At 54.2% G+C, this 141,278-nt stretch overlaps 4 protein-coding genes and 1 non-coding gene across 11 annotated transcripts in view; 3 read left to right on the forward strand and 2 right to left on the reverse strand.

Annotated features, from left to right (window-relative positions):
* The first annotated feature begins 10,659 nt into the window (after nucleotides 1-10,659).
* LOC143766748 (uncharacterized) lies at nucleotides 10,660-15,011 on the forward strand. Of its 2 annotated transcripts, XM_077254663.1 has the most exons (5): nucleotides 10,662-10,828; nucleotides 10,998-11,154; nucleotides 13,015-13,318; nucleotides 13,603-13,677; nucleotides 13,992-15,011. In XM_077254663.1, exons 3-5 carry the CDS (start codon nucleotides 13,096-13,098, stop codon nucleotides 14,348-14,350), a joined length of 657 nt encoding a protein of 218 aa, XP_077110778.1. In that variant the 5' UTR covers nucleotides 10,662-10,828; nucleotides 10,998-11,154; nucleotides 13,015-13,095; the 3' UTR covers nucleotides 14,351-15,011. The 2 variants fall into 2 exon arrangements, with proteins under 2 accessions (XP_077110779.1, XP_077110778.1); XM_077254664.1 differs by lacking the exon at nucleotides 10,998-11,154 and having other exon boundaries at nucleotides 10,660-10,828.
* Nucleotides 15,012-27,684: 12,673 nt separating this feature from the next.
* On the forward strand, nucleotides 27,685-56,539 carry LOC143766749 (uncharacterized). Of its 4 annotated transcripts, XR_013213633.1 has the most exons (16): nucleotides 27,685-27,796; nucleotides 33,472-33,545; nucleotides 43,086-43,175; nucleotides 43,259-43,375; nucleotides 44,642-44,731; nucleotides 44,815-44,931; nucleotides 47,795-47,884; nucleotides 47,968-48,084; nucleotides 48,946-49,035; nucleotides 49,119-49,235; nucleotides 51,227-51,331; nucleotides 51,403-51,501; nucleotides 51,782-51,814; nucleotides 51,978-52,043; nucleotides 52,516-56,089; nucleotides 56,268-56,539. XR_013213633.1 is itself a non-coding variant. In XM_077254665.1 (15 exons), exons 1-15 carry the CDS (start codon nucleotides 27,717-27,719, stop codon nucleotides 53,298-53,300), a joined length of 2,070 nt encoding a protein of 689 aa, XP_077110780.1. In that variant the 5' UTR covers nucleotides 27,685-27,716; the 3' UTR covers nucleotides 53,301-56,539. The 4 variants fall into 4 exon arrangements, 3 of the variants coding, with proteins under 3 accessions (XP_077110780.1, XP_077110782.1, XP_077110781.1); XM_077254665.1 differs by having other exon boundaries at nucleotides 52,516-56,539; XM_077254667.1 differs by lacking the exons at nucleotides 48,946-49,035; nucleotides 49,119-49,235 and having other exon boundaries at nucleotides 52,516-56,539.
* Nucleotides 56,540-56,566: 27 nt separating this feature from the next.
* On the forward strand, nucleotides 56,567-56,698 carry LOC143770879 (small nucleolar RNA SNORA76). Its single transcript, XR_013214786.1, has one exon. It is a non-coding gene; the product is annotated as a small nucleolar RNA SNORA76 (small nucleolar RNA).
* An 8,949-nt stretch (nucleotides 56,699-65,647) lies between these two features.
* Nucleotides 65,648-108,671, reverse strand: TEX2 (testis expressed 2). 3 transcript variants are annotated; one of them, XM_077254671.1, is made up of 12 exons: nucleotides 108,485-108,671; nucleotides 98,091-99,573; nucleotides 97,818-98,018; nucleotides 97,417-97,741; nucleotides 94,596-94,843; nucleotides 94,320-94,493; nucleotides 78,936-79,035; nucleotides 76,951-77,083; nucleotides 75,081-75,197; nucleotides 74,136-74,345; nucleotides 68,272-68,392; nucleotides 65,648-68,162 (listed from the first exon to the last, which is right to left on the reverse strand). In XM_077254671.1, exons 2-12 carry the CDS (start codon nucleotides 99,546-99,548, stop codon nucleotides 68,043-68,045), a joined length of 3,207 nt encoding a protein of 1,068 aa, XP_077110786.1. In that variant the 5' UTR covers nucleotides 99,549-99,573; nucleotides 108,485-108,671; the 3' UTR covers nucleotides 65,648-68,042. The 3 variants fall into 3 exon arrangements, with proteins under 3 accessions (XP_077110786.1, XP_077110784.1, XP_077110783.1); XM_077254669.1 differs by having other exon boundaries at nucleotides 75,081-75,203; nucleotides 108,386-108,670; XM_077254668.1 differs by having other exon boundaries at nucleotides 75,081-75,203; nucleotides 108,485-108,669.
* A 23,715-nt stretch (nucleotides 108,672-132,386) lies between these two features.
* GNA13 (G protein subunit alpha 13) overlaps nucleotides 132,387-141,278 on the reverse strand; it is an 18,702-nt gene continuing 9,810 nt past the window's right edge. Inside the window, exons 2-4 of the mRNA XM_077254672.1 lie at nucleotides 139,767-139,993; nucleotides 138,152-138,202; nucleotides 132,387-136,084 (exon numbers count right to left, since the gene is read on the reverse strand). Coding sequence (XP_077110787.1) covers nucleotides 135,512-136,084; nucleotides 138,152-138,202; nucleotides 139,767-139,993 — 851 coding nt within the window. The 3' untranslated portion in view covers nucleotides 132,387-135,511. The remainder of the gene's footprint in view (nucleotides 136,085-138,151; nucleotides 138,203-139,766; nucleotides 139,994-141,278) is intronic.

The following is a 141,278-nucleotide window of genomic DNA, read 5'->3' on the forward strand; positions in this document are numbered from 1 at the left end:
TTTATTCTATCTGTAACTTTGATTTGCTCACTGTCATCGTATCCTGTCATGGCGTTTGTAGACTCAGGTGCTGCCCTGAGTCTTATGGATCTCTCATTTGCCAAGCGCTGCGGGTTTGTTCTGGAGCCATTGGAAAATCCTATCCCTCTTAGGGGTATTGATTCTACGCCATTGGCAAAAAATAAACCGCAGTTTTGGACACAGGTTACCATGTGCATGACTCCCGAACATCGGGAGGTAATACGTTTTCTTGTTCTGCATAAAATGCATGATTTGGTTGTTTTGGGTTTGCCATGGTTACAGACCCATAATCCAGTCTTGGACTGGAAGGCTATGTCAGTGTCAAGTTGGGGCTGCCATGGAATTCATGGAGATTCCCTGCCCTTGTCTATTGCTTCTTCTACGCCTTCGGAAGTTCCGGCGTATTTGTCTGATTATCAGGATGTCTTCAGTGAGTCTAAGTCCAGTGCACTGCCTCCTCATAGGGAATGTGACTGTGCAATAGATTTGATTCCTGGCAGTAAGTTTCCTAAGGGAAGACTGTTTAATCTGTCGGTACCTGAACATACCGCGATGCGTTCATATATCAAGGAGTCTCTTGAGAAGGGGCATATCCGTCCTTCTTCTTCCCCTCTTGGTGCGGGATTCTTTTTTGTGGCCAAAAAGGACGGATCTTTGAGACCTTGTATTGACTATCGGCTTTTAAATAAGATCACTGTCAAATTTCAGTATCCTTTGCCGTTGTTGTCAGACTTGTTTGCCCGGATTAAGGGTGCCAAGTGGTTCACCAAGATAGATCTTCGTGGTGCGTACAACCTTGTGCGCATTAAGCAAGGAGATGAATGGAAAACCGCATTCAATACGCCCGAAGGTCATTTTGAGTACTTGGTGATGCCATTTGGGCTCTCTAATGCACCTTCAGTTTTTCAGTCCTTTATGCATGACATCTTCCGGAACTATCTGGATAAATTTTTGATCGTTTATCTGGATGATATTCTGTTTTTTTCTGATGATTGGGACTCGCATGTGGAGCAGGTCAGGATGGTTTTCAAGATTTTGCGTGAAAATTCTTTGTTTGTTAAGGGCTCAAAGTGTCTCTTTGGTGTACAGAAGGTTCCCTTTTTAGGGTTCATTTTTTCCCCTTCTGCTGTGGAGATGGACCCAGTCAAGGTCCGAGCTATTCATGATTGGACTCAGCCCTCGTCAGTTAAGAGTCTTCAGAAGTTCTTGGGTTTTGCTAACTTCTACCGTCGTTTTATCGCTAATTTTTCTAGCGTTGTTAAACCGTTGACGGATATGACCAAGAAAGGCTCTGATGTGGCTAACTGGGCTCCTGCTGCCGTGGAAGCTTTCCAGGAGTTGAAACGCCGGTTTACTTCGGCGCCTGTTTTGTGCCAGCCTGACATCTCACTTCCCTTTCAGGTGGAGGTGGATGCTTCGGAGATTGGGGCAGGGGCCGTTTTGTCGCAGAGAGGCCCTGGTTGCTCTACTATGAGACCTTGTGCCTTTTTCTCTAGGAAGTTTTCGCCGGCAGAGCGAAATTATGATGTGGGCAATCGGGAGTTGTTGGCCATGAAGTGGGCATTTGAGGAGTGGCGTCATTGGCTCGAGGGTGCTAAGCATCGTGTGGTGGTCTTGACTGATCACAAAAATCTGATGTATCTCGAGTCTGCTAAACGCCTGAATCCTAGACAGGCCCGCTGGTCATTGTTTTTCTCCCGTTTTGACTTTGTGGTCTCGTATTTACCAGGTTCTAAGAATGTGAAGGCCGATGCTCTGTCTAGGAGCTTTGTGCCTGATGCTCCTGGAGTCGCTGAACCTGTGGGTATTCTTAAGGAAGGAGTTATCTTGTCAGCTATTTCTCCAGATCTGCGACGTGTGTTGCAGAGATTTCAGGCTGGTAGGCCTGACTCTTGTCCACCTGACAGATTGTTTGTGCCTGCTAAATGGACCAACAGAGTCATTTCCGAGGTTCATTCCTCAGTGTTGGCAGGGCACCCGGGAATTTTTGGCACCAGAGATCTGGTGGCCAGGTCCTTTTGGTGGCCTTCCTTGTCAAGGGATGTGCGGTCATTTGTGCAGTCCTGTGGTACTTGTGCTCGAGCTAAGCCTTGCTGTTCACGTGCCAGCGGGTTGCTCTTGCCCTTGCCTGTCCCAAAGAGACCTTGGACACACATCTCTATGGATTTCATTTCGGATCTTCCGGTGTCTCAGGGCATGTCTGTCATCTGGGTGATATGTGATCGTTTCTCCAAGATGGTCCATCTGGTTCCTTTGCCTAAGCTGCCTTCCTCTTCTGATCTGGTTCCTGTGTTCTTCCAGAACGTGGTTCGTTTGCACGGCATCCCTGAGAATATTGTGTCGGACAGAGGATCCCAGTTTGTTTCCAGGTTCTGGCGATCCTTTTGTGGTAGGATGGGCATTGAATTGTCGTTTTCGTCCGCTTTTCATCCACAGACTAACGGACAAACGGAACGAACTAATCAGACTCTGGAGGCGTATTTGAGGTGTTTTCTCTCTTCTGATCAGGATGATTGGGTGACCTTCTTGCCGTTGGCTGAATTTGCCCTTAATAATCGGGCTAGTTCTGCCACCTTGGTTTCGCCATTTTTCTGCAACTCCGGTTTCCATCCTCGTTTTTCCTCGGGACATGTGGAGCCTTCTGACTGTCCTGGAGTGGATTCTGTGGTGGATAGGTTGCAGCGGATCTGGAATCATGTGGTGGACAACTTGAAGTTGTCACAGGAGAAGGCTCAGCGTTTTGCCAACCGCCGCCGCGGTGTGGGTCCCCGACTTCGTGTTGGGGATTTGGTGTGGCTGTCTTCTCGATTTGTTCCTATGAAGGTCTCCTCTCCCAAATTTAAGCCTCGATTCATTGGTCCTTACAAGATATTGGAGATCCTTAATCCTGTATCCTTTCGCCTGGATCTTCCGGTGTCGTTTGCCATTCACAACGTATTTCATAGGTCCTTGTTGCGGCGGTACGTTGTGCCTGTGGTTCCTTCTGCTGAGCCTCCTGCTCCGGTGTTGGTTGAGGGCGAGTTGGAGTACGTGGTGGAGAAGATCTTAGATTCTCGTCTCTCCAGGCGGAGGCTTCAGTACCTGGTCAAGTGGAAGGGCTATGGTCAGGAGGATAATTCCTGGGTGGTCGCCTCTGATGTGCATGCGGCCGATTTAGTTCGGGCCTTTCACACCGCTCATCCTGATCGCCCTGGTGGTCTTGGTGAGGGTTCGGTGACCCCTCACTAAGGGGGGGGTACTGTTGTGAATTTACCTTTTGGCTCCCTCTAGTGGCTACTAGTGATTTTACTCTGGGTATGTCATTCATCCCTTGTATGCTCACCTGGGTCGTTAGGTCAGGGGTGTTGCTATATAAGCTCCCTGGACCTTCAGTTCAATGCCTGGCAACGTTGATATCAGAGCTAATCTGTAGTGCTCTTGTCCACTGATCCTGGTTCCTGCTTGTTTAAGCTAAGTCTGTTTTCTTGCTTTTTGCTATTTGTTTTTGTTTGCATTTTTGTCCAGCTTGTATATAATCTGTATCCTGACCTTGCTGGAAGCTCTAGGGTGGCTGGTGTTCTCCCCCTGGGCCGTTAGACGGTTCGGGGGTTCTTGAATCTCCAGTGTGGATTTTTGATAGGGTTTTTGTTGACCATATAAGTTATCTTACTACATTCTGCTATTAGTAAGTGGGCCTCTCTTTGCTAAACCTAGTTCATCTCTGTGTTTGTCATTTTCCTCTTACCTCACCGTTATTATTTGTGGGGGGCTTGTATCCTACTTTTGGGGTCCTTTCTCTGGAGGCAAGAGAGGTCTTTGTTTTCCTCTTCTAGGGGTAGTTAGTCCTCCGGCTGGCGCGAGACATCTAGCGACCAACGTAGGCATGTTCCCCGGCTACTTCTAGTGTTGGCGTTAGGAGTAGATATATGGTCAACCCAGTTACCACTGCCCTATGAGCTGGATTTTTGTACTTCGCAGACTGGCTGATATCTCTGAGACCCTCGCCATTGGGGTCATAACATATGAGGTGCCCGTTGTTCCTTCGGTTGAGCCTCCTGCTCCGGTGCTGGTGGAGGGAGAATTGGAGTATGTTGTTGAGAAGATCTTGGATTCTCATGTTTCCAGACGCAAACTCCAGTATTTGGTTAAGTGGAAGGGTTATGGTCAGGAGGATAATTCCTGGGTGGTCGCCTCCGATGTTCATGCGACTGATTTGGTCCGCGCCTTCCATAGAGCTCACCCTGATCGCCCTGGGGGTTCTCGTGAGGGTTTGGTGACCCCTCCTCAAGGGGGGGGTACTGTTGTGGATTCTGTTTGTGGGCTCCCTCTGGTGGTTACTGCTGGTACTGGGTGACTTTGGTGGGTTGCGGCCTTTGGTTTCCACCTGTCCATCAGAGGCTGGGTGTTTCCTATTTTACCTGGCCTTTCTGTCATTCCCTTGCCGGCTATCAATGTATTCAGATGTGCTCTGTTTGGTTCCTACCTACCTGCTCCCAGATCTTTCAGGATAAGCTAAGTGCTGATTTTCAGTTGTTTGGTTTTTTTTTGTCCAGCTTGCTTATTATGTCTCTATGCTAGCTGGTAGCTCTAGTGGACTGAGGTTCTCCCCATGTGCCATGAGTTGGCACATGGGTTCTTGTAATCTCAGGATGGTTTTTTGATTAGGGTTTTTTGCTGACCGCTCAGTCCCCTTTTGTATCGTTCTGCTTTCTAGTTTACAGCGGGCCTCAATTTGCTGAACCTATATATATCATCTCTATGTGTGTGCCTTCCTCTCATTTCACCGTCAATACATGTGGGGGGCAACTATATCTTTTGGGGTTCATTCCTCTGGAGGCAAGTGAGGTCTTTATTTTCTCTGCAGTGCTAGTTAGCTCTTAGGCTGGTGCGTGGCGTCTAGAACCAACGTAGGCACGCTCCCTGGCTATCTCTAGTTGCGTTTGTCAGGCGTAGGGCAGTGGTCAGCCCAGGTTCCATCACCCTAGAGCTCGTCCGATATTTGTACTACTTTGCTTGTCCCTTGCTATCCCTAGCCATTGGGATTCATGACACCGCCCCCGCTCTGGTGTAAGTACACAGCCCCGCCCCCCGCTCTGGTGTAAGTACACAGCCCCGCCCCCCGCTCTGGTGTAAGTACACAGCCCCGCCCCCCGCTCTGGTGTAAGTACACAGCCCCGCCCCCGCTCTGGTGTAAGCACACAGCCCCGCCCCCCGCTCTGGTGTAAGTACACAGCCCCGCCCCCCGCTCTGGTGTAAGTACACAGCCCCGCCCCCGCTCTGGTGTAAATGCACAGCCCCGCCCCCCGCTCTGGTGTAAGTACACAGCCCCGCTCTGGTGTAAGTACACAGCCCCCCGCTCTGGTGTAAGTGCACAGCCCTGCCCCCCGCTCTGGTGAAAGTACACAGCCCCGCTCTGGTGTAAGTACACAGCCCCGCCCCCCGCTCTAGTGTAAGTACACAGCCCCGCCCCCCGCTCTGGTGTAAGTGCACAGCCCCGCCCCCAGCTCTGGTGTAAGTACACAGCCCCGCCCCCCGCTCTGGTGTAAGTACACAGCCCCGCTCTGGTGTAAGTACACAGCCCCGCCCCCCGCTCTGGTGTAAGTACACAGCCCCGCCCCCCGCTCTGGTGTAAGTACACAGCCCCGCTCTGGTGTAAGTACACAGCCCCGCCCCCCGCTCTGGTGTAAGTACACAGCCCCGCCCCCCGCTCTGGTTTAAGTACACAGCCCCGCTCTGGTGTAAGTACACAGCCCTGCCCCCCGCTCTGGTGTAAGTACTCAGCCCCGCCCCCCGCTCTGGTGTAAGTACACAGCCCCGCTCTGGTGTAAGTACACAGCCCTGCCCCCCGCTCTGGTGTAAGTACACAGCCCCGCTCTGGTGTAAGTACACAGCCCCGCCCCCGCTCTGGTGTAAGTACACAGCCCCGCCCCCAGCTCTGGTGTAAGTACACAGCCCCGCCCCCGCTCTGGTGTAAGTACACAGCCCCGCCCCCAGCTCTGGTGTAAGTACACAGCCCCGCCCCCAGCTCTGGTGTAAGTACACAGCCCCGCCCCCAGCTCTGGTGTAAGTACACAGCCCCGCCCCCGCTCTGGTGTAAGTACACAGCCCCGCCCCCCGCTCTGGTGTAAGTACACAGCCCCGCCCCCGTTCCGGTGTAAGCACACAGCCCCGCCCCCCGCTCTGGTGTAAGTACACAGCCCCGCCCCCCGCTCTGGTGTAAGTACACAGCCCCGCCCCCCGCTCTGGTGTAAGTACACAGCCCCGCCCCCCGCTCTGGTGTAAGTACACAGCCCTGCCCCCCGCTCTGGTGTAAGTGCACAGCCCCGCCCCCAGCTCTGGTGTAAGTGCACAACCCCGCCCCCCGCTCTGGTGTAAGTGCACAGCCCCGCCCCCCGCTCTGGTGTAAGTACACAGCCCCGCTCTGGTGTAAGTACACAGCCCCCCGCTCTGGTGTAAGTGCACAGCCCTGCCCCCCCGCTCTGGTGTAAGTACACAGCCCCGCTCTGGTGTAAGTACACAGCCCCGCCCCCCGCTCTGGTGTAAGTACACAGCCCCGCCCCCCGCTCTGGTGTAAGTGCACAGCCCCGCCCCCAGCTCTGGTGTAAGTACACAGCCCCGCCCGCCGCTCTGGTGTAAGTACACAGCCCCGCTCTGGTGTAAGTACACAGCCCCGCCCCCCGCTCTGGTGTAAGTACACAGCCCCGCCCCCCGCTCTGGTGTAAGTACACAGCCCCGCCCCCGCTCTGGTGTAAGTACACAGCCCCGCCCCCCGCTCTGGTGTAAGTACACAGCCCCGCCCCCGCTCTGGTGTAAGTGCACAGCCCCGCCCCCAGCTCTGGTGTAAGTACACAGCCCCGCCCCCCCGCTCTGGTGTAAGTACACAGCCCCGCTCGGGTGTAAGTACACAGCCCCCCGCTCTGGTGTAAGTGCACAGCCCTGCCCCCCGCTCTGGTGTAAGTACACAGCCCCGCTCTGGTGTAAGTACACAGCCCCGCCCCCCGCTCTGGTGTAAGTACACAGCCCCGCCCCCCGCTCTGGTGTAAGTGCACAGCCCCGCCCCCAGCTCTGGTGTAAGTACACAACCCCGCCCCCCGCTCTGGTGTAAGTGCACAGCCCCGCCCCCCCGCTCTGGTGTAAGTACACAGCCCCGCTCGGGTGTAAGTACACAGCCCCCCGCTCTGGTGTAAGTGCACAGCCCTGCCCCCCGCTCTGGTGTAAGTACACAGCCCCGCTCTGGTGTAAGTACACAGCCCCGCCCCCCGCTCTGGTGTAAGTACACAGCCCCGCCCCCCGCTCTGGTGTAAGTGCACAGCCCCGCCCCCAGCTCTGGTGTAAGTACACAGCCCCGCCCCCCGCTCTGGTGTAAGTACACAGCCCCGCCCCCGCTCTGGTGTAAGTACACAGCCCTGCCCCCCGCTCTGGTGTAAGTACACAGCCCCGCTCTGGTGTAAGTGCACAGCCCCGCCCCCCGCTCTGGTGTAAGTACACAGCCCCGCCCCCAGCTCTGGTGTAAGTACACAGCCCCGCTCTGGTGTAAGTGCACAGCCCCGCCCCCCGCTCTGGTGTAAGTACACAGCCCCGCCCCCCGCTCTGGTGTAAGTACACAGCCCCGCCCCCGCTCTGGTGTAAGCACACAGCCCCGCCCCCCGCTCTGGTGTAAGTACACAGCCCCGCCCCCCGCTCTGGTGTAAGTACACAGCCCCGCCCCCCGCTCTGGTGTAAGTACACAGCCCCGCCCCCCGCTCTGGTGTAAGTACACAGCCCCGCCCCCCGCTCTGGTGTAAGTACACAGCCCCGCCCCCCGCTCTGGTGTAAGTACACAGCCCCGCCCCCCGCTCTGGTGTAAGTACACAGCCCCGCCCCCCGCTCTGGTGTAAGTGCACAGCCCCGCCCCCAGCTCTGGTGTAAGTACACAGCCCCGCCCCCCGCTCTGGTGTAAGTACACAGCCCCGCCCCCCGCTCTGGTGTAAGTACACAGCCCCGCCCCCCGCTCTGGTGTAAGTACACAGCCCCGCCCCCCGCTCTGGTGTAAGTGCACAGCCCCGCCCCCAGCTCTGGTGTAAGCGCACAACCCCGCCCCCGCTCTGGTGTAAGCACACAGCCCCGCCCCCCGCTCTGGTGTAAGTACACAGCCCCGCCCCTGCTCTGGTGTAAGTACACAGCCCCGCCCCCGCTCTGGTGTAAGTACACAGCCCCGCCCCCGCTCTGGTGTAAGCACACAGCCCCGCCCCCCGCTCTGGTGTAAGTACACAGCCCCGCCCCCCGCTCTGGTGTAAGTACACAGCCCCGCCCCCCGCTCTGGTGTAAGTACACAGCCCCGCCCCCCGCTCTGGTGTAAGTACACAGCCCCGCCCCCCGCTCTGGTGTAAGTACACAGCCCCGCCCCCCGCTCTGGTGTAAGTACACAGCCCCGCCCCCCGCTCTGGTGTAAGTACACAGCCCCGCCCCCCGCTCTGGTGTAAGTGCACAGCCCCGCCTCCAGCTCTGGTGTAAGTACACAGCCCCGCCCCCGCTCTGGTGTAAGCACACAGCCCCGCCCCCGCTCTGGTGTAAGTACACAGCCCCGCCCCCGCTCTGGTGTAAGTACACAGCCCCGCCCCCAGCTCTGGTGTAAGTACACAGCCCCGCCCCCAGCTCTGGTGTAAGTACACAGCCCCGCCCCCAGCTCTGGTGTAAGTACACAGCCCCGCCCCCAGCTCTGGTGTAAGTACACAGCCCCGCCCCCCGCTCTGGTGTAAGTACACAGCCCCGCCCCCAGCTCTGGTGTAAGTACACAGCCCCGCCCCCCGCTCTGGTGTAAGTACACAGCCCCGCCCCCGTTCCGGTGTAAGTACACAGCCCCGCCCCCCGCTCTGGTGTAAGTACACAGCCCCGCCCCCGCTCTGGTGTAAGTACACAGCCCCGCCCCCCGCTCTGGTGTAAGTACACAGCCCCGCCCCCCGCTCTGGTGTAAGTACACAGCCCCGCCCCCGTTCCGGTGTAAGTACACAGCCCCGCCCCCCGCTCTGGTGTAAGTACACAGCCCCGCTCTGGTGTAAGTACACAGCCCCGCCCCCGCTCTGGTGTAAGTACACAGCCCCGCCCCCAGCTCTGGTGTAAGTACACAGCCCCGCCCCCCTGCTCTGGTGTAAGTACACAGCCCCGCCCCCCGCTCTGGTGTAAGTGCACAGCCCCGCCCCCAGCTCTGGTGTAAGCGCACAACCCCGCCCCCGCTCTGGTGTAAGCACACAGCCCCGCCCCCCGCTCTGGTGTAAGTACACAGCCCCGCCCCTGCTCTGGTGTAAGTACACAGCCCCGCCCCCGCTCTGGTGTAAGTACACAGCCCCGCCCCCGCTCTGGTGTAAGCACACAGCCCCGCCCCCCGCTCTGGTGTAAGTACACAGCCCCGCCCCCCGCTCTGGTGTAAGTACACAGCCCCGCCCCCCGCTCTGGTGTAAGTACACAGCCCCGCCCCCCGCTCTGGTGTAAGTACACAGCCCCGCCCCCCGCTCTGGTGTAAGTACACAGCCCCGCCCCCCGCTCTGGTGTAAGTACACAGCCCCGCCCCCCGCTCTGGTGTAAGTACACAGCCCCGCCCCCCGCTCTGGTGTAAGTGCACAGCCCCGCCTCCAGCTCTGGTGTAAGTACACAGCCCCGCCCCCCGCTCTGGTGTAAGTACACAGCCCCGCCCCCCGCTCTGGTGTAAGTACACAGCCCCGCCCCCGCTCTGGTGTAAGTACACAGCCCCGCCCCCAGCTCTGGTGTAAGTACACAGCCCCGCCCCCGCTCTGGTGTAAGCACACAGCCCCGCCCCCGCTCTGGTGTAAGTACACAGCCCCGCCCCCGCTCTGGTGTAAGTACACAGCCCCGCCTCCAGCTCTGGTGTAAGTACACAGCCCCGCCCCCAGCTCTGGTGTAAGTACACAGCCCCGCCCCCAGCTCTGGTGTAAGTACACAGCCCCGCCCCCAGCTCTGGTGTAAGTACACAGCCCCGCCCCCCGCTCTGGTGTAAGTACACAGCCCCGCCCCCAGCTCTGGTGTAAGTACACAGCCCCGCCCCCCGCTCTGGTGTAAGTACACAGCCCCGCCCCCCGCTCTGGTGTAAGTACACAGCCCCGCCCCCGTTCCGGTGTAAGTACACAGCCCCGCCCCCGTTCCGGTGTAAGTACACAGCCCCGCCCCCCGCTCTGGTGTAAGTACACAGCCCCGCCCCCGCTCTGGTGTAAGTACACAGCCCCGCCCCCCGCTCTGGTGTAAGTACACAGCCCCGCCCCCCGCTCTGGTGTAAGTACACAGCCCCGCCCCCGTTCCGGTGTAAGTACACAGCCCCGCCCCCCGCTCTGGTGTAAGTACACAGCCCCGCTCTGGTGTAAGTACACAGCCCCGCCCCCGCTCTGGTGTAAGTACACAGCCCCGCCCCCAGCTCTGGTGTAAGTACACAGCCCCGCCCCCCTGCTCTGGTGTAAGTACACAGCCCCGCCCCCCCGCTCTGGTGTAAGTACACAGCCCCGCCCCCCGCTCTGGTGTAAGTACACAGCCCCGCCCCCCGCTCTGGTGTAAGTACACAGCCCCGCCCCCTGTGCACAGCCCCGCCCCCTGTACACAGATGCTTCTCAGCAGCCTCACGTTGGGCAGCGTTCGCTCCATTCAGTAGTAACAGCCCCGCCCACACAAGGGGCACGTGACCGTGACGTCACCGCAGGTCCTTTCTTCCATTAGCAGTGAGCGGCGGCTGCTGTGGGCTCGCGGAGAGCACTACATGTCCCAGCAGCCTCCTGCGGAACGGATTGAGCCCCGGACTCGTCTCCACACATGCAGCTGCCGCCTCCGGAGCGGCTCCGCTCTACAGGTCTGTGAGGAGGTTATTGTGTGTGGTAGAGACAGCTGCGTGTGTCATTCTCTGTAATGTGATCATATATATACATATATATATATATATATATATCTATACACACAGGTCATGTGATCATACACATATATATCTATACTTTTGGTCTGTACTGTATATATACACACAGGTCATGTGACACTGAGCATTGTACAGTTACGAGAAGAAGTGAGTACACCCTCTGAGGTATCGGGATGGAATAAACCTCTGGTCATTGTAGTTATCTCCAGATGAAGAGCAGGACGGGTCACTCCGGGGGATTATGTGCAGAGGCTGCGGAGTGAGAAGTGAGTACACCCCTGACCTGGAGCTGTGCAGCCTCCTGTGACAGTGATATCTGTCCACCCCTCACTCTCGGGAGCTGCTCTTGGTTATGTTATTTTTCCGTACGCTTACTACGCCGCTCTCTGCTGGCCCTGTGTGCACCTTCCTGCTCCGCTCTCTTGTGGCCCCGCACACCTTCCTGCTCCACTCTCTTGTGGTCCCGCGCACCTTCCTGCGCCGCTCTCTTGTGGTCCCGCGCACCTTCCTGCGCCGCTCTCTTGTGGTCCCGCGCACCTTCCTGCGCCACTCTCTTGTGGTCCCTGCACACCTTCTTACTCCGTTCTTGTGTCCCCGCATGCACCTTCCTGCGGCGCTCTTTTGTGGCCCCGCGTGCACCTTCTTGTCCGCTCTCTTGTGGGTCCGCGTGCACCTACCTGCTCCGCTCTCTTGTGGCCCCGCGTGCACCTTCCTGCTCCGCTCTCTTGTGGCCCCACGTGCACCTACCTGCTCCACTCTCTTGTGGCCCCGCGTGCACCTTCCTGCTCCGCTCTCTTGTGGCCCCGCGTGCACCTACCTGCTCCGCTCTCTTGTGGCCCCGCGTGCACCTTCCTGCTCCGCTCTCTTGTGGTCCCGCGCACCTTCCTGCTCCGCTCTCTTTTGGGTCCGCGTGCACCTTCCTGCTCCGCTCTCTTGTGGCCCCGCACACCTTCCTGCTCCGCTCTCTTATGTCCCCGCGTGCACCTTCCTGCTCCTCTCTCTTGTGGCCCCGCGTGCACCTTCCTGCTCCGCTCTCTTGTGTCCCCGCATGCACCTTCCTGCTCCGCTCTCTTGTGTCCCCGCGTGCACCTTCCTGCTCCTCTCTCTTGTGGCCCCGCGTGCACCTTCCTGCTCCTCTCTCTTGTGGCCCCGCACACCTTCCAGCTCCGCTCTCTTGTGTCCCCGCGTGCACCTTCCTGCTCCTCTCTTGTGGCCCCGCACACCTTCCTGCTCCGCTCTCTTGTGTCCCCGCGTGCACCTTCCTGCTCCTCTTTTTTGTGGCCCTGCGTGCACCTTCCTGCTCCGGTCTCTTGTGTCCCCGCGTGCACCTTCCTGCTCCGCTCTCTTGTGGCCCCGCGTGCACCTTCCTGCTCCGCTCTCTTGTGTCCCCGTGTGCACCTTCCTGCTCCGCTCTCTTGTGTCCCCGTGTGCACCTTCCTGCTCCGCTCTCTTGTGTCCCCGCGGGCACCTTCCTGCTCCGCTCTCTTGTGGCCCCGCGTGCACCTTCCTGCTCCTCTCTCTTGTGGCCCCGCGGGCACCTTCCTGCTCCGCTCTCTTGTGGCCCCGCGTGCACCTTCCTGCTCCGCTCTCTTGTGTCCCCGCGGGCACCTTCCTGCTCCTCTCTTTTGTGGCCCCGCGGGCACCTTCCTGCTCCGCTCTCTTGTGGCCCCGCGTGCACCTTCCTGCTCCGCTCTCTTGTGTCCCCGCGTGCACCTTCCTGCTCCGCTCTCTTGTGTCCCCGCGTGCACCTTCCTGCTCCGCTCTCTTGTGTCCCCGTGTGCACCTTCCTGCTCCGCTCTCTTGTGTCCCCGCGGGCACCTTCCTGCTCCGCTCTCTTGTGGCCCCGCGTGCACCTTCCTGCTCCGCTCTCTTGTGGCCCCGCGCACCTTCCTGCTCCACGCTCTTGTGGCCCTGCACACCAGCCGTATTGAATGTTTCTCACTGCGGACTGATGGACTCCAGATTGTCTATAGATGGCTTCTCTGAGGTCAGTGCTGATGTCGCCTGAATGCTCCAGGCCAGCAATCTGCCAGAACTTCTGCTTTTATAGCAGTGCTCACACTGACTCTTCATTCCTATGGAAGCAGTGAGGGTGTACTTAGTTTTTCGTACCGTTGTCTCCTCAGGCCATGGAATTGTTGTGAGGACAGTTGCTCTGATTTCCTGGGTGCAGCTGTTTCCCCATCCGGCGCACCCCTCCAGGAACCATGCCCCGATCCAAGGAGATCTCTGACGAGGTGCGGAGGAAGGTGGTGGCGGCCCACGAGGCTGGGAAGGGTTACAAGACCATCAGCAAAGTGTGCGAGCTGCACCGCTCCACCGTCCGGCAGATCATCTACAAGTGGAAGACCTTCAACACTGTCTCCTCCCGTCCCCGCAGCGGGCGGCCCACCAAGATCGCCAGTATCCTCTGCTCACTCCGGAGAAGAGGTAATGAGGACTGGATGATGGCCGCTGCCCCGCCACACACATCACTGACTAGCCCTACAGTGGATAGGAAAAGTCCACACACCGTCGATCACATACAGAGCTGCGCTCACACTTCTGCCGTCGGTCACATACACAGCTGCGCTCACACTTCTGCCGTCGGTCACATACACAGCTGCGCTCACACTTCTGCCGTCGGTCACATACACAGCTGCGCTCACACTTCTGCTGTCGGTCACATACACAGCTGTATTGCTGCTTCATCCCACATTTATCTTTATATCTAGATGAGAATGAAGTACCTGAATCTGGCGAAGGGGTCAGCGGGGGCTCCGAGGGGGAAGAGACCGCTCCCATCACAGGTACGAGTCATCATTTACCTGTATAAGGTCTATTGTATCGTCTTCCACTCTAGACACATCCAGAGCTGCACTCACACGGCTGAGATCCCAAAATGCACTGTGTGCTCCGCAGACACCGAACCAAGAGCTGCAGGTACCGCCTATGCTCCAGTCACATGGAGAGCTGCGAGTACCTCCTATGCTCCAGTCACATCGAAAGCTGCGAATACATATCGTATACTCTGGTCACATATAGAGCTGCGGCTGAACGTTGTATCCTCTGGTCGCCCCTCGAGCTGCAGGATACTGATGATCTCGCTGTCCTTGTTTGTCAGGTACGGACCGTGGTGCAAACTGCGGCGGCCTCGCTGCGGCGGGGGAGGACAAAGCCTCCATGACTCTTGTGCTCCCTGATGTTTCCGCGCTCACAAGGAAGACGACAAAAAGAATAAGGCGGAAAGAAAAGCTGAACTGTAACCGCGAGCTGGGATCAGCCCCGCCGTCTGCAGAGCGTCACATGGAGGTAATGCTCTGCTGCAAGATCTGCGGCACCTGCTGCACCACAGAAACCGATCTGGAAAGTCACCAGGCGCAGCACCTGGACAAGACGCTGCACCAGTGCGAGGAGTGCGGGAGAGCCTTCCAGACCGCCACCGGCCTGAGAGCACACCGGAAAAGAAAACATGGCTGCTGAGCGCCACCTGCCCCATGGCATGCTGGGAGGAACTGATCACGTCCGGGCAGCCTGCTAAACGCTGTGACTGGTGAACCCGCGTGGATGGAGGGGTCTCAGTACATCTGGAGATGACTCCTACACTCGGAGTTTCCTAGTTCTCTCCCGGCCGCAACCCTCAGCTCCTCTCTACCCTCCTGGGCCGCCGCCCTCGTATCCCCTCTACCCCGGCCGTCGACCTCCGCTCCCCTCCCTCCCGGGCTGCCACCCTCTTTTCCGTTCAGGACCCTCTTATCTAGTTATTCATTTTCTTAGTTTGCAGGAAGTGACTTGTGGGGATGAGACCCGAGGGCGGACGCTCCAGGGGGGGGGATGAGACCCGAGGGCGGACGCACCGGGGGGGGATGAGACCCGAGGGCGGACGCTCCAGGGGGGGATGAGACCCGAGGGCGGACGCTCCAGGGGGGGATGAGACCCGAGGGCGGACGCTCCAGGGGGGGATGAGACCCGAGGGCGGACGCTCCAGGGGGGGATGAGACCCGAGGGCGGACGCTCCAGTGGGGGGATGAGACCCGAGGGCGGACGCTCCAGGGGAGGATTCTTTTTTTTTTTAATGGAAACGTCACCTTGGTTTTGTTATTGTAAATCTTGTAACGTAATGTCATAAAGTGCGAGATTTGTGGTTTTCTGTTAGGAGTAAATCTTTGTCCTGTAGTTGGCGCCATCTGTAATGTAGTCTGGGCGGCCGAGTGGATCCTGAGGGAGTGGACAAGTGCGAAGAAGATCGTGATCCCATCAACACGACAGATCCATCCCTGAGGCCGGTACCGGGGTCGTCACCATGTCCTTCTCCGGGCCGGTACCGGGGTCGTCACTACATCCTTCTCCGGGGCCGGGACAGGGGTCGTCACCACATCCTTCTCCGGGGCCGGGACAGGGGTCGTCACCACATCCTTCTCCGGGGCCGGGACGGGGGTCGTCACTGTCATGAATCCACACCGCTGCCACCAATATGTCACGATTGACACCGTGACCGTCACCCCTACATCACGGATTGGGGTGACTTTAGGCCAACAGACGGCTATCACATGTGCAGGGGGGCTTATCTTAGTTATCCCTCCACTGCTACAATGTGATGAAAAAACATACACAAGGCTATTGACCTCTTAGTTTACAGCAGGGGCTTATTTTAGGTATCCCACTGCTCTTCAATATACCATGAACTGCAGGGATTTATGAATATCCTGCTTACAGTTCCACTTGAAACTTGCAGCTCTCTAGCGCCCCACTTACTCTCAGGTCAAATTAGGTACTGCACCTAGGGTAATTAGTCGCCAGAAAGGCTGCCTGCTGTGTACTGGCTATTGGGCACGCTGCAGCGAGGCGATATAAATACTCCCACTCAGGCAGGAACAATAATTATCAACGCCGCAGTCGCTACAATGACACCCAAAGGCCCTGCACACAGTGTGCTGCCACCAGCTTCAATCAAACTGGTCCGAAGCTAACCCAAAACAGTAGCGTAATTCCCTTCAGAAGGCTTAAGGTACGTTTTGGAACAGGAGAACGGAAACTAGTAATTTATATATTTTACTCCGAAAGAAGGCAGTGTTTATAAAAAGGCATATAAGATGTTACAATATGAGACAATTGAAAATGTACAAGGTAATTATAAAATAAAGGGATTAAATGAGAAAGGTAAAACTCACATGTTCTCAGGACATTTCAGGCAAGACCATGCTGGTGGGCGGGACCCCAAATGTCCCAGTGCATCAGGAGGTCTGGATAGGAACAGCTCCTCCAGTAAGACTCTCTAAGACTCAAGGCTGGGTTAAGAGTAAAGACTTTTAACCTCCAGCATCGTGACATCACTAAAGGGGTTGAGTTAGGATCGCCCTCCTCCTTCCTCAGCTGTACAGTTTTCTCCAACCATTCTTATGACTGTCATATCTTCGCTGGAGAATCTGGCAGAGTCATAACACCCCTCATTCATCTTCTATTAAGATTTGCTCTCTATAGATACTAAATTCGGGCTAGTAGAGACACTCAGTTCCAGAGAAATCCATATTTTGTCCCTGTTTGAACTAGAAGCCCGCGTTTATCGTGGCCGATAGATCTGCCGATGGAGATTCACAAACTGGATGTATTATTTTCCTAGACAAAACCGTTGGCCCAGTATCTTATTATAACAGAACAAAGGGCCGCATGTCTTGAGAAGACTATCAGACCAGTTTTCAGCTGGAGGGAGATTTGTGCCTCTACAAGCGCAATAAACCTTCCTGGGATTGGGGGCAGGGCAGAGCATTGAGAAGAATAGCTTCACACACTTAGAAGCAAAGCTACGAAATCATATTACATTTCATAAAATATCGTGACAGTCACCACATCCTTCTCCGGGGCCGGGACGGGGGTCGTCACCACATCCTTCTCCGGGACGGGGGTCGTCACCACATCCTTCTCCGGGACGGGGGTCGTCACCACATCCTTCTCCGGGGCCGGGGGTCGTCACCACATCCTTCTCCGGGGCCGGGGGTCGTCACCACATCCTTCTCCGGGGACGGGGGTTGTCACCACATCCTTCTCTGGGGCCGGTACAGGGGTCATCACTACATACTTCTGAGCCAGTATGGGGGAGTCGTCCCTACATCCTCCGGGGACGGTACATCCTTCTCCGGGGCTGGTACAGGGGTCGTCACCACATCCTTCCCAGGGGCCGGTACAGGGGTCGTCACCACATCCTTCTCCGGGGCCGGTACGGGGGTCGTCACCACATCCTTCTCCGGGGCCTGTATAGGGGTCGTCACCACATCCTTCTCCGGGGCCTGTACAGGGGTCGTCACCACATCCTTCTCCGGGGCCTGTACAGGGGTCGTCACCACATCCTTCTCCGGGGCCTGTACAGGGGTCGTCACCACATCCTTCTCCGGGGCCTGTACAGGGGGTCGTCACCACATCCTTCTCCGAGGCCGGGATGGGGTCGTCACTACTTTTAAATACTTTTGCATGGCCCGTCGCTCATTGATGAAGTTGAAATAAGAAACCTGCTTTCCAAACCGGCTGCTCGCCTCCTGGGTTCCTCTTATTAATGTCACCGCTGCAGACAATCAGTGTTTTCCCAGCTCAACTGAACATTAAGGCTGAGCATGTTGGGTCTTTTTTCCCCGCTTGTGCCCCCTCCTGGGCACATTAATAAAATGTATAGAGGTCATAGATCGCCCCTTCCTCTGCCGCAGTTATGATATGCCTGTGTACTTTCTTTCCTGCAGATTTCCCATCAGCATCAATAATTTATGTCACTTATTAAAGCAAATGTCACTGTGGGATCTCACTGTAAATCTCCACAGAACGCTTCTTTTATTTAAATTGCCAAAAGGGCGGGGTTTTTTTGCTCTTCCCCGGCTGCATCATCACTTCAACATCCAGGAAAAAGGTCTTCTGTCCATCCTTCTTCCATCCGTCCATCATTCCCTCCCTCCTTCCGTCTGCCCTTCCCTCCCTATATCTGCCCTTTTGCCCTCCCTCCTTCTGTCACCCTTCTTCCCTCCCTCCTGTCCGTCGTTCCCTCCTAACATCCGTCTGTCCTTCCCTCCCTTCTTCCGTCTGTCCTTCTCTCCATCCTTCCGTCTGTCCTTCCCTCCCTCCATCCTTCCGTTCATCGACCTTCCCTCCATCCTTGTCTGTCCTTCCCTCCATCCTTCCGTCTGTCTTTCCCTCCTTCTGTCTGTCCTTCCCTCCCTCCTTCTGTCTGTCCTCTCCATCCTTCCGTCTGTCCTTCCCTCCCTCCTTCCATCCGTCCGACCTTCCCTCCTTCCGTCTGTCCTTCCCTCCCTCCTTCCGTCTGTCCTTCCCTCCCTCCTTCCGTCTGTCCTTCCCTCCCTCCTTCCGTCTGTCCTTCCCTCCCTCCTTCCGTCTGTCCTTCCCTCCCTCCTTCCGTCTGTCCGTCCCTCCCTCCTTCCGTCTGTCCTTCCATCTGTCCCCTCCTTCCATCTGTCCCCTCCTTCCATCTGTCCCCTCCTTCCATCTGTCCCCTCCCTCCGTCTGTCCTTCCCTCCGTCTGTCCTTCCCTCCCTCCTCCTAACCTCCCTCCTTCCCTCCATCCTTCCGTCTGTCCTTCCCTCCCGCCTTCCATCCTTCCGTCTGTCCTTCTCTCCCTCCTTCCGTCTGTCCTCTCCCTCCTTCCGTCTGTCCTCTCCATCCTTCCGTCTGTCCCTCCCTCCTTCCGTCTGTCCTTCCCTCCCTCCTTCCGTCTGTCCTTCCCTCTCCTTCCCTCCCTCCTTCCGTCTGTCCTTCCTTCCCTCCTTCCATCTGTCCTTCCCTCCCTCCGTCTGTCCCTCCCTCTGTCCCTCCCTCCTTCCGTCTGTCCTTCCTTCCCTCCTTCCGTCTGTCCTTCCCTCCCTCCTTCCGTCTGTCCTTCCCTCCCTCCTTCCGTCTGTCCTTCCCTCCCTCCTTCCCTCCATCCTTCCGTCTGTCCTTCCCTCCCGCCTTCCATCCTTCCGTCTGTCCTTCTCTCCCTCCTTCCGTCTGTCCTCTCCCTCCTTCCGTCTGTCCTCTCCATCCTTCCGTCTGTCCCTCCCTCCTTCCGTCTGTCCTTCCCTCCCTCCTTCCGTCTGCCCTTCCCTCCCTATATCTGCCCTTTTGCCCTCCCTCCTTCTGTCACCCTTCTTCCCTCCCTCCTGTCCGTCGTTCCCTCCTAACATCCGTCTGTCCTTCCCTCCCTTCTTCCGTCTGTCCTTCTCTCCATCCTTCCGTCTGTCCTTCCCTCCCTCCATCCTTCCGTTCATCGACCTTCCCTCCATCCTTGTCTGTCCTTCCCTCCATCCTTCCGTCTGTCTTTCCCTCCTTCTGTCTGTCCTTCCCTCCCTCCTTCTGTCTGTCCTCTCCATCCTTCCGTCTGTCCTTCCCTCCCTCCTTCCATCCGTCCGACCTTCCCTCCTTCCGTCTGTCCTTCCCTCCCTCCTTCCGTCTGTCCTTCCCTCCCTCCTTCCGTCTGTCCTTCCCTCCCTCCTTCCGTCTGTCCTTCCCTCCCTCCTTCCGTCTGTCCTTCCCTCCCTCCTTCCGTCTGTCCGTCCCTCCCTCCTTCCGTCTGTCCTTCCATCTGTCCCCTCCTTCCATCTGTCCCCTCCTTCCATCTGTCCCCTCCTTCCATCTGTCCCCTCCCTCCGTCTGTCCTTCCCTCCGTCTGTCCTTCCCTCCCTCCTCCTAACCTCCCTCCTTCCCTCCATCCTTCCGTCTGTCCTTCCCTCCCGCCTTCCATCCTTCCGTCTGTCCTTCTCTCCCTCCTTCCGTCTGTCCTCTCCCTCCTTCCGTCTGTCCTCTCCATCCTTCCGTCTGTCCTCTCCATCCTTCCGTCTGTCCCTCCCTCCTTCCGTCTGTCCTTCCCTCCCTCCTTCCGTCTGTCCTTCCCTCTCCTTCCCTCCCTCCTTCCGTCTGTCCTTCCTTCCCTCCTTCCATCTGTCCTTCCCTCCCTCCGTCTGTCCCTCCCTCTGTCCCTCCCTCCTTCCGTCTGTCCTTCCTTCCCTCCTTCCGTCTGTCCTTCCCTCCCTCCTTCCGTCTGTCCTTCCCTCCCTCCTTCCGTCTGTCCTTCCCTCCCTCCTTCCGTCTGTCCTTCCCTCCCTCCTTCCGTCTGTCCTTCCCTCCCTCCTTGCGTCTGTCCTTCCCTCCCTCCTTGCGTCTGTCCTTCCCTCCCTCCTTGCGTCTGTCCTTCCCTCCCTCCTTGCGTCTGTCCTTCCCTCCCTCCTTGCGTCTGTCCTTCCCTCCCTCCTTGCGTCTGTCCTTCCGTCCTTCCCTCCCTCCTTCCGTCTGTCCTTCCCTCCCTCCTTCCGTCTGTCCTTCCCTCCCTCCTTCCGTCTGTCCTTCCCTCCCTCCTTCCGTCTGTCCTTCCCTCCCTCCTTCCGTCTGTCCTTCCCTCCCTCCTTCCGTCTGTCCTTCCCTCCCTCCTTCCGTCTGTCCTTCCCTCCCTCCTTCCGTCTGTCCTTCCCTCCCTCCTTCCGTCTGTCCTTCCCTCCGTCCGTCTGTCCTTCCCTCTTTCTGTCCTTCCCTCCCTCCTTGCGTCTGTCCTTCCCTCCCTCCTTGCGTCTGTCCTTCCCTCCCTCCTTGCGTCTGTCCGTCCCTCCCTCCTTGCGTCTGTCCTTCCCTCCCTCCTTGCGTCTGTCCTTCCCTCCCTCCTTGCGTCTGTCCGTCCCTCCCTCCTTCCGTCTGTCCTTCCCTCCCTCCTTCCGTCTGACCCTCCCTCCTTCCGTCCTTCCCTCCCTCCTTCTGTCCTTCCCTCCCTCCTTCCGTCTGTCCTTCCCTCCCTCTTTCCGTCTGTCCTTCCCTCCCTATATCTGCCCTCCCTCCTTCTGTCACCCTTCTTCCCTCCCTCCTGTCCGTCGTTCCCTCCTAACATCCGTCTGTCCTTCCCTCCCTTCTTCCGTCTGTCCTTCTCTCCATCCTTCCGTCTGTCCTTCCCTCCCTCCATCCTTCCGTTCATCGACCTTCCCTCCATCTTTGTCTGTCCTTCCCTCCATCCTTCTGTCTGTCTTTCCCTCCTTCCGTCTGTCCTTCCCTCCCTCCTTCCGTCTGTCCTCTCCATCCTTCCGTCTGTCCTTCCCTCCCTCCGTCCGACCTTCCGTCTGTCCTTCCCTCCCTCCTTCCGTCTGTCCTTCCCTCCCTCCTTCCGTCTGTCCTTCCCTCCCTCCTTCCGTCTGTCCTTCCCTCCCTCCTTCCGTCTGTCCTTCCCTCCCTCCTTCCGTCTGTCCTTCCCTCCCTCCTTCCGTCTGTCCTTCCCTCCCTCCTTCCGTCTGTCCTTCCCTCCCTCCTTCCGTCTGTCCTTCCCTCCCTCCTTCCGTCTGTCCTTCCCTCCCTCCTTCCGTCTGTCCTTCCCTCCCTCCTTCCGTCTGTCCTTCCCTCCCTCCTTCCGTCTGTCCTTCCCTCCCTCCTTCCGTCTGTCCTTCCCTCCCTCCTTCCGTCTGTCCTTCCCTCCCTCCTTCCGTCTGTCCTTCCCTCCCTCCTTCCGTCTGTCCTTCCCTCCCTCCTTCCGTCTGTCCTTCCCTCCCTCCTTCCGTCTGTCCTTCCCTCCCTCCTTCCGTCTGTCCTTCCCTCCCTCCTTCCGTCTGTCCTTCCCTCCCTCCGTCTGTCCTTCCCTCCCTCCTTCCGTCTGTCCTTCCCTCCCTCCTTCCGTCTGTCCTTCCCTCCCTCCTTCCCTCCCTCCTTCCGTCTGTCCTTCCCTCCCTCCTTCCGTCTGTCCTTCCCTCCCTCCTTCCGTCTGTCCTTCCCTCCCTCCTTCCGTCTGTCCTTCCCTCCCTCCTTCCGTCTGTCCTTCCCTCCCTCCTTCCGTCTGTCCTTCCCTCCCTCCTTCCGTCTGTCCTTCCCTCCCTCCTTCCGTCTGTCCTTCCCTCCCTCCTTCCGTCTGTCCTTCCCTCCCTCCTTCCGTCTGTCCTTCCCTCCCTCCTTCCGTCTGTCCTTCCCTCCCTCCTTCCGTCTGTCCTTCCCTCCCTCCTTCCGTCTGTCCTTCCCTCCCTCCTTCCGTCTGTCCTTCCCTCCCTCCTTCCGTCTGTCCTTCCCTCCCTCCTTCCGTCTGTCCTTCCCTCCCTCCTTCCGTCTGTCCTTCCCTCCCTCCTTCCGTCTGTCCCTTCCCTCCGTCCGTCCTTCCCTCCGTCTGTCCTTCCCTCCGTCTGTCCTTCCCTCCGTCTGTCCTTCCCTCCGTCTGTCCTTCCCTCCGTCTGTCCTTCTGTCCTTCCCTCCCGCCTTGCGTCTGTCCTTCCCTCCCTCCTTCCGTCTGTCCCTTCCCTCCGTCTGTCCCTTCCCTCCGTCTGTCCTTCCCTCCCTCCTCCTAACCTCCCTCCTTCCGTCTGTCCTTCCCTCCATCCTTCCGTCTGTCCTTCCCTCCCGCCTTCCATCCTTCCGTCTGTCCTTCTCTCCCTCCTTCCGTCTGTCCTCTCCATCCTTCCGTCTGTCCTTCCTTCCCTCCTTCCATCCGTCCGACCTTCCCTCCTTCCGTCTGTCCTTCCCTCTTTCCGTCTGTCCTTCCCTCCTTCCGTCTGTCCTTCCCTCCTTCCGTCTGTCCTTCCCTCCCTCCTTCCGTCTGTCCTTCCCTCCCTCCTTGCGTCTTTCCCTCCTTGCGTCTGTCCTTCCCTCCCTCCTTGCGTCTGTCCTTCCCTCCCTCCTTGCGTCTGTCCTTCCCTCCCTCCTTGCGTCTGTCCTTCCCTCCCTCCTTGCGTCTGTCCTTCCCTCCCTCCTTGCGTCTGTCCTTCCCTCCCTCCTTGCGTCTGTCCTTCCCTCCCTCCTTGCGTCTGTCCTTCCCTCCCTCCTTGCGTCTGTCCTTCCCTCCCTCCTTGCGTCTGTCCTTCCCTCCCTCCTTGCGTCTGTCCTTCCCTCCCTCCTTGCGTCTGTCCTTCCGTCCTTCCCTCCCTCCTTCCGTCTGTCCTTCCCTCCCTCCTTCCGTCTGTCCTTCCCTCCCTCCTTCCGTCTGTCCTTCCCTCCCTCCTTCCGTCTGTCCTTCCCTCCCTCCTTCCGTCTGTCCTTCCCTCCCTCCTTCCGTCTGTCCTTCCCTCCCTCCTTCCGTCTGTCCTTCCCTCCCTCCTTCCGTCTGTCCCTTCCCTCCGTCCGTCCTTCCCTCCGTCTGTCCTTCCCTCCGTCTGTCCTTCCCTCCGTCTGTCCTTCCCTCCGTCTGTCCTTCCCTCCGTCTGTCCTTCCCTCCGTCTGTCCTTCCCTCCGTCTGTCCTTCCCTCCGTCTGTCCTTCCCTCCGTCTGTCCTTCCCTCCGTTTGTCCTTCCCTCCGTCTGTCCTTCCCTCCGTCTGTCCTTCCCTCCGTCTGTCCTTCCCTCCGTCTGTCCTTCCCTCCGTCTGTCCTTCCCTCCGTCTGTCCTTCCCTCCGTCTGTCCTTCCCTCCGTCTGTCCTTCCCTCCGTCTGTCCTTCCCTCCGTCTGTCCTTCCCTCCGTCTGTCCTTCCCTCCGTCTGTCCTTCCCTCCGTCTGTCCTTCCCTCCGTCTGTCCTTCCCTCCGTCTGTCCTTCTGTCCTTCCCTCCCGCCTTGCGTCTGTCCTTCCCTCCCTCCTTCCGTCTGTCCCTTCCCTCCGTCTGTCCCTTCCCTCCGTCTGTCCCTTCCCTCCGTCTGTCCTTCCCTCCGTCTGTCCTTCCCTCCCTCCTCCTAACCTCCCTCCTTCCGTCTGTCCTTCCCTCCATCCTTCCGTCTGTCCTTCCCTCCCGCCTTCCATCCTTCCGTCTGTCCTTCTCTCCCTCCTTCCGTCTGTCCTCTCCATCCTTCCGTCTGTCCTTCCCTCCCTCCTTCCGTCTGTCCTTCCCTCCCTCCTTCCGTCTGTCCTTCCCTCCCTCCTTGCGTCTTTCCCTCCTTGCGTCTGTCCTTCCCTCCCTCCTTGCGTCTGTCCTTCCCTCCCTCCTTGCGTCTGTCCTTCCCTCCCTCCTTGCGTCTGTCCTTCCCTCCCTCCTTGCGTCTGTCCTTCCCTCCCTCCTTGCGTCTGTCCTTCCCTCCCTCCTTGCGTCTGTCCTTCCCTCCCTCCTTGCGTCTGTCCTTCCCTCCCTCCTTGCGTCTGTCCTTCCCTCCCTCCTTGCGTCTGTCCTTCCCTCCCTCCTTGCGTCTGTCCTCTCGCACATTTTCTACCTTTTACAGGTATCTGTACATCTGTGCAAAACGTTATTGTAGACGGTAAAGAGGTTAAGACTAAGAAAATATAGACCCCACAACGATTCCTGTAGTGTGAGACCACCCCTTACATCCACAGCTCATGGTAAGCTGAACTGATGTAGATGGCACAAGTCTCCGAGCGCAGTGATTGGCTACAGTAGTAATGCGAGCCATCAATGTAATGTTAATGCTGGAGGCAAAGCACAGCAGCAAGGGGAGGTTGTTTTATATTATAGGGACTGCCTAGGGTCCACTTCAATTCTTCATAAAAGTGGAAACTTTCAGGATATAGTAGGGGGGCAGAGTCTAGTTTGGGATAATTCTTGTGCCATGGAGGGGAGGGGAGGGGGGATGACCTTTTGTTTCTTGTTTTACTACTTTTAATTCTCTTTATGTCCAATGTCTGGAGAAGGCAGAGAAAGCACGTAATGTGCATCATACAGAGGCAAAGGGCCCCAATGCTGCTGCTGGCCCCTGCGCTCCCTCCTTGTTGCTGCTGCCCCCTTTGCTCCCTCGTTGTTGCTGCTGCCCCCTGTGCACCCTCCTTGTTGCTGCTGCCCCCTGCCCTCCTTGTTGCTGCTGCCCCCTCGTTGCTGCTGCCCCCTGCCCTCCTTGTTGTTGCTGCTGCCCCCTGCCCTCCCTCCTTGTTGCTGCTGCCCCCTCCGCACCCTCGTTGCTCCTGCTGCCCCCTGCTCTCCCTCCTTGTTGCTGCCCCCTGCTCTCCCTCCTTGTTGCTGCCCCCTGCTCTCCCTCCTTGTTGTTGCTGCCCCCTGCTCTCCCTCCTTGTTGCTGCCCCCTGCTCTCCCTCCTTGTTGTTGCTGCTGCTCCCTGGGCTCCCTCCTTGTTGTTGCTGCTGCCCCCTGCGCTCCCTCCTTGTTGTTGCTGCCCCCTGCTCTCCCTCCTTGTTGTTGCTGCTGCCCCCTGTGCTCCCTCCTTGTTGTTGCTGCTGCCCCCTGCGCTCCCTCCTTGTTGTTGCTGCTGCCCCCTGCGCTCCCTCCTTGTTGTTGCTGCCCCCTGCTCTCCCTCCTTGTTGCTGCCCCCTGCTCTCCCTCCTTGTTGTTGCTGCTGCCCCCTGCTCTCCCTCCTTGTTGTTGCTGCTGCCCCCTGCTCTCCCTCCTTGTTGCTGCTGCCCCCTGCTCTCCCTCCTTGTTGTTGCTGCTGCCCCCTGCTCTCCCTCCTTGTTGTTGCTGCTGCCCCCTGCTCTCCCTCCTTGTTGTTGCTGCTGCCCCTGCTCACCCTCCTTGTTGCTGCTGCCCCTGCTCTCCCTCCTTGTTGCTGCTGCTGCCCCCTGCGCTCCCTCCTTGTTGCTGCTGCCCCCTGCTCTCCCTCTTTGTTGCTGCTGCCCCCTGCTCTCCCTCCTTGTTGTTGCTGCTGCCCCCTGCTCTCCCTTGTTGTTGCTGCTGCCCCCTGCTCTCCCTCGTTGTTGCTGCTGCCCCCTGCTCTCCCTCCTTGTTGCTGCTGCCCCCTGCGCTCCCTCCTTGTTGTTGCTGCTGCCCCCTGCTCTCCCTCCTTGTTGCTGCTGCCCCCTGCGCTCCCTCCTTGTTGTTGTTGCTGCCCCCTGCTCTCCCTCCTTGTTGCTGCTGCCCCCTGCTCTCCCTCCTTGTTGTTGCTGCTGCCCCTGCTCTCCCTCCTTGTTGTTGCTGCTGCCCCTGCTCTCCCTCCTTGTTGTTGTTGCTGCCCCCTGCTCTCCCTCCTTGTTGTTGCTGCCCCCTGCTCTCCCTCCTTGTTGTTGCTGCCCCCTGCTCTCCCTCCTTGTTGTTGCTGCCCCCTGCTCTCCCTCCTTGTTGTTGCTGCCCCCTGCGCTCCCTCCTTGTTGTTGCTGCCCCCTGCGCTCCCTCCTTGTTGTTGCTGCCCCCTGCTCTCCCTCCTTGTTGTTGTTGTTGCTGCCCCCAGCTCTCCCTCCTTGTTGTTGTTGCTGCCCCCTGCTCTCCCTCCTTGTTGTTGCTGCTGCCCCCTACTCTCCCTCCTTGTTGTTGCTGCACCCTACTCTCCCTCCTTGTTGTTGCTGCCCCCTGCTCTCCCTCCTTGTTGCTGCTGCCCCCTGCGCTCCCTCCTTGTTGTTGTTGCTGCCCCCTGCTCTCCCTCCTTGTTGCTGCTGCCCCCTGCTCTCCCTCCTTGTTGTTGCTGCCCCCTGCTCTCCCTCCTTGTTGCTGCTGCCCCCTGCGCTCCCTCCTTGTTGCTGCTGCCCCCTGCGCTCCCTCCTTGTTGTTGCTGCCCCCTGCTCTCCCTCGTTGTTGCTGCCCCCTGCTCTCCCTCATTGTTGTTGCTGCCCCCTGCTCTCCCTCCTTGTTGTTGCTGCTGCCCCCTGCTCTCCCTCCTTGTTGTTGTTGCTGCCCCCTGCTCTCCCTCCTTGTTGTTGCTGCCCCCTGCTCTCCCTCCTTGTTGTTGTTGCTGCCCCCTGCTCTCCCTCCTCGTTGTTGCTGCTGCCCCCTGCTCTCCCTCCTCGTTGTTGCTGCTGCCCCCTGCTCTCCCTCCTCGTTGTTGTTGCTGCCCCCTGCTCTCCCTCCTCGTTGTTGTTGCTGCCCCCTGCGCTCCCTCCTTGTTGTTGCTGCCCCTGCTCTCCCTCCTTGTTGCTGCTGCCCCCTGCTCTCCCTCGTTGTTGTTGCTGCCCCCTGCTCTCCCTCCTTGTTGTTGCTGCCCCCTGCTCTCCCTCCTTGTTGTTGCTGCCCCCTGCTCTCCCTCCTTGTTGTTGCTGCCCCCTGCTCTCCCTCCTTGTTGCTGCTGCCCCCTGCTCTCCCTCCTTGTTGCTGCTGCCCCCTGCTCTCCCTCCTTGTTGTTGCTGCTGCCCCCTGCTCTCCCTCCTTGTTGTTGTTGCTGCCCCCTGCTCTCCCTCCTTGTTGTTGCTGCCCCCTGCGCTCCCTCCTTGTTGTTGTTGCTGCCCCCTGCTCTCCCTCGTTGTTGCTGCCCCCTGCTCTCCCTCGTTGTTGCTGCCCCCTGCTCTTCCTCGTTGTTGTTGCTGCCCCCTGCTCTCCCTCCTTGTTGTTGTTGCTGCCCCTGCTCTCCCTCCTTGTTGTTGCTGCCCCCTGCGCTCCCTCCTTGTTGCTGTTGCTGCCCCCTGCTCTCCCTCGTTGTTGCTGCCCCCTGCTCTCCCTCCTTGTTGTTGCTGCCCCCTGCTCTCCCTCCTTGTTGTTGTTGCTGCCCCTGCGCTCCCTCGTTGTTGTTGCTGCCCCCTGCTCTCCCTCCTTGTTGTTGTTGCTCCCCCTGCTCTCCCTCCTTGTTGTTGCTGCTGCCCCCTGCTCTCCCTCCTTGTTGTTGCTGCTGCCCCCTGCTCTCCCTCCTTGTTGTTGCTGCTGCCCCCTGCTCTCCCTCGTTGTTGTTGCTGCCCCCTGCTCTCCCTCCTTGTTGCTGCTGCCCCCTGCTCTCCCTCCTTGTTGTTGCTGCCCCCTGCTCTCCCTCCTTGTTGCTGCTGCTCCCTGCTCTCCCTCCTTGTTGTTGCTGCCCCCTGCTCTCCCTCCTTGTTGTTGTTGCTGCCCCCTGCTCTCCCTCGTTGTTGCTGCTGCCCCCTGCGCTCCCTCGTTGTTGCTGCCCCCTGCTCTCCCTCCTTGTTGTTGCTGCTGCCCCCTGCTCTCCCTCCTTGTTGTTGCTGCCCCCTGCTCTCCCTCCTTGTTGTTGTTGCTGCCCCCTGCGCTCCCACCTCCTGGAACTTGCGGTAGACAAACCGAGACTAAACATCACCTCCTGTCATTTCTATCTCAGCTCCTCCCACTCAATAGGTCACATGGCCAGTACGTCACAGCAGGTCCTTTCTTGAGTCCCAAAGCTTTTGATGGTTTCTAGCTGCTGTGGCCAATCACCGTGCGGCTTATTAGCTGTGGCGTCACTTCCGGTGCTGTGTCCTGCCGCCAGGTGTGTGCTTCTATGTATGTTCTTATCACCTGGACTCGTCCACATGTCGCAGCTCTGGGGGTGGCACCGGGCGGGATGTACCACTGATTATGTACAGGGGTGTGGTGGATTTCCGGCGTGGGGAGCGCGAGCAGCTGTAGAGTCTCCACATCACTGCGGAGAACAACAAGTGGAGACACTGAGCTCCCCCATTATCATTACACAACTCATTTTTTCTATAGTTTTTATATTTTAGCAGAGCTGCACTCACTATTCTGCTGGTGCAGTCACTGTGTACATACATTACATTACTGATCCTGAGTTACATCCTGTATTATACCCCAGAGCTGCACTCACTATTCTGCTGGTGCAGTCACTGTGTACATACATTACATTACTGATCCTGAGTTACATCCTGTATTATACCCCAGAGCTGCACTCACTATTCTGCTGGTGCAGTCACTGTGTACATACATTACATTAGTGATCCTGAGTTACATCCTGTATTATACCCCAGAGCTGCACTCACTATTCTGCTGGTGCAGTCACTGTGTACATACATTACATTAGTGATCCTGAGTTACATCCTGTATTATACCCCAGAGCTGCGCTCACTATTCTGCTGGTGCAGTCACTGTGTACATACATTACATTACTGATCCTGAGTTACATCCTGTATTATACCCCAGAGCTGCACTCACTATTCTGCTGGTGCAGTCACTGTGTACATACATTATATTACTGATCCTGAGTTACATCCTGTATTATACCCCAGAGCTGCACTCACTATTCTGCTGGTGCAGTCACTGTGTACATACATTACATTACTGATCCTGAGTTACATCCTGTATTATACTCCAGAGCTGCACTAACTATTCTGCTGGTGCAGTCACTGTGTACATACATTACATTACTGATGAGTTACCTCCTGTATTATACCCCAGAGCTGCACTCACTATTCTGCTGGTGCAGTCACTGTGTACATACATTACATTACTGATCCTGAGTTACATCCTGTATTATACTCCAGAGCTGCACTCACTATTCTGCTGGTGCAGTCACTGTGTACATACATTACATTACTGATCCTGAGTTACATCCTGTATTATACCCCAGAGCTGCACTCACTATTCTGCTGGTGCAGTCACTGTGTACATACATTACATTACTGATCCTGAGTTACATCCTGTATTATACCCCAGAGCTGCACTCACTATTCTGCTGGTGCAGTCACTGTGTACATACATTACATTAGTGATCCTGAGTTACATCCTGTATTATACCCCAGAGCTGCACTCACTATTCTGCTGGTGCAGTCACTGTGTACATACATTACATTAGTGATCCTGAGTTACATCCTGTATTATACCCCAGAGCTACGCTCACTATTCTGCTGGTGCAGTCACTGTGTACATACATTACATTACTGATCCTGAGTTACATCCTGTATTATACCCCAGAGCTGCGCTCACTATTCTGCTGGTGCAGTCACTGTGTACATACATTACATTACTGATCCTGAGTTACATCCTGTATTATACCCCAGAGCTGCACTCACTATTCTGCTGGTGCAGTCACTGTGTACATACATTATATTACTGATCCTGAGTTACATCCTGTATTATACCCCAGAGCTGCACTCACTATTCTGCTGGTGCAGTCACTGTGTACATACATTACATTACTGATCCTGAGTTACATCCTGTATTATACTCCAGAGCTGCACTAACTATTCTGCTGGTGCAGTCACTGTGTACATACATTACATTACTGATGAGTTACCTCCTGTATTATACCCCAGAGCTGCACTCACTATTCTGCTGGTGCAGTCACTGTGTACATACATTACATTACTGATCCTGAGTTACATCCTGTATTATACTCCAGAGCTGCACTCACTATTCTGCTGGTGCAGTCACTGTGTACATACATTACATTACTGATCCTGAGTTATATCCTGTATTATACCCCAGAGCTGCACTCACTATTCTGCTGGTGCAGTCATTGTGTACATACATTACATTACTGATCCTGAGTTACATCCTGTATTATACTCCAGAGCTGCACTCACTATTCTGCTGGTGCAGTCACTGTACATACATTACATTACTGATCCTGAGTTACATCCTGTATTATACTCCAGAGCTGCACTCACTATTCTGCTGGTGCAGTCACTGTGTACATACATTACATTAGTGATCCTGACTTACCTCCTGTATTATACCCCAGAGCTGCACTCACTATTCTGCTGGTGCAGTCACTGTGTACATACATTACATTACTGATCCTGAGTTACATCCTGTATTATACCCCAGAGCTGCACTCACTATTCTGCTGGTGCAGTCACTGTGTACATACATTACATTACTGATCCTGAGTTACATCCTGTATTATACCCCAGAGCTGCACTCACTATTCTGCTGGTGCAGTCACTGTGTACATACATTACATTAGTGATCCTGAGTTACATCCTGTATTATACCCCAGAGCTGCACTCACTATTCTGCTGGTGCAGTCACTGTGTACATACATTATATTACTGATCCTGAGTTACATCCTGTATTATACCCCAGAGCTGCACTCACTATTCTGCTGGTGCAGTCACTGTGTACATACATTACATTACTGATCCTGAGTTACATCCTGTATTATACTCCAGAGCTGCACTAACTATTCTGCTGGTGCAGTCACTGTGTACATACATTACATTACTGATGAGTTACCTCCTGTATTATACCCCAGAGCTGCACTCACTATTCTGCTGGTGCAGTCACTGTGTACATACATTACATTACTGATCCTGAGTTACATCCTGTATTATACTCCAGAGCTGCACTCACTATTCTGCTGGTGCAGTCACTGTGTACATACATTACATTACTGATCCTGAGTTATATCCTGTATTATACCCCAGAGCTGCACTCACTATTCTGCTGGTGCAGTCATTGTGTACATACATTACATTACTGATCCTGAGTTACATCCTGTATTATACTCCAGAGCTGCACTCACTATTCTGCTGGTGCAGTCACTGTACATACATTACATTACTGATCCTGAGTTACATCCTGTATTATACTCCAGAGCTGCACTCACTATTCTGCTGGTGCAGTCACTGTGTACATACATTACATTAGTGATCCTGACTTACCTCCTGTATTATACCCCAGAGCTGCACTCACTATTCTGCTGGTGCAGTCACTGTGTACATACATTACATTACTGATCCTGAGTTACATCCTGTATTATACCCCAGAGCTGCACTCACTATTCTGCTGGTGCAGTCACTGTGTACATACATTACATTACTGATCCTGAGTTACATCCTGTATTATACCCCAGAGCTGCACTCACTATTCTGCTGGTGCAGTCACTGTGTACATACATTACATTAGTGATCCTGAGTTACATCCTGTATTATACCCCAGAGCTGCACTCACTATTCTGCTGGTGCAGTCACTGTGTACATACATTATATTACTGATCCTGAGTTACATCCTGTATTATACCCCAGAGCTGCACTCACTATTCTGCTGGTGCAGTCACTGTGTACATACATTACATTACTGATCCTGAGTTACATCCTGTATTATACTCCAGAGCTGCACTAACTATTCTGCTGGTGCAGTCACTGTGTACATACATTACATTACTGATGAGTTACCTCCTGTATTATACCCCAGAGCTGCACTCACTATTCTGCTGGTGCAGTCACTGTGTACATACATTACATTACTGATCCTGAGTTACATCCTGTATTATACTCCAGAGCTGCACTCACTATTCTGCTGGTGCAGTCACTGTGTACATACATTACATTACTGATCCTGAGTTATATCCTGTATTATACCCCAGAGCTGCACTCACTATTCTGCTGGTGCAGTCATTGTGTACATACATTACATTACTGATCCTGAGTTACATCCTGTATTATACTCCAGAGCTGCACTCACTATTCTGCTGGTGCAGTCACTGTACATACATTACATTACTGATCCTGAGTTACATCCTGTATTATACTCCAGAGCTGCACTCACTATTCTGCTGGTGCAGTCACTGTGTACATACATTACATTAGTGATCCTGACTTACCTCCTGTATTATACCCCAGAGCTGCACTCACTATTCTGCTGGTGCAGTCACTGTGTACATACATTACATTACTGATCCTGAGTTACATCCTGTATTATACCCCAGAGCTGCACTCACTATTCTGCTGGTGCAGTCACTGTGTACATACATTACATTACTGACCCTGACTTACCTCCTGTATTATACCCCAGAGCTGCACTCACTATTCTGCTGGTGCAGTCACTGTGTACATACATTACATTACTGATCCTGAGTTACATCCTGTATTATACCCCAGAGCTGCACTCACTATTCTGCTGGTGCAGTCACTGTGTACATACATTACATTAGTGATCCTGAGTTACATCCTGTATTATACCCCAGAGCTGCACTCACTATTCTGCTGGTGCAGTCACTGTGTACATACATTACATTACTGATCCTGACTTACCTCCTGTATTATACCCCAGAGCTGCACTCACTATTCTGCTGGTGCAGTCACTGTGTACATACATTACATTACTGATCCTGACTTACCTCCTGTATTATACCCCAGAGCTGCACTCACTATTCTGCTGGTGCAGTCACTGTGTACATACATTACATTACTGATCCTGAGTTACATCCTGTATTATACCCCAGAGCTGCACTCACTATTCTGCTGGTGCAGTCACTGTGTACATACATTACATTACTGATCCTGAGTTACATCCTGTATTATACCCCAGAGCTGCACTCACTATTCTGCTGGTGCAGTCACTGTGTACATACATTACATTACTGATCCTGAGTTACATCCTGTATTATACTCCAGAGCTGCACTCACTATTCTGCTGGTGCAGTCACTGTGTACATACATTACATTACTGATCCTGAGTTACATCCTGTATTATACTCCAGAGCTGCACTCACTATTCTGCTGGTGCAGTCACTGTGTACATACATTACATTACTGATCCTGAGTTACATCCTGTATTATACTCCAGAGCTGCACTCACTATTCTGCTGGTGCAGTCACTGTGTACATACATTACATTACTGATCCCTAGTTACATCCTGTATTATACCCCAGAGCTGCACTCACTATTCTGCTGGTGCAGTCACTGTGTACATACATTACATTACTGATCCTGAGTTACAGCCTGTATTATACCCCAGAGCTGCACTCACTATTCTGCTGGTGCAGTCACTGTGTACATACATTACATTACTGATCCTGAGTTACATCCTGTATTATACTCCAGAGCTGCACTCACTATTCTGCTGGTGCAGTCACTGTGTACATACATTACATTACTGATCCTGAGTTACATCCTGTATTATACCCCAGAGCTGCACTCACTATTCTGCTGGTGCAGTCACTGTGTACATACATTACTGATCCTGAGTTACCTCCTGTATTATACCCCAGAGCTGCACTCACTATTCTGCTGGTGCAGTCACTGTGTACATACATTACATTACTGATCCTGAGTTACATCCTGTATTATACCCCAGAGCTGCACTCACTATTCTTTTCAGATTTATTGTATTACAGCCCCTCATGACTGGTGGTGATACGTGGGAACAACAAGTCTCAGCAGTGTCCTGTAATCCAGCTGAGTTGCCCCTCTGTTCTTTTGCAGTATGGCGTCTGTGCATCAGGAGACCTCACGGCCGACGATATGTGAAAAAGCAGAGTCCCCCGATCAGAAGTCAGGTGAGGCGACTCCTAGTATATCTGTGTAAGAACTTCCAAGTTAATGTCCCTAAATGCCGAGTTATACTGCAACCAGCAGGGGGAGCTCACTACATACAGGTTTATACAGCCACCACTAGAGGGAGCTCACTACATACAGATTTATACAGTCACCACTAGAGGGAGCTCACTATATACAGAGATATACAGGTCCTTCTCAAAAAATTAGCATATAGTGTTAAATTTCATTATTTACCATAATGTAATGATTACAATTAAACTTTCATATACTATAGATTCATTATCCACCAACTGAAATTTGTCAGGTCTTTTATTGTTTTAATACTGATGATTTTGGCATACAACTCCTGAAAACCCAAAAAACCTGTCTCAATAAATTAGCATATTTCACCCGTCCAATCAAATAAAAGTGTTTTTTAATACCAAACAAAAAAACCATCAAATAATAATGTTCAGTTATGCACTCAATACTTGGTCGGGAATCCTTTGGCAGAAATGACTGCTTCAATGCGGCGTGGCATGGAGGCAATCAGCCTGTGACACTGCTGAGATGTTATGGAGGCCCAGGATGCTTCAATAGCGGCCTTAAGCTCATCCAGAGTGTTGGGTCTTGCGTCTCTCAACTTTCTCTTCACAATATCCCACAGATTCTCTATGGGGTTCAGGTCAGGAGAGTTGGCAGGCCAATTGAGCACAGTAATACCATGGTCAGTAAACCATTTACCAGTGGTTTTGGCACTGTGAGCAGGTGCCAGGAAGCATGAAGTGCTCCAAAATCTCCTGATAGCTAGCTGCATTGACCCTGCCCTTGATGAAACACAGTGGACCAACACCAGCAGCTGACATGGCACCCCACACCATCACTGACTGGGTACTTGACACTGGACTTCAGGCATTTTGGCATTTCCTTCTCCCCAGTCTTCCTCCAGACTCTGGCACCTTGATTTCCGAATGACATGCAAAATTTGCTTTCATCAGAAAAAAGTACTTGGGACCACTTAGCAACAGTCCAGTGCTGCTTCTCTGTAGCCCAGGTCAGGCGCTTCTGCCGCTGTTTACCTGGGGAATGCGGCACCTGTAGCCCATTTCCTGCACACGCCTGTGCACGGTGGCTCTGGATGTTTCCACACCAGACTCAGTCCACTGCTTCCTCAGGTTCCCCAAGGTCTGGAATCGGTCCTTCTCCACAATCTTCCTCAGGGTCCGGTCACCTCTTCTCGTTGTACAGCGTTTTCTGCCACATTGTTTCCTTCCAACAGACTTACCATTGAGGTGCCTTGATACAGCACTCTGGGAACAGCCTATTTGTTGAGAAATTTCTTTCTGGGTCTTACCCTCTTGCTTGAGGGTGTCAATGATGGCCTTCTTGACATCTGTCAGGTCGCTAGTCTTACCCATGATGGGGGTTTTGAGTAATGAACCAGGCAGGGAGTTTTTAAAAGCCTCAGGTATCTTTTGCATGTGTTTAGAGTTAATTAGTTGATTCAGAAGATTAGGGTAATAGGTCGTTTAGAGAACCTTTTCTTGATATGCTAATTTATTGAGACAGGTTTTTTGGGTTATCAGGAGTTGTATGCCAAAATCATCAGTATTAAAACAATAAAAGACCTGACAAATTTCAGTTGGTGGATAATGAATCTATAATATATGAAAGTTTAATTGTAATCATTACATTATGGTAAATAATGAAATTTAACACTATATGCTAATTTTTTGAGAAGGACCTGTATATAGCCACCACCAGAGGGAGCTCACTACATACAGGTTTATACAGCCACCACTAGGGGGATGTCATGCTCGCGCCCAGACTGGTTGGCGCGGGCGTGCGGGGGAGTGGCCCCACTGGACCACAGACCAAACCTCCCTGGAAGAGGCGTAACTAAGTAGCTTCCTAGGTGTTCGCTGGAGCCTCTGATGGTGAGGTCAGACTTGTGCAATAGGAAGCTACCAGGTACCACTCCAGGGTGGAGTCTGGTTGTGGCTGCTGATCCCACCGGGGAACGGAACATAGACAAGCAAGCGGGCACGTCTGGCACATAGGCAGGCAGACGGGTACAACAGGAACACTGTCAGGCAGGCGGGCACGGCTGGCTCTCTGGCAGGACTGGTGGACAAGACTGGTACACTGGAAGAACCGGTAGGGACCGGTCTGCAGGCAGGTATGTAGAACGGGTAAGAACCTGTTCAGACACGAGGACCTAGGAATAAGTAGATAAAGACCGCAAGAGCGGATGCAGAGCGAAAGCACAGGAGCTAGAGCCAAGAACAGAAATGCAGGAGGCGGAGCCAAGAGCAGGAGGCGGAGCCAAGTGCAAAACCGCAGGAGGCGGAGCCAAGTGCAAAACCGCAGGAGGCAGAGCCAAGAGCTGGAGGCGGAGCCAAGTGCAAAACTGCAGGAGGCGGAGCCAAGAGCTGGAGGCGGAGCCAAGTGCAGACAGGCAGGAGGCGGAGCCAAGGGCTGGCGGCGGAGCCAAGTGCAGGAGAAGTAGAACCGCAAGGAGCGGAGCCAGGTAGAACCGCAAGGAGCGGAGCCAGGTAGAACCGCAAGGAGCGGAGAGGAGCTGCGGGAGGGGTCTCTGCAGCAAAGCTGAGCAGAGCCACAAGGAATGTGGAGAGAAGCTGCAGCAAGGGATAACTGCAACAGCAGAAGATAAGCTGAGTAGAAAGGAGCAGAAACGCAGAAGTGAGGAGCAGAGGTAAAGTCACAAAGGTTCAGAGCAGGCAGAGCTGCAAGAGTGCGGAGTGAAAGCAGACTGAGAATACAAGGAAAGACAACAGGGAAGGAAGCCAAAGACTAGGAGACCGAGGTAAGACCAAGTACAGACAAGGCAATGGAACAAGACACAAGGACAAAGACACTGGGACCAGGATATTCTGCCTCCTGGTGGGCGGACAACAAGACCAAGGAAATAACACAGAGAATCCTCCAGAGAGGGAGTAACTCAGAGCAAGGCCAGGCAAACTCAGAAGCAAGACACTAACTGAGCTAACACATTGCACAGGCCCAGACCACTGGGTGGAGCTGCACTATATACTGGAGGTCTCCTGGCAATTGGTCAGGAACAGATTGGACAGATGCACCTGATTGCTATAAGAACCAGAGAGTTCAGGCGCCGCCCCTCTATACACAGAACCATGAAGCATGCAGAGAGCAGAGACACAGAACATGGAGCTGGCAAGAAACAGAAACCACATCATGGCCTGGAGCAGTGGGTAAGATAGTGTGAGAAATGCAAGGCCATGCCGTGATACCAGCAGAGTTGTTACAGGGGAGCTCACTACATACAGATCTATACAGTCACCACTAGAGGGAGCTCAATACATACAGATTTATACAGCGACCACTAGGGGGAGCTCACTACATACAGATCTATACAGTCACCACTAGGGGGAGCTCACTGCATACAGATTTATACAGTCACCACAAGGGGGAGCTCACTACATACAGTTTTATACAGTCACCACTAGGGGGAGCTCACTACATACAGATTTATACAGCCATCACTAGGGGGGAGCTCACTACATACAGATTTATACAGTCACCACAAGGGGGAGCTCACTACATACAGATTTATACAGTCACCACTAGAGGGAGTTCACTACATACAGATTTATACAGTCACCACAAGGGGGAGCTCACTGCATACAGATTTATACAGTCACCACTAGGGGGAGCTCACTACATACAGATTTATACAGTCACCACTAGGGGGAGCTCACTACATACAGATTTATACAGTCACCACAAGGGGGAGCTCACTGCATACAGATTAATACAGTCATCACTAGAGAGAGCTCACTACATACAGATTTATACAGTCACCACTAGAGGGAGCTCACTACATACAGATTTATACAGCCACCACCAGAGGGAGCTCACTACATACAGGTTTATACAGTCACCACTAGGGGGAGCTCACTACATACAGATTTATACAGTCACCACTAGAGAGAGCTCACTACATACAGATTTATACAGTCACCACTAGAGGGAGCTCACTGCATACAGATTTATAGAGCCATGGTTTACGGGAAGGATACCTTTCTCGTCCTCACCACTCGCACCAATTTGTCATGAGCCGGGGTTTTTTGGTTGCCCCTGGTTCTTTCTGAAGGGGATTTACCTATATCCCACTTCCCAGTTCCGGTTTGGAACTTGCAGTTCTCTGGCACCCTCTTTACCCTCAGGTCAGACAGGGTACTGCACCTAGGACAATTAGTCGCCAGAAAAGCTGCCTTTGTACTGGCTAATGGACACACTGCAGCGAGGGAGATTTAACTACTCCCACTGAGGCGGGATCAATAATTATCAACGCCGCCAGTCGCTACAAAGCCTCCCAAAAGCGCAGAACAAATCCGCTGCCACCAGCTCCGATTTCTTGATTATTGTTGGTGTCACGGATCCCAACAATATGTCAGGGATCCCGGGGAGGATAGCTTTATCGTCCCCACTACTCACTAATTTGTCACGAACTGGGGTGGTTTGGTTGCTGCTGGTTCTTTCTGAAGGGGATTTATCTCTATCCCACTTCCCAGTTCTGGTTTGGAACTTGCAGCTCTCTGGCGCCCCCTTTACCCTCAGGTCAGATTAGGTACTGCACCTAGGGTAATTATTCGCCAGAAAGGCTGCCTGCTATGTACTGGCTGTTGGGCACTCTGCAGCGAGGGCAATATAACTACTCCCACACAGGCGGGAACAATAATTATCAACGCCGCCGTCGCTACAAAGATTCTCAATCGCACAGAAAAAAGTATCCTGCCTCCAGCTTCGATTCCACAAGGGTTAACGGGTCCGGAGCCAACCCAAATCAGTAGCGTAATTCACTTCAGAGTGTTGAGGGAGGATTTAAATTAATCCTTCACGGTTAACTCAGTGATTTCCAAATCAATCTACAGGGCGTTGCCGGCAACTGAAAATGACCAGACGGAGACGTGTGTCTCTGTATGGGGGATCGAGCTGATCTCTAGCCCCCGTTTATTCTGCATGACTTTATTATAGTCATAGAAATTACACTTCAACCAATCAGCATAAGAACACGCTCACGGTTCTTAGCCTATAAGAATACAGAACTTCAACCAATCAGCATAAGAACACGCTCACGGTTCTTAGCCTATAAGAATACAGAACTTCAACCAATCAGCATAAGAACATGCTCACAGTTCTTAGCCTATAAGAATGCAGGAACAATCTGTGCGTCAAAGTTTTGTAGAACAATACACCCTCAGTCTCATGTTCTACCGAGGTTGCAACAATCAAGGTCTCATCAAAATCTCATAACAGCTGTAACCTTCAGCCTACTAACAAAATTTATATCAAAACAACAAAATGGAGTCGAAAAGCACAAAATGGAGATTCTTTCTTAATTTCTTCCTTCACAAGAGGAAGCGACAGTTCGTTTATAGAGCAGAGAGACAAGCTAGCAAATTATATATTTTACTCCATAAAAAGGTAGGCAGTGTTTACAAAGTATAAAAGATATTATAAAGAAGACAAAATCATGTGTACATTAGGCTACGTTCACATTTGCGTTGTGCGCCGCAGCGTAGTCGCCGCAATGCACAACGCAAACAAAAACGCAGCAAAACGCATGCACAACACTGCGTTTTGCGCCGCATATGTCCTTTTTTTCATTGATTTTGGACGCAGCAAAAATGCAACTTGCTGCGTCCTCTGCGCCCGGACGCGGGCGCCGCAGTGTTGTGAACTATACTTCTTGGCTCCCTCTTGTGGTCACTAGTGATTTGGCACTTGGATTGTCTTTTACCAGGTTGGTACTCACCTGCTTCGTTAGGCCTGGGGTGTTGCTATTTAAACTTCCTGGATTCTCAGTCCAGTGCCTGGCATCGTTGTAATCAGTTCATTTCTGTTTGCTCCTGTCTTCAGGTCCTGGTTCTTTGCAAGATAAGCTAAGTCCTGCTTTCTTATTTTTGATCATTTGCATTGTTTATATTTTTGTCCAGCTTGTACAAAATGTGATTCCTGATATCGCTGGAAGCTCTAGGGGGCTGATATTCTCCCCCCACACCGTTAGTCGGTTTGGGGGTTCTTGGATATTCAGCGTGGATATTTTGCAGGGTTTTTGCTGACCATATAAGTCATCTTACTATATTCTGCTATTGGTCAGTGGGCCTCTCTTTGCTAAAGTCTAGTTCATTCTTACGTTTGTCTTTTCTTCTTACCTCACCGTTATTATTTGTTGGGGGCTTGTATTACTTTGGGGTCTTTTCTCTGGAGGCAAGAGAGGTCTTATTTTCCCTTATAGGGTTAGTTAGTTCTCCGGCTGGTGCGAGACGTCTAGGATCAACGTAGGCACGTTCCCCGGCTGCTGTTAGTGTTTGTGCTAGGATCAGGTATATGGTCAGCCTAGTTGCCACGTCCCTATGAGCTGGTATTTATGTTTGCAGACTTTGCTGTAATCTCTGAGATCCTTTGCCATTGGGATCATAACACCGCAGGGACGCATGCGGCGCAAAACGCAAGTGCGACGCATGTCCATGCGCCCCCATGTTAAATATAGGGGCGCATGACGCATGTGGCGACGCTGCGGCGCCCGACGCTGCGGCGCAGACCGCAAATGTGAACGTAGCCTTGCAGATTACTAATAAAAAAAGGATTAACATTGATAAGAGAACTTACAGGTCGTTATGTCATGGCATCATCATGGCAGCTGTGTGCTGGAGGGAAGGGTGAGCATATATCCAGATGTTTAACACCCCTCTCTATAGCAGGTAGACCCCCCGGATAAAAGACACTGCAAACTGCTGTCCCACTAAGTTATCTCACAGCCCAAAACCCAGGCACTCCCCCTGTGGTGACATCACTTAGGGGCTGATGCCTCCCCCTTTACTTAGAATATGAAAACTATTTTTATGCATATCTCACTGTATGAACCTCGTATAATAAATACCCCAGGATCACGAGGTCCACCACGTTGGGGCGATTCTTTTAAGTGTAAATACGGATTCATTACATGACCTGCTTACGAAGAAATCCACTCTTTGCACTCGTTGTGCTTAGCTTGTAACAGTTTCAGTGAGCGATAGATCTATCGAGTGACATCCGGAATATGTAATTTGGATATTTCTAGCCTGGGTCTGTGCCCATATATATCATGTTAATAGAAAAAAGGAACTCAGGGCTTCTACAACCAGTTTTGGCTGGTATTCGATGGGAGGGGGAATGAGTTTTAGGAAGATGTCTGCTATTTGCAGCTAAAAGCAATAGAAATTCTTTTGGGAGGGAGAAATGAGGGGTTTTGGATTCACACATACACAAGCAGGCAGAGTGAGAAGAGGGGGGTCAGAATGGCCCGCAGTGTGTGTCGGCTCAGCTTTAAGGGACTTAGCAGAGCTCAGTGTGCGTGATAATACACAATCAAATACCTCATGTTCCTGACAATTGGGTCCGGAGCCAACCCAGATTAGTAGCGTAATTTACTTCAGAGGACGTGACCGTACGTTATAGAGCAAGGAGAGACAAGCTAGTAATTTTATATCTTACTCCAAAAAAGGTAGGCAGTGTTTACAGAAGTATAAAAAGATATTATAAAGAAGACAAGTATCGTATGAACAGTATTTATATTACAAATAAAATGGGTTTAAAGTTGAAAAAACACGTACATTTTGATCAGATCATTTCATCTCCTGGCTGACCATGTGCTCAGGGAACACATCAAAATGCATATCACACATCTGTATAGCAGCTAGACCCCGGACAAAAAACACTGGAAGACGGATGTCCCATTCAGTTATGACAAATCATTTTTATACCTAACTCACTGTATGAATCTTGCACACGAACGACACCATGATCAGGATGTTCACCACGTCAGCGGGGTTCTTTTAAGTGTAAAGACTTCGTAGATACATGACCCGATAACGAAGAAACCCGCTCCTTGCACTCGTTGAATTTAGGCTACGTTCACATCTGCGTTGTTGGGCGTTGCGTCGGCGACGCATCGGCGACGCAACGCACAACGCATGCAAAACGCACTGTTTTGTGACGCATGCGTCCATTTTTGGCATAGTTTTTGACGCACAAAAAATGCAACTTGCTGCGTCTTCTGCGCCCTGACGCGTGCGCCAAAAAAGACGTATGCGTCACAAAACGCAAGACAACGCATGTCCATGCGCCCCCATGTTAAATATAGGGGCGCATGACGCATACGTCGCTATGCGTCGCCGAACCTGCGCCCGACGCAACGCAAGTGTGAACGTAGCCTTAGCTCCTAGCGATTTCAGTGAGTTATAGATCTCTCGATGGACATCCGGAATATATAATCCTTATATCTCTAGCCCTGATCGGTGCCAGTATACATAATCTTAAAAGAACAATAGAGTCCCATGCAGTTTCTGTACCAGTTTTGGCTGGTATTAGCGGGAGTTAGGAATGAGAAGTTTAAGGAGTCTGGCTTTTCCAGCACCAAGCCATAAAAATTCTTCAGGCTGACACACTGGTCTCCTATTACAACTATATAGCAGGGGGAGGGAGGGAGAGTGGCTTAGAATTCCAGCGTTCTGCTGGCAGGCACAGGAAACTGCAGCTGAGAGCCCTGTATGTGTAATTGAAGTAATCAGAACTTCTTCCTATTTCCTGACAACTACATACAGATTTATACAGCCATCACTAGGGGGAGCTCACTACATACAGGTTTATACAGTCACCACTAGGAGGAGCTCACTACATACAGATTTATACAGCCACCACTAGGGGGAGCTCACTACATACAGATTTATACAGTCACTTTTGGGAGCTCACTACATACAGATTTATACAGTCACCACTAGAGGGAGCTCACTACATACAGATTTATACAGCCACCACTAGAGGGAGCTCACTGCATACAGATTTATACAGTCACTTTTGGGAGCTCACTACATACAGATTTATACTGTCACCACTAGGGTGAGCTCACTACATACAGATTTATACTGTCACCACTAGGGGGAGCTCACTACATATAGAGTTATACAGTCATCACTAGGGGGAGCTCACTGTATACAGATTTATACAGTCGCCACTAGAGGGAGCTCACTACATACAGATTTATACAGTCACCACTAGAGGGAGCTCACTACATACAGATTTATACAGTCACCACTAGGGGGAGCTCACTGTATACAGATTTATACAGCCACCACTAGGGTGAGCTCACTACATACAGATTTATACTGTCACCACTAGGGGGAGCTCACTACATATAGAGTTATACAGTCATCACTAGGGGGAGCTCACTGTATACAGATTTATACTGTCACCACTAGGGGGAGCACACTGTATACAGATTTATACAGCCACCACTAGGGGGAGCTCACTACATACAGATTTATACAGTCACCACTAGGGGGAGCTCACTGTATACAGATTTATACAGCCACCACTAGGGGGAGCTCACTGCATACAGATTTATATAAATGTATTAACTCCATTTTCCGTCCTCGGTAATCGCCCCCTAGGGGATATGTCACAGAGTTGCAGCTCTGTGGTGGATGTGGCTGCTCTTAGTTTTGTCCTATGTAGTTTCCATTTCTGTCTTTTAGTCCTGACGATGGACCCTTGTGCTGCCAGTGAGCAGCCGGCTGCTGATGACCCTGCGGACAGGACAGAGGATTGTGGATCTCCTCGGTCAGGTCAGTGATTGACAGGTAGATAAGGAGCATTGGTCGCTGCGCTCAGTACTGACCCCTGTGTATTCTCTGTGGTTACTGATCAGCTGTGACCAGTGAAGTGATACAGGCGGCTCCATCCTCTCAGGCATCGCCGCCACCGACATCATCCCCACCGCCCAGAAGTGTGACGCCAGACCCTGACTCTTCCTCACAGGGGCCAGGTAGGAGACATCCCCCCCGGAGGTTCTCTGCTATTACACAGTGACACTAGGGGCCAGACGTGGATCAGGAAAAGCTCACTAAATACAAATACACACTGCCACCAGTAGAGGGAGCTCACTACATACAGATATATACAGTCACCACTAGGGGGAGCTCACTGCATACAGATTTATACAGTCACCACTAGGGGGAGCTCACTGCATACAGATTTATACAGTCACCACTAGGGGGAGCTCACTACATACAGATTTATACAGTCACCACTAGGGGGAGCTCACTACATACAGATTTATACAGTCACCACTAGGGGGAGCTCACTACATACAGATTTATACAGCCACCACTAGGGGGAGCTCACTGCATACAGATATATACAGCCACCACTAGAGGGAGCTCACTACATACAGATTTATACAGTCACCACTAGGGGGAGCTCACTACATACAGATTTATACAGTCACCACTAGAGGGAGCTCACTACATACAGATATATATAGTCACCACTAGGGGGAGCTCACTGTATACAGATTTATACAGTCACCACTAGGGGGAGCTCACTACATACAGATTTATACAGTCACCACTAGGGGGAGCTCACTACATACAGATTTATACAGTCACCACTAGGGGGAGCTCACTACATACAGATTTATACAGTCACCACTAGGGGGAGCTCACTACATACAGATTTATACAGTCACCACTAGAGGGAGCTCACTACATACAGATATATATAGTCACCACTAGGGGGAGCTCACTACATACAGATTTATACAGCCATCACTAGGGGGGAGCTCACTACATACAGATTTATACAGTCACCACTAGAGGGAGCTCTCTATATACAGATTTATACAGCCATCACTAGGGGGGAGCTCACTACATACAGATTTATACTGCCATCACTAGGGGGAGCTCACTACATACAGATTTATACAGTCACCACTAGGGGGAGCTCACTACATACAGATTTATACAGTCACCACTAGGGGGAGCTCACTACATATAGATTTATACAGCCACCACTAGGGGAATCTAGCTACATACAGATTTATACAGTCACCACTAGGGGGAGCTCACTGTATACAGATTTATACAGCCACCACTAGGGGGAGCTCACTGCATACAGATTTATATAAATGTATTAACTCCATTTTCCGTCCTTGGTAATCGCTCCCTAGGGGATATGTCACAGAGTTGCAGCTCTGTGGTGGATGTGGCTGCTCTTAGTTTTGTCCTATGTAGTTTCCATTTCTGTCTTTTAGTCCTGACGATGGACCCTTGTGCTGCCAGTGAGCAGTCGGCTGCTGATGACCCTGCGGACAGGACAGAGGATTGTGGATCTCCTCGGTCAGGTCAGTGATTGACAGGTAGATATGGAGCATTGGTCGCTGCGCTCAATACTGACCCCTGTGTATTCTCTGTGGTTACTGATCAGCTGTGACCAGTGAAGTGATACAGGCGGCTCCATCCTCTCAGGCATCGCCGCCACCGACATCATCCCCACCGCCCAGAAGTGTGACGCCAGACCCTGACTCTTCCTCACAGGGGCCAGGTAGGAGACATCCCCCCCGGAGGTTCTCTGCTATTACACAGTGACACCAGGGGCCAGACGTGGATCAGGAAAAGCTCACTAAATACAAATACACACTGCCACCAGTAGAGGGAGCTCACTACATACAGATATATACAGTCACCACTAGGGGGAGCTCACTGCATACAGATTTATACAGTCACCACTAGGGGGAGCTCACTACATACAGATTTATACAGTCACCACTAGGAGGAGCTCACTGCATACAGATTTATACAGTCAGCACTAGGGGGAGCTCACTGCATACAGATTTATACAGCCACCACTAGGGGGAGCTCACTGCATACAGATTTATACAGTCACCACTAGGGGAGCTCACTACATACAGATTTATACAGCCACCACTAGGGGGACCTCACTACATACAGATTTATACAGTCACCACTAGGGGGCGCTCAGTACATGCAGGTTTATACAGTCACCACTAGAGGGAGCTTACTACATACAGATTTATACAGTCACCACTAGAGGGAGCTCACTACATACAGATTTATACAGTCACCACTAGAGGGAGCTCACTACATACACATTTATACTGCCACCACTAGGGGGAGCTCACTACATACAGATTTATACAGTCACCACTAGGGGAGCTCACTACATACAGATTTATACAGTCACCACTAGGGGGAGCTCACTGTATACAGATTTATACAGTCACCACTAGGGGGAGCTCACTGTATACAGATTTATACAGTCACCACTAGGGGGAGCTCACTGTATACAGATTTATACAGTCACCACTAAAGGGAGCTCACTACATACAGATTTATACAGCCATCACTAGGGGGGAGCTCACTACATACAGATTTATACAGTCACCACTAGGGGGAGCTCACTACATACAGATTTATACAGTCACCACTAAAGGGAGCTCACTACATACATATTTATACAGTCACCACTAGAGGGAGCTCACTGCATACAGATTTATACAGTCACCACTAGGGGGAGCTCACTGTATACAGATTTATACAGTCACCACTAAAGGGAGCTCACTACATACAGATTTATACAGCCATCACTAGGAGGGAGCTCACTACATACAGATTTATACAGTCACCACTAGAGGGAGCTCACTACATACACATTTATACTGCCACCACTAGGGGGAGCTCACTACATACAGATTTATACAGTCATCACTAGGGGAGCTCACTACATACAGATTTATACAGTCACCACTAGGGGGAGCTCACTGTATACAGATTTATACAGTCACCACTAGGGGGAGCTCACTGTATACAGATTTATACAGTCACCACTAGGGGGAGCTCACTGTATACAGATTTATACAGTCACCACTAAAGGGAGCTCACTACATACAGATTTATACAGCCATCACTAGGGGGGAGCTCACTACATACAGATTTATACAGTCACCACTAGGGGGAGCTCACTACATACAGATTTATACAGTCACCACTAAAGGGAGCTCACTACATACATATTTATACAGTCACCACTAGAGGGAGCTCACTGCATACAGATTTATACAGTCACCACTAGGGGGAGCTCACTGTATACAGATTTATACAGTCACCACTAGAGGGAGCTCACTACATACAGATTTATACAGCCATCACTAGGGGGGAGCTCACTACATACAGATTTATACAGTCACCACTAGGGGGAGCTCACTACATACAGATTTATACAGTCACCACTAAAGGGAGCTCACTACATACATATTTATACAGTCACCACTAGAGGGAGCTCACTGCATACAGATTTATACAGTCACCACTAGGGGGAGCTCACTACATGCAGATTTATACAGTCACCACTAGGGGGAGCTCACTACATACAGATTTATACAGTCACCACTAGGGGGAGCTCTCTATATACAGATTTATACAGCCATCACTAGGGGGGAGCTCACTACGTACAGATTTATACTGCCATCACTAGGGGGAGCTCACTACATACAGATTTATACAGTCACCACTAGAGGGAGCTCACTACATACAGATTTATACAGTCACCACTAGGGGGAGCTCACTACATGCAGATTTATACAGTCACCACTAGGGGGAGCTCACTACATACAGATTTATACAGTCACCACTAGAGGGAGCTCTCTATATACAGATTTATATAGTCACCACTAGAGAGCTCACTACATACAGATTTATACAGTCACCACTAGGGGGAGCTCACTACATGCAGATTTATACAGTCACCACTAGGGAGAGCTCACTACATACAGATTTATACAGTCACCACTAGAGGGAGCTCTCTATATACAGATTTATACAGTCACCACTAGAGAGCTCACTACATACAGATTTATACAGTCACCACTAGAGGGAGCTCTCTATATACAGATTTATACAGTCACCACTAGGGGGAGCTCACTACATACAGATTTATACAGTCACCACTAGAGGGAGCTCACTACATACAGATTTATACAGTCACCACTAGGGGGAGCTCACTACATACAGATTTATACTGTCACCATTAGGGGGCAGCTCACTACATACAGATTTGTACAGCCACCACTAGGGGAATCTCGCTACATATAGATTTATACAGTCACCACTAGGGGGAGCTCACTACATATAGATTTATACAGTCACCACTAGGAGAAGCTCACTACGTATAGATTCATACAGCCACCACTAGGGGGAGCTCACTGTATACAGATTTATACAGCCACCACTAGGGGGAGCTCACTGCATACAGATTTATATAAATGTATTAACTCCATTTTCCGTCCTTGGTAATCGCCCCCTAGGGGATATGTCACAGAGTTGCAGCTCTGTGGTGGATGTGGCTGCTCTTAGTTTTGTCCTATGTAGTTTCCATTTCTGTCTTTTAGTCCTGACGATGGACCCTTGTGCTGCCAGTGAGCAGCCGGCTGCTGATGACCCTGCGGACAGGACAGAGGATTGTGGATCTCCTCGGTCAGGTCAGTGAATGACGGGTAGATATGGAGCATTGGTCGCTGCGCTCAATACTGACCCCTGTGTATTCTCTGTGGTTACCGATCAGCTGTGACCAGTGAAGTGATACAGGCGGCTCCATCCTCTCAGGCATCGCCGCCACCGACATCATCCCCACCGCCCAGAAGTGTGACGCCAGACCCTGACTCTTCCTCACAGGGGCCAGGTAGGAGGCATTTTTTCCCAGAGGTTCTCTGCTATTACACAGTGACACCAGGGGCCAGACGTGGATCAGGAAAAGCTCACTAAATACAAATACATACTGCCACCAGTAGAGGGAGCTCACTACATACAGGTTTATACAGTCACCACTAGGGGGAGCTCACTGCATACAGATTTATACAGTCACCACTAGGGGGAGCTCACTACATACAGATTTATACAGCCACCAGTAGAGGGAGCTCACTACATACAGATTTATACAGTCACCACTAGGGGGAGCTCACTACATGCAGATTTATACAGTCACCACTAGGGGGAGCTCACTACATACAGATTTATACAGTCATCACTAGAGGGAGCTCAGTACATACAGATTTATACAGTCACCACTAGGGGGAGCTCACTACATACAGATATATACAGTCACCACTAGGGGGAGCTCACTGCATACAGATTTATACAGTCACCACTAGAGGGCTCACTACATACAGATTTATACAGTCACCACTAGGGGGAGCTCACTACATACAGATTTATACAGCCACCACTAGAGGGAGCTCACTACATACAGATTTATACAGTCACCACTAGAGGGCTCACTACATACAGATTTATACAGTCACCACTAGGGGGAGCTCACTACATACAGATTTATACAGTCACCACTAGGGGGAGCTCACTGCATACAGATTCATACAGTCACCTCTAGGGGGAGCTCACTGCATACAGATTTATATAAATGTATTAACTCCATTTTCCGTCCTTGGTAATCGCCCCCTAGGGGATATGTCACAGAGTTGCAGCTCTGTGGTGGATGTGGCTGCTCTTAGTTTTGTCCTATGTAGATTTCATTTCTGTCTTTTAGTCCTGACGATGGACCCTTGTGCTGCCAGTGAGCAGTTGGCTGCTGATGACCCTGCGGACAGGACAGAGGATTGTGGATCTCCTCGGTCAGGTCAGTGATTGACAGGTAGATATGGAGCATTGGTCGCTGCGCCCAGTACTGACCCCTGTGTATTCTCTGTGGTTACCGATCAGCTGTGACCAGTGAAGTGATACAGGCGGCTCCATCCTCTCAGGCATCGCCGCCACCGACATCATCCCCACCGTCCAGAAGTGTGACGCCAGACCCTGACTCTTCCTCACAGGGGCCAGGTAGGAGACATCCCCCCCGGAGGTTCTCTGCTATTACACAGTGAGACCAGGGGCCAGACGTGGATCAGATTAGGGTCAAGTTTAGGTTGAGGCGCAGTATTAAGGTCGGGGCGCAGGATTAGCCTCACGATTAGGCTGACGCGCAGTATTCGGGTCCGACACTCGATTAGTATCAGGATTAGGGTCAGGTTTAGCTTGAGGCACAGTAATAGGGTCAGAACAGGGTTAAACTCAGGATTAAACTGAGCACAGTATTAGGGTTTGGTATAGGGTCAAGGACTGGATTAAGATCAGGAATAGGGTCAAGATTAGGCTGAGACTCAGTATTAAGGTCTGGCACTGGATTAAGATTAGGCTGAGACACATTAGAGTCGGGATTAGAGTCAGACACTGGATCAGGTTTGTGATTAGGCTCAGGCACAGTATTAGGGTCGAGCACAAGGTTAGGCTCAGGATTAGGCTGAGGCACTGTACTAGGGTCAGCATTAGGGTCAGGCATTGGATTAGGATCAGACGTAGTGTCAGGATTGGACTGAGGCACTGGATTAGGGTTAGGCTCTGGATTAGGATCAGGATTAGTCTGTGGCACAGGATTAGGCTGAAGCACTGGAATAGGATCAAGCATGGTGTGATGATTAGGCGGAGGCACTGTATTTGGGTCGGTTTAGGGGCAGGCACTAGATTAGGCTAAGGCACTGGATTAGCATCAGGATTAGGCTGTGGCACAGGATTCGGCTGAGGCACTGGATTAGGATCAGGCGTAGTGTTAGTATTCGGCTGAAGGACTGGATTAGGATCAGGCATGGTGTCAGGATTAGGCTGAGGCACTGGATTAGGATTAGGCGTAGTGTCAGGATTCGGCTGAGGCACTGGATTAAGATCAGGTATAGTGTTAGGATTCGGTTGAAGCACTGGATTAAGATCAGGATCAGGTGTAGTGTTAGGATTCGGCTGAGGCACTGGTTTAGGATCAGGCGTAGTGTCAGGATTCAGCTGAGGCACTAGATTAGGATCAGGTGTAGTGTTAGGATTCGGCTGAGGCACTGGATTAGGATCAGGCATAGTGTCTGGATTCGGCTGAGGCACTGGATCAGGATCAAGTGTAGTGTCCGGATTCGGCTGAGGAACTGGATTAGGATCAGGTGTAGTGTTAGGATTCGGCTGAGGCACTGGATTAGGATCTGGCTTAGTGTCCGGATTCGGCTGAGGCACTGGATTAGGATCAGGGGTAGTGTCCGGATTGGGCTGAGGTACTGGATTAGGATTAGGCGTTGTGTCCGGATTCGGCTGAGGCACTGGATTAGGATCAGGCGTAGTGTCCGGATTCGGCTGAGGCACTGGATTAGGATCAGGCGTAGTGTCCGGATTCGGCTGAGGCACTGGATTAGGATCAGGCTTAGTGTCCGGATTCGGCTGAGGCACTGGATTAGGATCAGGGGTAGTGTCCGGATTGGGCTGAGGTACTGGATTAGGATTAGGCGTTGTGTCCGGATTCGGCTGAGGCACTGGATTAGGATCAGGCGTAGTGTCCGGATTCGGCTGAGGCACTGGATTAGGATCAGGCGTAGTGTCCGGATTCGGCTGAGGCACTGGATTAGGATCAGGTGTAGTGTCAGGATTCGGCTGAGGCACTGGATTAGGATCAGGCTTAGTGTCCGGATTCGGCTGAGGCACTGGATTAGGATCAGGTGTAGTGTCCGGATTCGGCTGAGGCACTGGATTAGGATCGGGCGTAGTGTCAGGATTCGGCTGAGGCACTGGATTAGGATCAGGCGTAGTGTCCGGATTTGGCTGAGGCACTGGATTAGGATCAGGTGTAGTGTCCGGATTTGGCTGAGGCACTGGATTAGGATCAGGTGTAGTGTAAGGATTCGGCTGAGGCACTGTCCTATGAAGTTAGTAGATTTGTCTGCTGCCGCCTGACGGTCCAGTTCTGCCGCTGCCGGATTATCGGACTCTTGTGTATATAAGATTTTGTCTATTTTCCATAGATGTGATCGTAGTGTCCCCGACATCAGACATGGAGGTAGCGCCCCCTGCAGGGATGGAGGACAGTGGTGACAGCACACCGGCTGCTTCTCCCACAGAGGTCACAGGTGAGGGGGTCGCTGTCCGCTCCTCACCCCGTGCTGCACATTTGCTTCTTCACCCTCCTTTTATCCTTTAGGTGCCCCGGGATCCATCCACACATCAGATTCAGGCTCTACAGAGCCCCCGGTGACGTCAGGCCGGATCCGCTGCAGGAAGAGTCGTCCCAAGAAGAGAGGTAGGTGGTCCTGTATTATCAGGGAGCGTGCACGGAGCGCCCCCTGTCTGTCACAGCCGAGATGGCAGGGACGCCTGAAGACCCCAGTGAAGACCGTGATTCTCCGTTGTCATCTGTGGACCCCAGAGCTGGTAATCCATGATGGCAGCTGCCAGATTATCAGACTCCAGGTGCCGGACTATTGAGTCTCATCATGAAGGCCATTAGTCGGCGTCTTGGGGGTACGGGGGGGGGATGCGGCTGCAGTGATGATGGGGAATCTGTTCTGCTTTCCTTCCAGAAGTGCCCGACGACATGGACTTCCCCCTGGACAGTGAGTAGTCTTCCATATTAGGGGTAGTAGTAGTGTGGGTGGTCGTCCGTCCCCTTTACCGCTGACAATGTTGTCGGACCCCCTGACACCTCCCTCCTGTCTTGCCATGATGTCATGGTGGCGGCTTCTCAGTGACAGCGCCACCTCTGTTGATTTCTTGCAGTTATCGTGAAGGAAGAGAGCAACGACGAGGAGTACACTGCAGCCGACAGCGCGGAGCCGGGCTCAGGTACCAGGAAATCCGGGGGCCATCTCCCGCCATGCAGTGACCATATAGTACTGCCATGCTGGGAAGTGATGGGGGTCTGACCTCTAGGACCCCACCCAATCCTGAGGGTAAAGGGGGCCGCACTAGATAGTGTTTGTGCCCTGCAGGGCAGCAAGGTAATTCACAGCCCTACCACTACATGGCGTAGGAGGACTCCGGTAAGGGTAATAGTGAGGGAAACTGTCAGCTGCCAGGGGGGGAAGGAGATTGATCCTGTCCAGCACCAGCAGAGACATATGGTCCTGAACCCTGAGCTTTGTGTGGGCAGCAAGGTAATTTGCAGCCCTAGCACTACATGGCGGTACACATAGGAAGACTTCGGTGAGGGTAATATAGGAGGAAACTGTCAGCTGCCAGTGGGGGAAGGAGACTGATCCTGTCCAGCACCACCAGGGACACATGGTCCTGAGCTTTGTTCTCTTTTCTCTTGCAGGCGCTGACAATCCTCGGAGCTCCAGTGTTTGGATCTCACAGAACGGTTCCAGTAATCCCCGGAGGTCCGCAAAAAAATCCAACAAAGGTAGGAAAAAAAGTCGCAGCCCGGCCTTCCAGAAGCCCCTGCTGGTACGGAGCACGGTGGACGCGGCCAGCCTCATGTTCGTCATCCCCAGCGAAGGAATGGAGTCCGTGACAGAGCCGAAGAAGAAAAGGAAACGCAAAGAGGAGGAGTACGAGGAGCTGCACTGGTGCGACGTCTGCGACGACTGCTTCCCCGAGGAGGCGGCTCTGGAGGAGCACGTGAAGACGCACCTGGAGCAGCCGCAGGAGGACTTCGACTGCGAAGATTGTGGTCGCGTCTTTGACTCGGCCTCTGAGCTGGACGAGCACCGATCCAAGAAACACCGCAAGCTGCGCTACTGCTGCGAGATCTGCGGCATCCAGTACAACTACAAGTCCCAGTTCGTCATCCACCTGAGGGCACACTCCGGGGAGAGACCCTTCTCCTGCGACGTCTGCGGCCAGGCGTTCGGCCACAAGTGCAGCCTGGTCATCCACCAGCGGAAGCACACGGGCGTCACCCCGCACCAGTGCGGCCGGTGCCGGAAGATGCTGGACACCCGCAAGGACCTGCTGAAGCACCAGAAGATGCGCTACTGCCCCGACTGCAAGAAGTGCTACACGGGCCGCAGCTTCGCCAAGCACCGGGCCAAGAACTGCAGCAAGGCAGCGGGAGGCCGAGACCCCCAGGGGAGACCGACGGCTGGCCAAGGAGACTAACCCGCAGCGGCAGGCCTCTGTAATCTCGGGGCCCCGCGGACCTCCACCCCTGTAGCTCCAGGATCCATCTCTGTAGGAACAGTTTATACTTCATTCTGTAGCAGATGATGACTACTACCTCCTGCCCGACTACCACCCCCTGCCCGACTACCACCCCCTGTGACTACCACCTCCTGTGACTATCACCCCCTGCGACTACCACCCTGTCAGGAATCCCACCTCGCTGCCATTTATCTATATCCCACTTCCCAGCTCCGGTTTGGAATTTGCAGCTCTCTGGCACCCCCCCTTACCCTCAGGTCAGACTAGGTATTGCACCTAGGGTAATTAGTAGCCAAAAGGGTTGCCTGCTATGTACTGGTTAATGGGCACGCTGCAGCGAGGGCGATATAACTACTCCTACTCAGGCGGGAACAATAATTATCAATGCCATCGGTTGCTGCAAAGACGCCCAATCGCACAGGACAAAGTCGCTGCCACCAGTTCCGATTTTCAGAGGATTAACGGGTCCGGAGCCAACCCAAATCAGTAGCATAATTCACCTCAGAGGACGCGACAGTTCGTTATAGAGCACGGAGCAACACGCTAGTAAATTACATATTTTACTCCAAAAAAAAAGGTAGGCAGTGTTTACAAAGTATAAACAGATATTATAAAGAAGACAAAATCATATGTACGATACAATTACAAATAAAATGGGATTAACATTGAAAAGAACACGTACATTTCGTTATCTTATCTCATGGCTGACCATGTGCTGGGGGAAAGAAGGACTTCCATATATCCAGATGCATCATACATCTGACCAGCAGCTGGACCCCGGACAAAAGACACTGCAAGAATGTTGTCTCACTAAGTTATTTCTAGCCCAAAACCCAAGCACTCCCCTGCGTTGACATCACTTAGAGGCTGACACCTCCTTTTCGCTTAGTATATGAAAACTATTTTATGCATATATCGCTGTATGAAGTGCGTAAGAAAGACACGATGAGCAGAACGTGCCCCACATCATGGAAATTCTTTTAAGTGTAAACCCGGAGTAATTACCTGAACCACTTACTGAAAAATCCACGCTTTGCACTCGTTGCGTTTAGCTTCTAGCGCTTTCAGTGAGTGATAGATCTATCGATGGACATCCGGAATATACAATTCTTATAACCCTAGCCCGGATCCGTGCCCATATATATCACATTAATAGAACTAAGAAATGCCTGCAGTTTGGAAGTGGCTATACCAGTTTGGGCTGGTATTGGTTGGGAGGAGGGAAAGAGTAGTTTTAGGGAGATGTCTGCTGCAGCTAAAAGCCATAAAAATTCTTCTGGGAGGGGGAAATGAGGTCTTTAGGGTTCACACACACACAGGCAGCAGTCAGAGTGGGAAGAGGGGGGGTCGGAATGACCCACAGCGTGTCTGCCATGGAACCTTCTGGACTAAACTCACAATATGACATTTTTACATTATCGTGACACCTCCCTGCGACTGCTACCCAATGCGACTACTGCCCCCTGTGACTACCGCCCCCTGTGACTACCGCCCCCTGTGACTACCGCCCCCTGTGACTACCACCCCCTGTGACTACCGACCCCTGTGACTACCGACCCCTGTGACTACCGACCCCTGTGACTACTACCCCGTGTGACTACCGCCCCGTGACTACCGCCCCCTGTGACTACCGCCCCCTGTGACTACCGACCCCTGTGACTACCGACCCCTGTGACTACCGACCCCTGTGACTACTACCCCGTGTGACTACCGCCCCGTGACTACCGCCCCCTGTGACTACCGCCCCCTGTGACTACCGCCCCCTGCGACTACCGCCCCCTGCGACTACCGCCCCCTGTGACTACCGCCCCCTGCGACTACTACCCCCTGCCTGAAGTGCTGTAGTTTCTATCAGGAATTTCTTCATTTTCTTAAATAAAAGCAAAACAGTTTTTTCTACAAAAAATCATCTTGTGTCTGAGTGTCGGCACTACTACCACCATCCTCCCCACTGATAACACTGCGCAACAAATTTCAGGGAAGTTCTTGTCCCCTGAGAAAATTGTATCTTATAGATTTTGACCTGCTGAACACGAATGTCTGCTCCAAAAGTCTGTATCACGTAAGGTTTTTAACCCCTTCATGACCCCAGCTTTTTTTTGTTTTTCGCTCCCCTTTTACTTTAACTTTTTTTTAAAATTTTTTCTGTCAATATGGCCGTCTGAGGGCTTATTTTTTGCGCGCCGAGCTGACGGTTATAATGATACCATTTTGGTGCAGATACGATCTTTTGATCTCCCGTTATTGCATTTTAATGCAATGTCGCGGCGACTGAGAAAAAGGCGTTTTGATTTTTTTTTCCGCTACACTGTTTAGCGATCAGGTTAATCCTTTTTTTTTATTAATAGATCGGGTGATTCTGAACACGGCGATACCAAATATGTGTAGGTTTGTTTTTTTTTGTTTTTTTTTTATTTTGAATGGGACGAAAAGGGGGGGTGAATTAATCTTTTAGATTTTTTTTATTTTTTTCATATTTTTTAAACATTTTTTTCTACTTTTGCCATGCCTCAATGGGAAGCTAGAAGCTGGCACAACTGGATCGGCTCTGCTACATAGACACTGTTCCATGCTCCGGCCGCACTGCTGCCTCCTCACCACCAGGGGGCGCAGGGAGATCCTGCTATAGGCTGTTCGGTAGCCTCAGTGTCTTTCTGCTCCGTCTCCTCCTAGCGGAAGTACGTCACAGCTCCTCTCCTATATAAGGGCGCGCCGGATGCTGCCCTGCCTCTCGGGTCTCGGCAGCGGTAAGTGCGGGGTGTTGTGTGCGGCAGCTCCGCGGTTCCGGGCAGCGCTGATGATTATTGTCGCGTTAGACTTCTGATACTAATGATGTCACCATGTGATCTGATGCTGCGCGGTGATTGGCTGCGGGGCCGCCGTGTGGGAGTGTCCAAGCTCACCTTCCTCGTGTCTCTGTTGCAGGTTTCGGCGGCGGCTCCGGTGCTCCCGGTTCTGATGGTCCAGCGTCCTATATTGGCGGCTCCGGTGCTCCCGGTTCTGATGGTGCAGTTTCCTGTAACGGCGGCTCCGGTGCTCCCGGTTCTGATGGTCCAGCGTCCTATATTGGCGGCTCCGGTGCTCCCGGTTCTGATGGTGCAGTTTCCTGTAGCGGCGGCTCCGGTGCTCCCGGTTCTGATGGTGGATAATGTGTGACTTGTTTGTGTCTTTATTAATAAAGTTGTTGTTGTTTCCGGCCTGCGCCTCCGTGTCCTTCCTTTCCCGCACTGGCTTTGAACCGGTGACGTCCTGTGTGTGGAGTCAGCGGCCAAGCTCCGGTGCCACAGAGACGGCTCGTGATAACTGGCGCCGCCCGAGTTCCCCCCGCGCTGCGCCTTTAACACGAAGCTACACGTGCTGCTGGGAGTTGTAGTCCTCCGGGGTGTTAGTGGTGTATGTGCGGATCCTGGTGCTGCTGAGAGCCGGACGCGGCTGTATGAGGTGAGGTGTGACCGGGGCCCTCTGCTGGCGGCCCCGGGGGTCTCTCGGGCGGTTATAATACTACGCTTGGAAGCCAGGAACAAAAATGGCGAGTGTCACTATTGTTATACTGTTTATGTAATAAATGTGTCCGTATTATAAACGAGATCTCCAGTCTTATGTAGTGTCCTCACACCTGTAGATTTCCTCCTGCCCTGCCCCACATCAATAACCCTACCATCTGCCCCTGCAGTGGCGGGTCGTCCTCCCTCACACAGGTGTGCCCCCGCGGGTCGTCCTCCCTCGCACAGGTGTGCCCCCGCGGGTCGTCCTCCCTCGCACAGGTGTGCCCCCGCGGGTCGTCCTCCCTCGCACAGGTGTGCCCCCGCGGGTCGTCCTCCCTCGCACAGGTGTGCCCCCGCGGGTCGTCCTCCCTCGCACAGGTGTGCCCCCGCGGGTCGTCCTCCCTCGCACAGGTGTGCCCCCGCGGGTCGTCCTCCCTCGCACAGGTGTGCCCCCGCGGGTCGTCCTCCCTCGCACAGGTGTGCCCCCGCGGGTCGTCCTCCCTCGCACAGGTGTGCCGTCCTCCCTCGCACAGGTGTGCCCCGGCGGGTCATCCTCCCTCGCACAGGTGTGCCCCGGCGGGTCGTCCTCCCTCGCACAGGTGTGCCCCCGCGGGTGGTCCTCCCTCGCACAGGTGTGCCCCCGCGGGTGGTCCTCCCTCGCACAGGTGTGCCCCCGCGGGTGGTCCTCCCTCGCACAGGTGTGCCCCCGCGGGTGGTCCTCCCTCGCACAGGTGTGCCCCCGCGGGTGGTCCTCCCTCGCACAGGTGTGCCCCCGCGGGTCGTCCTCCCTCGCACAGGTGTGCCCCCGCGGGTCGTCCTCCCTCGCACAGGTGTGCCCCCGCGGGTCGTCCTCCCTCGCACAGGTGTGCCCCCGCGGGTCGTCCTCCCTCGCACAGGTGTGCCCCCGCGGGTCGTCCTCCCTCGCACAGGTGTGCCCCCGCGGGTCGTCCTCCCTCGCACAGGTGTGCCCCGGCGGGTCCTCCTCCCTCGCACAGGTGTGCCCCGGCGGGTCCTCCTCCCTCGCACAGGTGTGCCCCGGCGGGTGGTCCTCCCTCGCACAGGTGTGCCCCGGCGGGTGGTCCTCCCTCGCACAGGTGTGCCCCCGCGGGTCGTCCTCCCTCGCACAGGTGTGCCCCCGCGGGTCGTCCTCCCTCGCACAGGTGTGCCCCCGCGGGTCGTCCTCCCTCGCACAGGTGTGCCCCCGCGGGTCGTCCTCCCTCGCACAGGTGTGCCCCCGCGGGTCGTCCTCCCTCGCACAGGTGTGCCCCCGCGGGTCGTCCTCCCTCGCACAGGTGTGCCCCTGCGGCGGCTCGTCCTGTACCTGGCATGGTCACACAGCTGAGCTTTCACTGCTTTGCTAGAGCTGCAGTAGATCACGCTACAGCAAGCAGCCCAGTAAGTGACACATGGCTGGAATCAGGGTCTCAGGTGGGAGACCGAACCCGCTGACAGATTCCGTATAATGTTTATATCTGGTGATGAGCGAGTGTGATCGAGTATTTGTTATTGCTCAGGGATTGAGGAATGCCTGTTTGTTAGGGAAGTCCCACATGTATTCAGCTTATCTGGAAGCCGTAAATCACGGAACTGAGGCGATAAACTACATCTCCGAGCAATAACAAATACTCGGGAGACCACCCGAGCAACGAGGACACTCGCTCATCACTATTTATATGTGATGTAAATGGAGGGGCGCACTTATTAATGTGGGGCCTGCCAAAGGCATGACATAAGCTCAACCAGGAGCGACCCCAGAATCCGCACCAAAGACCCCTCTGCTTCCAGTTACATCAGATTTTCACATTCTATTTGTTCCTAAAATCGGAGCAGAGAAACAAGTGTGAACGTAGCCTTACAGAATGTCCTCCGATGGTCGTCCTGGGGGGGTCTCCTGTCCTCCCCTCACCCCAGTAATAAGTAGCCTTACAGAATGTCCTCCGATGGTCGTCCTGGGGGGGTCTCCTGTCCTCCCCTCACCCCAGTAATAAGTAGCCTTACAGAATGTCCTCCGATGGTCGTCCTGGGGGGGTCTCCTGTCCTCCCCTCACCCCAGTAATAAGTAGCCTTACAGAATGTCCTCCGATGGTCGTCCTGGGGGGTCTCCTGTCCTCCCCTCACCCCAGTAATAAGTAGCCTTACAGAATGTCCTCCGATGGTCGTCCTGGGGGGTCTCCTGTCCTCCCCTCACCCCAGTAATAAGTAGCCTTACAGAATGTCCTCCGATGGTCGTCCTGGGGGGTCTCCTGTCCTCCCCTCACCCCAGTAATAAGTAGCCTTACAGAATGTCCTCCGATGGTCATCCTGGGGGGGGTCTCCTGTCCTCCCCTCACCCCAGTAATAAGTAGCCTTACAGAATGTCCTCCGATGGTCATCCTGGGGGGGTCTCCTGTCCTCCCCTCACCCCAGTAATAAGTAGCCTTACAGAATGTCCTCCGATGGTCGTCCTGGGGGGGTCTCCTGTCCTCCCCTCACCCCAGTAATAAGTAGCCTTACAGAATGTCCTCCGATGGTCATCCTGGGGGGGTCTCCTTGTCCTCCCCTCACCCCAGTAATAAGTAGCCTTACAGAATGTCCTCCGATGGTCGTCCTGGGGGGTCTCCTGTCCTCCCCTCACCCCAGTAATAAGTAGCCTTACAGAATGTCCTCCGATGGTCGTCCTGGGGGGTCTCCTGTCCTCCCCTCACCCCAGTAATAAGTAGCCTTACAGAATGTCCTCTGATGGTCGTCCTGGGGGTTTCCTCTGTCCTCGCAGCACCCCAGTAATAAGTAGCCTTACAGAATGTCCTCTGATGGTCGTCCTGGGGGTCTCCTGTCCTCGCAGCACCCCAGTAATAAGTAGCCTTACAGAATGTCCTCTGATGGTCGTCCTGGGGGTCTCCTGTCCTCGCAGCACCCCAGTAATAAGTAGCCTTACAGAATGTCCTCTGATGGTCGTCCTGGGGGTCTCCTGTCCTCGCAGCACCCCAGTAATAAGTAGCCTTACAGAATGTCCTCTGATGGTCGTCCTGGGGGTCTCCTGTCCTCGCAGCACCCCAGTAATAAGTAGCCTTACAGAATGTCCTCTGATGGTCGTCCTGGGGGGTCTCCTCCATCCTCCCAGCACCCCAGTAATAAGTAGCCTTACAGAATGTCCTCTGATGGTCGTCCTGGGGGGTTTCCTCTGTCCTCGCAGCACCCCAGTAATAAGTAGCCTTACAGAATGTCCTCTGATGGTCGTCCTGGGGGTCTCCTGTCCTCGCAGCACCCCAGTAATAAGTAGCCTTACAGAATGTCCTCTGATGGTCGTCCTGGGGGGTCTCCTCCATCCTCCCAGCACCCCAGTAATAAGTAGCCTTACAGAATGTCCTCTGATGGTCGTCCTGGGGGGGTCTCCTCTGTCCTCCCAGCACCCCAGTAATAAGTAGTCTTACAGAATGTCCTCTGATGGTCGTCCTGGGGGGTCTCCTGTCCTCCCCTCACCCCAGTAACAAGCCTTACAGAATGTCCTCCGATGGTTGTCCTGGGGGTCTCCTCCATCCTCCCAGCAACAAGTAGCCTTACAGAATGTCCTCTGATGGTCGTCCTGGGGGGTCTCCTCTGTCCTTCCAGCACCCCAGTAATAAGTAGCCTTACAGAATGTCCTCTGATGGTCGTCCTGGGGGTCTCATGTCCTTCCAGCACCCCAGTAATAAGTAGCCTTACAGAATGTCCTCTGATGGTCGTCCTGGGGGTCTCCTCTGTCCTCCCAGCACCCCAGTAATAAGTAGCCTTCCAGAATGTCCTCTGATGGTCGTCCTGGGGGTCTCATGTCCTTCCAGCACCCCAGTAATAAGTAGCCTTACAGAATGTCCTCTGATGGTTGTCCTGGGGGGTCTCCTCTGTCCTCCCAGCACCCCAGTAATAAGTAGCCTTACAGAATGTCCTCTGATGGTTGTCCTGGGGGGGTCTCCTCTGTCCTCCCAGCACCCCAGTAATAAGTAGCCTTACAGAATGTCCTCTGATGGTTGTCCTGGGGGGTCTCCTCTGTCCTCCCAGCATCCCAGTAATAAGTAGTCTTACAGAATGTCCTCTGATTTTCGTCCTGGGGGGTCTCCTCCGTCCTCCCAGTAATAAGGGAGAATTCACACAGCATTTTTCTTGGGACATTTTCCATGTTCTGTAGCCAAAATTCCACAATCCAACATAAATCTTCCAGGAGTGTCGCTAGGCTCAGTATCTGGGGGTCCTGACACTTCTTACACGTCCATGTGTAGAGCGAAGCAGAGCAGCGCTCCGCTGGGTCACGCCTGTCTCAGACTATTTCAGACCCAACGTTTCGCCTGAAATATCCTTCATCGGGCCACTGTATGGAAATAGTGAGCACGTGTGTGAATCATCAGGGGAACTGTCAATCATCTGGACACTACTGAGGTTTCCAGAAAATGCTGGTTCCCGGATGATGTCTTGGAGAAATGACCAACCGCACTTACACTTATTCCTCTGTTACAGGAAAGAAATATATCTTGGTACCGTGTTAGCCAGTAGATAGAAAAATATTTAGAATTGAGAGTCCTCAGTGGTTGATACCTTTTAATGGCTAACTGAAAAGATGGTAACAAATTGCAAGCTTTCGAGACTACATACGTCTCTTCATCAGGCAAAGACTAAAACAAATTCTGAAGAATCACATATTTATGCACAACATAGTATAGAGAAAAAAAAAAGAGGGGAAAAAAAACCATGGATAAGCTAGGTGACATGAAGCAGAATTACCATGGGTGATAAACAGTTACGTCCATAAATATTGGGCCAATTCTTAGATAAGGATTGTTTTATTGTCCTGTGATTAGGGTCTCGTTCTGTTGTGATGACCCCACATGGTCTGAGGGGCAAGTTCATTAGTTGATGTAAAAAGACATAAATCCGTGTGACACATTCATTCCTGCAGTTAGAGTGTCAAAGGTCGTCATCAGTTTATATTCTCAGACTCTTCTGTCTCTCTGAGTTTTGAAGTTACTTTTCAATACAAGTAATTTCATGTCCATAATGCTATGATTTGGGAGACAGAAATGTATTGCCACAGGTATATCCATTCTTTTTTCTTTTATTGTATGGCGATGAGAGTTCATCCTTGTTCTCAGTTTCTGCCCTGTCTCCCCCACATACAGACCCCCATTTGGACATTTAGTACAAATAATTAGGTACACCACATTAGAAGTGATGCAGCTGAATGTACCTGGTATCTTGTAGTCCTGGTGTGAATTGGGGATTTTTATCTTGTCCGTGGTCATTATAAATGGACAGGTTTTACATTTTTTCTGATTGCAGGGAAAGGTACCTGCAACTGTTGGAGAGGACAGGGAGCTTCTGACAATGATGCTTCTTAGATTTTAGGCAGCCCCCAAATCTAAGAAGCATCATTGTCAGAAGCTCCCTGTCCTCTCCAACAGCTGCAGGTACCTTTCCCTGCAATCAGAAAAAATGTAAAACCTGTCCATTTATAATGACCACGGACAAGATAAAAATCCCCAATTCACACCAGGACTACAAGATACCAGGTACATTCAGCTGCGTCACTTCTAATGTGGTGTACCTAATTATTTGTACTAAATGTCCAAATGGGGATCTGTATGTGGGGGAGACAGGGCAGAAACTGAGAACAAGGATGAACTCTCATCGCCATACAATAAAAGAAAAAAGAATGGATATACCTGTGGCAATACATTTCTGTCTCCCAAATCATAGCATTATGGACATGAAATTACTTGTATTGAAAAGTAACTTCAAAACTCAGAGAGACAGAAGAGTCTGAGAATATAAACTGATGACGACCTTTGACACTCTAACTGCAGGAATGAATGTGTCACACGGATTTATGTCTTTTTACATCAACTAATGAACTTGCCCCTCAGACCATGTGGGGTCATCACAACAGAGACCCTAATCACAGGACAATAAAACAATCCTTATCTAAGAATTGGCCCAATATTTATGGACGTAACTGTTTATCACCCATGGTAATTCTGCTTCATGTCACCTAGCTTATCCATGGTTTTTTTTCCCCTCTTTTTTTTTTTTTTTCTCTATACTATGTTGTGCATAAATATGTGATTCTTCAGAATTTGTTTTAGTCTTTGCCTGATGAAGAGACGTATGTAGTCTCGAAAGCTTGCAATTTGTTACCATCTTTTCAGTTAGCCATTAAAAGGTATCAACCACTGAGGACTCTCAATTCTAAATACTTATTCCTCTGATGATTGGACACGTACTCACTGTTTCTATAGCATTTCTCATGACCTGATGAAGCGTATTGGATGCGAAACCTTGTGTATAAGGAGTAAGACTACAGGAATATGTTTGGTGGGTCTGGAGCTATGGCTGAAGTAAACCTGGAAGCCTTCGGAGCGCTGCTCTGCTTTGTACATGGAGAGTTGTGTAAGGAGTGGTCCACTCACCTAGAACGTGCGCCCACCCTCCATATTATATATATTACAGGTGATCGGCACTGTGCCCGCATCCTCCACCATCACAGGTGATCTAAGGTGAGGAGTAACGGATGTCTGCGCTTCCTCTGCTCCCCACACTGTGGCTGTATACGCATCTGTGAATGCACCAGTAAGGAGCGCCTGCTCTGCAGGTTCCTCAATAAGGACGCTGTCGGTGCGCCCATCAATAACGTCCACCACCGACGCTGTCTGTGCCCCAACCAATAAGGATGCTGTTGGTGCTGCCCACCAGTAAGGACGCTGTTAGTGTGCCCACCAATAAGGACGCTGTCTGTGACCCAACGAATTAGGAAGCTGTCGGTGGTGCCCACCAATAGGGACGGGTCGGTGGTGCCCACCAATAAGGACGCTGTCTGTGACCCAACCAATAAGGACGCTGTCTGTGACCCAACCAATAAGGACGGGTCGGTGGTGCCCACCAATAAGGACGCTGTCTGTGACCCAACCAATAAGGACGTTGTCTGTGACCCAACCAATAAGGACGCTGTGTGACCCAACCAATAAGGACGTTGTCTGTGACCCAACCAATAAGGACGCTGTCTGTGACCCAACCAATAAGGACGGGTCGGTGGTGCCCACCAATAAGGACGCTGTCTGTGACCCAACCAATAAGGACGTTGTCTGTGACCCAACCAATAAGGATGCTGATAGTGTGCCCACCAATAAGGACGCTGTCGGTGCCGCCCACCAATAAGGACGCTGTCGGTGCCGCCCACCAATAAGGACGCTGTCAGTGCCGCCCACCAATAAGGACGCTGTCTGTGACCCAACCAATAAGAACGTTGTCTGTGACCCAACCAATAAGGATGCTGATAGTGTGCCCACCAATAAGGACGCTGTTGGTGCCGCCCACCAATAAGGACGCTGTCAGTGCCGCCCACCAATAAGGACGCTGTCGGTGCCGCCCACCAATAAGGACGCTGTCGGTGCCGCCCACCAATAAGGACGCTGTCGGTGCCGCCCACCAATAAGGACACTGCCGGTGCTGCCCACCAATCAGGATGCTGTTGGTGTGCCCTTCTGCTCACATCCCAGCAGCAGTTTCACAGGGATGTCAAGGATTTTGGGGTACGGAAGTCTTCTCCATACAGAGGATAAATTGTCACCTACACAGAATCTGCAGCAGATTAAACTCTCCTGGATCTAATCTACCCCAAGATGCGACTATGGAAGGGGTAAAGCACAATGTGAACGACATCCACCTGCTCCCACCATCGAGCTCATCCTAGATAACGAGATGTCACAGAAGTAGAAAACCAAATGGAGAAGTCAGAAGGTCTGTAAGGAATCAGATCAATATACTGCCAGGTAGACAAAAAGTATATGAGGTGTGGACGTAGGAGACAGCAGCAGTAAAGCCCCTGATGAAGACCCAGAGGCAGCGATACATGCGGGCACCAGTGCTGGTTGGTTCTTGGACACAGAAGCAATGGATTCCCTGATGAAGACCCAGAAGCAGCGATACATGCGGGCACCAGTGCTGGTTGGTTCTTAGACCCATCAGCAATGGATTCCCTGATGAAGACCCAGAGGCAGCGAAAAATGCAGGCACCAGTGCTGGTTGGTTCTTGGGAAACAGCAGCAATGGATTCCCTGATGAAGACCCAGAGGCAGCGATACATGCGGGCACCAGTGCTGGTTGGTTCTTAGACCCATCAGCAATGGATTCCCTGATGAAGACCCAGAGGCAGCGAAAAATGCAGGCACCAGTGATGGTTGGTTCTTGGGAAACAGCAGCAATGGATTCCCTGATGAAGACCCAGAGGCAGCGATACATGCGGGCACCAGTGCTGGTTGGTTCTTAGACCCATCACCAATGGATTCCCTGATGAAGACCCAGAGGCAGCGATACATGCAGGCACCAGTGCTGGATGGTTCTTGGACACAGCAGCACTGGAGTCCCTGAAGAAGACCCAGACACAGTGATAGAGGTGGGCTCCAGGACTGGTTTGTTGTAGGATACGGCAGCACTGGAGGACCCAGCAGCTGCGATACGTGTGGGCTCTAGGACACCGCAGCACTGGAGATCTTGGAGGACCCAGCAGTTGCGATACACGTGGTTTCCAGTGCGGGCAGGTTCTAGAACGTGTTGCTTGGACACAGATGTCTGGTTTCATCCCTGTGCATATCGTTTCTGGTCTGCACAGGTCATTGATCTGATTTCTGCCTCTTTGGCCTTTCTTCGCACGTCAGCAGGCGGCCAGGTTTTATTTCTTGTCCCGGCCCGCGCATACGATGTGGTTAGGATCCGGTTCTGGACCCGCTGAGGGTCTGCGGCTGCAGGAGGGCAGTGATTAGTGCAGCAGCAGGCCGCTCCTCCTGCGCAGAACACGGGGGAATGACATCAGCGCAGACGTGGCAGAAACAAGATTTCCTTTATTTAATAAAATGAGCAGATTCTGATCCGACAAACATGACCGAGCGCAGCAGAGCCGCAGCCGTGCAGACGGTGACCCTACACCCCTGCGGCCACCACCCATCACCTGCCGCCCGCCGTGTACTGCAGGGTACTGATCCACTGTGAACATATGGGGGAGGGTGCTCCCAGGATGCACCTGTGTCTACACAGCCAGCACAGGGGGCTTCACCCAGGATGCACCCGCGTCTACACGGCCAGCACAGGGGGCTTCACCCAGGATGCACCCGCGTCTACACGGCCAGCACAGGGGGCTTCACCCAGGATGCACCCGCGTCTACACGGCCAGCACAGGGGGCTTCACCCAGGATGCACCCGCGTCTACACGGCCAGCACAGGGGGGCTTCTCCCAGGATGCACCCGCATCTACACGGCCAGTACAGGAGCTTCTCCCAGGATGCACCCGCGTCTACACAGCCAGTACAGGGGGGCTTCACCCAGGATGCACCCGCGTCTACACGGCCAGCACAGGGGGCTTCACTCAGGATGCACCCGCGTCTACACGGCCAGCACAGGGGGCTTCACCCAGGATGCACCCACATCTACACGGCCAGTACAGGAGCTTCTCCCAGGATGCACCCGCGTCTACACAGCCAGTACAGGGGGGCTTCACCCAGGATGCACCCGCGTCTACACGGCCAGCACAGGGGGCTTCACTCAGGATGCACCCGCGTCTACACGGCCAGCACAGGGGGCTTCACCCAGGATGCACCCGCATCTACACAGCCAGCACAGGGGGTCTTCTCCCAGGATGCACCCGCATCTACACAGCCAGCACAGGGGGTCTTCTCCCAGGATGCACCCTCGTCTACACGGCCAGCACAGAGGGCTTCACCCAGGATGCACCCGCGTCTACACGGCCAGCACAGGGGGCTTCTCCCAGGATGCACCCGCATCTATACGGCCAGCACAGGGGGCTTCTCCCAGGATGCACCCGCATCTATACGGCCAGTACAGGGGGGCTTCTCCCAGGATGCACCCGCATCTATACGGCCAGTACAGGGGGGCTTCTCCCAGGATGCACCTGCATCTATACGGCCAGTACAGGGGGGCTTCTCCCAGGATGCACCCGCATCTATACGGCCAGTACAGGGGGGCTTCTCCCAGGATGCACCTGCATCTATACGGCCAGTACTGGGGGTTCTCCCAGGATGAATTTCACTGCTGCGGGGTGGTACCACAATCCTCAGCAGGTGGTGGGGCCAGGGCCATTTTTGTGTGGACAGACCACGTACCGATGGAGCGGACCCCAGCTGACGCTGTCCTGCCCCCCACAGTTCACAGCAGTCTCTGTACCGTTGGCAGGGCGGCAGTCATTAACCCCTTTTGTGCTGGACCCTGCGGAGGCTGCCAGCACGGGAAGGATTAATGTGGCAGGAGACATTGCACACGGCCACAGACGAGACGCACGGCGAGAACAGAAGACGCAGAAATAAAAGGGTAAAAATCATCCGACATCTATGTAAACAACGAACTTGGCAAATTAACTCAAAGCTGTAAAAAAAAAAAAAAAAAAAAGGGTCCGCAGGGGGCGGCCATCGTACCCCGCGGACAATGCAGCTGGGGGTGTATATATGTATGTGTGTGTCTGCTAAACCCTTCTAAGGAGTCCCCCGCCGCTCGGACAGGAAGAACTGTCAGAGGGACAGGAGACCCTGCGATTGTCCGTCACCATATAATAAAGCCTCCGACGCTCCGTCACTACGGATCACAGAAATGTGGCGTCACACAATAAATAAAACTCTAATCACGGCCATAAAACGGCGCGAATATTCCTTCATGGGGCGAATAGCGCTGCTATTACACATAGCGGACAGGGGGCGGCTCCACCGAGCGGCGGAGCTGCGGAATGTAGTGAGAGACCCGGCCAGCAGAGGGCGGCGCTGCACAGGAGAGAGCTTTGGTCGTTGTGCAGCTGAGCCCCTGCTGGTGGAGCGTGGTACTGCTGGGCTATGGCTCCTGGATGTAGTGCCTATATGAGGATTGGTCCTCGTACTGCGGGATGACCCCGCAGGGGCCGTGCTGCATCACAGCCAGACCCTCCCCCGCTCAGACCTTTTGCATTGGCTTTGGTTTGACAGTTTCCGGGTGGGGTGAGGGCAGCGGTGTGCTGCAGCACAGTCCTCCACTACTGCCTGCAGGGGGCGATGATGTGCATATGGGGTCCGGCGGAGGCCGCTGTCGGGAGCTCGGCGCTCGCAAGGTCCATCACTGACCATGTGACATCCGGGGAAGGCGCTCTCCGCGCCAAGGCAGCCCCGCAACAGCGTGACGGACACAGTGAGGCTCACAACTCAAGGCAAAAGAAAAGTCAGTAACACTGGAACGAGCAGCGTCAGTGAGACTCCGCCTCTTCCGCGGTCACCAAGTCTCCGCCTCCTCCAGATCGCGGGTCCATCGCCGAGTGCATGATGGTCACGTACACGTCATCCATGTTTGGCATGACAAAGATTTTCTACAAGGGAGAGAAGAAAAGGAGTCTCATAACACAACTGCTCCCCACCGCTGTGTCTGGGGCACAGGGTCACCTGCGAGGACCACGACCACCATCTTGTCTGGCTCACCTGAAATTCCTGTTCCAGCTTCTTCTCAATCCACTCGGTGACATGAGCGAGCGTCACCTCCCTCTCACCCAGCTTCGGCCGCGCCTTCAGCTCCAGGTGTGGAGGCGTCCGAAATCCGTACCTTATTCACAGGGGAGGAGCACGGGCGTTACAGAGCAGAGACGCCTAGAGGGGGCGCTGCACGATACGGGAAGATTGCAGGGATGGGAGTGGGACGACGACAGAGGAGAGGCGGAGAGCGGGAAGACGCTAAAGAAAAGAGGGCGGGAAACGGGAGGACACCAAAGAAAAGGAGGGCGGAGAGCGGGAGGTCGCTAAAGAAAAGAGGGCGGGAAGCGGGAGGACACCAAAGAAAAGAGAGCGGAGAGCGGGAGGTCGCCAAAGAAAAGAGGGCAGAGAGCGGGAGGTCGCCAAAGAAAAGAGGGCGGAGATCGAGAGGTCGCTAAAGAAAAGAGCAGAGAGCGGGAGGTCGCTAAAGAAAAGAGGGCGGAGATCGAGAGGTCCCTAAAGAAAAGAGAGCGGGAAGCGGGAGGTCGCCAAAGAAAAGGAGCGTGGAGGGTCACCAAAGAAAAGGAGGGCGGAGAGCGGGAGGACGCCAAAGAAAAGAGGGCAGAGAGCGTGAGGTCGCCAAAGAAAAGGAGAGCAGGACGCCAAAGAAAAGAGGGCAGAGAGCGGGAGGTCGCCAAAGAAAAGAGGGCAGAGAGCGGGAGGTCGCCAAAGAAAAGAAGCCGGAGATCGAGAGGTCGCTAAAGAAAAGAGCGGAAGGTCGCTAAAGAAAAAAGAGGGCGGAGATCGAGAGGTCCCTAAAGAAAAGAGAGCGGGAAGCGGGAGGTCGCCAAAGAAAAAGAGCGTGGAGGGTCGCCAAAGAAAAGGAGGGCGGAGAGCGGGAGGACGCCAAAGAAAAGAGGGCAGAGAGCGGGAGGTCGCCAAAGAAAAGGAGAGCGGGAGGACGCCAAAGAGGGCGGAGAGCGGGAGGTCGCCAAAGAAAAGAGGGCGAAGAGCGGGAGGTCGCCAAAGAAAAAAAGAGGGCGGAGAGCGGGAGGTCGCCAAAGAAAAAGAGAGCGGGAGGTCGCCAAAGAAAAAAAGGGGGCGGAGAGCGAGAGGTCGCCAAAGAGGAGAGCGGGGAGCATGCCAAAGAGGAGAGGTCAAAGAGGAGAGAGCAGAGAGTAGGAGAACGCTATAGGAGGAGAGGGCGATGAGCGGGAGGACAGTGAAGAGGAAATTGTGATGAGCGGGAGGACAGTGAAGAGGAGAGGGCAGGGAGCTGGAGGACGCAAAGGAGAAGAGGGCGGGGACCGGTGGGGCGCCAAATAAAAGAGGGCGAGGAGCGTGAGGACAGTGAACATGAGAGGGCGGGTGGTGGGAGGACTCCACAGAGGATAGGGTGGGAAGCTGGAGGATAGCGAAAAGGAGAAGGCGGGAGACGCCACAGAGGAGAGCGAGGGGAGTGGGAGGACAGTGAAGAGCAGAGGACAGGGAGCAGGATGACACAGAAAAGGAGAGGGTGGGGACCAAAGACAGTAAAGAGGAGAGGGCGGGGAAGAGGACAGTAAAGAGGAGAGGGCGGGGAAGAGGACAGTGAAGAGGAGAGTGCGGGGAGAGTGAAGAGGAGAGTGCGGGGAGAGTGAAGAGGAGAGTGCGGGGAGAGTGAAGAGGAGAGTGCGGGGAGAGTGAAGAGGAGAGTGCGGGGAGAGTGAAGAGGAGAGTGCGGGGAGAGTGAAGAGGAGAGTGCGGGGAGAGTGAAGAGGAGAGTGCGGGGAGAGTGAAGAGGAGAGTGCGGGGAGAGTGAAGAGGAGAGTGCGGGGAGAGTGAAGAGGAGAGTGCGGGGAGCGTGAGGACAGTGAAGAGGAAAGGGGGAAAGGAGCAGGACGACAGTGAAGACGAGGTGGGAGTGACGGAACAAAACCAATTAAATTCAAAGGCCTGATAAAGATCTAAGAAAAATCCTTTAACAAAAACAGACCTAAAATATAATAAACAATAATACTTTCATAAAAAGTTATTGAAACAAAATACTAAAATGGTGAGTAGGTGACACGGGTGCCCAGTAGATTCCGAGGCCAGGTACAAAATACCATAAATAGAAAACAAGGGAAAAAGATCCGCAATACTCTTGTCTCCCTACCTGGCAGCAGAGGTTGGCACCCTAGGGGGAAACGTTATGGCACCCCCGCTCAACGTCGGCTGACCCTGTCTGACCCTCTACAGGAATCCCACAAGGGGGCCAACCTCCGCTGCCAGGTAGGGGGACAGTATTGTGGATCTTTCTCCCTAGTCCATTTTCTATTTATGGTACTTTGAAACTGGCCTCTAAATCTCTGGGCACCCGTGTCTGACCTACTGTCATGATAATATGAATATGCCATGTTTTGTGTTGTGAATTCTGCTTTTGGGCTCCCTCCGGTGGTTGTAGGTGGTAATGCAGTTGTCCCCGAGTTGCAGTCCTGGTCAGGTGTATCTGCTGATTGCAGTTCTGACTGGGGTATTTAGGCGTGCAGGATTCATTAGTCCTTGCCAGTTGTCCATGGTTGTTGGGAGGTTTTGGTCCTGGTTTGGTTCCTTCTGCCTAATCAGCAAAGATAAGTGTCTGGTTTTGGTTTCTGTGGCACACATGCTGTGTGCTTAATAATTCAGTGCTATTCTTTGTGTTTTCTTGTCCAGCTTAGATTGTGTCAGTATTTTCTCAGTCTTGTTGGATTCTCTGGAGTGGCAGATATACATTCCGTGTCTTTAGTTAGATTGTGGAACTTTTTGTATTATCTGCTGTGGATATTTTTGGAAGGGTTTTAATACTGAGTATTCTGTCCTATCTTCCCCTATTTAGCTAGAGTGACCTCTTTTGCTGAATCCTGTTTTCTACCTGCGTGTGTCTTTCCTCTCCTACTCACAGTCAATATTCGTGAGGGGCTGCCTATCCTTTGGGGTTCTGCTCTAAGGCAAGGTAGTATTCCTATTTCCATCTATAGGGGTATTTAGTCCTCCGGCTGTGTCGAGGTGTCTAGGGTTTGTTAGGCACACCCCACGGCTACTTCTAGTTGCGGTGTTAGTTCAGGTTTTGCGGTCAGTACAGTTTCCACCTACTCCAGAGAAAATTCATGCGGCTCCAAAGTCACAGGATCATAACTGTTTGAAGTATATACCTAAAAGGTCCATGGCTTTCAGACACACGCTGTGAGCTCTGCTTCTCTCTTAGCTTGCAGGCAACTCCCTCCCCCCTGCTATATAGCGGTAATGGGAGACCAGTGTGCCAGCAAGAGGAATTGTTATGGCTCTTTGCTGCAAAAGCCAGTCTCTCTCCCTAAACCCCTTATTCCCGCATAATACCAGCCAAAACTGGTACAGCCACATCCCAAACTGCATGGGACTCCATTGTTCTTTTAAAGTTATGTATACTGGCACCGATCAAGGCTAGAGATATAAGGATTATATATTCCGGATGTCCATCGAGAGATCTATAGCTCACTGAAATCGCTAGGAGCTAAACTCAACGAGTTGCAAGGAGCGGATTTCTCCGTAAGCGGGTCGTGTATCTATGCCGTGTTAATACTTAAAAGAACCCCCCTGACGTGGTGCACCTCCTGATCATTGTGTCGTTCTCATACAAGGTTCATACAGCGAGTTATGTATAGAAATGGTTTGTCATAACTCTAAGAAAGGGGAGGAATCAGCCTCTGAGTGAGGTCACACCACAGGATGCCTTGGTTTTGGGCTGGGAGATAAGAGAGTGAGATCAGTCTTCACTAGTCTTTTGTCCTGGGTCTAGCTGTGAGATAGGGGTGTGATACATCTAGATGTGTGCCCCTCCCCACAGCACACGGTCAGCCATGAGATGAAATGATATGAACGAAGTAGTTATATTGCCCTCACTGCAGTGTGCCCATTGGCCAGTGCAAAGTAAGGCAGCCTTTCTGGCAACTAATTAACCGAGGTGCAGTACCCTATCTGACCTGAGGGTAAGGGGGAGTGCCAGAGAGCTGCAAGTTCCAAACCGGAACTGGGAAGCGGGATATAGATAAATCCCCGTCAGAAAAGAACTGGGCAACCAAGCAACCCCGGTTCATTACAAATTGGTGTGAGTAGTGGGGATGATAAAGATATCCTCCCCGTGAACCGTGGCACCTACTCACCATTTTAGTATTTTGTTTCAACAACTTTTTATGAAAGTATTAATAAAAGTTATATTTTAGGTCTGTTTTTTGTTGGAGGGTTTTTCTTTGAGGTGGGTGTGACGACAGTGTCAATCTGGCCACTGGTGTGGGGGTGAATTATTCTTAATTATGCCAGATGTACTGTTCCTTTGTTCAGTAGGTCAAGGGACATGAGCCATTGTTTCATGCGAGATTCCATTGACCCTTATTGTATGTTAATTTGTGGAATGCCTGCTGATTACATATTTTATCAGCCCCCTGCGGTTTACTAGTCTGCACAATTTGGAGGACAAATATGCAGTCTAACTGACCAAACAATGCTGGATTACCTCCAACTATTTGAAGAGGGCGAGGAAGCCGAGGACGGCTGAAGAGGGCGGGGGAGCAGAGGACGGCTGAAGAGGGCGGGGGAGCAGAGGACGGCTGAAGAGGGCGGGGGAGCAGAGGACGGCTGAAGAGGGCGGGGGAGCAGAGGACGGCTGAAGAGGGCGGGGGAGCAGAGGACGGCTGAAGAGGGCAGGGGAGCAGAGGGCGGCTGAAGAGGGCGAGGGAGCAGAGGACGGCTGAAGAGGGCGGGGGAGCAGAGGACGGCTGAAGAGGGCGGGGGAGCAGAGGACGGCTGAAGAGGGCGGGGGAGCAGAGGACGGCTGAAGAGGGCGGGGGAGCAGAGGACGGCTGAAGAGGGCGGGGGAGCAGAGGACGGCTGAAGAGGGCGAGGGAGCAGAGGACGGCTGAAGAGGGCGGGGGAGCAGAGGACGGCTGAAGAGGGCGGGGGAGCAGAGGACGGCTGAAGAGGGCGGGGGAGCAGAGGACGGCTGAAGAGGGCGGGGGAGCAGAGGACGGCTGAAGAGGGCGGGGGAGCAGAGGACGGCTGAAGAGGGCGGGGGAGCAGAGGACGGCTGAAGAGGGCGGGGGAGCAGAGGACGGCTGAAGAGGGCGGGGGAGCAGAGGACGGCTGAAGAGGGCGGGGGAGCAGGACGGCTGAAGAGGGCGGGGGAGCAGAGGACGGCTGAAGAGGGCGGGGGAGCAGAGGACGGCTGAAGAGGGCGGGGGAGCAGAGGACGGCTGAAGAGGGCGGGGGAGCAGAGGACGGCTGAAGAGGGCGGGGGAGCAGAGGACGGCTGAAGAGGGCGGGGGAGCAGAGGACGGCTGAAGAGGGCGGGGGAGCAGAGGACGGCTGAAGAGGGCGAGGGAGCAGAGGACGGCTGAAGAGGGCGGGGGAGCAGAGGACGGCTGAAGAGGGCGGGGGAGCAGAGGACGGCTGAAGAGGGCGGGGGAGCAGGACGGCTGAAGAGGGCGGGGGAGCAGAGGACAGCTGAAGAGGGCGGGGGAGCAGAGGACGGCTGAAGAGGGCGGGGGAGCAGAGGACGGCTGAAGAGGGCGGGGGAGCAGAGGACGGCTGAAGAGGGCGGGGGAGCAGAGGACAGCTGAAGAGGGCGGGGGAGCAGAGGACGGCTGAAGAGGGCGGGGGAGCAGAGGACAGCTGAAGAGGGCGGGGGAGCAGAGGACGGCTGAAGAGGGCGGGGGAGCAGAGGACGGCTGAAGAGGGCGGGGGAGCAGAGGACGGCTGAAGAGGGCGGGGGAGCAGAGGACAGCTGAAGAGGGCGGGGGAGCAGAGGACAGCTGAAGAGGGCGAGGGAGCAGAGGACGGCTGAAGAGGGCGGGGGAGCAGAGGACAGCTGAAGAGGACGGCTACACAGGGCTGCTGGCACTCACCAGATGCGGTCGGTCGGGGGAGGGGGGATGTTGATGGCCAGCGTCCCTCGGCACTCCTGCACCTCCACCGTCAGTAGCAGCGGAGTGTTGGACACTTCCTCAATCTTTTTCTTTATAAACTCCGTCTCTGTCGCTTTCTGAAAATATTTGGACTTGGTGATTTTGTCCACAAATCTCATAATCTTGCTCGTACGATGAGGCCCCGGATACCTGCAGGAGACAGAAAGTAAATCTAGAGCGGAGGGAAGCAACGGAGTCCCAGCACACAAAGACTAAAGAATGTATGCCCCTGAACAGGAAAAACACCTGGCAGCCATAGACAGGGCCCCGCCCCGGAGCAGGAGACACCTGGCAGCCATACACAAGGCCCTGCCCCTGAGCAGGAGACACCTGTCAGTCATACACAAGGCCCCACCCCTGAGCAGGAAAAGCTGTCAGCCATACACAAGGCCCCGCCCCTGAGCAGGAGACACACCTGTCAGCCATACACAAGGCCCCGCCCCTGAGCAGGAGACACACCTTTCAGCCATACACGGGGCCCCACTGCTGAGCAGGAGACACCTGTCAGTCATACACAAGGCGCCGCCCCGAGCAGGAGACACCTGGCAGCCATACACAAGGCCCTGCCCCTGAGCAGGAGACACCTGTCAGTCATACACAAGGCCCCACCCCTGAGCAGGAAAAGCTGTCAGCCATACACAAGGCCCCGCCCCTGAGCAGGAGACACACCTGTCAGCCATACACAAGGCCCCGCCCCTGAGCAGGAGACACACCTTTCAGCCATACACAGGGCCCCACTGCTGAGCAGGAGACACCTGTCAGTCATACACGAGGCGCCGCCCCGAGCAGGAGACACCATCCAGTCCTACATATGACCCCGCCCCTGAGGAATGTGCATCAGTTTCTTAGTCGCTCAGCTGTGATTGGATATTGGCAGGTCCTTACCCTTCAACCCCCAGGATCTGCTGCCGGTCATTGGTCATCTCTGTAGAGTCTTCTTCATCAGATGATCCAGCGCTGGACGACTCCTCGTCGCTGTCTGCCAGGTAATAGGCTCTTGGTCTGGAGCTGGTGGAGACACAGAGGACTGAGCTGAGTACGGCCTCCAACTTCACAGTACACAGCACAAGCTGCACAGTAATGTGGGAGGTAGCAACAGCCCCATTCCTCCCAGTGAGACTAATCCACCCAAGAGGTCGGGGGAGGGGACGAGGACTAATAACACCAGGGGGAGGGGACGAGGACTAACAACACCCGGGAGAGAGGACAAGTACTAATAACATCCGGGGAGAGGACAAGGACTAACAACACCCGGGAGAGAGGACAAGTACTAATAACACCCGGGGAGGGGACGAGGACTAACAACACCCGGGAGAGAGGACAAGTACTAATAACATCCGGGGAGAGGACAAGGACTAATAACACCTGGGGGAGAGGACAAGTACTAATAACATCCGGGGAGAGGACAAGGACTAACAACACCCGGGAGAGAGGACAAGTACTAATAACACCCGGGGAGGGGACGAGGACTAACAACACCTGGGAGAGAGGACAAGTACTAATAACATCCGGGGAGAGGACAAGGACTAACAACACCCGGGAGAGAGGACAAGTACTAATAACACCCGGGAGAGAGGACAAGTACTAATAACATCCGGGGGAGAGGACAAGGACTAATAACACCCGGGGGAGAGGACAAGGACTAATAACACCCGGGGGAGAGGACAAGGACTAATAACACCCGGGGGAGAGGACAAGGACTAATAACACCCGGGGGAGAGGACAAGTACTAATAACATCCGGGGAGAGGACAAGTACTAATAACATCCGGGGAGAGGACAAGGACTAATAACATCCGGGGAGAGGACAAGGACTAATAACACCCGGGAGAGAGGACAAGGACTAATAACACCTGGGGAGGGGACAAGCACTAATAACACCCGGGGGGGGGAGGACAAGGACTAATAACACCTGGGGAAGAGGACAAGGACTAATAACACCTGGGGGAGAGGACAAGGACTAATAACACCTGGGGGAGAGGACAAGGACTAATAACACCTGGGGAGGGGACAAGCACTAATAACACCCGGGGGGGAGGACAAGGACTAATAACACCTGGGGAAGAGGACAAGGACTAATAACACCTGGGGGAGAGGACAAGGACTAATAACACCCGGGGGAGAGGACTAGGACTAATAACACCCGGGGGAGAGGACAAGGACTAATAACACCCGGGGGAGAGGACAAGGACTAATAACACCCGGGGGAGAGGACTAGGACTAATAACACCCGGGGGAGAGGACAAGGACTAATAACACCCGGGGGAGAGGACAAGGACTAATAACACCCGGGGGAGAGGACAAGGACTAATAACACCCGGGGGAGAGGACAAGGACTAATAACACCCGGGGGAGAGGACAAGGACTAATAACACCCGGGGGAGAGGACTAGGACTAATAACACCCGGGGGAGAGGACAAGGACTAATAACACCCGGGGGAGAGGACAAGGACTAATAACACCCGAAGGAGGGGACAAGGACTAATAACACCTGGGGGAGGGGCAGCACAGGGATCCTAACATGTTCTTTCTAAAGACCATAACTTAGCAGCGTCTATAAGCTCCACCCACAGCGGATGAGTCATGTGATGTGGGTCAGAGGTCAGGACGTTACACTCACCAATCAGAGATCCCAGAGCGGAGGCGGAGAAGAGACAGGAAGAGACCATTAATGTACAGAATGGGGGAGGACAGTCGTCCAACCCCAGACCCCCACCTCATCATCCCCCGTCACCCCCAGCATCCTCACTGCTCACCCTTCTTTTCCGGGCTCCCCCACTTTGAGGGTTTCCCCGAGCGGCTCCTTCCCGAGTCTCGTCAGGTTCATTTTTGTTTCTAAAGTCATAAGAAACGATCCGGTGTAGGAGATCTCCAGATCCGTCCACAGCCCTGCAACCGAGAAAAGCATCACAGAGATCCCAGCGCAGGGGGAAGGGATCCCAGAGCAAGGAAAGATCACAGAGCGGAGAGCAGGAGGAGAGATCGCACAGCACAGGCGGAGAGATCGCACAGCACAGGCGGAGAGATCGCACAGCACAGGCGGAGAGATCGCACAGCACAGGCGGAGAGATCGCACAGCACAGGCGGAGAGATCGCACAGCACAGGCGGAGAGATCGCACAGCACAGGCGGAGAGATCGCACAGCACAGGCGGAGAGATCGCACAGCACAGGCGGAGAGATCGCACAGCACAGGCGGAGAGATCGCACAGCACAGGCGGAGAGATCGCCCAGCACAGGCGGAGAGATCGCACAGCACAGGCGGAGAGATCGCACAGCACAGGCGGAGAGATCACACAGCACAGGCGGAGAGATCGCACAGCACAGGCGGAGAGATCGCACAGCACAGGCGGAGAGATCGCACAGCACAGGCGGAGAGATCGCACAGCACAGGCGGAGAGATCGCACAGCACAGGCGGAGAGATCGCACAGCACAGGCGGAGAGATCGCACAGCACAGGCGGAGAGATCGCACAGCACAGGCGGAGAGATCGCACAGCACAGGCGGAGAGATCGCACAGCACAGGCGGAGAGATCGCACAGCACAGGCGGAGAGATCGCACAGCACAGGCGGAGAGATCGCACAGCACAGGCGGAGAGATCGCACAGCACAGGCGGAGAGATCGCACAGCACAGGCGGAGAGATCGCACAGCACAGGCGGAGAGATCGCACAGCACAGGCGGAGAGATCGCACAGCACAGGCGGAGAGATCGCACAGCACAGGCGGAGAGATCGCACAGCACAGGCGGAGAGATCGCACAGCACAGGCGGAGAGATCGCACAGCACAGGCGGAGAGATCGCCCAGCACAGGCGGAGAGATCGCCCAGCACAGGCGGAGAGATCGCCCAGCACAGGCGGAGAGATCGCACAGCACAGGCGGAGAGATCGCACAGCACAGGCGGAGAGATCGCCCAGCACAGGCGGAGAGATCGCCCAGCACAGGCGGAGAGATCGCCCAGCACAGGCGGAGAGATCGCCCAGCACAGGCGGAGAGATCGCCCAGCACAGGCGGAGAGATCGCACAGCACAGGCGGAGAGATCGCACAGCACAGGCGGAGAGATCGCACAGCACAGGCGGAGAGATCGCACAGCACAGGCGGAGAGATCGCACAGCACAGGCGGAGAGATCGCCCAGCACAGGCGGAGAGATCGCCCAGCACAGGCGGAGAGATCGCACAGCACAGGCGGAGAGATCCCACAGCACAGGCGGAGAGATCCCACAGCACAGGCGGAGAGATCACACAGCACAGGCGGAGAGATCACACAGCACAGGCGGAGAGATCACACAGCACAGGCGGAGAGATCGCACAGCACAGGCGGAGAGATCGCACAGCACAGGCGGAGAGATCGCACAGCACAGGCGGAGAGATCGCACAGCACAGGCGGAGAGATCGCACAGCACAGGCGGAGAGATCGCACAGCACAGGCGGAGAGATCGCACAGCACAGGCGGAGAGATCGCACAGCACAGGCGGAGAGATCGCACAGCACAGGCGGAGAGATCGCACAGCACAGGCGGAGAGATCGCCCAGCACAGGCGGAGAGATCGCCCAGCACAGGCGGAGAGATCGCACAGCACAGGCGGAGAGATCCCACAGCACAGGCGGAGAGATCCCACAGCACAGGCGGAGAGATCACACAGCACAGGCGGAGAGATCACACAGCACAGGCGGAGAGATCACACAGCACAGGCGGAGAGATCGCACAGCACAGGTGGAGAGATCACAGTGGTGAATGTGCTACCTCGGTGGTCGATGGTTGGCTGGAAGGCCTGGAGGATTTTCGGCACAGACACCCCCATGTCCAGCTCGGTCAGCGTCAGTTCATTCATGAAGTACGGCAACTGCAGGGACAGTAATAAGGCAATAACATTATCTGTGTGATGATGGAGGGGGAGCACGGACCCCCAGACATACTAAACATTGGGGTCCTGAACTTGGGACACACCGGGGAGACTGAGGCAGAATCTCCCGTGTACAGAGTGGCTGGGGGGAGCCAGCAGGGGGCGCTCACCGTGGTCACAGTACAGAGTATATAACCCCCCAGGAGAGAGGTGTCAGCAGCTGGGAGGAGCCAGCAGGGGGCGCTCACCGTGGTCACAGTACACAGTATATAACCCCCCAGGAGAGAGGTGTCAGCAGCTGGGGGGGAGCCAGTAGGGGGCGCTCACCGTGGTCACAGTATGGAGTATATAACCCCCCAGGAGAGAGGTGTCAGCAGCTGGGAGGAGCCAGCAGGGGGCGCTCACCGTGATCACAGTACACAGTATATAACCCCCCAGGAGAGAGGTGTCAGCAGCTGGGAGGAGCCAGTAGGGGGCGCTCACCGTGGTCACAGTATGGAGTATATAACCCCCCAGGAGTGGGGTGTCAGCAGCTGGGAGGAGCCAGCAGGGGGCGCTCACCGTGATCACAGTACACAGTATATAACCCCCCAGGAGAGAGGTGTCAGCAGCTGGGAGGAGCCAGTAGGGGGCGCTCACCGTGGTCACAGTACACAGTATATAACCCCCCCAGGAGAGAGGTGTCAGCAGCTGGGAGGAGCCAGTAGGGGGCGCTCACCGTGATCACAGTACACAGTATATAACCCCCCAGGAGAGAGGTGTCAGCAGCTGGGAGGAGCCAGCAGGGGGCGCTCACCGTGGTCACAGTACACAGTATATAACCCCCCAGGAGAGAGGTGTCAGCAGCTGGGGGGAGCCAGTAGGGGGCGCTCACCGTGGTCACAGTACACAGTATATAACCCCCCAGGAGAGAGGTGTCAGCAGCTGGGAGGAGCCAGCAGGGGGCGCTCACCGTGGTCACAGTACACAGTATATAACCCCCCAGGAGAGAGGTGTCAGCAGCTGGGAGGAGCCAGCAGGGGGCGCTCACCGTGGTCACAGTACAAAGTATATAACCCCCCAGGAGAGAGGTGTCAGCAGCTGGGAGGAGCCAGCAGGGGGCGCTCACCGTGGTCACAGTACAAAGTATATAACCCCCCAGGAGAGAGGTGTCAGCAGCTGGGAGGAGCCAGCAGGGGGCGCTCACCGTGGTCACAGTACAGAGTATATAACCCCCCAGGAGAGAGGTGTCAGCAGCTGGGAGGAGCCAGCAGGGGGCGCTCACCGTGGTCACAGTACACAGTATATAACCCCCCAGGAGAGGGGTGTCAGCAGCTGGGGGGGAGCCAGCAGGGGGCGCTCACCGTGGTCACAGTACACAGTATATAACCCCCCAGGAGAGAGGTGTCAGCAGCTGGGGGGAGCCAGCAGGGGGCGCTCACCGTGGTCACAGTACACAGTATATAACCCCCCAGGAGAGAGGTGTCAGCAGCTGGGAGGAGCCAGCAGGGGGCGCTCACCGTGGTCACAGTACACAGTATATAACCCCCCAGGAGAGGGGTGTCAGCAGCTGGGAGGAGCCAGCAGGGGGCGCTCACCGTGGTCACAGTACACAGTATATAACCCCCCAGGAGAGAGGTGTCAGCAGCTGGGAGGAGCCAGCAGGGGGCGCTCACCGTGGTCACAGTACACAGTATATAACCCCCCAGGAGAGAGGTGTCAGCAGCTGGGAGGAGCCAGCAGGGGGCGCTCACCGTGGTCACAGTACACAGTATATAACCCCCCAGGAGAGAGGTGTCAGCAGCTGGGAGGAGCCAGCAGGGGGCGCTCACCGTGGTCACAGTACACAGTATATAACCCCCCAGGAGAGAGGTGTCAGCAGCTGGGGGGGGAGCCAGCAGGGGGCGCTCACCGTGGTCACAGTACACAGTATATAACCCCCCAGGAGAGAGGTGTCAGCAGCTGGGAGGAGCCAGCAGGGGGCGCTCACCGTGGTCACAGTACAGAGTATATAACCCCCCCAGGAGAGAGATGTCAGCAGCTGGGAGGGGGAGCCAGCAGGGGGCGCTCACCGTGGTCACAGTACACAGTATATAACCCCCCAGGAGAGGTGTCAGCAGCTGGGAGGAGCCAGCAGGGGGCGCTCACCGTGGTCACAGTACACAGTATATAACCCCCCAGGAGAGAGATGTCAGCAGCTGGGAGGAGCCAGCAGGGGGCGCTCACCGTGGTCACAGTACACAGTATATAACCCCCCAGGAGAGAGGTGTCAGCAGCTGGGGGGGAGCCAGTAGGGGGCGCTCACCGTGGTCACAGTACACAGTATATAACCCCCCAGGAGAGAGGTGTCAGCAGCTGGGAGGAGCCAGCAGGGGGCGCTCACCGTGGTCACAGTACACAGTATATAACCCCCCAGGAGAGAGGTGTCAGCAGCTGGGAGGAGCCAGCAGGGGGCGCTCACCGTGGTCACAGTACAGAGTATATAACCCCCCAGGAGAGAGGTGTCAGCAGCTGGGAGGAGCCAGCAGGGGGCGCTCACCGTGGTCACAGTACACAGTATATAACCCCCCAGGAGAGGTGTCAGCAGCTGGGGGGAGCCAGCAGGGGGCGCTCACCGTGGTCACAGTACACAGTATATAACCCCCCAGGAGAGAGGTGTCAGCAGCTGGGAGGAGCCAGCAGGGGGCGCTCACCGTGGTCACAGTATGGAGTATATAACCCCCCAGGAGAGAGGTGTCAGCAGCTGGGAGGAGCCAGCAGGGGGCGCTCACCGTGGTCACAGTACAGAGTATATAACCCCCCAGGAGAGAGGTGTCAGCAGCTGGGAGGAGCCAGCAGGGGGCGCTCACCGTGGTCACAGTACAGAGTATATAACCCCCCCAGGAGAGAGGTGTCAGCAGCTGGGAGGAGCCAGCAGGGGGCGCTCACCGTGGTCACAGTATGGAGTATATAACCCCCCAGGAGAGAGGTGTCAGCAGCTGGGAGGAGCCAGCAGGGGGCGCTCACCGTGGTCACAGTACACAGTATATAACCCCCCAGGAGAGAGGTGTCAGCAGCTGGGAGGAGCCAGCAGGGGGCGCTCACCGTGGTCACAGTACACAGTATATAACCCCCCAGGAGAGAGGTGTCAGCAGCTGGGGGGGGAGCCAGCAGGGGGCGCTCACCGTGGTCACAGTACACAGTATATAACCCCCCAGGAGAGAGGTGTCAGCAGCTGGGAGGAGCCAGCAGGGGGCGCTCACCGTGGTCACAGTACAGAGTATATAACCCCCCCAGGAGAGAGATGTCAGCAGCTGGGAGGGGGAGCCAGCAGGGGGCGCTCACCGTGGTCACAGTACACAGTATATAACCCCCCAGGAGAGGTGTCAGCAGCTGGGAGGAGCCAGCAGGGGGCGCTCACCGTGGTCACAGTACACAGTATATAACCCCCCAGGAGAGAGATGTCAGCAGCTGGGAGGAGCCAGCAGGGGGCGCTCACCGTGGTCACAGTACACAGTATATAACCCCCCAGGAGAGAGGTGTCAGCAGCTGGGGGGGAGCCAGTAGGGGGCGCTCACCGTGGTCACAGTACACAGTATATAACCCCCCAGGAGAGAGGTGTCAGCAGCTGGGAGGAGCCAGCAGGGGGCGCTCACCGTGGTCACAGTACACAGTATATAACCCCCCAGGAGAGAGGTGTCAGCAGCTGGGAGGAGCCAGCAGGGGGCGCTCACCGTGGTCACAGTACAGAGTATATAACCCCCCAGGAGAGAGGTGTCAGCAGCTGGGAGGAGCCAGCAGGGGGCGCTCACCGTGGTCACAGTACACAGTATATAACCCCCCAGGAGAGGTGTCAGCAGCTGGGGGGAGCCAGCAGGGGGCGCTCACCGTGGTCACAGTACACAGTATATAACCCCCCAGGAGAGAGGTGTCAGCAGCTGGGAGGAGCCAGCAGGGGGCGCTCACCGTGGTCACAGTATGGAGTATATAACCCCCCAGGAGAGAGGTGTCAGCAGCTGGGAGGAGCCAGCAGGGGGCGCTCACCGTGGTCACAGTACAGAGTATATAACCCCCCAGGAGAGAGGTGTCAGCAGCTGGGAGGAGCCAGCAGGGGGCGCTCACCGTGGTCACAGTACAGAGTATATAACCCCCCCAGGAGAGAGGTGTCAGCAGCTGGGAGGAGCCAGCAGGGGGCGCTCACCGTGGTCACAGTATGGAGTATATAACCCCCCAGGAGAGAGGTGTCAGCAGCTGGGAGGAGCCAGCAGGGGGCGCTCACCGTGGTCACAGTACACAGTATATAACCCCCCAGGAGAGAGGTGTCAGCAGCTGGGGGGGAGCCAGCAGGGGGCGCTCACCGTGGTCACAGTACACAGTATATAACCCCCCAGGAGAGAGGTGTCAGCAGCTGGGAGGAGCCAGCAGGGGGCGCTCACCGTGGTCACAGTACACAGTATATAACCCCCCAGGAGAGGTGTCAGCAGCTGGGAGGAGCCAGCAGGGGGCGCTCACCGTGGTCACAGTACACAGTATATAACCCCCCAGGAGAGAGGTGTCAGCAGCTGGGAGGAGCCAGCAGGGGGCGCTCACCGTGGTCACAGTACACAGTATATAACCCCCCAGGAGAGGTGTCAGCAGCTGGGAGGAGCCAGCAGGGGGCGCTCACCGTGGTCACAGTACACAGTATATAACCCCCCAGGAGAGGTGTCAGCAGCTGGGAGGAGCCAGCAGGGGGCGCTCACCGTGGTCACAGTACACAGTATATAACCCCCCAGGAGAGAGGTGTCAGCAGCTGGGGGGGAGCCAGTAGGGGGCGCTCACCGTGGTCACAGTACACAGTATATAACCCCCCAGGAGAGAGGTGTCAGCAGCTGGGGGGAGCCAGTAGGGGGCGCTCACCGTGGTCACAGTATGGAGTATATAACCCCCCAGGAGTGGGGTGTCAGCAGCTGGGAGGAGCCAGCAGGGGGCGCTCACCGTGGTCACAGTACAGAGTATATAACCCCCCAGGAGAGAGGTGTCAGCAGCTGGGAGGAGCCAGCAGGGGGCGCTCACCGTGGTCACAGTACACAGTATATAACCCCCCAGGAGAGAGGTGTCAGCAGCTGGGAGGAGCCAGCAGGGGGCGCTCACCGTGGTCACAGTACAGAGTATATAACCCCCCAGGAGAGAGGTGTCAGCAGCTGGGGGGGAGCCAGCAGGGGGCGCTCACCGTGGTCACAGTACACAGTATATAACCCCCCAGGAGAGGTGTCAGCAGCTGGGGGGGGAGCCAGCAGGGGGCGCTCACCGTGGTCACAGTACACAGTATATAACCCCCCAGGAGAGAGGTGTCAGCAGCTGGGGGGGAGCCAGTAGGGGGCGCTCACCGTGGTCACAGTACACAGTATATAACCCCCCAGGAGAGAGGTGTCAGCAGCTGGGAGGAGCCAGCAGGGGGCGCTCACCGTGGTCACAGTACAGAGTATATAACCCCCCAGGAGAGAGGTGTCAGCAGCTGGGAGGAGCCAGCAGGGGGCGCTCACCGTGGTCACAGTATGGAGTATATAACCCCCCAGGAGAGAGGTGTCAGCAGCTGGGGAGGAGCCAGCAGGGGGCGCTCACCGTGGTCACAGTACAGAGTATATAACCCCCCAGGAGAGAGGTGTCAGCAGCTGGGAGGAGCCAGCAGGGGGCGCTCACCGTGGTCACAGTACACAGTATATAACCCCCCAGGAGAGAGGTGTCAGCAGCTGGGAGGAGCCAGCAGGGGGCGCTCACCGTGGTCACAGTACACAGTATATAACCCCCCAGGAGAGGTGTCAGCAGCTGGGAGGAGCCAGCAGGGGGCGCTCACCGTGGTCACAGTACGGAGTATATAACCCCCCAGGAGAGAGGTGTCAGCAGCTGGGAGGAGCCAGCAGGGGGCGCTCACCGTGGTCACAGTACACAGTATATAACCCCCCAGGAGAGGTGTCAGCAGCTGGGAGGAGCCAGCAGGGGGCGCTCACCGTGGTCACAGTACACAGTATATAACCCCCCAGGAGAGGTGTCAGCAGCTGGGAGGAGCCAGCAGGGGGCGCTCACCGTGATCACAGTACACAGTATATAACCCCCCAGGAGAGGTGTCAGCAGCTGGGAGGAGCCAGCAGGGGGCGCTCACCGTGGTCACAGTACGGAGTATATAACCCCCCAGGAGAGAGGTGTCAGCAGCTGGGGGGGAGCCAGCAGGGGGCGCTCACCGTGGTCACAGTACAGAGTATATAACCCCCCAGGAGAGAGGTGTCAGCAGTGGGGGGGAGCCAGCAGGGGGCGCTCACCGTGGTCACAGTACACAGTATATAACCCCCCAGGAGAGAGGTGTCAGCAGCTGGGAGGAGCCAGCAGGGGGCGCTCACCGTGGTCACAGTACAGAGTATATAACCCCCCCAGGAGAGAGGTGTCAGCAGCTGGGAGGAGCCAGCAGGGGGCGCTCACCGTGGTCACAGTACACAGTATATAACCCCCCAGGAGAGAGGTGTCAGCAGCTGGGAGGAGCCAGCAGGGGGCGCTCACCGTGGTCACAGTACAGAGTATATAACCCCCCAGGAGAGAGGTGTCAGCAGCTGGGGGGGAGCCAGCAGGGGGCGCTCACCGTGGTCACAGTACACAGTATATAACCCCCCAGGAGAGAGGTGTCAGCAGCTGGGAGGAGCCAGCAGGGGGCGCTCACCGTGGTCACAGTACAGAGTATATAACCCCCCAGGAGAGAGGTGTCAGCAGCTGGGAGGAGCCAGCAGGGGGCGCTCACCGTGGTCACAGTACACAGTATATAACCCCCCAGGAGAGGGGTGTCAGCAGCTGGGAGGAGCCAGCAGGGGGCGCTCACCGTGGTCACAGTACACAGTATATAACCCCCCAGGAGAGAGGTGTCAGCAGCTGGGAGGAGCCAGCAGGGGGCGCTCACCGTGGTCACAGTACACAGTATATAACCCCCCAGGAGAGAGGTGTCAGCAGCTGGGAGGAGCCAGCAGGGGGCGCTCACCGTGATCACAGTATGGAGTATATAACCCCCCCAGGAGAGAGGTGTCAGCAGCTGGGGGGGAGCCAGCAGGGGGCGCTCACCGTGGTCACAGTACACAGTATATAACCCCCCAGGAGAGAGGTGTCAGCAGCTGGGGGGGAGCCAGCAGGGGGCGCTCACCGTGGTCACAGTACACAGTATATAACCCCCCAGGAGAGGTGTCAGCAGCTGGGAGGAGCCAGCAGGGGGCGCTCACCGTGGTCACAGTACACAGTATATAACCCCCCCAGGAGAGAGGTGTCAGCAGCTGGGAGGAGCCAGCAGGGGGCGCTCACCGTGGTCACAGTACAGAGTATATAACCCCCCCAGGAGAGAGGTGTCAGCAGCTGGGAGGAGCCAGTAGGGGGCGCTCACCGTGGTCACAGTACACAGTATATAACCCCCCAGGAGAGGTGTCAGCAGCTGGGGGGGAGCCAGCAGGGGGCGCTCACCGTGGTCACAGTACACAGTATATAACCCCCCAGGAGAGAGGTGTCAGCAGCTGGGAGGAGCCAGCAGGGGGCGCTCACCGTGGTCACAGTACACAGTATATAACCCCCCCAGGAGAGAGGTGTCAGCAGCTGGGAGGAGCCAGCAGGGGGCGCTCACCGTGGTCACAGTACAGAGTATATAACCCCCCAGGAGAGAGGTGTCAGCAGCTGGGGGGGGGAGCCAGCAGGGGGCGCTCACCGTGGTCACAGTACACAGTATATAACCCCCCAGGAGAGGTGTCAGCAGCTGGGGGGGAGCCAGCAGGGGGCGCTCACCGTGGTCACAGTACACAGTATATAACCCCCCAGGAGAGAGGTGTCAGCAGCTGGGAGGAGCCAGCAGGGGGCGCTCACCGTGGTCACAGTACACAGTATATAACCCCCCCAGGAGAGAGGTGTCAGCAGCTGGGAGGAGCCAGCAGGGGGCGCTCACCGTGGTCACAGTACAGAGTATATAACCCCCCAGGAGAGAGGTGTCAGCAGCTGGGGGGGGGAGCCAGCAGGGGGCGCTCACCGTGGTCACAGTACAGAGTATATAACCCCCCAGGAGTGGTGTCAGCAGCTGGGAGGAGCCAGCAGGGGGCGCTCACCGTGGTCACAGTACACAGTATATAACCCCCCAGGAGAGAGGTGTCAGCAGCTGGGAGGAGCCAGCAGGGGGCGCTCACCGTGGTCACAGTACAGAGTATATAACCCCCCAGGAGAGAGGTGTCAGCAGTGGGGGGGAGCCAGCAGGGGGCGCTCACCGTGGTCACAGTACACAGTATATAACCCCCCCAGGAGTGGTGTCAGCAGCTGGGGGGGAGCCAGCAGGGGGCGCTCACCGTGGTCACAGTACACAGTATATAACCCCCCAGGAGAGAGGTGTCAGCAGCTGGGAGGAGCCAGCAGGGGGCGCTCACCGTGATCACAGTACAGAGTATATAACCCCCCAGGAGAGAGGTGTCAGCAGCTGGGAGGAGCCAGCAGGGGGCGCTCACCGTGATCACAGTACACAGTATATAACCCCCCCAGGAGTGGTGTCAGCAGCTGGGGGGGAGCCAGCAGGGGGCGCTCACCGTGGTCACAGTACACAGTATATAACCCCCCAGGAGAGAGGTGTCAGCAGCTGGGAGGAGCCAGCAGGGGGCGCTCACCGTGATCACAGTACAGAGTATATAACCCCCCAGGAGAGAGGTGTCAGCAGCTGGGGGGGAGCCAGCAGGGGGCGCTCACCGTGGTCACAGTACACAGTATATAACCCCCCAGGAGAGGTGTCAGCAGCTGGGAGGAGCCAGCAGGGGGCGCTCACCGTGGTCACAGTACACAGTATATAACCCCCCAGGAGAGGTGTCAGCAGCTGGGGGGAGCCAGCAGGGGGCGCTCACCGTGGTCACAGTACGGAGTATATAACCCCCCAGGAGAGAGGTGTCAGCAGCTGGGGGGGAGCCAGCAGGGGGCGCTCACCGTGGTCACAGTACAGAGTATATAACCCCCCAGGAGAGAGGTGTCAGCAGTGGGGGGGAGCCAGCAGGGGGCGCTCACCGTGGTCACAGTACACAGTATATAACCCCCCAGGAGAGAGGTGTCAGCAGTGGGGGGGAGCCAGCAGGGGGCGCTCACCGTGGTCACAGTACACAGTATATAACCCCCCAGGAGAGAGGTGTCAGCAGCTGGGAGGAGCCAGCAGGGGGCGCTCACCGTGGTCACAGTACAGAGTATATAACCCCCCCAGGAGAGAGGTGTCAGCAGCTGGGAGGAGCCAGCAGGGGGCGCTCACCGTGGTCACAGTACAGAGTATATAACCCCCCCAGGAGAGAGGTGTCAGCAGCTGGGAGGAGCCAGCAGGGGGCGCTCACCGTGGTCACAGTACACAGTATATAACCCCCCAGGAGAGAGGTGTCAGCAGCTGGGAGGAGCCAGCAGGGGGCGCTCACCGTGGTCACAGTACACAGTATATAACCCCCCAGGAGAGAGGTGTCAGCAGCTGGGAGGAGCCAGCAGGGGGCGCTCACCGTGGTCACAGTACAGAGTATATAACCCCCCAGGAGAGAGGTGTCAGCAGCTGGGAGAAGCCAGCAGGGGGCGCTCACCGTGGTCACAGTACAGAGTATATAACCCCCCAGGAGAGAGGTGTCAGCAGCTGGGGGGGAGCCAGCAGGGGGCGCTCACCGTGGTCACAGTACAGAGTATATAACCCCCCCAGGAGAGAGGTGTCAGCAGCTGGGAGGAGCCAGCAGGGGGCGCTCACCGTGGTCACAGTACACAGTATATAACCCCCCAGGAGAGAGGTGTCAGCAGCTGGGAGGAGCCAGCAGGGGGCGCTCACCGTGGTCACAGTACACAGTATATAACCCCCCAGGAGAGAGGTGTCAGCAGCTGGGAGGAGCCAGCAGGGGGCGCTCACCGTGGTCACAGTACAGAGTATATAACCCCCCCAGGAGAGAGGTGTCAGCAGCTGGGAGGAGCCAGCAGGGGGCGCTCACCGTGGTCACAGTACACAGTATATAACCCCCCAGGAGAGGGGTGTCAGCAGCTGGGAGGAGCCAGCAGGGGGCGCTCACCGTGGTCACAGTACACAGTATATAACCCCCCAGGAGAGAGGTGTCAGCAGCTGGGAGGAGCCAGCAGGGGGCGCTCACCGTGGTCACAGTACACAGTATATAACCCCCCAGGAGAGAGGTGTCAGCAGCTGGGAGGAGACAGCAGGGGGCGCTCACCGTGGTCACAGTACAGAGTATATAACCCCCCAGGAGAGAGGTGTCAGCAGCTGGGAGGAGCCAGCAGGGGGCGCTCACCGTGATCACAGTATGGAGTATATAACCCCCCCAGGAGAGAGGTGTCAGCAGCTGGGGGGGAGCCAGCAGGGGGCGCTCACCGTGGTCACAGTACACAGTATATAACCCCCCAGGAGAGAGGTGTCAGCAGCTGGGGGGGAGCCAGCAGGGGGCGCTCACCGTGGTCACAGTACACAGTATATAACCCCCCAGGAGAGGTGTCAGCAGCTGGGAGGAGCCAGCAGGGGGCGCTCACCGTGGTCACAGTACACAGTATATAACCCCCCAGGAGAGAGGTGTCAGCAGCTGGGAGGAGCCAGCAGGGGGCGCTCACCGTGGTCACAGTACAGAGTATATAACCCCCCCAGGAGAGAGGTGTCAGCAGCTGGGGGGGAGCCAGCAGGGGGCGCTCACCGTGGTCACAGTACACAGTATATAACCCCCCAGGAGAGAGGTGTCAGCAGCTGGGAGGAGCCAGCAGGGGGCGCTCACCGTGGTCACAGTATGGAGTATATAACCCCCCAGGAGAGAGGTGTCAGCAGCTGGGAGGAGCCAGCAGGGGGCGCTCACCGTGGTCACAGTACAGAGTATATAACCCCCCAGGAGAGGTGTCAGCAGCTGGGGGGGAGCCAGCAGGGGGCGCTCACCGTGGTCACAGTACACAGTATATAACCCCCCAGGAGAGAGGTGTCAGCAGCTGGGGGGGAGCCAGCAGGGGGCGCTCACCGTGGTCACAGTACAGAGTATATAACCCCCCAGGAGAGAGGTGTCAGCAGCTGGGGGGGAGCCAGCAGGGGGCGCTCACCGTGGTCACAGTACACAGTATATAACCCCCCAGGAGAGGTGTCAGCAGCTGGGAGGAGCCAGCAGGGGGCGCTCACCGTGGTCACAGTACAGAGTATATAACCCCCCAGGAGAGAGGTGTCAGCAGCTGGGGGGGGGGAGCCAGCAGGGGGCGCTCACCGTGGTCACAGTACACAGTATATAACCCCCCAGGAGAGAGGTGTCAGCAGCTGGGGGGGAGCCAGCAGGGGGCGCTCACCGTGGTCACAGTACAGAGTATATAACCCCCCAGGAGTGGGGTGTCAGCAGCTGGGGGGAGCCAGCAGGGGGCGCTCACCGTGGTCACAGTACAGAGTATATAACCCCCCAGGAGAGAGGTGTCAGCAGCTGGGAGGAGCCAGCAGGGGGCGCTCACCGTGGTCACAGTACACAGTATATAACCCCCCAGGAGTGGTGTCAGCAGCTGGGAGGAGCCAGCAGGGGGCGCTCACCGTGGTCACAGTACACAGTATATAACCCCCCAGGAGAGAGGTGTCAGCAGCTGGGGGGAGCCAGCAGGGGGCGCTCACCGTGGTCACAGTACACAGTATATAACCCCCCAGGAGAGAGGTGTCAGCAGCTGGGAGGAGCCAGCAGGGGGCGCTCACCGTGGTCACAGTACACAGTATATAACCCCCCAGGAGAGAGGTGTCAGCAGCTGGGAGGAGCCAGCAGGGGGCGCTCACCGTGGTCACAGTACACAGTATATAACCCCCCAGGAGAGGTGTCAGCAGCTGGGGGGGAGCCAGCAGGGGGCGCTCACCGTGGTCACAGTACACAGTATATAACCCCCCCAGGAGAGAGGTGTCAGCAGCTGGGAGGAGCCAGCAGGGGGCGCTCACCGTGATCACAGTACAGAGTATATAACCCCCCAGGAGAGAGGTGTCAGCAGCTGGGAGGAGCCAGCAGGGGGCGCTCACCGTGGTCACAGTACACAGTATATAACCCCCCAGGAGAGAGGTGTCAGCAGCTGGGAGGAGCCAGCAGGGGGCGCTCACCGTGATCACAGTACAGAGTATATAACCCCCCAGGAGAGAGGTGTCAGCAGCTGGGGGGGAGCCAGCAGGGGGCGCTCACCGTGGTCACAGTACACAGTATATAACCCCCCAGGAGAGAGGTGTCAGCAGCTCGGAGGAGCCAGCAGGGGGCGCTCACCGTGGTCACAGTACAGAGTATATAACCCCCCAGGAGAGAGGTGTCAGCAGCTGGGAGGAGCCAGCAGGGGGCGCTCACCGTGGTCACAGTACACAGTATATAACCCCCCAGGAGAGAGGTGTCAGCAGCTGGGGGGGAGCCAGCAGGGGGCGCTCACCGTGGTCACAGTACACAGTATATAACCCCCCAGGAGAGGTGTCAGCAGCTGGGAGGAGCCAGCAGGGGGCGCTCACCGTGGTCACAGTACACAGTATATAACCCCCCAGGAGAGAGGTGTCAGCAGCTGGGAGGAGCCAGCAGGGGGCGCTCACCGTGGTCACAGTACAGAGTATATAACCCCCCAGGAGAGAGGTGTCAGCAGCTGGGAGGAGCCAGCAGGGGGCGCTCACCGTGGTCACAGTACAGAGTATATAACCCCCCCAGGAGAGAGGTGTCAGCAGCTGGGAGGAGCCAGTAGGGGGCGCTCACCGTGATCACAGTACACAGTATATAACCCCCCAGGAGAGGTGTCAGCAGCTGGGAGGAGCCAGCAGGGGGCGCTCACCGTGGTCACAGTACACAGTATATAACCCCCCAGGAGAGAGGTGTCAGCAGCTGGGAGGAGCCAGCAGGGGGCGCTCACTGTGGTCACAGTACACAGTATATAACCCCCCAGGAGAGAGGTGTCAGCAGCTGGGAGGAGCCAGTAGGGGGCGCTCACCGTGATCACAGTACACAGTATATAACCCCCCAGGAGAGGTGTCAGCAGCTGGGAGGAGCCAGCAGGGGGCGCTCACCGTGGTCACAGTACACAGTATATAACCCCCCAGGAGAGAGGTGTCAGCAGCTGGGAGGAGCCAGCAGGGGGCGCTCACCGTGGTCACAGTACAGAGTATATAACCCCCCCAGGAGAGAGGTGTCAGCAGCTGGGGGGAGCCAGCAGGGGGCGCTCACCGTGGTCACAGTACAGAGTATATAACCCCCCCAGGAGAGAGGTGTCAGCAGCTGGGAGGAGCCAGTAGGGGGCGCTCACCGTGGTCACAGTACAGAGTATATAACCCCCCAGGAGAGAGGTGTCAGCAGCTGGGAGGAGCCAGCAGGGGGCGCTCACCGTGATCACAGTACACAGTATATAACCCCCCAGGAGAGGTGTCAGCAGCTGGGAGGAGCCAGCAGGGGGCGCTCACCGTGGTCACAGTACACAGTATATAACCCCCCAGGAGAGAGGTGTCAGCAGCTGGGAGGAGCCAGCAGGGGGCGCTCACCGTGGTCACAGTACACAGTATATAACCCCCCCAGGAGAGAGGTGTCAGCAGCTGGGAGGAGCCAGTAGGGGGCGCTCACCGTGATCACAGTACACAGTATATAACCCCCCAGGAGAGGTGTCAGCAGCTGGGAGGAGCCAGCAGGGGGCGCTCACCGTGGTCACAGTACACAGTATATAATCCCCCAGGAGAGAGGTGTCAGCAGCTGGGAGGAGCCAGCAGGGGGCGCTCACCGTGGTCACAGTACAGAGTATATAACCCCCCAGGAGAGAGGTGTCAGCAGCTGGGAGGAGCCAGCAGGGGGCGCTCACCGTGGTCACAGTACACAGTATATAACCCCCCAGGAGAGAGGTGTCAGCAGCTGGGGGGAGCCAGCAGGGGGCGCTCACTGTGGTCACAGTACAGAGTATATAACCCCCCAGGAGAGAGGTGTCAGCAGCTGGGAGGAGCCAGCAGGGGGCGCTCACTGTGGTCACAGTACACAGTATATAACCCCCCAGGAGAGGTGTCAGCAGCTGGGAGGAGCCAGCAGGGGGCGCTCACCGTGGTCACAGTACACAGTATATAATCCCCCAGGAGAGAGGTGTCAGCAGCTGGGAGGAGCCAGCAGGGGGCGCTCACTGTGGTCACAGTACACAGTATATAACCCCCCAGGAGAGAGGTGTCAGCAGCTGGGAGGAGCCAGTAGGGGGCGCTCACCGTGATCACAGTACACAGTATATAACCCCCCAGGAGAGGTGTCAGCAGCTGGGAGGAGCCAGCAGGGGGCGCTCACCGTGGTCACAGTACACAGTATATAACCCCCCAGGAGAGAGGTGTCAGCAGCTGGGAGGAGCCAGCAGGGGGCGCTCACCGTGGTCACAGTACAGAGTATATAACCCCCCCAGGAGAGAGGTGTCAGCAGCTGGGGGGAGCCAGCAGGGGGCGCTCACCGTGGTCACAGTACAGAGTATATAACCCCCCCAGGAGAGAGGTGTCAGCAGCTGGGAGGAGCCAGTAGGGGGCGCTCACCGTGATCACAGTACACAGTATATAACCCCCCAGGAGAGGTGTCAGCAGCTGGGAGGAGCCAGCAGGGGGCGCTCACCGTGGTCACAGTACACAGTATATAACCCCCCAGGAGAGAGGTGTCAGCAGCTGGGGGGGAGCCAGCAGGGGGCGCTCACCGTGGTCACAGTACACAGTATATAACCCCCCAGGAGAGAGGTGTCAGCAGCTGGGAGGAGCCAGCAGGGGGCGCTCACCGTGGTCACAGTACACAGTATATAACCCCCCAGGAGAGGTGTCAGCAGCTGGGAGGAGCCAGCAGGGGGCGCTCACCGTGGTCACAGTACAGAGTATATAACCCCCCCAGGAGAGAGGTGTCAGCAGCTGGGAGGAGCCAGCAGGGGGCGCTCACCGTGGTCACAGTACACAGTATATAACCCCCCAGGAGAGAGGTGTCAGCAGCTGGGGGGGAGCCAGTAGGGGGCGCTCACCGTGGTCACAGTACACAGTATATAACCCCCCAGCAGAGGTGTCAGCAGCTGGGAGAAGCCAGCAGGGGGCGCTCACCGTGGTCACAGTACACAGTATATAACCCCCCAGGAGAGGTGTCAGCAGCTGGGAGAAGCCAGCAGGGGGCGCTCACCGTGGTCACACATCAGGGATTTACTACTGATCTCCGGAGAAAAGCGGCTTACTGAGCGGGGGAGGGGCGGCCAGCAGCTCGGAGGAGACCCCCAGTGTACAGAGCCAGGAAGGGAATAAACCTCTCAGCAATGTCTCCCTGCAGACTTTGCCCTCAGACCATTAACCCCTCACATCAGGACAATGATGAGGGTAGTGGTGCACCCACCTTGATCTTGCTGAGCTTCATCTGGATCTTCTTTGACACCAGATCGGACCAGTACTTCTCCCCGAGGAAGTCCCAGAACATCCGCCCGAGCAGAGCGTTCACCCAGGCCTGCTGCGCCAGGACCACCCGCTCCGCCAGGGCCTCCTGCTCCGCGCCCACCTGTCCAGAGACGCCCTGTGGAGGGAGGACAGACATGTGTGCTCGACACACAGGCATCGCTACGCGCCGGGCTCCGATCCCCAGACATCGCTACGCCCCCAGCTCCGGCCCCTCTACCTTCTTGGCCGCGGTGGGGCTGCTGTTGGCGCTAGTTACGGGGCTCTCCCCCGGGCTGGGCTCCTCCTGCGGGATGCACCGGGCCATGTACACACTGTAGTCCATCAGCACCTTCTGCCGGACGCCGGTGGGCAGCTCCTTGGTGCGGACCTGGGACAGGACTTCATCCGTGCTGCCCTTACTGCTGCTGCGGCTGTGGGTGAGGATCCCGGACTGGCTGCCCTGCCGGCTGTGTGCGAGCAGCGGTCCTGGAGGGACAGTGGTATACATATATATCAGTTGGAAATGTAATTATGTAATTAAGAAATGGCCTTTACCATGAACAGTAGAGGTCAAGATAAGGTCTGGAAGACCAAGCAACATTTCAGTGAGAGCTGCTTGTAGGATTACTAGAGAGGCAAATTAGATTCTCCACTTGAAAGCAAAAGACCTTCAGAAAGATTAGGCAGACTCTGGAGTTGTGGTACATTGTTCTACTGTTCAGAGACACCTGCACAAATATAGCCTTCATGGAAGAGTCATCAGAAGAAAACCTCTCCTGCGTTCTCATCATGAAATTCAGTGTCAGAAGTAAGCAAAAGAACATCTAAACAAGTCTGATACATTTTGAATACAAGTCCTGTGGACCGATGAGGGTAAAATAGATCTCTGTGTCCACTATGGACAAAGGTGGAGAAAAAAGGGCACAGAATTTCAGGAGAAGAACATCTCGCCCACCATTAAGCATGGGGGTGGATCAATCATTCTTTGGGGTTGTGTTGCAGCCGATGGCACAGGGAACATTTCAGGGTAGAGGGAAGAATGGATTCAGTGAAAATTCTTGATGCAAACATACACAATGTCAAAAATAGCAAAATCTGTAATTCTGAAAACAAACAGATAGTACCACTAGAAATATAAATGATAATACAGCACAAGTGGAATAATAAAACTTAACTTTTACTCATAAATATAGATAAAAGAGAATAAAGTCACCCAAAATATGATAAAAATTGGGGTACAGTCTGATGCAAAAAACCTTAGAGACTGAATAGCCCCAAATAGGATTCCAAACTCCGCATATAGCAACACCTGCGGAATATAGATGGCCATTATTGTCACCCACATTCTCCATTGGATGTGCATGATTAATAATTATTATTTTTTATCTTCCACAGTCTTGTGGTTTGGGGTTTATCTTTTTCGTGGTAACTTTTTACAGAGGTATTATTTATATTGCTATATGCTGCTTTTTAGATTTTTTGCGGCTATAATAGTTATATTGTGTATTTATGATCCTTCTGTATATACATATACGTGGGGACCATGCTCACACCTATCGTACATTGGTCCGGTTGTTTAGGTGTATTGTTCCCTAGTAACTGCCCATTCTGATCGGCACATAACATTTCTTTTGCACCGGCATATTTTCCCATCGTGGGCTTTTTTATGCCCATGGTTCGTTACTTTAAAGCATCTCCAGCGGTTAGTGTGTGGGTCTTTGTAACCTAGCAGCGGTAACTTCTTGTATATAACGTACATGTTACAATTGTTTACCGGCTCTTTATGAATCCCGCGCATGCGCCCTGGTTTTACTCCGCCGCAGACTTTTTGTTGATATGCGTTGCCTAGTGACAGCCTCTTCCGGCCAGCGTTTAGCTTGTTATTTATAATAATGACGCTAATGCTAGGTTCGTATACATACGGTCTGTACCTCGTCGGCTACTTTCTATTAATGAACGCCAATGCCGATATCTTATACCTATATCGGCGGTCAGTTTAGCGTTACCTAGCAGCGGCCACTTCCGGTTCACACTGCGCATGACGGAAGTGTGTCTCTCACCGGCACACGAGCATGGTTTCTCGGCGTGTGACGCCAACATAACAGTGAGTCTCCATTTGTCATGGTTATGATAGCGCATATACAACACAGCATGCGTTTGACATTATTTATTATTTTGATATTTGCTAGTGGGTGTTTCATCTCTGTTGACCCAGAGTTTATTGGCTCATTGTCACATATTCATGGTTGCCACTTATTTAGATTGATTACCCCACCAGGTCTTTTATCAGACCTTTTGTTATTTAAAGACCGGCCCTACGCCCCTCCATTCTCTGCAAGATAGCACAGAGGGTGGCAGGACTCTTTGTCCTCTAGCATAGCACAAGGCACTTTATCTCCTCATACAAGCCAGTCCCCTGATGAATTAGCTTGGAAGAAACGCGTTGGGACAATGACACAGGGAGAGTGCAGGGCATGTGTGTGCAGGGGTAGTTGTGGACTGCCCTTGTAAGGGCAGGAGCTTTGGGGATAGCTTATCAGTAGCCCCATAGGGATTGACAGGGCATTGTCATTTCCCATCAAATTTCTGGATGTACTCCTGACCGGGGACTATTCAGCGCTCCTGTGCTCGCACCGTTGGAATTGGTGAGATTGTTCCTTTTCCAGTACTATATATCTGTTTACTATATGGCACGTTTTTGTTTTATGTGCCACCATTGTTTAAAGATGATCAATTATCTTTTGTGCAACCAGGTGTATGTGCATTCATGCTGCTAGTTACATATAATTTTTTTTGCAGCAGATTTGTATATCGTACCTTGGGCCATCTATATTCCGCAGGTGTTGCTATATGCGGAGTTTGGAATCCTATTTGGGGCTATTCAGTCTCTAAGGTTTTTTGCATCAGACTGTACCCCAATTTTTATCATATTTTGGGTGACTTTATTCTCTTTTATCTATATTTATGAGTAAAAGTTAAGTTTTATTATTCCACTTGTGCTGTATTATCAAACATACACAATGCCCTATGATACAAGGTCTGTCTCGTGGCTGACGTACCTGACCTCAGGGCTTTCTTCATGTCGCTCTTCATCCTGGAGGCCAGCAACAGCCGATGAAACCATTCCTCCTTCTCTCGGCCCGTCCTCCCGAACAGGTAAAGCACCTGGTCCCGGCCCCCCATGGTGTTCCTGCCTGTGGAGGACTTGCCGCCATCTTGCTGGGAGCCGCCCTCGGCTAGGGTCTCCTCTTTGTCTTCATCGGTGGTCTCCTTCTCCCTCTGAACTTTGGACATGAAGTCTTCCTGCCGGCCGAGCTCCAGACAGATGGGATACTTCTTATTCCACAGCCGCTTCCGTGCCAGGCTGTGCGGGACGAGGTGGACCTGTGTGTGAGAGGTGGCTGGTAACATGGCAGCAGTGAAAATTTGAGGTGGTGGGACCTCTCGGGGCTTTGCTCACCTTGCAGTCCGTCAGGTCGTAGATCTTCTGGCTGATGTAGGTGACGTCCGGTTTGGCTTCGTTGAAGGTGGCTCTGCGGGACACGTTCTTGTTGGGTTTGGACAGGCGCAGCGTGGCACCTTCCAGCCGGACGTACACGGACTGGGTCAAAGTGGCGTGATACGTCTCAGGGTCGTAGCTCTGGATCTCGTTCATCCACCCCTAGGAGACAAGCACAACGTGGAGACTGGGCCCCGTGCTTCCCCATAATGCTCCAGCATGCGCTGCACTCACCTTCCATATGTCCGGCTCCACAATGCTCAGCGGCTCCGCCGGGGTCTCGCGTCGGCAAAGACGTCCACGTGAAGAACGAGGAGATGCAAAAAGCCAAATGATGGCGATGGCGGCCATGAAGCCGACAGCCATTCCCAGACACAGGCCTTCCAGGTAACTGGGCAGTGGGAGGAGGAGATAGGCATAGACCGCGAGTACCAGGAGGAAGAGCGCCAGAGCGGGGACCTCAGGGGCCTCCACGTATTCATCACCTTCATCGTCTGCAGTGCCACAGACCCCGGCCGCCTCCTCCGGAGCCTCCGCCGCCTCCTCATCCTCAAAGTCAAAGTCTTCAGAGTAAAGCTCGGTGAACTCCTCGTCCTCCTTACTGACCAGGGCGGACAGCGAGCAGGTGTCCAGGGCCAGTGCTGGGCCCCTGCTCCCAGCCTCTTTCTCCTGCCCGGTGATGCACTCATCATCCCCGTCCTCCTCCTTGATGCTGTAGTTGTTGTTGTTGGCTTCCAGGTGGCCATTGAGGCTGGAGAGGCTGGACAGCTCGGAGGCGCTGGAGGACAACGCTTTGGACCTGTAGCTGGAGGACTCGTCGCCCATGATCTTACTGAGCAGCTGGAAGGGCTCGTAGATCACCTCGGAAAAGCGCCTCTTTGTGTCTTCAATCTTGGCCTCCACCTCAGTCACCTTGAAGAAGGATCGTCCGTCGGACGGGGATGTGATGGGCGATGACGGGGCGGTCTTGGAGTCTCCGCCGTTGCCCCGCGGTTGTGTGAACTGCTTGAACAGGTGAAGGTTGAGTTTGGAGTCGGGTGGTCGGGGTGCGCCGCCTTCCACCTCCTGCTTGGACGTGTCCGTGGACAGAGACTTCACCAGGGTCTTCATCAGCTGCCGGTGCCGGGTGGGCGCCACAGCTTCTCTAGGTTCCACCTCGGTGGACAGAGACTTGACCAAGCTCAGGAACGGCTTTGGTCCGGAGATGGCAGGCACCACCGTGGACAGTGCCAGCACTTTGGAGGGTGAGGAGACCAGCAATGGCTTCGGCTCGGAGGGAGGGGACGCGCTCGGGGAGGCCAGGCTGCTGTGAGATGAGGACAGGGGTAATGGCACAGCGCTGAAGGGCCCGGGCTGACCAGGTGCTTCTGGGGGTGGCATGGCGGCAGGCAGCAGGGTTGGCAATGAAGACTGGAGCATGGCGTCAGCGGGGGAGGCCGCGGGGCTGGGGGTCACGTCTGCAGCGCTATCGAAGTAGAGGTCCTCGCTGGCCTCCACCGCCGTTACCACCTTCTGGTCGTCCATGTCCTCACTGAGGGTCTCTTCCTCCTCCTCTTCCTCGGTCCCAATAGCCGAGAAGCGGATGGTGAGGGTCTCTCGGGACACAGAACGATGGACCTCCACTTTGGGGGCGGTGGTCTTGGCAGAGGTTTGGCGTGATTTCTCTCCATGGCTGCCGTCCAGACTGGTCATTGCACTCTCAGCGGAGATCCAGGGGCTACGAGAAAGAGAGAAAGGGTTAAACTGGAGCGGGCATCACCCCCATCATCCAGCACAGAGAGGAGCGGGCATCACCCCCATCATCCACCACAGAGAGGAGCCGACATCAGCCCCATCATCCACCACAGAAGAGCGGGCATCATCCACCACAGAGAAGAGCGGGCATCACCCCCATCATCCACCACAGAGGAGCGGGCATCACCCCCATCATCCAGCACAGAGAGGAGCGGGCATCACCCCCATCATCCAGCACAGAGAGGAGCCGACATCAGCCCCATCATCCACCACAGAAGAGCGGGCATCATCCACCACAGAGAAGAGCGGGCATCACCCCCATCATCCACCACAGAGAGGAGCGGGCATCACCCCCATCATTCACCACAGAGAGGGGCAGGCATGAGCCCCATCATCCACCTCAGGCAGTGAACCCGGGGGCAGGGGAGCACTCAGGCAGCGCAGCTGGGGGGGCACAGGGCACTGTTGCTGCTCGGTCCGCTCTATGCCACCAGTACATCTCTGGCGCTGCCCTGTATTATTCATGCGGCTCTGCTGTGTGTAATGTGCCGCGGAGCGTGGCCGCTGCTCGCTGGTAATTACCGCCACTCTCCTCATTATTATTTTATGTCACCAGGTGAAAAGAACAAATTGTGTGTAAGCGACACCAGAGCGGAGAGCGAAAGACTGGAGAGAGTGAGGGCGCGCGCGCGGGACCGGAGACAGAGAGAGCGACACCGGCACAATCAGGTGAGGATGGGAGCAGCGATGGGACCATGACAGAGGGGTGAGGAGCGGCACAGACTCCAGCAACTGAGTATCCTCTGTACACCCCAGGCCCCGCTCCCAGCACCCCGATGGTTAATAAACATGGGCCTCACGCACTTGCTGCCATACGGGCGTCACCAGAACAACACAGTACAGTGCCCGGCCCCCCCACCACAGCTATAGAGCAGAGCCCGGCCCCCCCACCACAGCTATAGAGCAGAGCACGGCCCCCCCACCACAGCTATAGAGCAGAGCCCGGCCCCCCCACCACAGCTATAGAGCAGAGCCCGGCCCCCCCACCACAGCTATAGAGCAGAGCCCGGCCTGTTGTGAATTCTGCTTTTGGGTTCCCTCCGGTGGTTGTAGGTGGTAATGCAGTTGCCCCTGAGTTGCAGTCCTGGTCAGGTGTGTCTGCTGATTGCAGTTCTGACTGGGGTATTTAGGCGTGCAGGATTCATTAGTCCTTGCCAGTTGTCAATTGTTGTTGGGAGGTGTTGGACCTCTGCCTGGTTCCTCCTGCCTTTCTGCCAAAGCAGCAAAGATAAGTGTCTGGTTTCTTTTTCTGTGGCACACATGCTGTGTGCTTCACAATTCAGTGCTATTCTTGTGTTTTCTTGTCCAGCTTAGATTGTGTCAGTATTTTCTCAGTCTTGCTGGATTCTCTGGAGTGGCAGATATACATTCCATGTCTTTAGTTAGATTGTGGAACTTTTTGTATTATCTGCTGTGGATATTTTTGGAAGGGTTTTAATACTGACCTCCTAGTAATCTGTCCTATCTTTCCCTATTTAGCTAGAGTGGCCTCTTTTGCTAAATCCTGTTTTCTACCTGCGTGTGTCTATTCTTCTCCTACTCACAGTCATTATTCGTGGGGGGCTGCCTATCCTTTGGGGGTCTGCTCTGAGGCAAGGTAGCATTCCTATTTCCATCTATAGGGGTATTTAGTCCTCCGGCTGTGTCGAGGTGTCTAGGGTTTGTTAGGCACACCCCACGGCTTCTTCTAGTTGCGGTGTTAGTTCAGGATTTGCGGTCAGTACAGGTTCCACCGACTCCAGAGAAAGTTTCATGCGGCTCCAAGGTCACCAGATCATAACACCGGCCGCCCACCACAGCTATAGAGCAGTGCCCGGGGCCCCCACCACAGCTATAGAGCAGTGCCCGGGGCCCCCACCACAGCTATAGAGCAGTGCCCGGGGCCCCCACCACAGCTATAGAGCAGTGCCCGGGGCCCCCACCACAGCTATAGAGCAGTGCCCGGCCCCCCACCACAGCTATAGAGCAGTGCCTGACCCGTCACCATGGCTATGGTGTCTGGTGCCCCTTGTCCACCCGATGCCACCACTTAACATGATTGCCATGCAGCAGAGTCCAGGGCTGCGCTGACTTTGCCAGATCCCCTCCCCCGCTGCTCACCGGATAATTTGATGAGATTATAGGGGGGCAGCAGATCAGCAGAGGATGTAACCTGCCGGCCGCAGGCCAGAGGCAGGCAGGGGGCCCCGGGCGTGAGGCACAGGCCAGAGGCAGGCAGGGGGCCCCGGGCGTGAGGCACAGGCCGGCAGGGGGCCCCGGGCGTGAGGCACAGGCCGGCAGGGGGCCCCGGGCGTGAGGCACAGGCCGGCAGGGGGCCCCGGGCGTGAGGCACAGGCCGGCAGGGGGCCCCGGGCGTGAGGCACAGGCCGGCAGGGGGCCCCGGGCGTGAGGCACAGGCCGGCAGGGGGCCCCGGGCGTGAGGCACAGGCCAGTCTGCATAGGTCACTTCCTATATCTTCTTTTTGTGCACAGATTGGCCCGTCGCCGCCTGCAGACTGCACCCATGAAACTCCAGGACAGAGTTGTGTTCCTGACGCTCTCTTCCTCCTCACCCTCCTCCTCCAGAGAATTCGCCTGTGATCAGAGGATCAGTCCGGGACAAGCGAGGCAGAACACACCACAAACACGGCGGCCGAGGAGAGCACAGCAGATACGAGTGTGGAGCAAAGGCATCAGACAGCACACACGGTCACACAGTGTGCCGCCATCACCTGACACATCATCACCCCGGGACAACACACTGTGCCGCCATCACCTGACACATCATCACCCCGGTATAATACACTGTGGGGGCACCTCCTGACACAAAGAAATTATCTGACAGTGAGCAAGACAAGCGACACTCCCCCACCCGTCAGGGGAAGGATACACACAGACACACACACCTCTTCTCCCCCATACTTCTCATGGGAGGGACACCCCCCCCCAAAGGCGGGACACACACACCTCCCTCCACCCCTCAGGGGCAGGAAACACCTCTTCTGCCCTGCACCCCACCCCTTCTCCCTCCCATCCATCAGATGAAGGATACACCTCCTCTCTTCGCACCCCTCAGGGGTAGGAAACACCTCTTCTGCCCCGCACCCCTCAGGGGCGGAACACACCTCTACCCCACACCTCAGGGGAAGGACACCTTCTCCCCAACACCCATCAGAGGAAGGACACACCTCCTCTCTCCCCATCCCTCAGGGGCGGGACACACACCTCAGAGATGGGACAAAAACACCTCTCTTCCCCCCCCCCCCCCCCCTCAGGGGCAAAATACACACACACACCTGTCCCTCCCCCCAGGGGCGGAACAGAAGATGTGTCTTCCCCACAGCCCTCAGGGGCGGGACACATCTTCCCTCTCCCCACAAAGCCCTCAGTGGTGGGACACACACCTATTCTCTACTCCCCAGAGTAGGATGTACACACCACTTCCCACCCCTCAGGAGCAAAACACGCACATCTCACCCCCCCAATAGGCGGGATACACCCCTTCTCCCCCCAGGAGGGGCGGGATACACCCCTTCTCCCCCCAAGGGGAGGGATATACACCTCTTCTCCCCCCCCCCCTCCCCAAGGGGAGGGATATACACCTCTTCTCCCCCCCCCCTCGGGGAGGGATATACACCTCTTCTCCCCCCCCCTCCCCAAGGGGAGGGATATACACCTCTTCTCCCCCCCCCCCCAAGGGGAGGGATATACACCTCTTCTCCCCCCCCCAAGGGGAGGGATATACACCTCTTCTCCCCCCCCCAAGGGGAGGGATATACACCTCTTCTCCCCCCCCCCCAAGGGGAGGGATATACACCTCTTCTCCCCCCCCCCCCAAGGGGAGGGATATACACCTCTTCTCCCCCCCCCAAGGGGAGGGATATACACCTCTTCTCCCCCCCCCCCCCCCCAAGGGGAGGGATATACACCTCTTCTCCCCCCCCCCCCCAAGGGGAGGGATATACACCTCTTCTCCCCCCCCCCCCAAGGGGAGGGATATACACCTCTTCTCCCCCCCCCCCAAGGGGAGGGATATACACCTCTTCTCCCCCCCCCAAGGGGAGGGATATACACCTCTTCTCCCCCCCCCCCCCCAAGGGGAGGGATATACACCTCTTCTCCCCCCCCCCCAAGGGGAGGGATATACACCTATTCTCCCCCCCCCCAAGGGGAGGGATATACACCTCTTCTCCCCCCCCCCCCCAAGGGGAGGGATATACACCTCTTCTCCCCCCCCCCCCCAAGGGGAGGGATACACACCTCTTCTCCCCCCCCCCCCAAGGGGAGGGATACACACCCCTTCTTCCCCCCCCAGGGGGAGGGATACACACCCCTTCTTCCCCCCCAAGGGGAGGGATACACACCTCTTCTCTCCCCCCCCAAGGGGAGGGATACACACCTCTTCTCTCCCCCCCCCCCCAAGGGGAGGGATACACACCTCTTCTCTCCCCCCCCCCAAGGGGAGGGATACACACCTCTTCTCTCCCCCCCCCAAGGGGAGGGATACACATCTCTTCTCTCCCCCCCCCCCCCCCCCAAGGGGAGGGATACACACCTCTTCTCCCCCAAGGGGTGGGATACACACCACTTCACCGCCTGCCAGGGGCATGACACACCTCTTCTCTCAGAGGTGGGAAAAGAACACCTCTCTCCCAGACCCCCTCAGGGGTGGGACACACCTTTTCTCTCCTTCCCCCCTCTCAGGGGCAGACTACACACACCTCTTCTCCCCTCCGAGGCAGGATACACACACTTCTCCCCCCCCAGGGGCAGAACAGACTTCCTTTCTTCCCCACAGCCCTCAGGGGCGGGACCCACCTCTTCTCCTTCTCCCCCACACAGCCCTCAGAGGCGGGACATGCATCTTCTCCACCACACAGCCCTCAGGGGCGGGACACACACCTCTTCTCCCCCCGGGGCGGGACACACGCCTCTTCTCCACCACACAGCCCTCAAGGGCAGGACACACGCCTCTTTTTCCCCCAGGGGCGGGCCACAGGCCTCTTGTTTCCCCTGGGACGGGACACACATCTCTTCTCCCCCCGGGGCGGGACACACATCTCTTCTCCCCCCCGGGGCGGGACACACATCTCTTCTCCCCCCCGGGGCGGGACACACATCTCTTCTCCCCCCCGGGGCGGGACACACATCTCTTCTCCCCCCCCGGGGCGGGACACACATCTCTTCTCCCCCCCCGGGGCGGGACACACATCTCTTCTCCCCCCCCGGGGCGGGACACACATCTCTTCTCCCCCCCGGGGCGGGACACACATCTCTTCTCCTCTCCCCCCGGGGTGGGTCACACATCTCTTCTCCTCTCCCCCCGGGGTGGGTCACACATCTCTTCTCCTCTCCCCCTGGGGTGGGACACACCTCTTCTTTCCTCTTCCCAACCCTCAAGGGCGGGACACACGCTGACCTATTCCCACAGCATCCCCAGGGCGGGACACAGACCTTCCTCCCCCTTCCCAACCCTCAGGGACAAGACACACACTTCTTCCCCATTCCCAACCTTCAGGGGTGGGAGACACACACCTCTTCTTCACCCTTCCCAAACCTCAGGGGCACCTCTTCTTCACCCTTCCCAAACCTCAGGGGCACCTCTTCTAACCCCCTTCAAAACCCTCAGGAGCGGGGCAGACAAACCTCTACTCCCTCCCACCCCCCAGGGGCAGGACACACACACACCCCCATCAGGGCAAGATACGACAGGTTGAGCATGAGCACCGTACACACACAGATGAAAACCAACACCCCCATCCCCCCCGAAGGCCCCCAACATGCCAGAATCTGGCAGAGCAGCGATCTCCACCCCAGCACCATCACCCCGTTCCCACCACACAGGAGGACACAAGTCTCAGGGCGGGAGTGATGGCTGCGGACTGTGGCCGCACTGGTTACACATTATAGGGTTATTACAGCTCCGCTCCCCTCTTATCTCACACGTCTGTAGTCTGTATGAACAGCGATTAGATCAGCGTCTGCAAACAACCCCCGGCCAGCGGTGTACCCAGATACAAGGGCCGCACCCCCGCTATACAGCTGGCGCCTGCGGTGACATCCCCAATGCAAAGGGATGACGAGGTACAGAGTCTAATATACAGGGGGGAGGTATAGGGTATAATATACAGGGGGGGAAGTATAGGGTATAATATACAGGGGGGGAAGTATAGGGTATAATATACAGGGGGGGGAAGTATAGGGTATAATATACAGGGGGGGAAGTATAGGGTATAATATACAGGGGGGGAAGTATAGGGTATAATATACAGGGGGGGAAGTATAGGGTATAATATACAGGGGGGAAGTATAGGGTATAATATACAGGGGGGGAAGTATAGGGTATAATATACAGGGGGGGGAAGTATAGGGTATAATATACAGGGGGGGGGAAGTATAGGGTATAATATACAGGGGGGGAAGTATAGGGTATAATATACAGGGGGGAGGCATAGGGTATAATATACAGGGGGGGAAGTATAGGGTATAGTATACAGGGGGGGAAGTATAGGGTATAGTATACAGGGGGGGGGGGGAAGTATAGGGTATAGTATACAGGGGGGGGGGGAAGTATAGGGTATAGTATACAGGGGGAGGTATAGGATATAATATACAGGGGGAGGTACAGGGTGTAATATACAGGGGGAGGTATAGGGTGTAATATACAGGGGGGGAGGTATAGGGTGTCATATACAGGGGGGGAGGTATAGGGTGTCATATACAGGGGGGGAGGTATAGGGTGTCATACAGGGGGGAGGTATAGGGTGTCATATACAGGGGGGAGGTATAGGGTGTCATATACAGGGGGGGGAGGTATAGGGTGTCATATACAGGGGGGAGGTATAGGGTGTCATATACAGGGGGGAGGTATAGGGTGTCATATACAGGGGGGAGGTATAGGGTGTCATATACAGGGGGAGAGGTATAGGGTGTCATATACAGGGGGGAGGTATAGGGTATAATATACAGGGGGAAGGTATAGGGTGTAATATACAGGGGGAGGTATAGGGTATAATATACAGGGGGGAGATATAGGGTATAATATACAGGGGGGGAGGTATAGGGTATAATATACAGGGGGGGAGGTATAGGGTATAATATACAGGGGGGGAGGTATACGGTATAATATACAGGGGGGAGGTATAGGGTATAATATACAGGGGGGGAGGTATAGTGTGTAATATACAGGGGGGAGGTATAGGTTGTAATATACTGGGGGGGGACATACAGGGTATAATATACAGGGGGAGGTATAGGGTGTAATATACAGGGGGGGAGGTATAGGGTGTAATATACAGGGGGGGAGGTATAGGGTATTATATACAGGGGGGAGGTATAGGGTATTATATACAGGGGGGAGGTATAGGGTGTAATATACAGGGGGGAGGTATAGGGTGTAATATACAGGGGGGAGGTATAGTGTGTAATATACAGGGGGGAGGTATAGGTTGTAATATACCGGGGGGGACATACAGGGTATAATATACAGGGGGAGGTATAGGGTGTAATATACAGGGGGGGGTATAGGGTATTATATACAGGGGGAGGTATAGGGTGTAATATACAGGGGGGAGGTATAGTGTGTAATATACAGGGGGAGGTATAGGGTGTAATATACAGGGGGGAGGTATAGTGTGTAATATACAGGGGGGAGGTATAGTGTGTAATATACCGGGGGGGGGGGGGACATACAGGGTATAATATACAGGGGGAGGTATAGGGTGTAGGGTGTAATATACAGGGGGAGGTATAGGGTATAATATACAGGGGGGGAGGTATAGGGTGTAATATACAGGGTGAGGTATAGGGTGTAGGGTGTAATATACAGGGGGGAGGTATAGGGTATAATATACAGGGGGGGAGGTATAGGGTGTAATATACAGGGGGGAGGTATAGGGTATAATATACAGGGGGGAGGTATAGGGTGTAATATACAGGGTGAGGTATAGGGTGTAGGGTGTAATATACAGGGGGGAGGTATAGGGTATAATATACAGGGGGGGAGGTATAGGGTATAATATACAGGGGGAGGTATAGGGTATAATATACAGGGGGGGAGGTATAGGGTATAATATACAGGGGGGGAGGTATAGGGTATAATATACAGGGGGGGAGGTATAGGGTATAATATACAGGGGGGGAGGTATAGGGTGTAATATACAGGGGGGGAGGTATAGGGTGTAATATACAGGGGGGAGGTATAGGGTATAATATACAGGGGGGGAGGTATAGGGTGTAATATACAGGGGGGGAGGTATAGGGTATAATATACAGGGGGGAGGTATAGGGTATAATATACAGGGGGGGAGGTATAGGGTGTAATATACAGGGTGAGGTATAGGGTGTAGGGTGTAATATACAGGGGGGGAGGTATAGGGTATAACATACAGGGGGGAGGTATAGGGTGTAGGGTGTAATATACAGGGGGGAGGTATAGGGTATAATATACAGGGGGGAGGTATAGGGTGTAATATACAGGGTGAGGTATAGGGTGTAGGGTGTAATATACAGGGGGAGGTATAGGGTATAGGGTGTAATATACAGGGGGGAGGTATAGGTTGTAATATACCGGGGGGGGGGGGGGGACATACAGGGTATAATATACAGGGGGAGGTATAGGGTGTAGGGTGTAATATACAGGGGGAGGTATAGGGTGTAATATACAGGGGGAGGTATAGGGTGTAATATACAGGGGGGGAGGTATAGGGTATAATATACAGGGGGGGAGGTATAGGGTATAATATACACGTTATTACCAGCGTCTCTCGCATATACCGCTCGGTGACTCTTCCACCTCACATTACAGCACTCTTTCGGCCTCTCCCCATTTCCAGCACAGCACACCGCACACTCACCGCCGCCGTGTCTCATGTCCCCGCCTCAGCCCCGGTGTCGCCGGCCTCTGCCCCGCTGCCGCCTGACACCAGCAGGCGCGGCTAATCGCTGCCTGATCCGCGGATTCTCTCGGCTCTCTACACCTCTCGCTAGACGTCAAATTTGCGTGCCTCGCCTCGTTCTCAAAATGGAGCGCAGTGATTGGTCCAGAGACACATATTTGATGACTTGTTATTTATAGGAATTCCTGGTACTGGGCGCACGGGGTGTTCACGGATTGGCTTAAGACCCTGGCTGATGGGAAAGGGGGAGGGGTTATGACAAGTCACGTGATCTCGCACTATATAAAGGTCACGTCCGGCGTCCTGAGCTGAGAGAGACGGAATATAGAGATCAGTGTCCTGTGAGGTGTGCGGCGCTCCGGTCACTGGTCGGCACCAACCTGCCAGTCATTCAGAGGCAGAAAAATAATGAACGCGCTGTAAAACTTTGATGAGGAGGAGATGTAGGGCGGTGCAGCACTGGAGAGGATGGGTAGGTGGTAGACAGATGAGGAGATGTAGGGCGGTGCAGCACTGTGGAGAGGACGGGTAGGTGGTAGACAGATGAGGAGATGGAGGACGGTGCAGCACTGTGGAGAGGACGGGTAGGTGGTAGACAGATGTAGGACGGTGCAGCACTGTGGAGAGGATGGGTAGGTGGTAGACAGATGGAGATGTAGGGCAGTGCAGCACTGTGGTGAGAACGGGTAGGTGGTAGACAGATGAGGAGATGTAGGGCAGTGCAGCACTGTGGTGAGAACGGGTAGGTGGTAGACAGATGAGGAGATGTAGGGCAGTGCAGCACTGTGGTGAGAACGGGTAGGTGGTAGACAGATGAGGAGATGTAGGGCGGTGCAGCACTGTGGTGAGAACGGGTAGGTGGTAGACAGATGAGGAGGAGATGTAGGGCAGTGCAGCACTGTGGTGAGAACGGGTAGGTGGTAGACAGATGGAGATGTAGGGCAGTGCAGCACTGTGGTGAGAACGGGTAGGTGGTAGACAGATGAGGAGATGTAGGGCAGTGCAGCACTGTGGTGAGAACGGGTAGGTGGTAGACAGATGAGGAGGAGATGTAGGGCAGTGCAGCACTGTGGTGAGGACGGGTAGGTGGTAGACAGAGATGGAGATGTAGGGCAGTGCAGCACTGTGGTGAGAACGGGTAGGTGGTAGACAGATGAGGAGGAGATGTAGGGCAGTGCAGCACTGTGGTGAGAACGGGTAGGTGGTAGACAGATGAGGAGATGTAGGGCGGTGCAGCACTGTGGTGAGGACGGGTAGGTGGTAGACAGAGATGGAGATGTAGGGCAGTGCAGCACTGGTGAGGACGGGTACATGGTAGACAGATGAGGAGATGTAGGGCAGTGCAGCACTGTGGTGAGAACGGGTAGGTGGTAGACAGATGAGGAGATGTAGGGCAGTGCAGCACTGTGGTGAGGACGGGTACATGGTAGACAGATGAGGAGATGTAGGGCAGTGCAGCACTCGAGGATGGGTAGGTAGCAGACAGAAGGAGATGGAGGACGGTGCAGCACTGTGGAGAGGACAGGTAGGTGGTAGACAGAGATGTAGGACGGTGCAGCACTGTGGAGAGGATGGGTAGGTGATAGAGATGAGATGTAGGGCAGTGCAGCACTGGAAAGGATGGGTGGGTGGTAGACATAGAGGAGGAGATATAGGACGGTGCAGCACTGGAGAGGACGGGTAGGGTGGTAGACAGAGGAGGAGGAGATGTAGGACGGTGCAGCACTGTGGTGAGGATGGGTAGGTGGTAGACGGAGATGTAGGATGGTGCAGCACTGGAGAGGAAAGGTAGGTGGTAGACAGAGAAGGAGATGTAGGGCGGTGCAGCACTGTGGAGAGGACAGGTGGTAGACAGGAGATGTAGGGCGGTGCAGCACTGTGGAGAGGACAGGTAGGGTGATAGACAGATGAGGAGGAGATATAGGACAGTGAAGCACTGTGTTGAGGACTGGTAGGTGGTAGACAGAGAAGGAGATGTAGGACGGTGCAGCACTGTGGTGAGGACGGGTAGGGTGATAGAGATGAGGAGATGTAGGACGGTGTAGCACTGTGGTGAAGACGGGTACGTGGTAGACAGATGAGATGTAGGGCAGTGCAGCACTGGAGAGGATGGGTAGGTAGTAGACAGAGAAGGAGGAGATGTAGGACGGTGCAGCACTGTGGAGAGGACAGGTAGGTGGTAGACAGATGGAGGACGATGCAGCACTGTGGAGTGGACAGGTAGATGGTAGACAGAGATGGAGGAGATGTAGGACGATGCAGCACTGTGGAGTGGACAGGTAGGTGGTAGAGGAGGAGATGTAGGACGGTGCAGCACTGGAGAGGACGTGTAGGGTGGAAGACAGGAGGAGGAGATGTAGGACGGTGCAGCACTGTGGTGAGGACGGGTAGGGTGATAGATGAGGAGGAGATGTAGGACGGTGCAGCACTGGAGAGGACGGGTAGGATGGTAGACAGATGGAGATGTACGACGGTGCAGCACTGGAGAGGACAGATAGGTGGGAGACAGATGAGATGTAGGATGGTGCAGCACTGGAGAGGACGGGTAGGTGGTAGACAGAAATGAGATGTAGGACTGTGCAGCACTGTGGAGAGGACGGGTAGGTGGGAGACATGAGATGTAGGGCAATGCAGCACTGTGGAGAGGACGGGTAGGTGGGAGACATGAGGAGATGTAGGGGCAGTGCAGCACTGTGTAGAGGATGGGTAAGTGGCAGACAGATGAGGAAATATAGGGTGGTGCAGCACTGGAGAGGACGGGTAGGTGGTAGATGAGATGTAGGGCAGTGCAGCACTGTGGAGAGGACAGGTAGGTGGCAGACAGATGAGAAGATGTAGAGCGGTGCAGCACTGGAGAGGACCGGTAGGTGGTAGACAGATGAGATGTAGGGCAGTGCAGCGCTGTGGAGAGGACGGGTAGGTGGGAGACACATGAGGAGATGTAGGGCGGTGCAGCACTGGAGAGGATGGGTAGGTGGTAAACAGATGAGATGTAGGGCAGTGCAGCACTGTGGAGAGGGCGGGTAGGTGGGAGACAGATGAGATGTAGGGAGGTGCAGCACTGGAGAGGACGGGCAGGTGGGAGACAGATGAGGAGATGTAGGGCGGTGCAGCACTGTGGAGAGGACGGGTAGGTGGGAGACAGATGAGATGTAGGGCGGTGCAGCACTGGAGAGAACTGGTAGGTGGTAGAGATGAGAGATGTAGGGCGGTGCAGGACTGTGGAGAGGACAGGTAGGTGGCAGACAGGAGGAGATGTAGGGCGGTGCAGCACAGCAATGGACGGGTAGGTGGTAGACAGATGAGGAGGAGATGTAGGGCGGTGGCAGCACTGTGGAGAGGACCGGTAGGTGGTAGACAGATGAGGAGATGTAGGGCGGTGCAGCACTGGAGAGGATGGGTAGGTGGTAGACAGATGAGGAGATGAAGGGCAGTGCAGCACTGTGGAGAGGGCGGGTAGGTGGTAGACAGATGAGGAGAAGTAAGACTGCAGCACTGTAGAGAGAACGAGTAGGGTGGTAGCTAGAGATGAGGATGAGATGTAGAGTGGTGCAGCACTGTGGAGAGGATGAGTAGGGTCGTAGCTAGAGATGAGGAGATGTAGAGCGGTGCAGCACTGTGGAGAGGATGGGTAGGGTGGGAGAAAGACGAGGTGATATAGGACGGTGCAGCACTGGAGTGGACAGATAGGTGGTAGACAGATGAGATGTATGGCTGTGCAGCACTGTGGAGAGGACGGGTAGGTGGTAGACAGAGAAGGTGGAAGATAGAGATGAGGAGATGTAGAGTGGTGCAGCACTGTGGAGAATACGGGTAGGTGGTAGACAGGAGGAGGAGATGTAGGGCAGTGCAGCACTTTGGAGTGGACACGAAGTTGGGAGACAGATGAGGCGATGTAGGACTGTGCAGCACTGTGGAGAGGATGGGTAGGTGGTAGACATATGAAGGAGATGTAGGGCAGTGCAGCACTGTGGTGAGGACGGGTAGGGTGGTAGACAGAGGAGGAGGAGATGTAGGGCGATGCAGCACTGGGGAGAGCTTTGTGGGTGTGAGTAATGAGTTTATGTTGTACTCCATAGCTGGTACGTAACTAGTCCAATGGCGGGCACAGGGTGGAGGCATCGGTGTAGCAAATGGACACAAATAAGATCCTGTCAGTTGCGTTCAGTATGGATTGGTGAAGGGAGGGGGTTAGTAAGAGGGAGATCAATACACAGAGGAAGTGGTCAGAGAACTAGGAGGTGAACCATGAGAGCACACTGTCCTTGAGGATGATAGAGCGGAGCATAATGATGAGGAGCTGGTAATCCACAGTGTAAGATGTCGCGGAGATCCAGGAGATTCAGCAGGGAGCAGTAGATTTAGCTGTTAGATCGTTACAGACTTCAGTGAGGGCAGATTCTGTAGAGTGTAAACAGCAGATACCAGGGTGAAAAAGCAGAGCGTTATCAGAGATGGCGGATTAGACGGAGTGGACCAAACGTTCCAGGAGATTACAGATGAAGGGAAGAATAGCGACTGCTCTGTCGTCAGCAGCGCAGTTCTGGTCCAGAACGGAGTGTTAGGCCATGTGCACACGTTCAGGATTTTTCGCGTTTTTTTCACTTTTTTTCGCTATAAAAACGCGAAAAAAACGCTAACATATGCCTCCTATTATTTACAGGGTATTCCGCATTTTTTGTGCAAATGTTGCGATTTTTTTCCGCGAAAAAATCGCATCGCGGAAAAAAAAGCAACATGTTCATTAAAAATGCGGAATTGCGGGGATTCCGCACACCTAGGAGTGCATTGATCTGCTTACTTCCCGCACGGGGCTGTGCACACCATGCGGGAAGTAAGCAGATCATGTGCGGTTGGTACCCAGGGTGGAGGAGAGGAGACTCTCCTCCACAGACTGGGCACCATATAAGTGGTAAAAAAAAAAGAATTAAAATAAAAAATAGTGATATACTCACCTTCGATGTCTTCCCGCCTCTCAGGTGCATGCTGCCGCTTCGGTTCCTGTAGCTGGTGTGCGGTGAAGGACCTGCGATGACGTCACGGTCCTGTGATTGGTCGAGACCGGTCATGTGACCGCTCACGTGACCGCGACGTCATGGAAGGTCCTGCGCACACACACCATCTATACGGAACGGACGCCGGTGAGGAGATCGTCTGGGTGAGTATAAGCATTTTTTTTTATTATTTTTAAACATTCTATCTTTTACTATAGATGCTGCATAAGCAGCATCTATAGTAAAAAGTTGGTCACACTTGTCAAACAGTATGTTTGACAAGTGTGACCAACCTGTCAGTCAGTTTTCCAAGCGATGCTACAGATCGCTTGGAAAACTTTAGCATTCTGCAAGCTAATTACGCTTGCAAAATGCTAAAAAAAAACGCGAAAAAAACCGCAAAAAAAAAAATGCGGATTTCTTGCAGAAAATTTCCAGTTTTCTTCAGGAAATTTCTGCAAGAAATCCGGACGTGTGCACATTAGACTCGAGGATAGAAGTTAAGCGAGAGGTCACAGCTGGTGAGAGGGAGGAGATGTGAGGGAATAGGGTCACTGATGCAGGTTGTAGGGTGAGAAGAAGCAAGGAGTCAGGTAACTTCTTCTGTAAGGCTACTTTCACACTAGCGTCGGGAACAACCCGTCGCTGTGCGTCGGGCCGAGGTTCCCGACGCTAGCGTGGTCTCCGCCGCACAACGGGGGCAGCGGATGCATTTTTCCCACGCATCCGCTGCCCCATTGTGAGGTGCGGGGAAGTGCGGGGAGGTGGGGGCGGAGTTCCGGCCGCGCATGCGCGGTCGGAAAAAGCGGACCGTCGGGAGCAAAAAACGTTACATGTAACGTTTTTTTTTCCCGATGGTCCGCTAACACACGCCCAAGCGTCGCAAGACGGATGCGACGTTTTGCAATGCGTCGCAAATGCGTCGCTAATGCGTCGCTAATGCGTCGCTAATGTTAGTCTATGACGAAAAAACGTATCCAGCAAGAACTTTTGCTGGATGCGTATTTTCGGCAAAACGACGCATTTGCGACGTATTGCAGTTAACGCTAGTGTGAAACTAGCCTTAGAGGTTCAAAGGTGGAAAGTGAGCCTGAGGGAAGAGGAACTGTAACATTGGGTCATTGGAAGACCATTTCTTTTGGATACGGGTGTTTATTTTTAGGAGATAAGTGGCAGATCGTCAGTGCTGAGGTTGCTGTACTTTAGGGCTCGGGAGGGAGAGGACTGTTTCACAGTCATTTTGGATTGTTGGATAATGATGTGATGACAGCGGTGAAGTATAATTGTTTGGCCTGATGGAGGCAGAGTTATAAGTTTTGAGCATGAACTCAGTGGATGAAGTCTTCTGCTGACAGTGATTTTCTCCATTGATGCTCAGTCCCTGGAACATCGCTGGAGAAGACGCGTTTCTCCTCACAATCACATATCTGCTGTGCTCCCACATCGTGCTGACCATGTGTCCTCTGTCCTCTCACTCCGTGCCCGCCCTGTATCCTTTGTTCACTCACCATGTACCCCTTGTGCTTCCACCCCATGCCAGCCGTGTGTCCTGTGCTCTCACCCCGTGCCGACCCTGTATCCTCTGTGCTCCCTCCCCGTGCCGGCCCTGTATCCTCTGTGCTCCCTCCCCGTGCCGACCCTGTATCCTCTGTGCTCCCTCCCCGTGCCGGCACTGTATCCTCTGTGCTCCCTCCCCGTGCCGGCCCTGTATCCTCTGTGCTCCCACCCCGTGCCGGCCCTGTATCCTCTGTGCTCCCACCCCGTGCCGGCCCTGTATCCTCTGTGCTCCCACCCCGTGCCGGCCCTGTATCCTCTGTGCTCCCACCCCGTGCCGGCCCTGTATCCTCTGTGCTCTCACCCCATGCCGGCCCTGTATCCTCTGTGCTTCCACGCCATGCCAGCCCTGTATCCACTGTGCTTCCATGCCATGCCGGCCCTGTATCCTCTGTGCTCCCATGCCGTGTCTGCCCTGTAACGTCTGTGCTCTCACTGTGTGCTCCCTGTTCTTCCACCCCGTGCTGGCCGTGTGTCCTCTGTGCTGTCACCCCATGCTGGCTGTGTGTCCTGTGCTCCCACCAGAATGCTGGCACTGTATCCTCTGTGCTCTCACCATGTGCCCCCTGTGATCCCACCCTTTGCCGGCTGTGTCCTCTGTGTTCCCATCCCATGCCGGCCGTGTGTCCTCGATGCTCTCACCCTGTGCCCCGTGATCCCACCTGTTGTGAATCCGCTTTTGGGCTCCCCTGGTGGTTGCTGGTGGTACTGGTGACTTGTGTGTCTTTGCTGTCTCAGTTCACCTGCTCCCATCAGTGTTTGGGAGTTTCCTATTTAGCCTTGCTCTCCAGTCATTTCCTTGCCGGTCATCATTGTAACCAGAGCCTTCGGTTGCATGTTCCTGCTACTAGTCTGCTGATCAGCTAAGTGGACTTTGTCCTTTTGTTTTGTATCTTTTGTCCAGTTTGCAGTTTTTGTTATTCTCTGTAGCTGGAAGCTCTTGTGGGCTGAAATTGCCACTCCTGTGTCATGAGTTGACACAGGAGTCTTAAAGTAATTTCAGGATGGTTTTTTGAAAGGGTTTTCAGTTGACCGTGAAGTCCTCTTTTGTATCCTTCTGCTATCTAGTAAGTGGACCTCTCTTTGCTAAATCTACTTTCATACTGTGTATGTCTTTTCCTCTTAACTCACCGTTATTACATGTGGGGGGCTGCTATCATCTTTTGGGGTATTTCCCTAGAGGTAAGCCAGGTCTTTTCCTTCCTCTACCAGGCGTAGTTAGTCCTCCGGCTGGCGCGTGGCATCTAGGAAGTCGTAGGTATGCTCCCTGGCTACTATTAGTTGTGTGGTAGATTTAGCTCACGGTCAGCTCGAGATTCCATCACCCAGAGCTCGTCCGTTATTTTTGTGTTCTGATGTTTCCCTGCCATTGGGAATCATGACAGTATGACCGGCCAATGTTAAAGTTATTGGCAGAAGAAAGGAGAGAGAAAAGAAGTCTGTAGATTTTTTATTTTTTTTTCCCCCCTATGCTTGCTCCATAGTTGGATCAGTTGTATTTCAGCTCCAATTACAGCCTTTGCCTTTCTCTCCTTCTAATCCTTGAATGGCTCTGATCTCACCTGTTTAAAGATGGATCCTCAGAGTTTGGCTGTAGGTTTAAGTAATCTTGCTACCAAGGTTCAAAATTTACAAGATTTTGTTATACATACTCCGATGTCTGAACCTAAAATTCCTACACCAGAGGTGTTTTCCGGAGATAGATCTCGGTTCCTGAATTTCAAATATAATTGTAAATTGTTCCTTTCTCTCAGACCTCACTCCTCTGGAGATCCTGTCCAGCAGGTTAAGATTGTAATCTCTTTGCTGCGAGGTGACCCTCAAAATTGGGCATTTTCATTGACACCAGGGGATCCTGCGTTGCTCAATGTGGATGCGTTTTTTCTGGCTTTAGGGTTGCTTTATGAGGAACCTAATTTGGAGATTCAAGCTGAAAAAGCTTTGATAGCCCTATCTCAAGGGCAAGATGAAGCTGAGATATACTGCCAAAAATTTCGTAGATGGTCTGTGCTTACTCAGTGGAATGAGTGCGCCCTAGCGGCAAATTTCAGAGAGGGCCTTTCTGATGCCGTTAAAGATGTTATGGTCGGGTTCCCTGCGCCTACAGGTCTGAATGAGTCCATGACAATGGCTATTCAGATTGATCGGCGTTTGCGGGAGCGCAAACCCGTGCACCATTTGGCGGTATCTTCTGAAGATATGCCAGAGAAAATGCAATGTGACAGAATTCTGTCCAGAAGCGAGCGGCAGAATTATAGGCGTAAAAATGGGTTATGCTTCTATTGTGGTGATTCTGCTCATGTTATATCAGCATGCTCTAAACGTACAAGGAAGGTTGACAAGTCTATTTCAATTGGCACTTTACAGTCCAAATTTATTTTGTCTGTAACCTTGATTTGTTCATTATCAGTTATTACCGTGGATGCCTATGTGGACTCTGGCGCCGCTCTGAGTCTTATGGATTGGTCCCTTGCCAGGCGCTGTGGGTTTGATTTAGAGCCTCTGGAAGTCCCTATACCTCTGAAGGGTATTGATTCTACGCTTTTGGCTTGTAATAAACCACAATCCTGGACGCAAGTGACTATGCGTATGACTCCAGACCATCAGGAGGTGATTCGCTTCCTTGTGTTGTACAATTTACATGATGTTTTAGTGCTTGGATTACCATGATTACAATCTCATAACCCAGTCCTTGACTGGAAAACAATGTCTGTGTTAAGCTGGGGATGTCGGGGGGCTCATGGGGACGTACCTTTGGTTTCCATTTCGTCATCTATTCCCTCTGAGATTCCGGCATTTTTGTCTGATTATCGTGATATTTTTGAGGAGCCTAAAATTGGTTCACTCCCTCCCCACAGAGATTGTGATTGCGCCATAGATCTGATTCCTGGCAGTAAATTTCCAAAGGGTCGTTTGTTTAACTTATCCGAACCTGAACATGTTGCTATGCGAGAGTATATTAAGGAGTCCCTGGAAAAGGGACATATTCGTCCTTCTTCATCTCCTTTAGGAGCTGTTTTTTTCTTTGTGTCTAAGAAGGATGGCTCTCTGAGGCCTTGTATTGATTATCGACTCCTGAATAAAATTACAGTCAAATATCAGTATCCGTTGCCTTTGCTGACTGATTTGTTTGCTCGCATAAGGGGGGCTAAGTGGTTCTCTAAGATTGATCTTCGTGGGGCGTATAATTTGGTGCGAATTAAGCAGGGGGATGAGTGGAAAACCGCATTTAATACGCCTGAGGGCCATTTTGAGTATTTAGTAATGCCTTTCGGCCTTTCTAATGCACCTTCAGTTTTTCAGTCCTTAATGCATGATATTTTCCGTGAATATTTGGATAAATTTATGATTGTGTATTTGGATGATATTTTGATTTTTTTCTGATGACTGGGAGTCTCATGTTCAACAGGTCAGGAGGGTTTTTCAGGTTTTGCGGGAGAATTCTTTGTGTGTAAAGGGTTCAAAGTGTGTTTTTGGGGTTCAAAAGATTTCCTTTTTGGGGTACATTTTTTCCCCTTCTTCTATTGAGATGGACCCTGTCAAGGTTCGGGCTATTTGTGACTGGACGCAGCCTACTTCTCTTAAGAGTCTTCAGAAATTCTTGGGCTTTGCTAATTTTTATCGTCGATTTATAACTGGTTTTTCTGGCGTTGCTAAACCTCTGACGGATTTGACCAAAAAGGGTGCTGATGTTGCCAATTGGTCCCCTGCTGCTGTGGAGGCCTTTCGGGAGCTTAAGCGCCGCTTTTTGTCTGCCCCTGTGTTGCGCCAGCCTGATGTTTCTCTTCCCTTTCAGGTTGAGGTCGATGCTTCCGAGATCGGAGCGGGGGCGGTTTTGTCGCAGAAAAGTTCCGACTGCTCAGTGATGAGACCTTGTGCGTTCTTTTCTCGAAAATTTTCGGCCGCCGAGCGAATCTATGATGTTGGTAATCGGGAGCTTTTGGCCATGAAGTGGGCATTTGAGGAGTGGCGTCATTGGCTTGAGGGTGCCAGACATCAGGTGGTAGTTTTGACTGATCACAAGAATCTGATTTATCTAGAGTCTGCCAGGTGCCTGAATCCTAGACAGGCACGATGGTCGTTGTTTTTTTCTCGGTTTAATTTTGTGGTTTCATACTTACCGGGTTCTAAAAATGTTAAGGCAGATGCTCTTTCTAGGAGTTTTGAGCCTGACTCTCCTGGGGATTCTGAACCTGCTGGTGTCCTTAAGGATGGGGTGGTTTTGTCTGCTGTCTCCCCAGATCTGCGACGTGCTTTGCAAGAATTTCAGGCGGATAGACCTGATCGTTGTCCGCCTGGTAGACTGTTTGTTCCTGATGATTGGACCAGTAGAGTCATCTCGGAGGTTCATTCTTCTGCGTTGGCGGGTCATCCTGGAATTTTTGGTACCAGAGATTTGGTGGCTAGATCCTTCTGGTGGCCTTCCCTGTCTCGGGATGTGCGTGTTTTTGTGCAGTCTTGTGATGTGTGTGCTCGGGCCAAGCCTTGTTGTTCTAGGGCTAGTGGGTTATTGTTGCCCTTGCCTGTTCCGAAGAGGCCTTGGACGCACATCTCGATGGACTTTATTTCTGATCTTCCTGTCTCTCAGAGGATGTCTGTCATCTGGGTGGTGTGTGACCGTTTTTCTAAGATGGTTCATTTGGTGCCATTGCCGAAGTTGCCTTCCTTGTCGGAGTTGGTTCCTTTGTTTTTTCAAAATGTGGTTCGCTTGCATGGTATTCCGGAAAACATCGTTTCTGACAGGGGAACCCAGTTCGTGTCTAGATTTTGGCGGGCATTCTGTGCCAGGTTGGGCATTGATTTGTCTTTTTCGTCTGCATTCCATCCTCAGACTAATGGCCAGACGGAGCGAACTAATCAAACTTTGGAGACTTATTTGAGGTGTTTTGTGTCTGCGGATCAGGATGATTGGGTTGCCTTTTTGCCGTTGGCAGAATTTGCTCTTAATAATCGGGCTAGTTCTGCCACTTTGGTTTCTCCTTTCTTTTGCAATTCAGGGTTTCATCCTCGTTTTTCATCTGGTCAGGTGGAATCTTCGGATTGTCCTGGAGTGGATGCGGTGGTGGATCGGTTGCATCAGATTTGGGGACAAGTGGTGGACAATTTGAAGTTGTCCCAGGAGAGGACTCAGCAGTTTGCTAACCGCCGTCGTCGTGTTGGTCCTCGCCTTCGTGTTGGGGACTTGGTGTGGTTGTCTTCCCGTTTTGTCCCTATGAGGGTTTCTTCTCCTAAGTTTAAGCCTCGGTTCATCGGTCCTTATAGGATTTTGGAGATACTTAACCCTGTGTCCTTTCGTTTGGACCTCCCGGCATCTTTCGCTATCCATAATGTATTCCATCAGTCGTTGTTGCGGAGATATGAGGTACCGGTGGTTCCTTCTACTGAACCTCCTGCTCCTGTGCTGGTGGAGGGTGAATTGGAGTACGTTGTAGAGAAGATCTTGGATTCCCGTATTTCCAGACGGAGACTTCAATATCTGGTTAAATGGAAGGGCTATGGTCAGGAAGATAATTCTTGGGTAACTGCCTCTGATGTTCATGCCTCGGATTTGGTTCGTGCCTTTCATAGGGCTCATCCAGATCGCCCTGGCGGTTCTCGTGAGGGTTCGGTGCCCCCTCCTTAAGGGGGGGGGTACTGTTGTGAATCCGCTTTTTGGGCTCCCCTGGTGGTTGCTGGTGGTACTGGTGACTTGTGTGTGCTTTGCTGTCTCAGTTCACCTGCTCCCATCAGTGTTTGGGAGTTTCCTATTTAGCCTTGCTCTCCAGTCATTTCCTTGCCGGTCATCATTGTAACCAGAGCCTTCGGTTGCATGTTCCTGCTACTAGTCTGCTGATCAGCTAAGTGGACTTTGTCCTTTTGTTTTGTATCTTTTGTCCAGTTTGCAGTTTTTGTTATTCTCTGTAGCTGGAAGCTCTTGTGGGCTGAAATTGCCACTCCTGTGTCATGAGTTGACACAGGAGTCTTAAAGTAATTTCAGGATGGTTTTTTGAAAGGGTTTTCAGTTGACCGTGAAGTCCTCTTTTGTATCCTTCTGCTATCTAGTAAGTGGACCTCTCTTTGCTAAATCTACTTTCATACTGTGTATGTCTTTTCCTCTTAACTCACCGTTATTACATGTGGGGGGCTGCTATCATCTTTTGGGGTATTTCCCTAGAGGTAAGCCAGGTCTGTTCCTTCCTCTACCAGGCGTAGTTAGTCCTCCGGCTGGCGCGTGGCATCTAGGAAGTCATAGGTATGCTCCCTGGCTACTATTAGTTGTGTGGTAGATTTAGCTCACGGTCAGCTCGAGATTCCATCACCCAGAGCTCGTCCGTTATTTTTGTGTTCTGATGTTTCCCTGCCATTGGGAATCATGACACCCACCCTTTCCAGGCTGTGTCCTCTGTGTTCCCATCCCATGCCAGGTGTGTGTCCTTTGTGCTCTCACCCCATGCCGGCCGTGTGTTCCCTGTGCTCCCAACCCCGTGCCGGCTGCATCTTCTGGGCTCACCCCATGCCGGCACTGTATCCTCTGTGCTCTCACCCCGTGCCGGACCTATACCCTCTGTGCTCTCACCGTGGGTCCTGTGTTCCCATCCCATGCCGGCCGTGTGTCCTTTGTGCTCTCACCCCATGCTGGTTGTATGTTCTCTGTGCTCTCATCCCGTGCCGGCCCTATACCCTCTGTGCTCTCACCGTGTGCCCCGTGATCCCACCCTGACCGTGTGTCCTCTGGGACTCACTGCCTGCTCCCGCGCCCCGGCCTCCTCCGGTTATATCTGCTCCCTCCACCAGCCGCAGACCGGTGACAATCACAAATCACAATCCTGGGCCCCAACAGTTCCGAACACGACTTGGGAGAATCACTGATAGGAGATATTATGGGTGCGGGCAATCTGGGCACCTGCAGTTCAGCTTTCCCTCACGGACTTGGATGGAGTCTCATGCACCCCACCTCGTCCGATGCATCTTATCCACTCCATCCCGCCTGAGGAAGAGTTGCCACTTGAGTCGACCATAGACCCAGGAACCATGATGGGCATATGAGAGATGATGTGGGAGATGATGGCTATGTGGGAGATGAAGGCGGATGTGGGAGATGACGGGATATGTGGGAGTTGATGGGGGAGATGATGGATATTTGGGAGATGATCGATATTTGGTGTGATGGGATGTGAGGTAGGCGGAGTGAGGAGTCACATAGTAACACAGGCAGTAGGAGGTGGGGCAGTGTGATGTCTCTACTGTATCCAGGAGCTGGAGATAAGGTTCCTGCTGATCCTGCCCATAACTGAAGGACCATGTTACTGTGTGGCGATCATAGGGCCTCAGGCCACCCTAGCCTGACAGTGATGGACCCTGTTGTGATTTCTGCTCTTGGGCTCCCTCCGGTGGTTGTAAGTGGTAGCACTGCTGTCTCTGAATCGCAGCATTTATCAGGTGTGTTCACTTTTTGCAATTTTGACAGGGCTATTTAGTCTTGCTTCACCCTTTAGTCAGTGCCAGTTGTCCATTGTTCCTGGAGGATTCACATCCCTGCCTGGTCTCTTCTGCTTTGCTGTTCATTTCAACAAAGGTAAGTTCTGGCCTTGATTTTTGCTGTCCACATGCTGTGGTCTTATTGTTCAGTTCTTTTCCATGTTTTTGTCTTGTCCAGCTTGGTCTGTATAAGGATTTGTTTAGCCAAGCTGGTATCTCTGGAGATGCAGATATGCCCTCCATATCTTTAGTTAGCTGTGGAGATTTTGTATTTTCTGTGGTGGATATTTTCTAGTGTTTTAATACTGACCGCATAGTACTCTGTCCTATCCTTTCTATTTAGCTAGAAGTGGCCTCCTTTGCTAAATTCTCATTTCAGTCTGTGTATGTTTTTTTCCCTCTCCTCTCACAGTCAATATTTGTGGGGGGCTGTCTATCCTTTGGGGATTTTCTCTGAGGCAAGATAGTTTTCCCTTTTCTATCTCTAGGGGTAATTAGTCCTCCGGCTGTGTCGAGATGTTTAGGGAGCGTTAGGTACATTGCACGGCTACTTCTAGTTGCGGTGTTAAGTTCAGGGTCTGCGGTCAGTACAGGTACCACCTTCTCCAGAGTACGTCTCATGCTGCTCTTAGGCCACCAGATCATAACAGGACCCTGCCACTCGGTATCCTGAAACTGCAGCCCGTCCAGTATCACAGCAGTACAGGTGGCCGAGGCTCTCGTTACCATCTTTCCCTGGGTAGGGTTCCCCAGTGAAATATCATCGGATCATGGGGCTCTGTTCATGTCAGGCCTGGTCTGGTCCCTCTGGCAAACCTGTGGTGTTCAAGCCATTCCCACCAACCCATACCACCCGCAGACTAACGGACTATGTGAACACTTTAATGGAAACCTAAAAAATATGCTGAGGGCTTTTGCTGACGTTGAAAAGGACTGATAAAAGGACCGTCTCGCCCAGCTCGTTACCTTGCCTAAAGAACATAAGGCATGGTCCAGTTCAGACAAAAGACCTGGTATGACCGTAACGCCAGGACCCGGGAATTTATGGAAGGACAAGTACTCATGATTATTGCTTCCCCTGCCAACAAGCTTCTAGCAAAGTGGGAAGGCCCTTATCAGATTGTCAGGATTAATGGCGCTAACTGCATCATTGCCCTAGACCCTGGTGGTCGACAACAGAAGACCATCCACATCAACATGCTGAAAGAATATCACGACCGATCTGTTGTGAATTTGCTTTTTGCTCCCTCTAGTGGTTACTAGTTTTTTGACTCTGGTTTTTCTGTCATTCCTTTTATCCGCACCTGGGTCGTTAGTTAGGGGTGTTGCTATATAAGCTCCCTGGACCTTCAGTTCAATGCCTGGCAACGTAGTTATCAGAGCTAGTCTGCTGTGCTCTTGTCTACTGATCCTGGTTCCAGTTATATCAGCTAAGTCTGCCTTTTGCTTTTTGCTATTTGTTTTGGTTTTGTATTTTTTGTCCAGCTTGTTCCAAATCTATATCCTGACCTTTGCTGGAAGCTCTAGGGGGCTGGTGTTCTCCCCCTGAACCGTTAGACGGTTCGGGGGTTCTTGAATTTCCAGTGTGGATTTTGATAGGGTTTTTGTTGACCATATAAGTTACCTTTCTTTATTCTGCTATCAGTAAGCGGGCCTCTCTGTGCTAAACCTGGTTCATTTCTGTGTTTGTCATTTCCTCTTACCTCACCGTCATTATTTGTGGGGGGCTTCTATCCAGCTTTGGGGTCCCCTTCTCTGGAGGCAAGAAAGGTCTTTGTTTTCCTCTACTAGGGGTAGCTAGATTCTCCGGCTGGCGCGTGTCATCTAGAATCAACGTAGGAATGATCCCCGGCTACTTCTAGTGTTGGCGTTAGGAGTAGATATATGGTCAACCCAGTTACCACTGCCCTATGAGCTGGATTTTTGTATTCTGCAGACTTCCACGTTCCTCTGAGACCCTCGCCATTGGGGTCATAACAGTTTGCCAGGCCAGTATTAAATGTTTAATGCATTGCAGAAGAGGGATTATAAGAAAGAAGATTCTGAGTTTTTTTTTTCTTCTTCCCCTTTACCTCAGAGTGGCTATGCTTGCTGCAGACATGAATGTCCAGACCTTGATTACAAGTGTGGACCAGCTGGCTACTCGTGTGCAGGGCATACAAGACTATGTTATCAGAAATCCTAGGTCAGAACCTAAAATACCGATTCCTGAACTGTTTTCCGGAGACAGGTTTAAGTTTAGGAATTTCGTGAATAATTGTAAATTGTTTTTGTCCCTGAGACCCTGTTCATCTGGAGATTCTGCTCAGCAAGTAAAAATTGTTATTTCGTTCTTACGGGGCGACCCTCAGGATTGGGCTTTTTCGCTGGCGCCAGGAGATCCGGCATTGGCTGATCTTGATGCGTTTTTTCTGGCGCTCGGTTTACTTTATGAGGAACCCAATCTTGAGATTCAGGCAGAAAAGGCCTTGCTGGCTATGTCTCAGGGGCAGGACGAGGCTGAAGTGTATTGCCAAAAATTTCGGAAATGGTCCGTGCTGACACATTGGAACGAGTGTGCACTGGCCGCTAATTTTAGAAATAGCCTTTCTGAAGCCATTAAGAATGTTATGGTGGGTTTTCCCATTCCCACAGGTCTGAATGATACTATGGCACTGGCTATTCAAATTGACCGGCGGTTGCGGGAGCGCAAAACCGCAAATTCCCTCATGGTGTTGTCTGAACAGACACCTAATTCGGTGCAATGTGATAGAAAAACCGCAAATTCCCTCATGGTGTTGTCTGAACAGACACCTGATTTAATGCAATGTGATAGAATCCTGACTAGAAATGAGCGGAAAATTCATAGACGCCGGAATGGCTTGTGCTACTACTGTGGTGATTCTACACATGTTATCTCAGCATGCTCTAAACGTATAGCTAAGGTTGTTAGTCCTGTCACCGTTGGTAATTTGCAACCTAAATTTATTCTGTCTGTAACTTTGATTTGCTCACTGTCGTCTTATCCTGTCATGGCGTTTGTAGATTCAGGTGCTGCCCTGAGTCTCATGGATCTCTCATTTGCTAAGCGCTGTGGTTTTACTCTTGAACCATTAGAAAATCCTATTCCTCTTAGGGGTATTGATGCTACACCATTGGCAGCAAATAAACCGCAGTATTGGACACAGGTTACCATGTGCATGACTCCTGAACACCGCGAGGTGATACGTTTCCTGGTTTTACATAAAATGCATGATTTGGTTGTTTTAGGGCTGCCATGGTTACAGACCCATAATCCAGTCCTGGACTGGAAGGCTATGTCAGTCTCAAGTTGGGGCTGTCGTGGTATTCATGGGGATTCCCTGCCTGTGTCTATTGCTTCTTCTACGCCTTCGGAAGTTCCGGAGTATTTGTCTGATTATCAGGATGTCTTCAGTGAGTCTGAGTCCAGTGCACTGCCTCCTCATAGGGACTGTGACTGTGCTATAGATTTGATCCCAGGCAGTAAATTTCCTAAGGGAAGACTGTTTAATCTGTCGGTACCTGAACATACCGCTATGCGTTCATATATCAAGGAGTCTCTGGAGAAAGGACATATTCGTCCGTCTTCTTCCCCTCTTGGTGCGGGATTCTTTTTTGTGGCAAAAAAGGACGGATCTTTGAGACCTTGTATTGATTATCGGCTTTTAAATAAGATCACTGTCAAATTTCAGTATCCTTTACCGCTGTTGTCTGACTTGTTTGCCCGGATTAAGGGTGCCAAGTGGTTCACCAAGATAGACCTTCGTGGTGCGTACAACCTTGTGCGCATTAAGCAAGGTGATGAATGGAAAACCGCATTCAATACGCCCGAAGGTCATTTTGAGTACTTGGTGATGCCTTTTGGGCTCTCCAATGCGCCTTCAGTTTTTCAGTCCTTTATGCATGACATTTTCCGGAAGTATCTGGATAAATTTTTGATTGTTTATCTGGATGATATTTTGTTTTTTTCTGATAATTGGGATTCGCATGTGGAGCAGGTCAGGTTGGTCTTTAAAATTTTGCGTGAAAATTCTTTGTTTGTCAAGGGCTCAAAGTGTCTCTTTGGTGTACAGAAGGTTCCCTTTTTGGGGTTCATTTTTTCCCCTTCTGCTGTGGAGATGGACCCAGTCAAGGTCCGAGCTATTCTTGATTGGACTCAGCCCTCGTCAGTTAAGAGTCTTCAGAAGTTCTTGGGCTTCGCTAACTTCTACCGTCGTTTTATCGCTAATTTTTCTAGCATTGTGAAACCTTTGACGGATATGACCAAGAAGGGCTCCGATGTAGCTAACTGGGCTCCTGCTGCCGTGGAGGCTTTCCAGGAGTTGAAACGCCGGTTTACTTCGGCGCCTGTTTTGTGCCAGCCTGACGTCTCACTTCCCTTTCAGGTTGAGGTGGATGCTTCGGAGATTGGGGCAGGGGCCGTTTTGTCGCAGAGAGGCCCTGGTTGCTCTGTTATGAAACCTTGTGCCTTTTTCTCTAGGAAGTTTTCGCTTGCCGAGCGAAATTATGATGTGGGCAATCGGGAGTTGTTGGCCATGAAATGGGCATTTGAGGAGTGGCGTCATTGGCTCGAGGGTGCTAAGCATCGTGTGGTGGTCTTGACTGATCACAAAAATCTGATGTATCTCGAGTCTGCTAAACGCCTTAATCCGAGACAGGCCCACTGGTCATTGTTTTTCTCCCGCTTTGATTTTGTTGTCTCGTATTTACCAGGTTCAAAGAATGTGAAGGCCGATGCTCTTTCTAGGAGCTTTGTGCCTGATGCTCCTGGAGTCGCGGATCCTGTTGGTATTCTTAAAGATGGAGTTATCTTGTCAGCTATTTCTCCGGATCTGCGACGTGTGTTGCAGAGATTTCAGGCTGATAGGCCTGAGTCTTGTCCACCTGACAGACTGTTTGTCCCGGATAAGTGGACCAGCAGAGTCATTTCCGAGGTTCATTCCTCGGTGTTGGCAGGTCACCCGGGAATTTTTGGCACCAGAGATCTGGTGGCCAGGTCCTTTTGGTGGCCTTCCTTGTCAAGGGATGTGCGGTCATTTGTGCAGTCCTGTGGGACTTGTGCTCGAGCTAAGCCTTGCTGTTCTCGTGCCAGCGGTTTGCTCTTGCCCTTGCCTGTCCCGAAGAGACCTTGGACACATATCTCCATGGATTTCATTTCTGATCTTCCGCTATCTCAGGGCATGTCCGTTATCTGGGTGATATGTGATCGCTTCTCCAAGATGGTCCATTTGGTTCCTTTGCCTAAGCTGCCTTCCTCTTCCGATCTGGTTCCTGTGTTTTTCCAGAACGTGGTTCGTTTGCACGGCATCCCTGAGAATATTGTGTCAGACAGAGGATCCCAGTTCGTTTCCAGGTTCTGGCGATCCTTTTGTAGTAGGATGGGCATTGATTTGTCGTTTTCGTCTGCTTTCCATCCTCAGACTAATGGACAGACGGAGCGAACCAATCAGACTTTGGAGGCTTATTTGAGGTGTTTTGTCTCTGCTGATCAGGACGATTGGGTGACATTCTTGCCGTTGGCTGAGTTTGCCCTTAATAATCGGGCTAGTTCCGCCACCTTGGTTTCGCCTTTTTTCTGCAACTCTGGTTTCCATCCTCGCTTTTCTTCGGGTCATGTGGAGCCTTCTGACTGTCCTGGGGTGGATTCTGTGATGGATAGGTTGCAGCAGATCTGGAATCATGTGGTGGACAACTTGAAGTTGTCACAGGAGAAGGCTCAGCGCTTTGCCAACCGCCGCCGCGGTGTGGGTCCCCGACTACGCGTTGGGGATTTGGTATGGCTTTCTTCCCGCTTTGTTCCTATGAAGGTCTCCTCTCCCAAATTTAAACCTCGTTTTATTGGGCCTTACAAGATATTGGAAATTCTTAATCCTGTATCTTTTCGTCTGGATCTTCCTGTGTCGTTTGCTATTCACAATGTATTTCATAGGTCCTTGTTGCGGCGGTACATTGTGCCTTTAGTTCCTTCTGCTGAGCCTCCTGCTCCGGTGTTGGTTGAGGGCGAGTTGGAGTACGTGGTGGAGAAGATCTTGGATTCTCGCCTCTCCAGGCGGAGGCTTCAGTACCTGGTCAAGTGGAAGGGCTATGGTCAGGAGGATAATTCCTGGGTGGTCGCCTCTGATGTTCATGCGGCCGATTTAGTTCGTGCCTTTCATGCCGCTCATCCTGATCGCCCTGGTGGTCGTGGTGAGGGTTCGGTGACCCCTCACTAAGGGGGGGGGGTACTGTTGTGAATTTGCTTTTTGCTCCCTCTAGTGGTTACTAGTTTTTTGACTCTGGTTTTTCTGTCATTCCTTTTATCCGCACCTGGGTCGTTAGTTAGGGGTGTTGCTATATAAGCTCCCTGGACCTTCAGTTCAATGCCTGGCAACGTAGTTATCAGAGCTAGTCTGCTGTGCTCTTGTCTACTGATCCTGGTTCCAGTTATATCAGCTAAGTCTGCCTTTTGCTTTTTGCTATTTGTTTTGGTTTTGTATTTTTGTCCAGCTTGTTCCAAATCTATATCCTGACCTTTGCTGGAAGCTCTAGGGGCTGGTGTTCTCCCCCCGGACCGTTAGACGGTTCGGGGGTTCTTGAATTTCCAGTGTGGATTTTGATAGGGTTTTTGTTGACCATATAAGTTACCTTTCTTTATTCTGCTATCAGTAAGCGGGCCTCTCTGTGCTAAACCTGGTTCATTTCTGTGTTTGTCATTTCCTCTTTCCTCACCGTCATTATTTGTGGGGGGCTTCTATCCAGCTTTGGGGTCCCCTTCTCTGGAGGCAAGAAAGGTCTTTGTTTTCCTCTACTAGGGGTAGCTAGATTCTCCGGCTGGCGCGTGTCATCTAGAATCAACGTAGGAATGATCCCCGGCTACTTCTAGTGTTGGCGTTAGGAGTAGATATATGGTCAACCCAGTTACCACTGCCCTATGAGCTGGATTTTTGTATTCTGCAGACTTCCACGTTCCTCTGAGACCCTCGCCATTGGGGTCATAACACCGATCACTTCATGTTCTAGCTGTCTGCCACCCCCCTAGTGATACCTTCAAGGATGAGTCCGATGTTCTCCAGGTCGCCTATGCAGGAGGATCCCTGGAACAAGAGCCCCTGGGCTCCCATTTATCGGATATAAAAAAAACAATACTTTCTCCGTTCCAAGACCAAGTGCTGCTGCTTACTCCTCAAAGACTTTCACCAGTCACCATGTGGAAACTTTCAGACAACGCCTGATCCAGTGGGCAGCCTACCGGGTTCCAGAGGCTGTTCAAGGCATGATAAAGAACAAACTGGAGGAGATGAAACATCTGGGAGTTATCCAACCATCTCACAGCTCTTGGCCTGTCCTCCTGGTGGCCAAGGTGATGATACCATGCGATTGTGACTGGAGATTAAACAATGCCACCACGAGTGACGCTTACCCCAGGCCCAGGATGGATGATCAATTGGACCGTCTAGGCAGTGCCAAATTTGTAACCACGATAGACTTGGCCAAGGGGTACTGGCAGATACCCGTAACAGAGAATGTTCAACCTTTATTACTCCATTTGGGCTTTTTAAGTTCCTGGGAATGCCCTTGGGGATGAAAGATGCCCCAGCTGCTTTCCCAAGACTGTTAGAACAATGTCAGGACTTTGCCTGGGCTTGGATGATTGTTATTTTCAGAACAACCTGGGAGGAACATACTCGGCCTAGTGCTTGACCATATCCTGACTGCAGGACCGACCATTTGCCCTGGTAAATGCGCTGAGGTGCAGTATCTCAGGCATAGAGTTGGGGGTGGGACCTTAAAGCCGGAGCCACCAAGGTGGAAGCTGGTGTAGACCCCAGACTAAGAAGCAGGTACTCACTTTTTTGGTAACTGCTGGTTACTATTGAAAATTTGTTTCTAATGTCAGCACCTTGGCCAAGCTCCTAACGGACCTGACCCTCAAGAACATGCTTAGGAATGTGACGTGGATGACCGCAGGCAAGGATGCCAAGGTCTGAGGGGCCTGAACACCACCCAACCTGTCTGCCTACCCCTGGGTCAAAGGAGGGAACCTGAGGAGGACAGGGACACACGTACAACAGCATCAGCATCCCCCAAAGGAGCTAAGGTCAGCACGCCGGAGACACCCCGATTACCCTGGAAGATACTGCAGGAGGGGCCTACATGGAGACGTATCTCAAGCCGCACTGCCATAACGATGTCTAAGCGGAGGATTGTGACTCATCTCCCAGGACATTTATCCAGTAACTGGACTGTATTCGTGTTCCTGGACTATTTTATCCTCTGCGTGGTGGATTAGCCTATGGACCATTTGGCACAGCCATCCCTTAGTATATAGTGTACACCCTCGTTATATAGAGCACCTTCCCTTAGTATATAGTGTACACCCTCGTTATGTACAGTGCCGTCCCCTAGAATATAACATACCCTCTCGTTATACGGAGCACAATCATTAATTTCATAGTTTCATCTTATATATAACACTCTCCTTTATAATATAGCACCATCGATTACTGCACAAGCCCCCCACACCTGCCTCCAGGGGCTTCTCTGTCCTCCATCCATAGAAATTAATATGGAGAAAAGTATGTGCCCCCCCCCACATCCACCTCCAGGGGCTTCTCTGTCCTCATCTACATCCACAGACAATATCGAGAAAAGTATGTGCCCCCCACATCCACCTCCGGGGGCTTTTCTGTCCTCATCTACATCCACAGACATTAATACAAATATGATGGGCCCCCCCCCGCTCTGTAATGTTCTGAGGTCTCTACTTTGTGGCCAAGTTGCTGTGGTTCCATCCACTTCCCAATAATGATGAGTCTACAATAATTTATCTACGTGAAGGCAGAGTGTTGGAGAAGATTGAGCCTGGCACTCTTCTGAGTAATCGCCCTTGCGTTCACACTTCGCCTACAATGACCGGCTGCCCTGGGAATTGAAGACTTCTCACTCATCAGAAACATCTTCAGGTTGTGACACAATGACTCGGAGCCGGCTCTGGACTGTTAGGTGATGGTGAAGCTCCATGGAGCCGGACGGACAGCAGCTTGTGATTTGTATCTTGCCATGAAGCTGCCATGATCTCTCCAGCTGGTCACCCCTTGTGCCTCCTTGGCATGGACTTGGTCTCAGGATCATGGTGGTGGAGCAATGGTGGAACTAATTAGAGAATAGAAGTCTACTGGATTTTTTCAAGGTCGAAATTCTCCTGGCTAAATTGCTGACTAGACCCAGTGCCGGCTGAGACGCCCAAATCATGAACTATGACACCGCTGGTCTTACAGAATCATGGCCTCCACTTTACGGCACATTTCCCTTGAAGATACTTTGACAGGTCGCCCTGAACCGGGTCATCGTCACTCGATTCCCTGCCCCATGTAAACTGCTTGGCCTACAAGTGGACTTGGTAGTAGGAAGGTCCATCACCACCACATACCACCATCGTCCCCATGTGGATTTTTTTCTTCATTTATAAGGAATTTAATGACAGGACAAAGCTCCAGATCGGTCGTTTTCTGCGGAGCCGCAGTGTACTGCTCTCACCATCCTGTCACTTCCCAAATGTCTACTGTGTGTCCTGACATCTCACACGCACAGGACACGGGGTGGAGAACTTACTAACCCCTCTCGTATCACGTACAGGGAGATGTTAGGCGACGAGCGGGCCAAGGTGGGCGGCAGTACTGTATCGGTACTATGGGGGTCTCGTACCCCACCCCTACTGCAGCAGGGAGATAACATGGCTGCCTTCCTGTAAACATACCCTGAGCTTTCCTAGAAGTGAGAAGTACAAAATTTGGAGCCAACGTGGCTGTGTCTCTGTAGGTTCAGGTACCACTGTACATAGACCCCCCACTCAGGACCCCAACACCATCGGCAGCTCAGGATTTATCAGGTTTATTTCAGGTCAGTAACTATCAGATTTACAAGGCAAATAATGGAAAAAGGCAACAACAAAAATCCTCAGTAATATGTACAGAATGTACAGGACACACGAGGCGTCTGACAACCGCGGAGCCGAGATCAGCGCAGGGGGGTGTCAGCTCCAAATAACTTATCACCAAGAAAATGTACAACAGCAAAGCCCCAGATCACACGGCCGGGGCCACAAAGCACCCGGAGACGGAAGATGGCGGGTATGAGATCTGGACCGGGGCGTGGAGAAGAGCACAGTCAGGAGGGAGGAGGAGGAGAGAAAAAGAGGGACATGCAGTCAGGAGGGAGGGGGAGAGAAAAGAGAAGGATGTGCAGTCAGGAGGGAGGGGGAGAGAAAGGAGAGGGACACGCAGTCAGGAGGGAGGGGGAGAGAAAGGAGAGGGACGTGCAGTCTGGAGGGAAGAGGAGAGAAAGGAGAGGGACATGCAGTCAGGAAGGAGGATAAGAAGGGAATGAGCGCAGTCAGGAGGGAAGAGAAGGAGAGGGAGGCGCAGTCAGGAGGGAAGAGGAGAAAGGAGAGGAGAAAGGAGAGGAAAAGAGGAGGCGCAGTCAGGAGAGGAGGCGAGGGGGAGCAGTCGGGAGAGAGGAAGGACACAATGGAAGTGAGCGCAGCTGAGGGGGGCAGTCATGGAGCTGTCGCAATAGACGGCAGCACAGGAGTACAATCAGCATTGGCCGAGCCGCCACCTTAAGTCTACACAGGCGGCAGCCATACACAACAGAGCAGGGCTAGTGGTAGCCATGAGGCACTGTGCGCCTCGTGTCTCCGTAATGCTGGGGCGAGGTACAACCTGCAGGCACTTTTGTAGTTACTGGCCGCCCTCCATGTTTTCCGATGTGAGGGGGTCACATATTTACAAGACGTAGAAAATGTGCTGCTGATCTATAAAACACTTGTGTATAAAAAGCATAAAAAGGCAGAAGGCACCAAGGGGTTAAAAGGGAAGCGGGACGGCTGAGTGTCACATCCAGAGCTGCATTCTGGCATCTGTAGTGTCCCCATCATTACATCTCCCACAATGCTCTGTAGCGGGACAATGTCCTGCACATATAAAGGTGTCCACAGGTGAACTGAACGCAGCTCTGGATGTAACCGGAGTGACTCCACTGCTGCCCCCATTGTGGGCATGTAAAGCTACAGGGCACAGGAAGACTGAGGGGCTAGAGGGCGGGACAAGCACAGGCTCCTCCCACATTTCCATTTATTGCTGTGTGAACTTGCTGGGGGTAGTAGTACAGAGCCTCAGCAGTGACTTTACATTTGGCACCAGTGGATCTGCAGTGTTAAGAGAACTACAACTCCCAGCTGCAGCTGAAGGCATCTAGTAATGGGAGAATATGGGAGTGTTCACAAATCTGGAGGCTCCGCCCCTGACAGCGGCAGCCGGACCAATCATCATGAGCGTAAGGACCAACGCTCCTGCCTGAGGCTGACAAGGCACGGCCAAAAAGCTTCTTGAGCCTCTAATGACGCCCCCATATATCGCAGGGCCAGGGACCCCGCCCATTACAAAGTGGGACCCCGCCCCTGCCAAAACTAATGCGAGAAGACCCCGCCCAAAGTGAGAAGACCACACCCAGAATAATGAGATGACCCCGCCCAAAGTAACGAGAAGACCTTGTGGAAAGTAACGAGAAGACCCAGCCCCTGCCCAAAGTAGTGAGAAGAGCCCGCCCAGAGTAACGAGAGAAGACCCCCCACCCCTGCCCAAAGTAACGACCCCACCCCTGCTTAAAGTAACGAGAAGACCCCACCCCTGCCCAAAGTAGAGTGAGAAGACCCCACCTCTGCCCAGAGTAGAGTGGGAAGACCCCACCCAAACAAATACGGGATCCTAACATCTGCGGCCTGCACCCCCGGGTGGCATCAGCCATGGTGGTGCGCAGCTCCGCTCCGGATAAGGTCTGTGTGAATGTGGCCCTACAATCCCGTGCAGATTAACCCCTTCAGTCAAACAATAAGTGATGGCACAGACTGGGAGACCCCGAAACTAAATGCCCGCTGCGCCCCCCTGTGGCCTTCGTTTGTGGGAGCCCCCTGCAGCCGATGGCGCTTTGCTCCATTATATCCCGCTGACCATTCACCAGGTGAAATACAAACACTCCCCTCCCGAAAAATAGTCTGCCTCTCCCCTCCCCCGGTGACCCCCAAAGATTCATTCACATTTCATCTAAAAAAAAAAAAAAAAAAAAAAAATTTATATCCTATAAAACCAAGTGAAGAAACATCCGGATACGAGTGCGCTGAGGGGCGGCCGGAGACCCCCGCACCGGTGACAGGACGGAGAGGGGGTCTGTGGATGCGGACCTCACATCAAAATGGAGATTATTGCTTTGGCACATGAATATAAAAAGGGGCGCACGACCGAGCGGAGGACGGGGGACACCACAGGGAGCCCCCCACAGTAGTACGATCACAGACCCTGGGAACTGGCGGCCTGACTAGTGGTGCCCCCCGTAAGGCCGTACATGGTCATCCAGGATAGCGCCACCCATCTGCCCCGTGAGCGACTACGGGGGTGAGGTCAAAGTGCAAGATGAAGGGTTGTGGACATGGTTACGGGGGTCTGCCCCCCGATCCAAGGCTTATATTACATGGTATTAGTACTGCATCCGCTAAGGCCCCTTTAAGGCGGAGGTCCAGTGGTCCGGGCGCTGACGGCGGTCCATTCCTCGCCTCCTGGCAAAAAAGTCCTCGTTAATAGGTTAAAAGTAATACTACAATATAAAAACTAGATACTCTGCTGTGGGGGGCCGCGGACCACCCCCCATCTCTGCTGTAGGGGGCCGCGGACCACCATCATCCTCCTCCGACAAATAGCTACAAATTCAGGAAACTTAAAAACGATTCGTAAAAATAAAAAAAAAGGCGAAAAGTGTAAAATACGGATTTGTGCTGTTAGTTATAAACACGCGGATAAGGCGGGATCCCGGGGGGCCGCTCGTCCCCCGCTGCGGCCACCGCTGCTCCGTAAGGCAGGCTCTGATTGGCTGCGAGTCCCCGAGCAGCGGCACAAGCCTAAAACAACAAGTAAAACCATAAAATCAGGCGCCAGGTCGGCGGCGGCCATCACTGCAGCATCAGCTGCTTCAGGTTGTCGTGCAGGATGGTGTCCTTCACGTCGCGGAACACCAGCCGAATGTTCTCCGTGTTGATGGCGGTGGTGAAGTGGTGGTACAGCGGCTTCTGCTGCTGGTCCCGGCGTTTGTGGCGGAAGCAATCCACCAGGAACTTCTGCACGTCGGCCAGGCAGTGCGGCTCCCCCGAGAACTCCGGGAAGTAGTCCTGGATGCCCACCACCTTCACCTTCTCCTCCAGGAGGTCTGTCTTGTTCAGGAACAGGATGATGGACACGTTGCTGAACACCCGGTTGTTCACGATGGTCTCGAAGATGTTGAGAGACTCGGTCAACCGGTTGGTCTGGCGGTCCTCCATCAGCACCTGGTCGTACTCGCTGGACGACACCAGGAACAGGATGGAGGTGACGCTGTCGAAGCACTCGAACCACCGCTTCCGCTCCGACCGCTGCCCGCCCACGTCCACCATCTTGAAAGGCACGTTCTTTATCTCAAAGTCGTATTCGTGGATCCCTTTGGTGGGCCGGCGGGCCAGGAGGATGTCCTGCTGAGACGGGAGGTAGTCCTAGGGGGAGAGGACAGGGGTCAGCCATGAGATCGACAAGTGAGAGACAGCACGAGCAATGGGCCGAAGAGGGTCTACCGACACTGCCACACAGAAGAACCACCGGGCCGAAGAGACCCCACCCCGGGCCAAAGAGTGCCCACAGACACTGCCACATAGAAGGACCACCGGGCCAGAGACACCCCACCCCGGGCCGAAGAGGGCCTACAGACACTGCCACACAGAGGAGGGACCACCGCGCCAAAGACAGCACCCCAGGCCGAAGAGACCCCACAGACACTGCCACACAGAAGGACCACCGGGCCAGAGACGACACAGACACTGCCACACAAGAGGGACCACAGGTCCGAAGAGGCCCCACCCCGAGCCGAAGAGAGCCCACAGACACTGACACACAGAAGAGGGACCACCGGGCCGAAGAGACCCCACAGACACTGCCACATAGAAGGACCACCGGGCCAGAGACGACACAGACACTGCCACACAGAAGAGGGACTCCCGGGCCAAAGAGACCCCACCCCAAGAGGGCCCACAGACACTGCCACACAGAAGAGGGCCACAGGGCCGAAGAGACCCCACCCCGAGCCTAAGAGGGCCCACAGACACTGCCACACAGAAGAGGGACCACAGGGCCAAAGAGACCTCACCCCGAGCCGAAGAGACCCCACAGACAGGGACCCGACGGCCAGACAGACCCCATTCGGGCTGAAAAGGCCTCACAGACAAAGACCCCACACTGAACACCACAAAGACACCTGGGCTGAAGTGACCCCACAGACAAAGACCCCACATTGAACACAGAGGCCCCCCCCCCCCCCCAAACTGACACGCACCGGAGAGGGAGCCCACCTGAACTGACAGAGAGGGAGCCCACCGGACCACCGCACAGTGGCTTATATGAAATTTAATCCACTACATAAAACATAATCCACAGTCTGCACAACTGATGAGCGGCCAGCAGGGGGAGCTCCGACATCACACACAGTAATGACAGCGAGCAGCCAGCAGGGGGAGCTCCGAAATCACACATTAATGACAGCGAGCGGCCAGCAGGGGGAGCTCCGACATCACAGGTCCCAGTGTGGCTCCTTTATGGCGCATAATTTGCAGCATTTTTCTACCCTTATAAAACCTGTGCAGAGTAAGAAGCTTCCAGGAATAAAAGGGTTAATTATAGAGAAAATGAAGAAAAGTAAAAAACACCCATCCTGTACGGTCACCAGGTACTGATGATGGAGGGGACGGGCGGTCACCAGGTACTGATGATGGAGGGGACGGGCGGTCACCAGGTACTGATGATGGAGGGGACGGGCGGTCACCAGGTACTGATGATGGAGGGGACGGGCGGTCACCAGGTACTGATGATGGAGGGGACGGGCGGTCACCAGGTACTGATGATGGAGGGGACGGGCGGTCACCAGGTACTGATGATGGAGGGGACGGGCGGTCACCAGGTACTGATGATGGAGGGGACGGGCGGTCACCAGGTACTGATGATGGAGGGGACGGGCGGTCACCAGGTACTGATGATGGAGGGGACGGGCGGTCACCAGGTACTGATGATGGAGGGGACGGGCGGTCACCAGGTACTGATGATGGAGGGGACGGGCGGTCACCAGGTACTGATGATGGAGGGGACGGGCGGTCACCAGGTACTGATGATGGAGGGGACGGGCGGTCACCAGGTACTGATGATGGAGGGGACGGGCGGTCACCAGGTACTGATGATGGAGGAGACGGGCGGTCACCAGGTACTGATGATGGAGGAGACGGGCGGTCACCAGGTACTGATGATGGAGGAGACGGGCGGTCACCAGGTACTGATGATGGAGGGGACGGGCGGTCACCAGGTACTGCAATTATCCGCCGACACCAGTACAACACATTAACCCTGTGCCTGCCAGAGCAGAAGGGTCTGTGATGACAGCGCTGCAGGGTGGGCACGGATCAGCCCCACACCACAGGAGAAGAACGGCAGCACATCGGAGGCCGGGGACATCAGTGCTCCACACACACCACAATCTGACCACATCCAACCCCCATCCCAGTCTGTGGCCCCGAACTCACCGCTTCCCCCAACTTCTCCAAATTATCCAGGAAATACTTCACAGACTCCCCCTACAGGAAGAGAAAGCAAGAAGGTGAGACCACCACATCTTCCACTCACCCCCAGAGCTGCCCTCACTATAGTTACATCATGTCTCATCCTCCAGTCACCTCCAGAGCTGCGGTCCCTGTTCTGCTGTATATAGGTGATGCTCTGCACCCTATATAAACCCTCCTGTCACCTCCAGAGCTGCGGCCCCTGTTCTGCTGTATATAGGTGATGCTCTGCACCCTGTATAAACCCTCCTGTCCCCTCCAGAGCTGCGGTCCCTGTTCTGCTGTATATAGGTGATGCTCTGCACCCTATATAAACCCTCCTGTCACCTCCAGAGCTGCGGCCCCTGTTCTGCTGTATATGTGATGCTCTGCACCCTGTATAAACCCTCCTGTCCCCTCCAGAGCTGCGGTCCCTGTTCTGCTGTATATAGGTGATGCTCTGCACCCTATATAAACCCTCCTGTCACCTCCAGAGCTGCGGTCCCTGTTCTGCTGTATATAGGTGATGCTCTGCACCCTGTATAAACCCTCCTGTCCCCTCCAGAGCTGCGGTCCCTGTTCTGCTGTATATAGGTGATGCTCTGCACCCTGTATACACCCTCCTGTCACCTCCAGAGCTGCGGTCCCTGTTCTGCTGTATATAGGTGATGCTCTGCACCCTGAATAAACCCTCCTGTTACCTCCAGAGCTGCGGTCCCTGTTCTACTGTATATAGGTGATGCTCTGCACCCTGAATAAACCCTCCTGTCACCTCCAGAGCTGCGGTCCCTGTTCTGCTGTATATAGGTGAAGCTCTGCACCCTGTATAAACCCTCCTGTCACCTCCAGAGCTGCGGTCCCTGTTCTGCTGTATATAGGTGATGCTCTGCACCCTGTATAAACCCTCCTGTCGCCTCCAGAGCTGCGGTCCCTGTTCTGCTGTATATAGGTGATGCTCTGCACCCTGAATAAACCCTCCTGTCACCTCCAGAGCTGCGGTCCCTGTTCTGCTGTATATAGGTGATGCTCTGCACCCTGAATAAACCCTCCTGTCACCTCCAGAGCTGCGGTCCCTGTTCTGCTGTATATAGGTGATGCTCTGCACCCTGTATAAACCCTCCTGTCGCCTCCAGAGCTGCGGTCCCTGTTCTGCTGTATATAGGTGATGCTCTGCACCCTGAATAAACCCTCCTGTCACCTCCAGAGCTGCGGTCCCTGTTCTGCTGTATATAGGTGATGCTCTGCACCCTGTATAAACCCTCCTGTCCCCTCCAGAGCTGCGGTCCCTGTTTTGCTGTATATAGGTGATGCTCTGCACCCTGTATAAACTCTCCTGTCGCCTCCAGAGCTGCGGTCCCTGTTCTGCTGTATATAGGTGATGCTCTGCACCCTGTATAAACCCTCCTGTCCCCTCCAGAGCTGCGGTCCCTGTTTTGCTGTATATAGGTGATGCTCTGCACCCTGTATAAACCCTCCTGTCGCCTCCAGAGCTGCGGGGTGGATGACTTCCTACAAGATGCAGCTGCACGTGGTCACGCTCCACTCCCAGCTGAAGCGGAGGCGTGCTGCAGCTCTGGGTGTGACTCGGCGGGGGTCTTACCAGCTGGAACTCCCGGCGGCGGTCGTAGGCGTGCTGGATGCCGCTGTCCGCCCACAGCGCCTTTATGGAGGACAGGTGCAGCAGGAAGATCTGCGTCTCCACCATCCCCTGCGCCACCATGGCGGAGCGCGTATCGAAGGACATCAGCAGCTCCCCGTGCTTCTGGTTACTGGGGTCTCCCCAGGGGATGTGCAGCTTCTCCCGAGCGTCCACCAGCACCCGGATACCTGCGGAGAGAGGAAGCGTGAGTGCACCGAATACAGGGGCAGGGACGGACTACAACTCCCAGAGTATGGTGCTGCACCGAATACGGGGGAAGGGAAGGACTACACCCCCCAGAGCATGGAAACATTGAGGATGCACCGAATACAGGGGCAGGGACAGACTACACCCCCCGGAGCACGGAAACATGGAGGCTGCACCGAATACAGGGGCAGGGACGGACTACACGCGCCGGAGCACGGAAACATGGAGGCTGCACCGAATACAGGGGCAGGGACAGACTACACCCCCCGGAGCACAGAAACATGGAGGCTGCACCGAATACAGGGGCAGGGACGGACTACACCCGCCGGAGCACGGAAACATGGAGGCTGCACCGAATACAGGGGCAGGGACGGACTACACCCCCCCGGAGCATGGGAATATGGGGGCTGCACCGAATACAGGGGCAGGGACGGACTACACCCCCCCCCCCCCCCCCCCCGGAACATGGGAATATGGGGGCTGCACCGAATACAGGGGCAGGGACGGACTACACCCCCCCCCCGGAACATGGGAATATGGGGGCTGCACCGAATACAGGGGCGGGGACGGACTACACCCCCCCCCCGGAACATGGGAATATGGGGGCTGCACCGAATACAGGGGCAGGGACGGACTACACCCCCCCGGAGCATAGGAATATGGGGGCTGCACCGAATACAGGGGCAGGGACGGACTACACCCCCCCCCCCGGAACATGGGAATATGGGGGCTGCACCGAATACAGGGGCAGGGACGGACTACACCCCCCCGGAGCATAGGAATATGGGGGCTGCACTGAATATGGGGGCAGGGACGGACTACACCCGCCGGAGCACGGAAACATGGAGGCTGCACCGAATACAGGGGCAGGGACGGACTACACCCCCCCGGAGCATGGGAATATGGGGGCTGCACCGAATACAGGGGCAGGGACGGACTACACCCCCCCCCCCCCCGGAACATGGGAATATGGGGGCTGCACCGAATACAGGGGCAGGGACGGACTACACCCCCCCCCCGGAACATGGGAATATGGGGGCTGCACCGAATACAGGGGCGGGGACGGACTACACCCCCCCCCCCCCCCCCCCAGAACATGGGAATATGGGGGCTGCACCGAATACAGGGGCAGGGACGGACTACACCCCCCCGGAGCATAGGAATATGGGGGCTGCACCGAATACAGGGGCAGGGACGGACTACACCCCCCCCCCGGAACATGGGAATATGGGGGCTGCACCGAATACAGGGGCAGGGACGGACTAC

This window comes from Ranitomeya variabilis, chromosome 4 (assembly GCF_051348905.1).
Source record: "Ranitomeya variabilis isolate aRanVar5 chromosome 4, aRanVar5.hap1, whole genome shotgun sequence".
NCBI classification, from domain to species: domain Eukaryota; kingdom Metazoa; phylum Chordata; class Amphibia; order Anura; family Dendrobatidae; genus Ranitomeya; species Ranitomeya variabilis.

What these genes read in the sequence shown, in the direction of transcription:
- LOC143766748 (XM_077254664.1), top strand. Translation starts at nt 13,096, where the DNA reads ATGCCCCGATCCAAGGAGATCTCTGACGAGGTGCGGAGGAAGGTGGTG. An exon ending in CTGCTCACTCCGGAGAAGAG is followed by an intron (nt 13,319 to 13,602) that starts GTAATGAGGACT and finishes CTTTATATCTAG; the next exon opens with ATGAGAATGAAGTACCTGAA. An exon ending in AGAGACCGCTCCCATCACAG is followed by an intron (nt 13,678 to 13,991) that starts GTACGAGTCATC and finishes CTTGTTTGTCAG; the next exon opens with GTACGGACCGTGGTGCAAAC.
- TEX2 (XM_077254669.1), bottom strand. Translation starts at nt 99,548, where the DNA reads ATGACCAGTCTGGACGGCAGCCATGGAGAGAAATCACGCCAAACCTCT. An exon ending in ACGACCTGACGGACTGCAAG is followed by an intron (nt 97,742 to 97,817) that starts GTGAGCAAAGCC and finishes TCTCACACACAG; the next exon opens with GTCCACCTCGTCCCGCACAG. An exon ending in GCCCCACCGCGGCCAAGAAG is followed by an intron (nt 94,494 to 94,595) that starts GTAGAGGGGCCG and finishes CTCCCTCCACAG; the next exon opens with GGCGTCTCTGGACAGGTGGG.
- LOC143766749 (XM_077254665.1), top strand. Translation starts at nt 27,717, where the DNA reads ATGGTTTCTAGCTGCTGTGGCCAATCACCGTGCGGCTTATTAGCTGTG. An exon ending in GTGCTGTGTCCTGCCGCCAG is followed by an intron (nt 27,797 to 33,471) that starts GTGTGTGCTTCT and finishes GTTCTTTTGCAG; the next exon opens with TATGGCGTCTGTGCATCAGG. An exon ending in TTCTCCCACAGAGGTCACAG is followed by an intron (nt 51,332 to 51,402) that starts GTGAGGGGGTCG and finishes TTTATCCTTTAG; the next exon opens with GTGCCCCGGGATCCATCCAC.